General features: G+C 37.1%; 2 protein-coding genes across 3 annotated transcripts; one reads left to right on the plus strand and one right to left on the minus strand.

Moving 5' to 3' along the window:
- Nucleotides 1-26,425: 26,425 nt before the first annotated feature.
- LOC139316207 (beta-1,4-galactosyltransferase 3-like) lies at nucleotides 26,426-36,921 on the plus strand. The gene is made up of 6 exons (XM_070942782.1): nucleotides 26,426-26,847; nucleotides 28,407-28,642; nucleotides 30,486-30,676; nucleotides 31,555-31,677; nucleotides 34,814-34,918; nucleotides 36,161-36,921. Exons 1-6 carry the CDS (start codon nucleotides 26,601-26,603, stop codon nucleotides 36,327-36,329), a joined length of 1,071 nt encoding a protein of 356 aa, XP_070798883.1. The 5' UTR covers nucleotides 26,426-26,600; the 3' UTR covers nucleotides 36,330-36,921.
- Nucleotides 36,922-37,677: 756 nt separating this feature from the next.
- B4GALT4 (beta-1,4-galactosyltransferase 4) lies at nucleotides 37,678-79,317 on the minus strand. Of its 2 annotated transcripts, XM_070942784.1 has the most exons (8): nucleotides 79,233-79,306; nucleotides 77,236-77,347; nucleotides 61,298-61,761; nucleotides 58,705-58,937; nucleotides 52,563-52,750; nucleotides 44,413-44,535; nucleotides 38,499-38,603; nucleotides 37,678-38,235 (listed from the first exon to the last, which is right to left on the minus strand). In XM_070942784.1, exons 3-8 carry the CDS (start codon nucleotides 61,566-61,568, stop codon nucleotides 38,103-38,105), a joined length of 1,053 nt encoding a protein of 350 aa, XP_070798885.1. In that variant the 5' UTR covers nucleotides 61,569-61,761; nucleotides 77,236-77,347; nucleotides 79,233-79,306; the 3' UTR covers nucleotides 37,678-38,102. The 2 variants fall into 2 exon arrangements, with proteins under 2 accessions (XP_070798885.1, XP_070798884.1); XM_070942783.1 differs by lacking the exon at nucleotides 77,236-77,347 and having other exon boundaries at nucleotides 79,233-79,317.
- Nucleotides 79,318-102,833: the final 23,516 nt, after the last annotated feature.

Below are 102,833 nucleotides of genomic sequence, written 5' to 3' on the forward strand. Positions count from 1 at the left end.
CCCATGGTACAATTTGTTAAGAAGAAAACTCCCCAGAGTAATGAGAGTTGGCATCACTTCTAAAAAAGCGCAGTGGAAGAATTCCTTCATTATGTTTTTACTTGTACTATCATCTTTCTTCAGCAGTTTGAAGCCAACATGACTACAGACTGCTAGAAAGGGGATTATAGAGTAAAAACAGGACATTCACTCCTGGCACTTGATTACTTCATACCTTAACAAATGCAAGAAATGCAAAAACACCATACATCAGCAATGCAGACGTCTCCTTACCATTAAAAGAATTTGTAAAACAAAGTCTCATTAATCAAATGAGAAAAAAAGTAGAATAACGTTTCTGCCTGATACCACATAAAACAAATTGGATTATTAGCAGCTGTCCTTTGAAGCTATTTTCCCAGCACCTAAGCACTGCATAGATACTTCCTGGGAAATCTCGGTTTTTTGCTTGCCTGAGGGGAAGAAAACTGGTTAATGATAGGAACAACAACTATTTGTAACTGAGCCTTAAAATAAAAACTAAATAAAACTTTAGTTGCTGGGGATGTTCTTTTGTCTCCAGAAGCCAAAGTAAAAATGGTCATGGAGGCACATAGCTCCATGGACAGATGGGAGAGAGCAATCCTGCAGCATACCAGGTAGAGTTGTGTAGGTCACTAACGTCCCCACAGGCTCTTCCTACATTTGAACCAGAATATTCATATAGGAAATCCCAATATATTTTTTAATGCAAAGCAGCTCTTCCCTGTAAGATCAGTTTGATCTTCCACCAGGCAGCCAAAGTGACAGAATGATACCACGATCAAGGTGGATCTTGTGAAGATATGTTGTCAAAAGTGACTAATTCCATCTCCATCTCCATCCTTCTCACACATTTTCCCCAGTCTCCTTAACTGACCCATACCTTAAGTAGAAAGGAAATTTCATTATCCAACACTGAGTGAATTGTCTTTTCTCAGTGTTGATGCAGCAGAAATATTTCATATTTGGAGACTCTGCACTTTAGGAAAAAAAAATAAGGATCTATAACAAACGAGAGTACATTTCTTGAGCAAGGAGAAAGGGATAGGGTATAGAGATTAAGCTTGTTAAGAAAGAAACAGTCTGAATGTATCATATATTATCTGCTCCCAGAGCAACATGTAATTTCATTTTCTCAAGTTTTTCAATGTCGTTTCTGTTGCCATTATGAATTGCATTCAGCTAAAGGATGGTATCATTTTAAAACTCCTTCTTTATTATGGAATGTCAGAAATCCAGGATTATTGGACCAATGTTTCTTATTTCAATATACTGATTGACAGTTTTGATGTAATTATTTTTTTTAATGGATGTGTGTAGCTTTATGCTTCTTGGGAGAAGATAGGGTTAAAAATCGAATTATTAATATAACTTCAGAACAATGGTTGCAAATCAGCTCTGAACATGCTCTCCTTTTTGTGTCAGGAAGAGGTTTGTGGTTTGGATGAAAACTATACTGTTCTAATGTAAATCCTCCCATGAATTTATGTAGTTCTTTGTACTCCAAATTCTGCTAAATCTATCCAAGAATATATCGTATGCTTATATATGCCCCTTAAAAATTCCCTTTCTTGTTTACTTTGTAGATAGCAACTTCTTGCATACCTGTCTATGATCAGCAGAATACTGATGCAACAATCAAGAATAACATCCACATTTGTATTGCATTTACCAACTTCTAAATTCTCTAAAATCTGGGAATAAAGAAACAAAGTCAATGTCATATTCAAGGCCATTTGTTCTATATTCTAGTCATTCACAACACAAGTAAGATGACCTGTTTCTTCATTGTTATTTCTGTGTTGGAAGACATTTTTCAAGAACTGAAGCATTTCTGTAAACATCCCATTTGGGATACTGTTAAGAAAAGTCTAGTTGGAGTAAGGGCAAAATTTCTCTTTGCTAATCCACACTTCTGAAGCTTTGTTTTGCCATGTGTATTAAAACATCAGCTTTTGCAAATCTACTCCAAAGAATGGCAGTTCAAAATGAACTAGTTCCTGCCTAGTCCCAATGAAATATTCCACACTATTGCAAGAAAGAGAGAGTCACTCTTAGAATTACTTAAAAACTCTTTTAGGCTTAGGAGTTCTTGTTTGAAAGAATGTGGGTGGGCAATTCTTGCTTCGATGACCATGAAGACGTCTATTGAAGAATGAGATATGCATTCGTTCCCTTCTTCATATCCAAGCCAAGATCAACTAGTTCTTCTTGAATCTGAATGATAAACTGAAGTAGCAAGTTTGAGAACTTCAGCATCAGCAACTCAACATCATATCCTGTGGCTATGTAGATAAATCTTTGTCATGAGAAATAGAGACAATAAGAAGCACTCAACTATTTAGTTCTCAGTTTGTGGGCAATATATCAGACAGGAACTAGTTATAATGTTACTTTTGGAACTAGAAAATCTCACATAATTAGTATTCCTTTGGTCCAATCTAGAAAGATTTTTTTCTTTAGTCTTTGTAGCTTTGTAAATATCTAGCATATTCTTAAACTGTCAATGCAGCTGCATGATGAATTTCAACTCTATGTGGAATGATATAGACTCCAACCAAGCCATGCTTGGAGTGAATAGACAATGTTTACTTATACTGAGCCATGGACTCCTAGCTTAATAGATGTGATGAAAGCAATTTTTTTAAAAAAGTAATACTAAAAAGTGAACATTCACAAACAGTAGGAAAAGCCACTATCCCTATCCCTAATTTTTTCAATTGTGAGCATCAGTTGCAAACAGAAATACATATTAGCAATCAACAATCATATTTGTAGATAACAAAGTGTTGATAGGTCATCAGCGAGTGTGAATTCAAATGGGAAAGTGAGTGGGAAGATATATGGGCCAAAAACGTAATGGCTGGTAAAAGCACAAAAAAATGTTTTTTAAAGGTGGGCTATGCTCACTTCAAAAGAAAGCCAAACATACTTTTGATGTTTTGTGATGTGTTAGGTTCTTGCAACTGAAGAAACTGAAGGAGAACATTTTCTAGCAACTGAGCCAATTCCGAGTATGATTCTGAGATATGTCAGAACGTGTCTTTATTTCTTGACTTATTTTTAACATAGGTCTTTTCTGCCTACTGTATTTCATTTGTATTAACCTGGATTGTCTGCTATTTTATGGAGAATATTTTTATTTCTCTTCCACCTTGTGTTCATCTGAAACTCAACAGGGAATTACAATTTTTCTATTCACTGCTGAAATGTCATATATATTCATGCTCACTTCATAATGTCAGGAAATGACTGGTGTCTTAATTTAGAAAAATAATTAGAAGCATAATAATGTGAAAAGTATATAATTTAAAGGAAAAAGAGACTATGTGGGAGTTAAAGTTGTCAGAAACAGTTTGTCAAGCCTTTCAATTCTCTTACCATCTACTTCTTTGAGGGAAACGAAGGATGTCATCTCATAATAGAACTCAGTGGCCAGTAGAATCCTCAGAAGCTTCTAAAAATATTATCTGGTTTAAAAAAAATAATTGAGGACTAATTATTAGATTTAATTATTACCTTGCACCTATTTATGTTGATAGTAAGAAAAAAAAAGTAAAGTACAAAAATAAATACTGCCAAAAAGAAATTTGTTGGCCATTATCTTTTTCTGAGGTGTTGTTTTTTATTTCTACTTAGCATAAGATACCTTTATTTATTACTTAATAAAAATTGCTAAATGACATGTCAGATTTGCCTGAAACAATATAACCACATATGATAATGAGATATAAACTCCCAAAAAGTATCTTTTAGTATTAAATTGAAGCTTCCAGAATAGGTTACAAAATTTCAACCTAGCCTCACCTCTATTAATACCTCACCTCTGTGTGCCCAACCTTCCATGGAAACAAATATATTTACTAAAATATAGCTGATCAGAAGAAAGTTATCCACCAGTCATAAAATAATCATGATCTATTTGGGCTAATGGTTCAGTCTGGTATAACCTTACTTTGGAGGAGGAGTTTGGGTTTGCCTAAAGAACCCATATGTAGAAAGGCAGAGAGAGGACAATGTGAAGAGAATGAGGTGGAAATGCCAGGAAGGCTAAAATACATGGAAATCTTCTGCTGAGCCACAGAGAAAAAGGAGCAGACCTTGAAAACAGAGCTTCCAAACTTGCAGCTGGTTAAACATTATCTCAAATTCCCAAAGTTCAATCCTGTCTTGCCTTTCTTTTGTGCATGTTGAATGATAAGCAACAAAATGAAAAAAAATAAGAATTGTGTGGCTGAAGACAAAAGGTTTTTTCACTTCTATTACAACAAGGAAGCAAATGGAATTCGTGCAGTGAGCAGAAAGTTACTGGAACCCTGAGCTATGTGAAGTGTGACCACAGCAGCCACTAAAGAAGTATTTAGAAGAGTGTAAAATTTCCTGAGAAATGTGATGTGAAAGAATTGAACTGTTTAAAAAGTCCTGTACAGAAAAGCTCTGGGGTATGTCATGGAGCCACTGTTCTGATCTGTGAATTTCATGAATTGTTAATACTCTGTATTGTCAGAGAAAAAACATAACACAAAAAATCCACAATACCAAATAATGCCAAAATAAGAAAGAGTGTTACCAAGTCACTTTAATGCTTATTTATGTTGGCTACTGATAAATATAGAATGAAAATATCACATGAAGATAACTGGTGTCCTGTATGTGCTTTTCTTGCTACAGCCCCTTGCCCCATTTGGCTCCAATAAAGGAAATATGTTGGTATTTCTCATTTCCAATAGTTCCAAGAACAATTTATCACAAATAGTTTGTTGGATTACTGGAAACATACTGACTCCATAATCATAAATTCAAAGCCTTTATTGTCATTGTACATCATGTATACAACGAAATTGATTTAGCCTCTACTGGTGCAGTCCATACAAGAATACAAGACAACATGAATAATATAAAGAATAATCCTTATGCAAGTAGTTAGGGGAAAAAACTAGTCATGCGTTTCCTTCAGGGTGGAAGATGTAAAGGACCCAGCCCTTACTTTTTGTGGATAATCCATCAGGAAGTCTTTGATCCAGTCACAAGTGAGGGGAGGGAAATTCAAGTCAGTCAGCTTTTCAATGAGAATGCCGGGTAAGATGATATTAAAGGCCGAGCTATAGTCTATAAAAAGCATTCTGACATAATTCCCAGATTTCTCAAGGTGTCTCAGTGCAATATGTAGAGCAGTGGTGATGGCTTCCCCTGTCGACCTGTTGCTTCTATAAGCAAACTAGAAATTTGATGGAAGATGGGGCAAAATTTCAATCAACACCAGTTTGCTTATAGAAGCAACAGGTTGACACGGGACGCCATCACCACTACTCTACATATTGCACTGAGCCACCTTGAGAAATCTGGAAATTGTCAGAATGCTTTTTATAGACTATAGCTCAGCCTTTAATACCATCTTACCATAATTACCATAATTACCAAGACTTTTTACCATAATTTTAATCATAATTTATACTTTTATTGCATATATATAGACACACACCCAGGTATAAATATAGAAAGATATATCTATAATTTCTTACTTTGTAAATAAAAGGTAAATTCAAAACCCAAACCAACCTTTTTCTTTTAAGTTTCCTGATTCTTGCTGTACTATTTTAAAAATCTAATCATCTAAGGATTTCATCCTAGCCCGTAAATATCTATTGGAAATTGAAAGTAAAACACTTCTGCTTTTAGCGATTGGAAAATAATGAAACTAAGTAACATCATTTGCACAGGAAAAAGTAGGTAGCCTGAGGAAAATAAAAATTAATAATACTAAGAAGAAGAACTGTGACAGAAGAAGATAGTATCAATGGTATTAGCACCATGGGTGCAATCCCAAAACATCTGAATCACCACTTGAACATCACTGGCATTGAAAAATCATCACTAGTCATTTGTAAAAGGCACATTACTTGGAATAGCTACACCAAAGTACAATATTTATTATTTATTAGTATTATTATTTAGTGGAGTTAGAAACATGACTCTAGGCAGATAGCAATATAAATAATGATTAAAAACATGGAAACAAATAAAAACCATAGCAAATGGGGGGAAAGTATAAAGTTACAACTGAACATTGAACATAATGAAGAAATGGACCAGGTTAAAGCACAGAACCAAGTGAAGCAGAAAAACACATTCTGGCAATGAAGAGGGATTAATAGGGATTCTGTCCTTCAGAAACAGTTGCCAAAACGTTCTGATGATAGGACAACTTCTGAACATTCTAATCATAGGCAATGTGAATAAGCTCTCAATTTCTTCTGAGGTAATGTTTACGCCATTGTTTTACCTCTGTAAAAATGATGACCTTCCCCAAATTTAGCTGACTAAATGATGACTTCATTAAAGTTTGATGAGTCATACATTCCAAAACTTGGCATGTAGGCGGTCATGTTTAGAAAAACATCTTCCATTCTCATAATGCAGCATCAACGATTCATCTTGGGGTATTAGCACAGAGCATAATACACATAATGAACATAATGAAAAAATGTACCCAGTTCACAGAATCCCTCTTATTTTTGACAGCTAGAAAGAAATCTGGGAGGAATCAGATGGAAGGCAGCCTCTTCTGTGCAGTGAAACCTGAATCTGTTGAATTTAGAACTGGAACTCATTAATATTATTAGCCCAGTAACTCGGAGGTATATGAATTTCTAATAGGCAGATACTTCTTTGTTACAAGAGTGGATATTCTCTTCACAACATTATCCATTTCAAAATGATGCTTCCTTACGTCATTTGCAATCCCCGCCCTTTTCACCAAATAACTTCTGCTATATTTTCCCACGTCTGAGAATTCTTGCTGTTAAGTGGCTGATTTACATCAAAAATGTGTTTTTGTGTGCGCTTGATAGAAAAATTTGCAAAAAAAAAGAATAGAAAAGGAAATACTGTTTCCATTTATATATTTGTGTCAAACTATGTTTCTCTGGGTGTGGGTGCGCGCACGCACACACGCACATGCAGATGTGCTCACTGAGGGACTCTATATATTCACACATACGCATATATATATATATATACACAAATATATGGGACAGTGTATTTTGCAAATGCAACTAATTGTGGTTTATTAATTAAGTTGAGGTTAAGCAAACTGTAGGTTGATGTGTAGGCCACACAGCATGTGTGTATGTCAAAAGTCATACTTTTATGAAGTAGACTTGTAGTTGCTTTATCTTTTAATTTGGAAACAGAGATTCTGTACAAGCAAATGATTGGGGGTTAGAGAGGATTCAGCCTACTTAGCCCATGAATTTTCTGCTCTGAACAAGAAACAATAGATTCTTTATAGTTTTTTTCCTCCATTCGGTTTACAAAAGCATCTTTTAGACTGTATCTCTAGTTTATTTTTTCAGAGCTATGCCGATTTGAAAAAAAAAATGCAGGTTGAAGATAGGCTCCTTTGAATACAGGTAGCGTAGAAGGTAGAAATTTGTTACTAACATTTGCTAGAGAATATTAGCATTTACTTCTAAAATGTTTGCCTTTACTTTCCTCCCTCGTACACTATAATCCTGTCTCCCTAGCGATGGCCATGCTAAAAGACTTGTAAGGGAAAATACCAATGAAATAAAAATAAGTTTCCAATGTTGTAAGAAATTTTTTTAAAAAACCACCTGATCTGTCTGAAGAAAGAATGTACACAAATATCAAAAAATAAATTCCATACTGCAACATGGCTATGCAATCTTTTTGTTTTCGCTTCATGAAAATATGTGTATTCATAAAAGAGGGGAAAGAATCCAATTCCAATCATGCATATATTTGTGTATTCAAAGACTCTTCATGAATAACAAATTCATTTCTTTCTCTGCCAAACTTATTCACAAAATATCAGAAATAAAAATATGTTACAGTGACAGCAGTTTTGTATCCTAGATGTTCAAATAAATATTTGAAGCCAGAAAATGCTATAGGAAAGACATTCTGGCAAACTCATTCTCACATAATCACAAAGGCAAAGACTGTTTTAGAGAATCATTTCAATGAGATTATTTGTTCAAATCATCACAACTACTACAACAAAGGAAGTTGACAAAACAAGAAGGCATCCTTCATCTAGATTAAAACTCTTTCAGTGCTTGGATACCACGTTGCCAAAATATATTATCTAATGAAAAGAATTTGGTGTTTAGAGAAGGAATAAAAGGAGATCAATGGTAAGAGACATATTCGTTTTTAAAAAATAAACTAGACAATCTGTGATCTGTTTCAGAAATATTTCCTTACCATTTTTTCAATGCTTTTAATTAGCTTCTAATATGATGCTTTCACTTGAAATATTGGAAGATATTCAGAGATGTATCTGCCTTGCAAATAGCCTATGTTGAATTGAATAGCACATAGATCTTCCTTCCTTCCTTCCCTCCCTCCCTCCCTCCCTCCCCTCCCTCCCTCTCTCTCATTCAGTCATTCTTTCAGAGATATTCCTTTATCACATTCCTCAATACCTTCAACAATGACAGATCTTCTAATATACTGTATTCACTGGAAATGTTCGGATACATTCAGAGACGTATCTGTTGAATTCTATAGTACACTCAAATATCTGCAAATATCTTTTTATGATATTTGGTATTATGTCATAATGTGCTTTATGAAAATATTGTTGTCCTAAAATGTTTTATAAAATCTGCCAAATTTCAATTCTATGGGAGGCATGGGTGCTGGATTTTGGATGCATTCTATAAGTTAGCCCATTTGAGGTACCTTGATTTAAAAAGTTTGCCCTATGTTGCACTCTTTTGCTCAGTTAAAAATTGTAGGAATCAAAGTTTTAATAGTATGTCCTGCTTGATATCCTTCACATTCTCCCATTTCTGAAGACCATCTCCTTCAGATAGGATAGGAATCATTGCCAGCCACATCTTGTATGTTCCCTGCATGGCTTCTGATATCTCTTGATATTGCATCAAGCCATTTTTCCAACATGCTAGGCTTCTGCTGCAACATGGATCATAGATCACATGTTGATCAATATATGCAGCTTTGGATCTTCATTTTGGTTAAGAATTTCAGCTTGCACAAATAGATCACAATATTGTGGTCTTGGCTTGGACAATTCATCAAGCCATAGTAGACAGTGCAAATGAAGCAGATTTGAAGAGTCATGATGGTGCAGTGGTTGGAATGCAGCACTGCAGGCTACTTTTGCTGACTGCCAACTGACTGCCTCACCAGTTCGAGTCTCACTGTCTCAGGGTTGACTCAATCTTCCATCTTTCCGAGGTCAATAAAATGAGGATCCAGATTGTTGGGGGGCAATATACTGACTCAGTAAACCATTTAGAGAGGGCTTTAAAGCACTGTGAAGTGGTATATAAGTCTAAGTGCTATTGCTATTTCATCCCATGACCATTGCAGCAGTCCAACCCCAGCAGTAGTGTGAATCAGTTAAAACTTTCATTCCCTTATGTCGTGGGTCCTGGCTTTTGGCTTTTGGATGCATTCTACAAGTTAGTGCATTTGAGATACCTTAGTTAAAAATTGCTTCCTTATGATGTACCATTTCATCCATTTAAAGATCATGACGACAGTTTTAGGAGTATATAGACCATAGTGATGATAATATCATTTGGGGAACTATTATTTACAAGATGAAAGACAGCAATTACATAAGAAAAGCATATTGCCATGTAACTGCATTATAAATATTTATATATACAGTAAAGTATGACAAGCTCATGATGAAAAGCAAATCCTTTGAAAACAAGAAAGCAACGTCTTTCTGATTCTTTTTCACTTCTGTAATGACAGATCTCATAGACATAGTCATTTAAAAGACAGCGAAGTTGGAATCTGCAACAAAATACTTCAGGACAACTGAGTTTCTAACATTCTTGTGGAGCTGAATTGCATATCTGCTTATCTCCCATACCACACATTTGTGTTGCATTGTCAGTATATTTATTTACTCATTGATCAATGTTACCTTTTATAATTATTCCATTGTCAATAGAACATGTATCAATATGCATGTGCATAAGATCCAAAACAATAATATTTAATCACATTTATTTAGGCTAAATAATGAATTGTACATTAAAACCTAAGGTTGTTAGTACTACTACTTCTCTGTTTCTCGCTAGCTTTAGCTAGCCACAATAGATCAACAGGGGTCAGTGACAGGCAGCTATTAAGCTTGCTTAGGAAGGGCTCCTTTTACCAGAAGATATTGCTGACTGCAGAGGATGGAAAATATCACCATATGCCTGTTTCTGCATGCACAGATGTTATCCAGGTCTCAATATGTTGCAGAATTGCTAAGCCCCCAGGCTGAAGCATAATGGCGAAATATTAGCTGCATCATATGCTGTATCAGGGACCAGCACTAATAAGTGCTTTAAAAATCTGCTCTCTCTCCCGCTTCCTGGGTATTGTTTGTGTAATCTATGCTTTTTTGAATCAAACTATTACTTGAATATCTCTGTGGCTTTGAGTATTTTTTTAAATTGCTTATATATCTGTAAAACACCCAATTAACTGGCAAGAGTGTTCTTATTATAAATTATTGTGTCCAGTTCTTGGCACCACATTTTTAGGAAGGATTAAGACATACTGGAACAAATTCCAAGAAGGACAATGATCAGAAGATTAGAACTAGAAACTCAATTATATGAAGTTTGATGCAAGAAATAAGAAGTATTTAGCCAGAAGAAAAAACTGAAGGGGAATATCATGTGTCAAATGTCAGCTATGTCAAATACCTGAACGTATGTGACATAGAAAAAGACTTTCTCTACATTTTCCTAGAGAGAAGAATATAGAATAATAGATTTAAATTATAGAAAGACTGATATAATTTGAAAAACCTTCCTATCAATGACTACAGAAGAACCATTAATCATTGATGGGTTCCCTGTCATAGGAAATGTTCAAGATGAGGTTAGTCAGGCATCTGTCAGGGATACTTGTATTCCTGTCAGGAGTTTGGACCTGATGAATGGCACTGTCTAACTTTTACATCTATGATTAAGAAAATAATCTTTGATGTGATAGATTCTTTTCCTAATCACCTATGATTCCAAAACTGCGAAAGAAAAAATGATCTTCCTTTTGTTCTCATTTGTCTCTTTGGCATCTTTATTAAAATTAAAAGTTAGTACTCCAGAATACAGAAAAGGCTGTTTGAGGATTCTTCTTTGTCAATGGGGAAAAATAATCTTATTTCTACCAAACAGGTGCAACAGAAAGAGTTGCTTTCTGTTGCAATTCTGGGTTGTTCCATAGACTCTGATTTCTATATTTCTGTATATTTTCTATATTTTTCTGCAGATAAATTTTGAAGTCAGAAGGGATGGGAATGTATATCCACTGGCAGTAAAAAAAAAATTCCAAGACTATATGGAACAATCAGATTTGATATTTGGAGAAAAAATCTCTCTTTGTCACAAAATATTACTGAGAACATAAACAAGGAACCTCACTGAACAAGAAAAAGGTGTCAGAACAATGGTGAAATCTTCCCCGGTTTGTCACTGGTTCACTGCCCACACATGTGCGATCCGCGCCAAGTGCATGCTGCACATGCGTATCCAGTGCATGCCAAATGCACACTGCGCACATACATGCAGTGTGTGCGTGCATACGCAGTACGTGCCAAATGCACACTGAACGCGAAAAAGGAGGCTTGGGAAGATAAGTAGAACAGCGAGGGGGGGAACAACTGTGCTGCGCGATTTAGATTCACTAGAAAGCAGAATTTCCTGCTTTCTAGCAATTTTAAATTGCACGGAACAGCTGATCGTCAGAAATACCAGTTCGGACCAACCGGTAGCTTTTATCACTACTGGTTTGCCTGAACCGGTGCGAACCGGTAGGATTTCACCACTGTCTCAGAATGTTATCAATGTGGCCAGGTAAACATGATTGGGATATGCAAAAGTGCAGCACTCTTTTTTAAAAAAAAGTCCAAAGGAGTAGAACAATCGAATGAGAGCAGAGACTGAATTCCCATTCTGAATTTACCATCCCCATGTCTGTATGGTAGTATACAAGAAATTTGTTGCTTTGGCCAGAATAACTAAGGTAAGACAGTGTTGTAGCATCACAACATTTTACCTCTTTTGATGTGCATATGTACAACACCACAACACTGATATTAATCTGATCCCCTCCTTGTCTTCTCCACCAGACACCACTGCTGCTGTGACACAGATCTTTATGCTGCTAGAGCCACCAAACTATCATTTTGGGCCATGATGGAGACCATCTATCAGCCTTCATTCAATTCGATCAAAGAGAATGCTCTTTCAGAATCTCCTTTCAACAGAGAACTTCAGGCACATTCTCATAAATTGAAAGATGAGGGTCTTCTACTTAGTTGTAATGCATCTAATGATGGTGTGTTTAAAATTAGTATCAGGGGTGAAATCCAGCAGGTTCTGACAGGTTCTGGAGAACTGGTAGCGGAAATTTTGAGTAGTTCGGAGAACCGGTAGCGGAAATTTTGAGTAGTTCAGAGAACCAGCAAATGCCACCTCTGGCTAGCCCCAGAGTGGGGTGGGAAGGGAGATTTTGCAATATCCTTCCTCCAGGAGTGAGGACAGAATGGGAATTTTGCAGTATCCTTCCCCTGGAGTGGGATGGGAATGGAGATTTTGCAGTATCCTTCACTTGGAGTGAGGTGGGAATGGAGATTTTGCAGTATCTTTCCCCTGGAGTGGGGAGGGAATGGGGATTTTGCAGGTTTCTTCCCCTGCCACGCCCACCAAGCCACATCACGCCCACAGAACCAGTAGTAAAAAAAATGGATTTCACCACTGGTTTGTATCATGTTTCCAGTGGTCTCCCACCAGTCTTCTTAATTAAATCCCAGTGAAAGGGATGGTGTGTGAACTCCTCCATTGGTCTTTCTTAGCCTGAGAAGTTTGGGCAGCTAGTGAAGCGTCAGAGAGATGTGTAACAAAGGAAAGCTAGCAGGTGCACACTTTACTGCTTGCAAATATAAAGTAAGCTCAAAGAACTTACCACCAGAACAAAATTTTAAAATTTGCCAGTCAGTGCCCTGAAAATAAAGTAGAAAAACAGAGGAAGAAGAAACAGTTTGGGAAATTGCAGAATAGATTTCAGTCCAGCATTCCTGTTTCTTTTTGCAATTAACATTGAGAACTAAGTGTACAGAGCTGATGTATACTTGATTAAAGAGGTAAGGTATTTTTATTATAGCTTCTTTCACCCAACTCCACTCTGATTTAAAGGAAAAACATATTTGAAGGCTATATTTGGGGGACAGAAGCTGTCACCTTTCTCAGATATTTACAGTACTTTGCACAAACTTAATTTCAAGCTCTGTTGAAGATTGTATTTAGCTCCATTTCTTTACAAAAATGCATCACTTTAGTTTCTAAAGCAGATGCATAAAATGAGACAGACAGATTTTTGGCTAGGAAAATAGTTTCTTGCTTGGTGCATAAAATTTAGAATAATATTGTTCCTTTTCCGCTTCTTCCTCCTCTTTGCCTATTCTTTAGAGGAACATCTCATTTTGTACACATTTGATCCATTGCAAACATTTATATTCTCCTGATAGCCCTATGGATCATTATGCATGCTTCTACTTCCTTTCTTAATTGACATATGTTAAGGTAAACCACTTCTGAAATTTTGTCAAGAAAATTACAGAGACTTGTCCAGGCATTTACCTGGAGCCAGCACTAAAGCACCAAATACACGCACACAAACACACAGAGACACATACACACAAATAAAAATAAATAAGTTCACCCGGGGAATAGAACAATAGCTAAGAATTTGAGGATAAGAGTATGGGATTTTCAGTGTAGGACATCTGGAGAACTGTGGATTAAAATTAAGTGTAAACATTTAACATCTAGAATTGTACTTTGCGTAAAAATTAATTATAGGGATTTATTTGGTTTCTATTTTCCCTTTGACAAAAATGTTCTGGGTTTGACAAGCACTCATAAAATAAAGATAATTTAAGAGTCATACTAGCAGTGCAACTGCCAATGTGTTTTTTAAAGAGAGAAGACAATGAGAATGCCTCACGCAATGTTATCATAATATCGTACAGTAGTGCAATTAGGGCTGCAGTATCTAGGGTGCAAAATCAAAATTACCATAAGATGGTGACAAAAGGATACAGAACATTCTAAATCTTTAGTGCCATCTAGTGGTCATCCAATTTTTGCAGCTCTAGTGAAATTTGTTCATGGAGAAAATCCATCAGGTGGAAAATGACTTGATGGCACATAATCAATGTATCAGTTATAATTGAATATCTAAAATAATCAGATAAATCAACATTCAGTAAAGGCAGAAAAACAAGCCAGTTAAAATATAATAGCAAGAGTTATTTCAGGTTTTCCCACTTATGGATCCAATTTAGATCATTGACTAACATGAACAAAAATAAACAAAACTGCATTGATGTAGAATGCAATGAGAACCAAGTGGAAGAGGAAAGGATCAAACGAGAAATCAATCTTCTGCTGTCACAAGCTTCTTAAGAGTCTTAAAGAGCCCTATAATAATTGTTATTTATACAATTGTATATTTCCCTGGTAAGTAAAAAAATATTTTGAGGATTGTATTCTTTGTAAAAATTTTGACATACAGAATAACAGAGTTGTAAGGGAGGTTGGAACTGTCAGGAAATTTCACCTTAGTTCTAGATTGGATCTCTCTTGATTAGTTTCCATCCATTGCTTCTTGTCCTGCCTGTAGGTGCTTTTTTCTGTGACAGCCCCTCAAATATTGGAAGACTGCTATCATGTCACCCCTAGTAATTCTCTTCATTAGATTAGACAAACCCAATTCCTGCAACTATTCATCATGTTTTAGCCTCCAGCACCCTAATCAATTTTGTTGTTCTTCTCTGCCCTCTTTCTAGAGTCTCAACATTTTTTTGAATCAGAACTGGATGCAGTATTCAAAGTGTGGTCTTACCAAAGCAGTATAAAGTGTACTAATACTTCATATGACATTAATACTGTCCCTCTGTTGATGCACATAGGACTTCATTGGCTTTTTCTGGCAGCTGCAGCACATGGCTGGGTCATATTTAAGTGGTAGGAGTCCACTTAGGAGTGGTATTTAAGGAGTCCAGTAGGACTCCTAGATCCCTTTCATAGGACCATTCCCATTCACATTTCCCTTCCCCTATACAAAAGTCAGTCCCATAAACTTTAAAACTGCTTTCTCTATATCGAGTGCATATTTGACTGAGAGGATGATGAAGTTCAGTGGGACTGATTTTTAAAAAAGCACACACATGTACTTTACATACGGTAAGCCATAACGTGGCTTGTTTGGCTTTACTTTGCCAAGGATGCGAACCAGAGGTGAAATCCAGCAGGTTTTGACAGGTTCTGAACCGGTAGTAGAAATTTTGAGTAGCTTGGAGAACTGGTAGTGGAAATTTTGAGTAGTTTGGAGAACCGGTAGCGGAAATTTTGAGTAGTTCGGAGAACCGGCTAATGCCACCCCTGGCTGGTCCCAGTGGGGTGGGAATGGAGATTTTGCAATATCCTTCCCCCAGGTGTGGGGACAGAATGGGGATTTTGCAGTATCCTTCCCCTGGAATGTGGAGGGAATGGGGATTTTGCAATATCCTTCCCCCAGGAGTGGGAGGAGAATGGGGATTTTGCAGAATCCTTCCCCTGGAGTGGGGTGGGAATGGAGATTTTGTAATATCCTTCCCCTGGAGTGGGGTGGGAATGGAGATTTTGCAGTATCCTTCCCCTGGAGTGGGGACGGAATGGGAATTTTGCAGTATCCTTCGCCTGGAGTGGGGACAGAATGGGGACTTTGCAGTATCCTTCCCGTAGAGTGGGGTGGGAATGGAGATTTTGCAGTATCCTTCCCCCAGGAGTGGGAGGAGAATGGGGATTTTGCAGAATCCTTCCCCTGGAGTGGGGTGGGAATGGAGATTTTGCAGTATCCTTCCCCTGGAGTGGGGTGGGAATGGAGATTTTGCAGTATCCTTCCCTTGGAATGGGGACGGAATGGAGATTTTGCAATATCCTTCCCCTGGAGTGAGGTGGCAATGGGGATTTTGCAGTATCCTTCCCCTGGAGTGGGGACAGAATGGGGACTTTGCAGTATCCTTCCCATAGAGTGGGGTGGGAATGGAGATTTTGCAGTATCCTTCCCCTGCCACGCCCACCAAACCATGCCCACAGAACCGGTAGTAAAAAAATTTGGATTTCACCACTAATGCGAACCATGATAACGTGAATACATATGGTGCTATTTATATAAAGAACGAAAAGGGCACGTACTCTACGTCATTTAAAAAGAAATCAAAAGGAAAACCAAAGTCTGTATCACCGCTTTGCGTCACGCACATCCCAACGCAAACCTCCCACGAAAGCCGCTCATGTAACGCCTTTTCTTCCAGTCTCTTATTCCCAGCATTCCATGCTTTAACTCGGGGGAAAAGCCTAGATGTTGCATTGCATCTCGGTACATGTAGTCCTAGAAACTCCTTCGTTTAAAAAAATAATAATAATAATAAGGAAAGGGGGCGTGGTCCCGCTGCTAGGGCCGCTTCCAGGAGGTGTCTCGTGCGCGTTTTGAAGGCGGGCTGTTAGGGTGGTTTCGCTTCCCCGCTTTGAAGCGCTTCGCTGGTGCTGTTTCTGAGGTGGATCCGTTTTGGGGGCGAGGAAGGAGAAGTTGGGCTTTACGGGTTGCGTCTTCTCGGATTGGAAGAAGGTGAACTCGAGCGGCGACGGCGTGTGGGGGGGAAAGTAGTGGAATTGTTAGCTTAATTCACCAGGCAGGCGAAATCAGCACCGCAAAAAGTAGTTAATTTTTTTAATTTTTTTTTATTTTACCTCAGGCCCAATTCCGCGTCAAGCGTTGAGAAAGTTAAGGCACAGATTCTCCCTCCAAAAATTCTTGGAGAAGGTCGTTTCTGAGTTCAATTGACGGGTGATTTTTTTGGGACCGGCAGGAGAATTGTAACGAAGTTTATTGTTTTGCTTGGCGAGGAGGGTGTGTTGTTAAAACTTTTTTTTTTTTTTTTGCCGTCGTCAGCACTGATAGAAATCTCTTGAAAAATGTTTTTTTTCCTCTTTCTCTCACATTGTGGCTTTTTCCTGACGAATAAAAAAAAAAATACTGGGCTAAAGTTGCCTATTATTTCCTCTCAGATCTTCAGTTTCCTCACCGTGTGTGTCTTTAATATTAGCCAAGCCTGCCAGTCAACGATATTACAGATTATTTTCTCTTAGTTGTACACTTAGTCCAGCCTAAAATTAAATGTTCACATTTATCCCCCCCCCCAAATAAAACACAAACTGGAAAAAGTTATGAAGAAAGGATTTCTGTCAGGAAAACGTAGACACCAACACAAATGTTCGGCTAATGATAACATCCGTGTGTATCTTTTTTAGCGCATCTTTTTTTTTAGTTATATTGAACAACTTTTTTAGTTATATTGAACAATAACATGGGATAAGATATACCTGAATATGCCATTCTTATTAATAGGAAGTGAGCCTCTGTCTGCTATTTCAAATCATTACTCTGTCAACTTTGGAATCAAAGACCATTTGGAATTAACTCTCTGGAAAAAAGAATGCTACTAGCCAGCAGCAGATTCCAATACCACATTCAACTTTCTTATCCTTAGGGAAGAAGCATATATTTTTAGATGTATGAGGAAGATAAAGTAAAGAGCACTAAACTAGATTTCACTCCATCCTCATAATTTATACCAACAAATTAACATTTGAACCTGAAGGAGAAACTGCAACATTTGGAGATGTGTGTTTGAGTTAATGTAATTAAAACATCTCCAAAAAGTACTGAAGAAATATTCCTAAATAGCAAAAACAGAAAAGAAGTATATAAATGAGATTGAACGTAGAATTGCAGGCTTTCCCTACCTAACCAATCTATTCAGAAAATGAGCTGATTTTAATTTAATTAATTTAATTTAATTAATCATATTTCTATGCCGCCCAACTCCCAAGGGACTTTAAATGAGGAAGGAGGTTTGATTGTGCTGATAGAGTAATAGGAGAGACGAAAACATGCTTTTTAAAAGGCACTTCTCAATATTAAAAATAATCTTTTGAGGAATGCCTCAGAATTGTATAATTGTAATTAAATATTAAGAGTTATAGGAATTCCTATAATATTTGAGCATCATTAATACTAGGCATGCATAACTAATTTGGTGTATAATTGGTATATAAATCCAATATATAATTGGAAGAGTTCATTGTATTTAAGCTCTATATTATTAGCACGTTTTTACTCCTTTTCCTTTATAATTGCAGATTGGATAATGGAAGAATTGATTCACCAAATATGGTTAAAATATAAAGCATTTGATCTAGAATGTCCTGTGAGTTACAAGAAATCATGCTGAGAATCCAGAATACTTCCGAAAAATGACAATTTCCATACTCGGTTACCTCAAAAAGTCATTTACTGAAACTTCAGCTACTGTACCTGCAAAGTTAAAACACTGGAAAGTTCTGAAGAACTAAAGAAGTAAATTCTTTATGAAAAAAATGAATTTTTCTCGAGCAGAAAATTCTTGCTTTCTGCTTCTCTTGGTAATCTTTCAAGTTATATTCGTCTTGATACTTTACCGAGGCAGCAGTTCAGTTTTATTTCAGGGTCATTTAGAAATACATAAGTCATTGGACTATTCAAAATCAGAGGATGTCTATATAAATCTTAGTTTATTTACTCCTGCTCCTCATAAGTCCACTATACAGACTTGTACACCACAGTCAAACATACTTGGTATGTATAAAATGATACATTTTTTTTCCGGTTTCCTTAATAAGCTGATCTGTGACAGTATGATTTGACTAGCATTTGGAAGCTATACTTAGTTATTTTTGTTCTTCTGTGACAACTCTTGCCTATCAATGGTGATTAGACGTGCACCATGTTATACAAGATCCTAAGACTTACTAGACAATAATTGGTATAAATTTCCCGTATTCATTTTCTGGAGGTCACTCGTTGCAAACATGACTGCTACTACTACAGTATGCATTAATAGCTGCTGTCGCTGTTTGCTACAAGGTAGGTCAAAATAATACAGACTAATTTTGTAAAATGACAGTTTATTCATTTGACTAGGCTTATATTTCATTCCAGTCATACCTGATCCTGTTTACAGACATCCCAAAAGAGTAATAAGATTAAAACATAACATAATGTAGTAAAATGATAATCTCAGTTACTTTCCTTTCCCATCTCTGGCAAAACAGTAAGTACAAGTCTTTTTATTGTGTTACAAATTATTATTTTTTTTACTCAATTATACATTGTTTTACTTGCACTAATGCATTAAGAATAGATTTGGAGGAATATTTCTGTAAACCTTTTGTTTTTAATTTCAGTAGTTGTGTCCATAGTGTTTATACTCTGGTATTTTGTTTAAATACAAAGCAGAGATAACAGTATGGTAAAGTAAATAGAAAGGCAAGGGAACCATAATACAATATATCCTCCATTCTATTTCACTAAGCTTGCCCAACTCATTTTGTTTAGCAGTCAAAATGTGCCAGCTAGACCAACTGTTTCCTGAATTTTACTTCTGTTTGGAAACCATTAATTTTGCAGTAAAAGTATGTATTTCAATGCTATTATGAATTTCCAATCCAAATACAAGACATGTAATATCTGACTTGATCTGAATGGTTTAGTTAGAAATTGTATTCTATATAATTTATATATATTATGTGATTTTACTTACCATGGAAAAATGTGTATACCTAGATTAAATATGATAGAACTGAAAATTCAAATACTTTTGTAATAAAGGTGTTTATTAACTTTTTAATAAGTATTTATACAGATTTTCACACAGAAAAAAAACTTTAAATTTGACATGGTTTAGTGTTTACAATAATAACGGTTTTCACTTCTTTTTTTATAACCTTTTCCTAATGTGACTGAAAGATCGGCTTCAGAATATCTTCCATTTTATATTAACTATTGCTTAGCATAATGTTCTAACATAGACAAATTTGTATAATTGATCCAAAGAAAATATATTGGAGCTTTGAAAATGGCTTGAGTAACTCATACTTAAAGAAATTTTAAGAGCTGTGCTGAAGGATAGGAGAGATGAGATCCAAAGTTCATGTGGGTTCCTTGTAATGCTAAAACGTTGTTTAATGAAATATTCAAACATAGCCAGTATTTTCCATGAGAGTACATTTAGAAATACTTCTAGAGAAAAAATAGTAAAAATCAACTTTTTTTCAGACGTGCTTCTTGAAATGTGAACAAATCTGCTAAGTTTTTCATAATTTTTTTTCTCATTTGTCAATCCATATTTTATGCAGTTGGACTCTTATCCATCACCTTTGATACACTACACAGTGAAAGAACAATTATCCACAAAAATCCGTATGTCCATTTGGGTGGCTGTTACAGTCCACCTCATTGTCTAGCCCATTATAAAACTGCTGTAATTGTACCATGCAGGAACTGTGAAAAGCAGTTGCACCAATTTCTCTATTACCTTCATCCCTTTCTCCAACGTCAACAGCTTAGCTATTGTATCTACTTGATTCATCAGGTAAGCCAAACTATTAAGCAAGTCTCTAGTTGAGCACAGATGGTATCTGATGATGCTGGAATAATTACATATAGTTCTATTGACTATTTTAGCAGATCTGGACAGGCCTTCCCCAGCTTCATATTCTGAGTCAATATGATTTGGAGACAAATCCATGATCCCTTGGGTCATCATTTCAGAGCTGTACCATATTCCTTAAGCTGGACATATCTTGAAAATTTCTTTAAAATTCAGGGTGATATTCAAGAGAAATATCTGCCTTGAAAGTAACCTACATTGAATATATTGTACAGACAAACTTTAGGAGCTGACCATAGGAAACGTTTTGTGACATTTTGTATTATGTCAAAGTATTTTTGTGACAATATTTTATAAAATTTTCCAAATTTTAATTTCATGGGAGTCATGGGTCCTGGATTTTTGACACATTCTGTAAGGTAGCCCATTTAAGGTATCCGTTTGGTTGAAACAGTTTTGCCTATTTCAGTTAAAGGTTATAGACACGAGTTTTAGTATTATATAGATTCTGAGAAGCCTAAATATATGGGGAGAAGACTGCCTTAAAGTCCTCATAAAGGTAGAAACTGTTCTATACGTTATAAAGAAAGATGAAATGTGAACGGTGATAACACTTTTCAAAATATGCATATTCCAATAAGTCAAACAGTTTCTATGTCAGTCTGCGAGAAACTGATTACAGCCTTATCCAAATTATTGTATTGATGTTCCTTTGAAATAATGTTCCATTTATATTTACTGTTAATATGAATAGAATAGAATAGAATAGAATAGAATAGAATAGAATAGAATAGAATAGAATAGAATAGAATAGAATAGAATAATAGAATAGAATAGAATAGAAAAGCTCATTTGAAAGTTGTTAGTGTTACTATTTAATTTTAGGGCATTTGGGGAAATATCTAATTGAAAATCAAACATGTATTTTAGAAATATTAAATGAAATGTGATGATTCTATATATTACAATGGACTCTCATCCAATTTACATGCATAGCTTTAGTGCAGTACAAGATCCGAGAACCAAATGGACCCTATACTTCTGTTATTTAGAAGAGTCATGAAGATCTGGCTTTTTACCAATGATTTCAGTGATGGACTCAATTGTGCTTTATTTTTAATATTTTTTTTATAATTTCTGATTATTGGAGCAGTCCAGAGTTCTTGAAGTCAGGCAGCATACGAATTTAATATATTCTATTTATTATAGTTCATTGCATAGTTAGCTAGATGTTTAGATTAAATTTGGCATTTATCCACCTATCAAGTCCTCCCAAAAAAACTGGGATAGGTAAATATATATATTTATTTATTTATTTGTCCTGATGATACTAAAAGTCTTGTCCGAGTGTTGGATGGTTTTTCTCGTTTCAAATTGTCCTTTATTGTTTTTATTACCTATTTTCCTTTCTGTTCTATTTTATCTGCTCATTGATTAGCCCGTTTATCTTGCATCTGAATGCTTCTAGTAAAGGGTGCTGAAGCTCATTAAACTTATGCACTTTATTGAAATTTAGTCAGAAAAACTGCTTATTTTTTTTTATTTGCTACATTAGACTAACATAGTTTCCTTCTACTTTGTGTCTTTTCCCTACCTCTTTCCCCAGTATTCAGATTGTATGTTAATCACAGATAAACCATTGATTTAATTTTTTTATGAATATAGGACTAACAAGTTACCCAATTTTCACAAGTACTGACCATCCAATACCAACACAACTCATCCAGTCACATCAGAAGCTTTTTGTAAAATGAATACAATACAGATGTTATGAAGAGTCATTGCTGTCAGACTCCATTGTTGTTATGTTACTTGATTGAGTGGCATGTTTTATTTCCAGGCTGGAACTGGTCCATTTAACAGAGCAAAGCTCCTTAATGTTGGCGTCCATGAGGCCATGAAAGACAATGATTGGGACTGTCTGCTTCTACATAATATGGATCTTATTCCAGAAAATGACTATAATCTTTATGTCTGTGATAAATATTATCCCAAACACTTATCCACTGCTATTGACAAGTTATATTACCGGTAATGTCTAAGAATATGAGAGTAAATAACTTATGAAATAAAATAATCTGAACAAATATGGTTTATTGAATATATTTACTAATTCATTATTTTAATAATGTATAATGAATAAACATATATTTATATGCACTCTCACTTTTTAAAAATTAATTCCAGAACCTTTTCATTTTCTGTCCAGGAGGTCTGTTTTCATTTGGATTGAATTTATATATTTTTTGAATAACATTTTAAACATTTAGGAATTATACTTAAGTATGGCAGCACATAAATATCTTATTTTTAAAAAGTTACTGCATTAGCTTATTTTATTTGACACTCAAGCAATGATTCAGATGCTGAAATATTTATCTAGTTGTGTTTTAAACTCTGATACTGAATATAATTATTTAGATGTCAACCCTATATATCTAAAAGGATTTATATCTACTTCAGAATTATTTAGAGAATTTGCTTTTAAGTTTATTGAAAACTTGAAGTTTCCATAATAATTCTTTCACAATTTAATTATTGCATAACTACCTTTTCTCTGGGTTCTAGGTCTCTTCTGTTATATTACCTTAACCACAACAGCTTGTAAAGTATATCTGCCTTAAAGTGATAATTGACCTAAAGTCACCTGTTAAGAATTTAAACATGTGTCTTTCTGGTCCCAGTCCAGAATTTTAACTGTTACAGCACATTGGTTTTCCTATGTTCATGTCTAGTTTAGTACAACAAAAAGCATCAACAATAGAATTTTAATTAATGCAATATATTGTACAGGTGTGAAAGGGCTGGAGTAAAGAAAAAGTATCCAAATGTATTTGCTTGTATGATGAATCCATGTGTCTTTACTTATAAAATCACACACATTACCTTAAGTTTATTTTTCTGTGCAGCCTGCCATATTCATCTGTTTTTGGTGGTGTTACTGCTTTGACCCCAGACCACTACATGAAGATAAATGGGTTTCCAAACACATACTGGGAGCATCTTGATGGAAATGATGACATTGCAGAAAGGTATTTATTTACTGAAATGTTAAGTATGTTCAAGCATTAAAGTTTTAAGCAAGATAAATATTGTGGGTATTAAACAAAGAAGCAACAAAGACATCCTTTTTTCATCAGATATTGTTAGCAAATATTATATATGTAGAAAGTATTCTCCAATCAAATAATGCCATTTTACACCTCTTCCTAAAATTGTTTGAAGAAAAATGAAGCTAAGGCTTCATTTTGTACTTACAACATATTATAAACATTATTTTTAAAGGTTGAAATGGATCTGAATATCATCACATATTATTGTCTTATTTATCTTGGCATTTCAAATTATCTTGGAACCGCTTAGAGGTCTGTAAAGCACTGTGAAGCGATATATAAGTCAAAGTGTTATTGCTATCTTCCTAAGTCCATATCAGTTAGATTATAATATAATAAATAGCTATTCAATTGGAACCGTGTCAAAATTATACGTTTTGAAAAATTAGCTTCAGTACCAAAACCTAAGAATTTTGTGATTTTATTTATTTATTTTAGTTCTGGGTGTGCACCGCCCTGAGTCCACTAGGAGAAGGGCAGTATATAAATTGAATAAATAAATAATACGTTTTGAAAAATTAGCTTCGGTACCAAAACCTAAGAATTTTGTGATTTTATCACAGTCCATACGTTAAATTAAAAGGTACTGTGCTGCTTCACTTCTATAGGCTCCTGATACAATAACCTGTCTTAGTGATGGAAGCCCTTAACTAAAAGTTAAGGGCTTCCATCTAGTTTAAGTGTCCATCTGATTATTTTGTTAGCATCAATAAATCCGGAATTATTAAGACTGGCTACCATCCAATATACGAAATGTTAAACTTTATTGTTGTTGTTTTTACTTTATTACTGTAATAAATACTTAAGTCCTTGGACCATTTTAAATCATGCAAATGCTAGAACTTCTTTGCTGTGTGTGATTTTACACAGTTACATACCTGAAATTGAAATATTCTTCCCATGCATCTTAATATTTTAGGATAAGCACAATTTCAACAAGTGCTTCTCACAAGAAAGTAAACTCGCTATATTTTGTCATTTGTCCATGCCTTTCAGAAGAAACTGCAATTCTAGCACAATTCTATCAAGCATATTCTGACATTCCTGCTGCATACCAGCTACTGCCAAATTATACCTGTCAGTTGTAATAGTTTCATTATTAACAATCACTTTGGAACATTAGATTATAGAAGATCTAATATGCATCCACTCAGTATTTAATCTATTTCCACAATATATCAAATTCTTTTTCCTTCAGCTAGTTCAAAAGGTCTAATTTAGATTGTCATCTAATAGAATTTAAAAAATGGGTAGGTTAATAAATTAAGTAACTTAACTTAAGGGAAGGCCACTGAAAGTTTGCTGCATTTTATTTCAAATGACTGTTTTATACCATTTCTCAAAATAATAAAAACTACAATATCCTCAAAAGCTTTTGAAGACCTCAAAATGGCTACCCTTAGAAAGTGCTTTATAATCAAGAAATAATATTTTCAGTATGATCAGTACCAGACATGCTTAAGTAGTTTGGTATATCATTTTATTATAAAAGATATAGAGTGAAACAATGGAATAATCTCAAAATTCAAAAATCAGGATATAGGTACCCTAACAAAATTGACTGCATCTCTTATAGCAATTACAATACTCCACATACCATAAAACAAAACTTTGGGCTGCCATCAACTTGTTTTCTAAGAATCTTTGTGTGACCTATATAGGGCCCAAAGTCAACGTTAGAAATACAGCCTATACTAGAGGCTAAGTTTTAAAAATATTTTTTTTTAAAAAAATCATATTTAAGGCAGAAACATAGCAAGTACTAAGGAACAGTTTGAGGAACACATAGATGTTATTAGTCTGCAAGGATATCCTCCTTGGGTTTTTTTTTTTCTGCTAAAACACATTATAACTGAGTATTTTTCCTGCCACACATTGAATGGCTTTTTACTCCAAGAACTGCATTTTGAGTTCCGTTCATGAGACTCCTATATTTTTTAATTGCAGTTCTTTGCACCCTTTTCCTTCATCTAAACAGGGAGAGTCAAACTCCAAGACAAATTGTACAACATCACAGAAAATAAGAATTTGTACATACTGGAATTCAGTCAAAGTATTGGTGATAAACTCTTGCATTGTAAGATGCATTTTTTCCCATCTTTAATAAACATTATATCAAACTATATGAGAAATCGTCTGTTAGCTGTAGTTTTTCATCCGTTATGTGTAACTCCATTTTCAACTAATCTTTGTCTTCAAAACATTAATTTTCATATCCATATTCTATTTTACATACTATAACCTGACATTTACTTCATATAATTTGTTTTTTTTTTTGGCTTATGGCATCATCTGTAAACAAAAGTATATCTATGCTTCCATCTCCACTACTGTAAATGTTCCATATAGATTTTTCCATAAATGCATTAAATGACCAAGCGGTCATTGTACATAGTTTCTAACTTTCTGCTCAATGTTGAGCTATATATTAGCATCACATTTATATTTATACATGCTTTTCTTGAATCATTCACCACTCATTTCGCAACCAAACTTTGATTCTGTACTTATGAAAAACCACCCATAATTCGATCTGTTCATTTTATTTCTAAAATAACATACAATAAGCTTTCTTTAGGCATGCATAACTAATTTGGTGTATAATTGGTATATAAATCCAATATATAATTGGAAGAGTTCATTGTATTTAAGCTCTATATTATTAGCACGTTTTTACTCCTTTTCCTTTATAATTGCAGATTGGATAATGGAAGAATTGATTCACCAAATATGGTTAAAATATAAAGCATTTGATCTAGAATGTCCTGTGAGTTACAAGAAATCATGCTGAGAATCCAGAATACTTCCGAAAAATGACAATTTCCATACTCGGTTACCTCAAAAAGTCATTTACTGAAACTTCAGCTACTGTACCTGCAAAGTTAAAACACTGGAAAGTTCTGAAGAACTAAAGAAGTAAATTCTTTATGAAAAAAATGAATTTTTCTCGAGCAGAAAATTCTTGCTTTCTGCTTCTCTTGGTAATCTTTCAAGTTATATTCGTCTTGATACTTTACCGAGGCAGCAGTTCAGTTTTATTTCAGGGTCATTTAGAAATACATAAGTCATTGGACTATTCAAAATCAGAGGATGTCTATATAAATCTTAGTTTATTTACTCCTGCTCCTCATAAGTCCACTATACAGACTTGTACACCACAGTCAAACATACTTGGTATGTATAAAATGATACATTTTTTTTCCGGTTTCCTTAATAAGCTGATCTGTGACAGTATGATTTGACTAGCATTTGGAAGCTATACTTAGTTATTTTTGTTCTTCTGTGACAACTCTTGCCTATCAATGGTGATTAGACGTGCACCATGTTATACAAGATCCTAAGACTTACTAGACAATAATTGGTATAAATTTCCCGTATTCATTTTCTGGAGGTCACTCGTTGCAAACATGACTGCTACTACTACAGTATGCATTAATAGCTGCTGTCGCTGTTTGCTACAAGGTAGGTCAAAATAATACAGACTAATTTTGTAAAATGACAGTTTATTCATTTGACTAGGCTTATATTTCATTCCAGTCATACCTGATCCTGTTTACAGACATCCCAAAAGAGTAATAAGATTAAAACATAACATAATGTAGTAAAATGATAATCTCAGTTACTTTCCTTTCCCATCTCTGGCAAAACAGTAAGTACAAGTCTTTTTATTGTGTTACAAATTATTATTTTTTTTACTCAATTATACATTGTTTTACTTGCACTAATGCATTAAGAATAGATTTGGAGGAATATTTCTGTAAACCTTTTGTTTTTAATTTCAGTAGTTGTGTCCATAGTGTTTATACTCTGGTATTTTGTTTAAATACAAAGCAGAGATAACAGTATGGTAAAGTAAATAGAAAGGCAAGGGAACCATAATACAATATATCCTCCATTCTATTTCACTAAGCTTGCCCAACTCATTTTGTTTAGCAGTCAAAATGTGCCAGCTAGACCAACTGTTTCCTGAATTTTACTTCTGTTTGGAAACCATTAATTTTGCAGTAAAAGTATGTATTTCAATGCTATTATGAATTTCCAATCCAAATACAAGACATGTAATATCTGACTTGATCTGAATGGTTTAGTTAGAAATTGTATTCTATATAATTTATATATATTATGTGATTTTACTTACCATGGAAAAATGTGTATACCTAGATTAAATATGATAGAACTGAAAATTCAAATACTTTTGTAATAAAGGTGTTTATTAACTTTTTAATAAGTATTTATACAGATTTTCACACAGAAAAAAAACTTTAAATTTGACATGGTTTAGTGTTTACAATAATAACGGTTTTCACTTCTTTTTTTATAACCTTTTCCTAATGTGACTGAAAGATCGGCTTCAGAATATCTTCCATTTTATATTAACTATTGCTTAGCATAATGTTCTAACATAGACAAATTTGTATAATTGATCCAAAGAAAATATATTGGAGCTTTGAAAATGGCTTGAGTAACTCATACTTAAAGAAATTTTAAGAGCTGTGCTGAAGGATAGGAGAGATGAGATCCAAAGTTCATGTGGGTTCCTTGTAATGCTAAAACGTTGTTTAATGAAATATTCAAACATAGCCAGTATTTTCCATGAGAGTACATTTAGAAATACTTCTAGAGAAAAAATAGTAAAAATCAACTTTTTTTCAGACGTGCTTCTTGAAATGTGAACAAATCTGCTAAGTTTTTCATAATTTTTTTTCTCATTTGTCAATCCATATTTTATGCAGTTGGACTCTTATCCATCACCTTTGATACACTACACAGTGAAAGAACAATTATCCACAAAAATCCGTATGTCCATTTGGGTGGCTGTTACAGTCCACCTCATTGTCTAGCCCATTATAAAACTGCTGTAATTGTACCATGCAGGAACTGTGAAAAGCAGTTGCACCAATTTCTCTATTACCTTCATCCCTTTCTCCAACGTCAACAGCTTAGCTATTGTATCTACTTGATTCATCAGGTAAGCCAAACTATTAAGCAAGTCTCTAGTTGAGCACAGATGGTATCTGATGATGCTGGAATAATTACATATAGTTCTATTGACTATTTTAGCAGATCTGGACAGGCCTTCCCCAGCTTCATATTCTGAGTCAATATGATTTGGAGACAAATCCATGATCCCTTGGGTCATCATTTCAGAGCTGTACCATATTCCTTAAGCTGGACATATCTTGAAAATTTCTTTAAAATTCAGGGTGATATTCAAGAGAAATATCTGCCTTGAAAGTAACCTACATTGAATATATTGTACAGACAAACTTTAGGAGCTGACCATAGGAAACGTTTTGTGACATTTTGTATTATGTCAAAGTATTTTTGTGACAATATTTTATAAAATTTTCCAAATTTTAATTTCATGGGAGTCATGGGTCCTGGATTTTTGACACATTCTGTAAGGTAGCCCATTTAAGGTATCCGTTTGGTTGAAACAGTTTTGCCTATTTCAGTTAAAGGTTATAGACACGAGTTTTAGTATTATATAGATTCTGAGAAGCCTAAATATATGGGGAGAAGACTGCCTTAAAGTCCTCATAAAGGTAGAAACTGTTCTATACGTTATAAAGAAAGATGAAATGTGAACGGTGATAACACTTTTCAAAATATGCATATTCCAATAAGTCAAACAGTTTCTATGTCAGTCTGCGAGAAACTGATTACAGCCTTATCCAAATTATTGTATTGATGTTCCTTTGAAATAATGTTCCATTTATATTTACTGTTAATATGAATAGAATAGAATAGAATAGAATAGAATAGAATAGAATAGAATAGAATAGAATAGAATAATAGAATAGAATAGAATAGAAAAGCTCATTTGAAAGTTGTTAGTGTTACTATTTAATTTTAGGGCATTTGGGGAAATATCTAATTGAAAATCAAACATGTATTTTAGAAATATTAAATGAAATGTGATGATTCTATATATTACAATGGACTCTCATCCAATTTACATGCATAGCTTTAGTGCAGTACAAGATCCGAGAACCAAATGGACCCTATACTTCTGTTATTTAGAAGAGTCATGAAGATCTGGCTTTTTACCAATGATTTCAGTGATGGACTCAATTGTGCTTTATTTTTAATATTTTTTTTATAATTTCTGATTATTGGAGCAGTCCAGAGTTCTTGAAGTCAGGCAGCATACGAATTTAATATATTCTATTTATTATAGTTCATTGCATAGTTAGCTAGATGTTTAGATTAAATTTGGCATTTATCCACCTATCAAGTCCTCCCAAAAAAACTGGGATAGGTAAATATATATATTTATTTATTTATTTGTCCTGATGATACTAAAAGTCTTGTCCGAGTGTTGGATGGTTTTTCTCGTTTCAAATTGTCCTTTATTGTTTTTATTACCTATTTTCCTTTCTGTTCTATTTTATCTGCTCATTGATTAGCCCGTTTATCTTGCATCTGAATGCTTCTAGTAAAGGGTGCTGAAGCTCATTAAACTTATGCACTTTATTGAAATTTAGTCAGAAAAACTGCTTATTTTTTTTTATTTGCTACATTAGACTAACATAGTTTCCTTCTACTTTGTGTCTTTTCCCTACCTCTTTCCCCAGTATTCAGATTGTATGTTAATCACAGATAAACCATTGATTTAATTTTTTTATGAATATAGGACTAACAAGTTACCCAATTTTCACAAGTACTGACCATCCAATACCAACACAACTCATCCAGTCACATCAGAAGCTTTTTGTAAAATGAATACAATACAGATGTTATGAAGAGTCATTGCTGTCAGACTCCATTGTTGTTATGTTACTTGATTGAGTGGCATGTTTTATTTCCAGGCTGGAACTGGTCCATTTAACAGAGCAAAGCTCCTTAATGTTGGCGTCCATGAGGCCATGAAAGACAATGATTGGGACTGTCTGCTTCTACATAATATGGATCTTATTCCAGAAAATGACTATAATCTTTATGTCTGTGATAAATATTATCCCAAACACTTATCCACTGCTATTGACAAGTTATATTACCGGTAATGTCTAAGAATATGAGAGTAAATAACTTATGAAATAAAATAATCTGAACAAATATGGTTTATTGAATATATTTACTAATTCATTATTTTAATAATGTATAATGAATAAACATATATTTATATGCACTCTCACTTTTTAAAAATTAATTCCAGAACCTTTTCATTTTCTGTCCAGGAGGTCTGTTTTCATTTGGATTGAATTTATATATTTTTTGAATAACATTTTAAACATTTAGGAATTATACTTAAGTATGGCAGCACATAAATATCTTATTTTTAAAAAGTTACTGCATTAGCTTATTTTATTTGACACTCAAGCAATGATTCAGATGCTGAAATATTTATCTAGTTGTGTTTTAAACTCTGATACTGAATATAATTATTTAGATGTCAACCCTATATATCTAAAAGGATTTATATCTACTTCAGAATTATTTAGAGAATTTGCTTTTAAGTTTATTGAAAACTTGAAGTTTCCATAATAATTCTTTCACAATTTAATTATTGCATAACTACCTTTTCTCTGGGTTCTAGGTCTCTTCTGTTATATTACCTTAACCACAACAGCTTGTAAAGTATATCTGCCTTAAAGTGATAATTGACCTAAAGTCACCTGTTAAGAATTTAAACATGTGTCTTTCTGGTCCCAGTCCAGAATTTTAACTGTTACAGCACATTGGTTTTCCTATGTTCATGTCTAGTTTAGTACAACAAAAAGCATCAACAATAGAATTTTAATTAATGCAATATATTGTACAGGTGTGAAAGGGCTGGAGTAAAGAAAAAGTATCCAAATGTATTTGCTTGTATGATGAATCCATGTGTCTTTACTTATAAAATCACACACATTACCTTAAGTTTATTTTTCTGTGCAGCCTGCCATATTCATCTGTTTTTGGTGGTGTTACTGCTTTGACCCCAGACCACTACATGAAGATAAATGGGTTTCCAAACACATACTGGGAGCATCTTGATGGAAATGATGACATTGCAGAAAGGTATTTATTTACTGAAATGTTAAGTATGTTCAAGCATTAAAGTTTTAAGCAAGATAAATATTGTGGGTATTAAACAAAGAAGCAACAAAGACATCCTTTTTTCATCAGATATTGTTAGCAAATATTATATATGTAGAAAGTATTCTCCAATCAAATAATGCCATTTTACACCTCTTCCTAAAATTGTTTGAAGAAAAATGAAGCTAAGGCTTCATTTTGTACTTACAACATATTATAAACATTATTTTTAAAGGTTGAAATGGATCTGAATATCATCACATATTATTGTCTTATTTATCTTGGCATTTCAAATTATCTTGGAACCGCTTAGAGGTCTGTAAAGCACTGTGAAGCGATATATAAGTCAAAGTGTTATTGCTATCTTCCTAAGTCCATATCAGTTAGATTATAATATAATAAATAGCTATTCAATTGGAACCGTGTCAAAATTATACGTTTTGAAAAATTAGCTTCAGTACCAAAACCTAAGAATTTTGTGATTTTATTTATTTATTTTAGTTCTGGGTGTGCACCGCCCTGAGTCCACTAGGAGAAGGGCAGTATATAAATTGAATAAATAAATAATACGTTTTGAAAAATTAGCTTCGGTACCAAAACCTAAGAATTTTGTGATTTTATCACAGTCCATACGTTAAATTAAAAGGTACTGTGCTGCTTCACTTCTATAGGCTCCTGATACAATAACCTGTCTTAGTGATGGAAGCCCTTAACTAAAAGTTAAGGGCTTCCATCTAGTTTAAGTGTCCATCTGATTATTTTGTTAGCATCAATAAATCCGGAATTATTAAGACTGGCTACCATCCAATATACGAAATGTTAAACTTTATTGTTGTTGTTTTTACTTTATTACTGTAATAAATACTTAAGTCCTTGGACCATTTTAAATCATGCAAATGCTAGAACTTCTTTGCTGTGTGTGATTTTACACAGTTACATACCTGAAATTGAAATATTCTTCCCATGCATCTTAATATTTTAGGATAAGCACAATTTCAACAAGTGCTTCTCACAAGAAAGTAAACTCGCTATATTTTGTCATTTGTCCATGCCTTTCAGAAGAAACTGCAATTCTAGCACAATTCTATCAAGCATATTCTGACATTCCTGCTGCATACCAGCTACTGCCAAATTATACCTGTCAGTTGTAATAGTTTCATTATTAACAATCACTTTGGAACATTAGATTATAGAAGATCTAATATGCATCCACTCAGTATTTAATCTATTTCCACAATATATCAAATTCTTTTTCCTTCAGCTAGTTCAAAAGGTCTAATTTAGATTGTCATCTAATAGAATTTAAAAAATGGGTAGGTTAATAAATTAAGTAACTTAACTTAAGGGAAGGCCACTGAAAGTTTGCTGCATTTTATTTCAAATGACTGTTTTATACCATTTCTCAAAATAATAAAAACTACAATATCCTCAAAAGCTTTTGAAGACCTCAAAATGGCTACCCTTAGAAAGTGCTTTATAATCAAGAAATAATATTTTCAGTATGATCAGTACCAGACATGCTTAAGTAGTTTGGTATATCATTTTATTATAAAAGATATAGAGTGAAACAATGGAATAATCTCAAAATTCAAAAATCAGGATATAGGTACCCTAACAAAATTGACTGCATCTCTTATAGCAATTACAATACTCCACATACCATAAAACAAAACTTTGGGCTGCCATCAACTTGTTTTCTAAGAATCTTTGTGTGACCTATATAGGGCCCAAAGTCAACGTTAGAAATACAGCCTATACTAGAGGCTAAGTTTTAAAAATATTTTTTTTTAAAAAAATCATATTTAAGGCAGAAACATAGCAAGTACTAAGGAACAGTTTGAGGAACACATAGATGTTATTAGTCTGCAAGGATATCCTCCTTGGGTTTTTTTTTTCTGCTAAAACACATTATAACTGAGTATTTTTCCTGCCACACATTGAATGGCTTTTTACTCCAAGAACTGCATTTTGAGTTCCGTTCATGAGACTCCTATATTTTTTAATTGCAGTTCTTTGCACCCTTTTCCTTCATCTAAACAGGGAGAGTCAAACTCCAAGACAAATTGTACAACATCACAGAAAATAAGAATTTGTACATACTGGAATTCAGTCAAAGTATTGGTGATAAACTCTTGCATTGTAAGATGCATTTTTTCCCATCTTTAATAAACATTATATCAAACTATATGAGTAGTTTTTCATCCGTTATGTGTAACTCCATTTTCAACTAATCTTTGTCTTCAAAACATTAATTTTCATATCCATATTCTATTTTACATACTATAACCTGACATTTACTTCATATAATTTGTTTTTTTTTTTGGCTTATGGCATCATCTGTAAACAAAAGTATATCTATGCTTCCATCTCCACTACTGTAAATGTTCCATATAGATTTTTCCATAAATGCATTAAATGACCAAGCGGTCATTGTACATAGTTTCTAACTTTCTGCTCAATGTTGAGCTATATATTAGCATCACATTTATATTTATACATGCTTTTCTTGAATCATTCACCACTCATTTCGCAACCAAACTTTGATTCTGTACTTATGAAAAACCACCCATAATTCGATCTGTTCATTTTATTTCTAAAATAACATACAATAAGCTTTCTTTCTCACATACTAATATAAATGACTTGCTGAAGAGCAAGATTCTTATCTGCTTATTTCCTTCCTGGTGCTGCACTTCTCCTACTACTCTGCCAACCACCTTTGATCAGGCACACTTAAGGACTAGTCTTACTTTTGCAGTCACTCTTGCAAAATTTCCCTTGGAGAAAATTAACAGCATGCTTTCAATTGTCCACACACTCATACAGACAATATCACCCAACCACTCCATAAATACACATGAAAACCAGTTTCAGAAAGAAAAAAAAATCTTCTCAAAAGACTAAAAAAAGGTGGTCAGCACTTCTTTAGCCTTCTCAAAAGACTAGAAAAGTGGTCAGCACTGTAAGGAATATTTAAAGCAAAAGATTTATTTTAGCCAGAAAAGGGAGAAGCATTATTTACTGTCTAAAAAGTAGTTGTCATAACTTTTTCAATTGTACATTTTCCTGTTTTCTTATTGAGGGAAGTAATTTTCCTATCATGTTTTATTTCAAAAAGGATCCATATAGCAGGAATGAAAATAATTCAGGTTCCTCTTCATGTTGGACGTTACAAAATGATGGGTTATGGACAAACAGCTAGCCCTTTGCTGAATCTAAAAAGGTGACTGCATTTATGTGTTTTTGTTTTCTTTTCTACTCAAATTCAGTCATCATTTTCGCTCCCTTATGTGAAGTATTGTTCATGTATAACATTGCAGATCAAATTCCTATCTGTCATTTTAAATTGAAGTAGAACCATCTAATGCAGTTGATCCAGAATGCAGTGACAGAATTGCTGTGGTTAGTCGTGAGTAACCAGAGCAGTTCCTGCAGCATTGATGTAATAGATCAATGTAAATACTGCTTCAATGCTGCGGGAGCTACTCTGGTTACCAGTAAATTTGTCAGTACAGCTCAAGAGGCTGATCACTACAGGTAGTCCTTCCTTTGTGACAATTGGGACCAGCAAATCCATTGCTAAGTTATTTTTTCATCACTGTCGTAACTTTGAATAGCTTGCCCTCTCACACAACAGTGACTGGTGGCCTTTCAGAAGGTGGAAATAAGGTTCTTCCGGAGGACCTTTGGTGATTAATTTTAAGCAGCAATGTTACATTCAATAATTGTTAATTTATTGTTCACATTTTCATTAAATTAAAAATATAATTAAAGTAGTAATATAATTGACTTGTATGTAAGTTCTGTAGGCTACCTAGGCTCCTTTAAACAATTGATTTTTTGAAGAAAAAAAATGTAGCCATTGGCAGGGCTAAATATTTTAACTAAATATCAGCCAGCCAGAGCAAATACATTTAAGTACAGTACCAGTAATATATATTCTGGAAGTGTGAATTGCGGCTTTATTGGAACTGCCAAACAGAAGTGCAGTGTGGTTAGTAATTGTATCATCTGACCTAGAAACTCCCCTCCATCTCCATTAGAACATGGAGTGTAATCCCAGTTCAAGTTGCATCAATGAGATCTTAGGACAAATGTTTTTCATAAAAATCAGGCTTCTCTGGCTATAATTTATTTTTTTTAATTAGCCCAAATGACTATATATGATTGGGGTCTCACCTAGATTACTTCTTAAACTCTGACATTATATTTTTGCATAATGAATGTTCCATTCATAAAGAACCTCTGATATAGAGTATGTCCTTAATATTAATTTTTCCTCTTACGAAGATTTCTCTTAAAAATATATTAGAAACAAGTTTCCATTTGCCTATGCTTGTTTTGTAATACGAGAAACTATTTCCTTTTGCCTTTCTAAAAAGTTAGTAATGAAACATTGTTTGATTTGCATTTCTATATGCAAAATATTCCTGGCTTATCTAAACTGGAATCTGCCTTTTCCTAGGCCTGCTGAATTGCATACTTCCCAAACATGGAAAGACGATGGAACAAATTCCCTTGTCTTCAAACTCTTAGAAAAGAAGAAAAAACATCTTTATACACACATTATGGTAGATATTGGAGCCACGCCAGCATTACCACCTCCAAGTAGAAGAAAAAGGAATAACACTTGATTTTGGCAACATCTGAAGCTTTCAAATCCTGGAGCTTTTTATAAGCTAACTCATCAGGAATGCAAGGAGGGGAAAGAGAACATTACTTTTGCATGCATTTGACCAAATTAAGCAGGAGCCTAATACAGGGTACTAAAGAAACCATATCTGGGGTAGATTGATTTTGCTTCATTGACATTAGCAACATATAAATTATCCTATCTTGTTCTGCAGTAAACCGTCAGGAGCTAGAAGCTATAGTTCTGCTATAAGAATTGTCAAGTACCAGCAACAAATTTGTCTATAAACAATAGCAAAATGTCTGCTGAATCCTTTGCTCTTTTCTAACTTGCACAAGTCTTCTGCATAGCAAATATTTTAAAAAGTTACATTAATGTTACTTATTTCCAATTTTTCAAGAAATATATGAATTTGGAATTGACTTATAGGTCTCCTTTTGAAAGGTTTTTCATTAGAAAATTCAGTTTTCTATACCCATATTTTAAGAAAGCTAATTTTTAATTATATTCAAGGTGTTATTTTAAAAATATTTTAGTGAATTTCAATAAACATCAATTTTAAAGTATTAATAAACATTGTGTAAGTATTTGAATGAACCAATTGTGTGCTTTTTTAACATTTCATTGGAGTCTGTTATTTTAAAAAGTTTGATATATTTGTGTAGACTGAAACTGATGAGACAGAATAGCTGTTTATCTATTTACGATATTTAAACATATGGAATTAACGGATATGGAGATTTACCTTGTATTATATCTCATATATATATATATAGCTCACTGAATCATCATAGCAGCCATCCTATAGAAAGGCAGAGTAGGAAATCTATAAATATTTAAGCAAGGTTGCTGTTTGTTCAAAGCACCAATGTTGAATCTATTTCCCTCTGTCCATTTGTAAATCAGTTGAGAAAATGATTGTTTGCCTTTCAAATTTATGTGGTAGCCACCTTGACAATATAAAAATAATCTGACTTTGAGTAGCTAGAACACAATTTATTTTTCTGCTCATTTTTTTTAAAAAATATGAGGTTTCACATTTAACCATAGGACCATTTGTATGTTTAGTACTAAGATCTCATATTCATTAGTTGCACTAATTGTCTCCCAGCTTTCCCCTCCCTCCTGAAGAAGAATCACTGTATTTTAAGACCATTCTGCACCCTAACCTTGCAAAGGTGTATGCTATCATTTTAATATCAATTTATCTACTTGTGTACTCTATGCAAATGTTTGGCTGTTACCTTTTGAAAAATGAAAAGCAGAGAATAATCAATTTCTTTTAGTAGTAAATTCTCACATTCTTAAACTAACATTTGGATAAATATGAAAACCGAGATCAACAGATGTTAAACTTTATTCAGCGTTTTATTTTTTCCTTGTTTAAGAAAAAAATTATGTATCATTCCTGTTTAGAATATGATGAGCAGTTCAACTGAAAAAAAGACATTTTAAAAAGTTGGATTGAAAAAAAGTCTTGCTTCATTGAAAAATTAACAGTTGAATTGTTCTTATATCTCTTCATTTCAAAAAAAATGCTCAGTAGAATTCTTTACAAAGGATTACTTTTATCCAAAGAAAGTCTTTAATTTCAATGTTGTCTTATAGCTCAAAAGTAACTAACAAATCTATCAGTTTTAAAAACATTCCATGTGTAAAGAATTTGAGTATCCACCAACAGAAAACGAAATATTTCACTGCTGTAGCTCAAGTCATTATTTTTTTTTGTCCATTTGAATAAAATTTATTAGCCATAAGAAATGGTTATGAAAACTTAAGTTTGCCTTCCAAAATCCACTGTAATATTTGTATATAAAAGATTGTATTCTTTTGAAAGCAGTTTATAGGAGCACGAATTTAGCCCATCGGTCTTCCATACTTGAGACACCTGACGCAAGAGATTCATTCTGAGGAGATTTTAATGTTGGGAGGTAGGAGAGAAAGAGAAAAAATAGGTCATATTAAGTCATATTAAAATGCATAGTTAAAATGCACCTCAAGAGGCTGTATAATAAGCAATTTTGTTTTCAATCCATCCATTTTCAGATATACACAGTGTCTCCCAAACATACTGTATTTATCAGGAACACAATCCACAGTCTAATTTTTTTCATCACCAATTATACTCTTCAATGGAATTTGCTTCATAGACACCGTTTGCTTAACTCACCTCTGGCCATTTGCCTCATTGCCTTGGTCTCTGGTATGAAAAATCATAGTGTACTTGGCTATACTGGGAGAAGGTCGGATTATCTTCATTTTCTGCATTTCAACCCTGAAAACAAAAATGTGACAATTTGTGAGTAATGACAAGTTGTGAAGTGCAAGCATTATGGTAGAATAGAGAATAAGATGGAGAGCTACCTGGCCATTGTGCTTGCTGATAATGACTAGGAAAGCACACATGAAAGCAACCATGAACATGAACTCAACATTCCAGTCCTGAAAAGAACCTCTAGAACAGCGATGGCGAACCTTTTTGACGTTGCGTGCCAAAAGTCCGAGCGTACGAACCATCGCACGCTCTCGCGGGCCAGCAGCCATAATGCAATGGGGGGGCCATTTGTGCATGCGCACATGACCCCCCCACCATGCTCTTAATGCGCATGCACCTCACATTGCACATGTGCACATGCAACCCGCACTGCGCATGTGTGCGCCCACCACGCATGTGCCTCCACTTTTTCCAAGAGGGCTGGCGCGCCTCTTAACGGAGAACAACCAGTTACTGGCCCGTTTCCTGGCGAGACAGCTGTTCCCAAGCCAGTGGCAACGCTCTCGGCGCCGCCACCTCAGCAGCGCAATGCGCTGACCGGGGAAGCTCACCCCTCCACCTTGGGCCTGGCATACAGCCGACAACCCGGGAGATGTGTCACCCAGTGCAGCGCTCTTCCCTGTGGGCTGCCTGCTCACCCACCCGCCAGCCGGACTGGTCTGAAAGTGGCGCGTCACCTTCCACCCGGCCGCCAGCTCCTTGACCCGAGCAGAGGCTGCTGGTTGGAGGGAGGGGAACTGCAGTGCTGGGCTGCCGCGGCTGTGAATACCAAGGCATAGTTAGAATTGGAAGAAAAGGCTGTGTGGCTATGGTGGAAAGAACCAGAGCAACACCCAGAAGTTTGGATGAGAAGGAGTGAGCGAGGTGGTGGCTGCTCTCACTGGTAAATGAGCCCACCATGCCAATTTGCGGGCTCAGTTACTGGCGAGAGCAGCCAATACCTCACTCGCGGGTGTGAGGTGACACGCCACTTTCAGGCCAGTTTGGGCACGGACCTAGAGCCGCATGAGGACGGCTCACCCGAAAGAACTACAGCAGAGCCTTGCAGCTTTTATCTGCCAGCTGGCCTCTGGGTAATGCCCCTCCTCTCCCCTTCCCCTTCCAGCAGTGTACTGTTTTTCCAAACATCCAGGCCAGGCTGGGCAGCAATTCCCAGGGAGGCGCCCCGATCGAGGAGGCTCAGGCTTGCATAAACCGCTCACGCCCCTTTCAAAATAGCCACCCGGCGCTTCTCTCGGGCGCCCAGGACTGGCAAACAGTTCTTCCAAGAAAGGGGAGGAGAGGCAGGCGCGCCAGCAGAGGCAGGCTTTGGCTGCTCATTCTGCTGCAACCCCGAACCCAACAATGGGTTTGGGTGGCAGCAGGAGTGGTAGGGGTTGAGCGATGGGCCCAACCACAGGTAGCGCGCACCCCCACCCGACCCCCACTGTTGTGCCGCCAGCTGAGCCAGGCTCTCTGGACATATGCCAAGGAAGGAGCCATGGGCTGAACAGCTGCCCACCTTGCCAGCAAATACTGCCCCGTGTACCTGAGCCAGCTGGTTACTCTTCCCTTCTCCCTGCAGCTGCAACCACTGCTGCTGCTCTTTTGGGATGGTGCGGCTGCGCAGGAAAAACACATCCCAAGCGACCCACGTGGCTGGTGAAGTAAGCCAAGAGGGGTGTCTTGGCCCGCTTTGATGGCGGCCATGGGGTCATCTGAGCAGGCAGCCGACCAGCACCCCGCCCTCACCGGCTGCTGGTCCACCGGTGGTCCGGACGGCCTGGGACCGCGCAAGTAGCTCGTGCAGGCAGGGAGGGAGGGAATCCCTGGCTTACCTTGTTCTGTTCCCTTAGGAGGTGACCGCCAGGATTCCCTCTCTGCGTCTTTTGGCACACGTGCCAGTTGCTGGTCTTTGCGTGCGCATGCGCGCCAGAAACCAGACCAGCTGGCTGGTGCGCATGCGCACTCTGGAAACAGAAAGATCGCTTTCCTGGAGTGCTTATGTGCAATGGGCAGCTGCTCTTCCAATTTCCGGCACGCCCATGCACATGAAAACCAGGTGGCCGGCATACCGGAACTCAGAAGAACAACGGGCGATGGCTCCTCGTGCCCGGAGAAATGGCTCTGCGTGCCACTTCCGGCACTAGTGCCATAGGTTCGCCAACACAGCTCTAGAATAAAGGCTGTTTCTCAAATTGCACATTTTACTTCCCTTAAATCTAACTATAATGCTATATGAATGAGAATGCAGCAAGCACAGAATGAGCACTACATAAACTGCCACTGAAAAGTGGAAACCGCACAATTTTCATGAATCCCACTTCCTTCTCTCCAAAAGTCCTATATTGAAGGCAGAAAAATCCTATGGCACTTTTCTGGATTAATGGATGAAAATAATAAAATTTTGCTTTAGGGAAGGACAATCTTAGTACAAGCTGCAATTGCATATTAAGACTAATACTACATGTTTAATTTGGAAGAGGTGTATCAGAATACACAGGAATACAAGCCCTGAATCTAGCTGTAATTCATTAAAATAATGCCTTTTTCCAGAATCATGCTGCTTTGGGGAAGCGTTCACAGCAGCCAAGTGATCTTGGAAATATACAACCGCTTTAATGAGTTCTAGATGATGCATTTGTGCTCCAAAGTACCTCTTCTGAGTCAAATACCAAATTTGCACAGCTGAATTATATACAACAAATTCATGCTGATGAAGTGGTAGATAAGATCAAAGTTTTCTCCCTCGGTGCACCCCAACCAATGTTCAAGGAAGCTGAATTATGGGAAATTTGTGAAGGTAGATAAAAAATTTGTAATCCGTGGAATACATTGCTAGGGATGGCAATTAAAGCAGAGAGTTTTAATAACATTAAAATAATAGAGGATAAGGCTATTGATCACAACTACTAATCAGGTACTTTGTACCAATCACTGGGATATATAAGTAGGATAATGCAACTATTTATATACTTGTCAACTTGGAAATAAATTCCTGAACTAGATGAGTTTTTGATCTATTTCAGAACTGCCTTTCCTAATCTTAATTCTCCAATTGCTGAAGCTTCTAAAGTGAAATAGCTTGAGTGGGATGTGAAATAGAGAAAACTGCCTATTAATTTGTTCCTGCACTTCACTCTGCAGCTGATTTTCTGTTTTTCAGGATTCCAGATGAGTTTTTATTCTTAACAAAATGAAAGAAGAGGCCTGTAAAGAATGGAAAACAGAGCAGGGAAAATTGTTCACATACATGTTACTTTTCTGCCTTTTAAATTTGCCTTTGAAACCGCTTTTCCCTAGAAGTAGCAACCATGTGTAATATATGTAATACTGCCAATAGTGAGCAGAATAATTCATATTAAATTGTGGTGTGATGGAATAGGTCCTGGGCTAGAACATAGGAAACTCAGGTTCAAGGCCATTTTAACCATAATAGCCACATCCTGTTACTACCTCTTATCCCATTTCACTCTGCAAAGCTATGAGAAGAACTGAAGGCAGGAATGCTATGCATGCCACCTTCAGGTCCTAGAGGAAAAGCAAAATAGACCTCATATATAAATAATTAATCACTGAAATTGTTCCTGCACATTTTATCTAACATGGCCAATAAGTCCTGAAATCTGGGCAGGCATTATGTTTTCTTAGCTTATCACAAGTGACTGAGACTTGTTGCCATACTAGATGTTATTTACCTGCCAACCATCTTTACCTGCCTAAAGCAATGAGGGGGGAAAACAAAACAAGGAAGTGAACCAATCATTAGCAAAAGCCTATGCTGAAGCCTACACTATGACCATAAGGGATGGTGAAAAGTCTGTAGTTGGGGCTCAGTTGAAAGAAGCCGGTGAATATATCATCATATATTACTGCATCGATTGCTGCTGTGGATGACCTGAGTGGGGAAGGGCAGTCTTTGTGACCCTATTAGGCTTCACAGGGGCTTTTGATCATTAACCATAGGATTCATCATGTAACATTTACAAAAGTTGAGGATTGTAGCCACTGTTTTATAGTTCTTAATTACAGTAACAGAGAGCCAGTTTGGTGTAGTGGTTAAAGTGCTGGCCTAGAAACCAGGAACTGATTTATAGTTCTGATCCCACTTTAGGCATGAAAAGTGGCTTGGTGACTTTGGGCCAATCACTTTCTCTCTGCCCAATTTACTTCATGTGTTGCTGTTATAGGAAAAATAGGAGGAGGAGGAGGAGGAGAATTATGTATGTTTGTGATTTGCTTAACACTACCTTTATTAGCAGCAAAAATATTGGTCCCAATTCTGGTCTTAACTCAAGGACTACTTGTATGAACATCATGGTCTTGTCCTTAACTGTTCCTGGCTACAGGAGAGAGAATGCAGGAAGGAAGACTGCCACTGATTGTACAGAAAAAATATAACAGAGACCAGATGTTTGAGAACAGAACCATCTCCACAGGGAGATGTTTTGCTTCTTGTCACTGACACTGTCAAACAGATTGGATAACTCTCTGTGGAGGATGTTTCAAATTCGACTGCTATATTGAGCAGGAGGATTCAATGGCCAAGACTTTGGATTAATTTCAGGAATACTGATAGTTTGCAAATTAACTCGGAATGGATTGACTAAAAGAGGGTGATGGAAGCGTCCTTATCTAGTCCAGTGTTTGCGAGACAAGTATTATATAGATGCGTTGAGGCAATTTTGGAAGATATAATTTCAAAACACTGCAAGGCACCAGATTAGGAGAGGCTGGTATCACAATTTATAGAATGAAAAACAGACTACAGCAAACAAAGCATTCTTGATTCTAGCATAGCACTTCTTTAGTATTCTCTCTTTTAAAAATGAGGACTGCACTATCTGTTCCTCTGAATGCTAAGTATTTATCTTCTTGCAAAACCCAGCTCTGTTGACCTTTGGGAAGAAAGACAAACAGAATGAACCAATTCTAAATGCTACATTTGCTGACAAGCAGAGCCAACAAAATCAGAAAAATCAGATGTTTCTGATGTGATCCTCAGAAGGATTTTATAATTGTGATTCATTTTACTGGAACTCTACTCTTACATTCCTTTGTTTTTTCATCTAGGTCTATGAGATCCTTCTGGTTGGACTACCAGAGCTCAGGTAGTTCAGAAGCCTTGCACAACTGTTCTGAAGGCTGTCTCTTGTTGTCTCCCCATGAATAGTCCATGCTCATCAGAAGCACATGCACAAAAAGCCAGAGACAGCCTTCAAAGCGTTATTTTTATTTTTTAAAAGTTGGTTTGAACATTTGTCTCTTAATAGTATCGTTAAACCCCAAAGCAGATACATTGCAGTTGTATTGTTCTGCAAAGGGCAATTATGGTAATGTGCAGACAGATACTACAACAAGCCTAAGACATCAACCTACAGTTGCATCGTAGGTTCCCATACATTGGCACAATTTTGAATGGTTTGATTGTTTATTGTTTATCTGTTGTTGAATGATTCCCAACTTCCACTAAGAGGGCAGCATTACTTTCTTGCTGCTTCATGGAAGAAGAAACCTGAAATAATCCAAATACAGAGGGGCGATTAAAAAAACAAGTAACAAGAAGGTTGTTTGCGGTTATGCCAAGCAGTGCTAAGAAAATTATTTCATATAAGTGCAGCAATCCTAGTTAGTGGAGTGGACTTCCAGTTTTTAAAAAAGTCAAGACACACTTTCCTATTTCTGATTAAGCTTCCTGCATGCCAACTCTGATCTCGGTTTCCAGACTCTCTTAAAATAAATTGCCTTAACAAAATGTGAGTCATACCACAGGAAAGATTTCCATCACCCACAATCCGTGCCACCCACTTTGCATTTGATTGAAATGTACCTGATTCGGAGGTCATCGTCCTCTCCTCCCCAGCCCCAGTAGTTGTTTGAAAATCCATTCACCTTCAGAAATTGCTCCCTTGTCAGAGCAGTTACACCGCCAAAGTATCCTTGGTAACGCAACCTATGAACACATATGCAGGGGCAGGAAAGTTATTTTTAAAAAATGGCATTTACATATTTATCAAAAACAGAAAGTTTGCAGAAGTCCAAGTTTTAAAACAAACACAAAAAAGCAGCAATACCCAGCAATACATTTTCCTAAGCTTTCCCAAGAAAGGTATGTCAAAGATTTGGGGCTTTTACTATATCAACTAGCACTGCACGTTGATTTTGACAATGATGACAAGTCTCTTCATTACCCTTTGGGATTATAATGAACCTATTCTGAACTGGTGGATTAAACTCATATACTAAGCACCTGCATCTAATTTATCTCTCTTGTTGGGAATCTGGGGAAAGGGGCCCTTTGAAGCCCCTTGATTAATTCCATATGGCATGAGATTCACATTCACTAAATCACAGGATCAAGGAGGTGGTTCGTCTATCTGATTCAATTTATTCACTTCTGACTCATTCTACCCTGAAAAAAAAGTTAATATTATACCTCTTGACTTAGAATAATGGCTGGTCCAATGGAGAATCATGTAAATCAAGGTATAAGAATTATGCATCTTTACCTACTTCAGTAGCAAGTAGAGAAAAAGGAAAAATAAAGGAGTTGATACTGGTTGGGCTTTCTTTCTTTAAAGTCAGCAGATACTAACAAGTTAGCTTAATCCATTGTGGTAATATAGAGGCCCTGTGGGGCTGGTTCGGATTATAGTGAGTGCTCCTTTCCCAAAACAAAACATTCCTCTAAAGTAGGGGTCCCCAAACCCCAGACTGCAACCTGTTCAAAACCAGGCCACACGAGTGCACAAGCATGCACGGGCAAACATGCATGCTTGTGCACGTGAAGCTCCACTAGCATGAGCCTTAGTGCTCACATACAAAGCTCCATTCGCACAAATGGAGCTTTGCACATGAGCACAAGTCCCCTTCGCTTAAGCACCCTTAGCTTGTGCGAATGGAGCTTCACACACAGGCGCAAGTGCCCACTGCTCACCTGACTAAAGCTTCGCCTGTGAGCCGAAGTGTGCAAAGCTCCAAGGGAGTTGTGCACACGCGCATGAGCCTACCACATTAAGTCAACCAACCATCTAACAAAAATTTTGCTACACATTATAGAGGACTGGCCAAGATGATCCTTGAAACCCCTATCATAGTGATGGCTAAGCTTTTTGCCATCACATGCCAGGAGGGGGGGGAGGTTAGCACAGGTGCGTGCCCACATCCATAATTCTATGCGCCCCGCCCTGCGCATGTGCACACAACCCCCCTCCCCCCTCCTCCTGGCACACAATGGCCTGGTAGTCCCGTTTTTCTTTCTTACCTGGCTCCAGATTCTCTCTATGCATTTGGGGAGCACGAAAACAGCCTTTCCCACTCCCTTGGAGGCCCTCTGGAGACCTGAAATGGCCCATTTCCCAACTCCTGGTGGGACAGAAAGTGACGTTTTTTGCTGTCCCCAGACTCCAGAGCCTCTCTAGGAGTCTGTGGAGACTGGGGACAGCAAAAAATGTCACTTCCTGTCCCACCGGGAATTGGGAAATGGGCCGTTTCAGGCCTCCAAGGGAGTGGGAAAGGCTGTTTTCGCCCTCCCCAGATACATAGAGAGGATCTGGAGCCAGGTGACAAAGAAAAATGGGTCTTCCCTACCACCACCACCCAGACCTCCGGAGGCAGGAAACAGACTGTTTCCCTACTTCTGGTGGGCCCAGAAGGCCCAAAAATCAGTTGGCCGACACACACATGCGTGCCACTGATATAGTTACGCATGCCACCTGTGGCATGTGTGCCATAGGTTCACCATCAAGACCCTATCATATCCATAACTTTATGACAGGAGGTGGAAATGCTGCAAGGTTGACAACTACTCATCTTCTAGTACAGCGGTTCTCAACCTGGGGGTCGCGACCCCTTTGGGGGGTCGAACGGCCATTTCACAGGGGTCGCCAAAAGCCCTCTCTCGCCGCCCCCCCACGCCTTCACTCACCCTCACTCTCTGCTCTGTTGGATCGCCGGCCATTCGTTTACCCCACCCACTCCCAATCTATTGCTGCCTCCGATGGCTAGAGGAAAAAAAACTGTTTAAATTCTTGCCGCGGGGCTTCAAAGGGCCGCCCTATAGCCAGTGGTGCAGCCGAACCATTTGTTAAATTGCTGGCTTGCCCCGCCCCTCCACTATTTATTGCCAATAAATAGTGGTGAGCGAGGGGCGGGGGAGCCAGCAATTTAACAAATGGTTCGGTGTTTTTTTGTAATTTTATTGGCCCCCGGAGCTTCAGCATAGGCTAATTAGCCCTTGCTTAGATCGGCTCCCGACCCCCAGCTGATTTGCTCTCAGCTGTTTTGCTCAGGGCTCTGCTCCTTGCTTGCAAAGAGTGCTGATTTTTTTTCCCCCTAGCTATACTGAAAAACGAAAGAGAAAGTAAAGCAGGCTGTTGGCTTTGCACCTTGGAAAATTAGGCAGGCAGTTTTCTTTTTTTTTTCCTCACCAAAAAAGGTAGGTGCAAACAACGGGAAATTTAGGGAAAAAGAGGAGATTTTAAAACACAAAAGAAAAGAGCTCTATTTAACTAGGGAATTGTAATAATTGAGATACTATTAATTGTATATTGTGTTGAAAGCAGAAATGGTTAAGTTGTGGTTTGGAGGAATATATGGGGGAAATTATTTGGTTTATTATTATTGGTAAATATAATTAATTGATTTGTAAGAAATTAGATTGCATGGAAATAATTGGAATATTCATGTTCATATTGATTAATATACAAAAAAGGTAGTTATATAACTAATTGATTTATATTAAAATGTTGAATTTATATTAAACAACTAATATTACATAATTAACCAATGTGAGGATGGATATAAAAATAGATGACAATGGGAAGGGGTATAATATAGAATAGAAGGGAAAAATTGGATTTGATTAAGATTAGAGATGAGGATGAAGGGTAATATTGGTTTTTTACAAAAATAGATGAGGAATAAATATGGCAAAAAGGGAATACAGAAATTGTAAATTTAATTGAAATGACTAAACACTGTTTAAATTTATGAACTGGCCAAATACTCTGTTCAAAGAAAATACATTGTATGTTTGTATGTATGTTTCTAATTATTGTTATTTATTCATATTTGTTCTCTTTTATTCTTTAAAGTTTAACAATTCATTCTTTATCTTAATATCTTTATATTTGTTTGGGGTTGGCTTTCTTCCCTTTCATCTTTTTTATTGTACAGCAATCTTTCTCCTCAAACCTACCACCTCTGTCTTTTCTTTCCTTCTTACTTTCTCTTCCTCACCCTCTTCTCCTCCTCCCTACTTCCTCTTCCTTTCTCCTTCTCCTCCTCTCTTCCTCCCTCTCTTACCCTCACTCCTACTCTAATTTCCCTTCCCTTCCTTCATCCCTCTCTATTGCTGTATCCTTTTATGCATATGGACTACTCAGAGGGCTGAAAAAGTTATTTCTGACTGGTCCTCGCACTTTTGACCAGTCTTCGAACTTACGACTGTCCTCACATTTTATGTTTTTGCCCTATCTTGTCATCATGGTGAAGAGAAGCAGTTGTGAAATGAGTGACACATTGTTAAGAATGCTACAATGGGCATAAATGATGACCAGTCATAAGTGCGAAGACCGGTCAAAAGTGCGAGGACCTGTCAGAAATCACTTTTTTCAGCCCTCTGGGTAGTCCTTTTGTGCATATGGACTACTCAGAGGGCTGAAAAAGTTATTTTTGACTGGTCCTTGCACTTTTGACCAGTCCTCGAACTTACGACTGTCCTCACATTTTACGTTTTTGCCCTATCTTGTCACCATGGTGAAGAGAAGCAGTTGTGAAATGAGTGACATGGTTGTTAAGAATGCTGCACGGGCATAAATGTGAGGATGGTCATAAGTGTGAGGACCAGTCAAAAGTGCGAGGACCTGTCAGAAATGACTTTTTTCAGCCCTCTGAGTAGTCCCTATACACATAGCCATGGCCACCCAGTCACATGACCTCCAAGCCATGCCCACAAAATAAGCCACGCCCACAGAACCGGTAGTAAAAAAATTTAGAACCCACCCCTGGTTGGGGGTCACCACAACATGAGGAACTGTATTAAAGGGTCGTGGCATTAGGAAGGTTGAGAACCACTGTTCTAGTACATGAGTGATTATGAAGGGTGTTGATTATGATAAATGATAAGCGCACCCATCAAAGTTCAAATATGTGCCTCATCAAATTGGTGCTTAACCCAAAAGATTCAAAAATTAGTTACAACCAAGTTGCCTAGAACAGTGACAAATAACAAATAACAGGTGGACCAGTAAGCAGCATAATTTGTTCCATGGAATAGCAGATGAACCTATTCCGCAAGCAACTAGGAGTTTTCTAGTCTTCTTCATACTTGAATTCAGAAGTATCCATGTATTTCTTAGAGCCCTACCATACAAAGTGAAACCGAGTAGTGAATGTCAAAGTACAAGACAGGGGATGTGAGATCTGTCCATCGTTCTGTTCTGGCCAATATAGTTGCCAATGCTTGCTTTAAAAAAGAACTTTTTTTTGTTGTTGGCCAAAGTTAATATGATTTTAATATTAACTTTGGCCAACAACAAAAAAAAAAACATGTGGTAGGTCAAAATAAGAATTTACCTTATCTGTGTCTAATTGTGGACATTTAAGTAAATTGTGGACATTTAAGTATGGGACGTGGTGGCTCAGTGGCTAAGACGCTGAGCTTGTCAATCGAAAGGTCGGCAGTTCAGTGGTTCGAATCCCTAGTGCTGCGTAAGGGGATGAGCTCCCGTTACTTGTCCCAGCTTCTGCCCACCTAGCAGTTCGAAAGCACAAAAAAATGCAAGTAGAAAAATAGGGACCACCTTTGGTGGGAAGGTAGCAGCGTTCCGTGCATCTTTGGCGTTTAGTCATGCCGTCCACATGACCACGGAGACGTCTTCGGACAGTGCTGGCTCTTCAGCTTTGAAATGTAGATGAGCACCACCCCCTAGAGTTGGGAACGACTAGCACACATGTGCGAGGGGAACATTTACCTTTATCTAAATAAGTCTTGCTCAGTTTCACATTTCACCACATCCATGATTCCTCAAAATAACAAAGCTGATTACACTTTAGCAATGGAAAACAAAACTGGGTGACATTACCTTGCCTGTAATGTGTATTATTTTAAAACAAAATGGAGCAAGTAAAAATTTAAGCCATACTTTATTACAAACACCATCATAGAGCAGTAGGTGGCAGCAATGGATCAGAAGACAGGAAGCTCAGATGACCCGGCACTTTCCCCTCCTTGTTAAAAAAGTTGCCACCTGAATTACATTGGCACTGCAATTGAACCTCCCTGAATCCCTGAATCCCAGGTAGAAACAGATGCTATAAATGCTGCCAAATGCTTCTAACCTTTTAGAAAGTGGTTAACACTTACTATCTAATTGTGAAATCCAGAATATTTTTTTTTCCCCTTTCAGGGGTGAGCACATCCAAAATTATATCACTTTTGGAAAATTCATATTTAACTATTTGAAACAATTAAAAGGAATAATGTTAAAAATGTTGACGCCTATGCAGAGGTTAGGAAGTCACATTCTGGAGATAACATGGTGAGAAAGGCAGGGTCCAGGCTGGCAAAAGAGTGAGAGATTACTGTATACTCTCCACTTATTTATTCAATCTAAATGCTGAAAATATATTAAAGGAATTTGAAAGAAAACACGTGTTTTTAAAATTAGAGGAAGACACATCAACAAAGTGTGTTATGGTGATGGTATTACTTAGGGAGCCAGTGGTGGGATCCTACCGGTTTAACAACCCGATTGCTGAGAGAGCTCGCGCTAGACATGCACTGTGCACGCAGTTTGCAAAAAATTGAACTTCCGCATTGCTGAGAGCAAGGAAAACAGCTGAGGAGTGGCAACCCACTTTGCCGCCCTGATGAGCTGGGCTTTGGAAGCAGAAATATAGGTGAGTATAACGCAGGGGCGGGCGGGCAGGCCCATTTCAAAGAAAGAGAGAACCAGTTCGCTCACGGCTGAAAGTCAGACCTAACGGTTCTCCCGAACCGGTAGAATCCCACCACTGCAGGAAACTAAAAAAGCAAGGATCTGAAAGCTCTAGTAATAAAAGTCAAGGACCACAATGAAAAAAATGGGACTACAATTACAAAGATCAGATAATAATGAGCCTTGTAATTGACAATGAAAAGATGTAACTGATAAACATTATAGTTTCTGCTTTTAGGATCAATCATCAACAGTAAAGGAACAAGTAGTCAAGAAATATACCAGTATCTAGCGCTTGAAAGGGCAGCCATGAAGGTCTTGGAAAACATATTCAGATGTTCTAATGTGTGTATGTTTAACAAAGATGAGAACAGTGCAAGCAATTATTTTCCCTGCAACACTGGTGAAAGTGAAAATTGGACTTTTAAGAAGTAGGATAGAAAAAGCATTGATGCTTTTGAACTTTAGTGATAGAAAAGACTCCTGAGAAAACCATTACAGGCAAGAAAACAAACAAATGGATCTAGAATTCACACTTGAGGTATGAATAACTAGGCTCAAACTACCCTACTCAAGACACATTATGCAAAGGTCTCAGGAGAAGGCTGTGAGGCTGGGAAAGGTGGAAGAAAAGAGAAGCGGACAGCCAGAAACAACCTGGGTAGGCTTAACAGTGGTGATGGGGGTGCCTCGGAAGAGGTCAAGGGCCAAGTTAGGGACAGATTATTTTACAAAAATCTATCTATATGGTTAAGAGTCCACACTGATTTGATGGTACAAAATTAATCATTGCAATTAGAAAAGGGAGATTCATCCCTAAGATTAAAGGAAGTTTGGAATACTGATTTTGGTAAAACTATAAAGGAGACAAAATGGCAGACATTAAGTGGATTTACTTCTAATTCAAGGCAAGAGCCTCAGTGAAAGATTACACTTTCCTGGAATTTTACCTTGGTTAGATTACTATACATGTGTCCTATTTATTTTTCTAAATGCTGGAGAAGATGTTTACAAAAGAAGTTTTTCATTTATGGTAGTCATGAGAAAATTATACTCTTCCACTTAAAATCTTCAGCATCTTCATTAGCTTCAAATACCTTCATTACTAAAAATGAATGTACTGCACTTATTTGATTGAAAGTAAAAAAAAATGAAAGAACTTATTGTTTACTTAAGTATAATGGCTAAAATAATAATAGGTGAACAACAGAACATCTTACAAGAGCTAACAAATGAGATGTGAGTCATTAAGGCTTCTTCGAGTGTCATGCTAGATAAGATTACAGATAAAGTAAAAAAAATCTGAAAAGAACCAAAATTTTGCCCATTTGGGCAGATTCCAGGCATTATTTTAAGACATCTACTTAAGTAAGGCTTTTTGTGTATGGCAAAAGTGAAGGGTTTTATTATTTATTTTTATCTACTTGAAATCTTTTGCAAAAACTTTTTTCCTCAATGCATTATGGAATTGTTATTCATTACTTATATATATATTTTTATTAACTAGTCTTCAGTTAAAAATATAAGGATTCCGTGAAATTGTCAGACCTCCAAAGTAGTCCAAACCAGAAAAACAATACTATCCATAATATTACCTCTATAGTAAGATTAAGGTAATATAATTTTGGAAGTCTGAAAGCAATTTCCTCTTCCTCCACCATTATGTCTCACAGACACTTTCTCCACTACCATTTCTGAGTCCAAAAGACTTTGGACTTTGGATATCTCTAATCAAACCATTATCTAGGTTGCAGTTCTTCCTCTTATCTGTCAAGGTTATTCTTGCAATCCATTAAATCAATATACAGTTTGGGGCATCTAGACATTTGCATGAAATTGGAAAATCCTCATTTTAGGTCACTAATTTCTAAATTGATTCAACTTGGACAATGCTAGTAATTCAGAGAACTAGTGACAGGTTCTAAATTTAGCTACACAAGATTTGTTACTTCAAAGCCAAGCAAACCAGGGTCAAAAATATAACTCATGGATATATTGAATTACATAAAAACACATTTGGTAACACATTATTTCTTACCTGTAACCTGTGCTGTTTCTCCCCACTACCAAGTGTTTTGGCTGACTGCCGCATACATAAATGTTGAAGTCGTTCTCTGGCAGCAAGTCCACATCATGGAAAATAAAACAATCCCAGTTCTCTTCTTTCAGGGCCTCCAGGTATCCCACATTTAGAAGTTTTGCTCTGTTAAACTTGGCATTGCCAGCCTGCAAACAATAAATAAAGATCAGCCTACAAACCAGTGTGGGTTTCAAAAATTTTTACTACCGGTTCTGTGAGCGTGGCTTGGTGGGCGTGGCGTGGCTTGGTGAGCGTAGCGTGGCGTGGTGGGCGTGGTTCGTGGGCGTGGCAGGGGAAGGATACTGTAAAATCTCCATTCCCTCTCCAATCCAGAGGAAGGTTACTGCAAAATCCCCATTTCCTCTCGATCAGCTGGAATTTAGGAGGCAGAGAATAGATGGGGGCAGGACCAGTCAAAATTTTTACTACCGGTTCTCCAAACGACTCAAACTTTCCGCTACCTGTTTTCCAGAACTGGTCAGAACCTGCTGAAACCCACCTCTGCTACAAACAATAAATATATATCAGCTTATTCTATCTACATCAAGCACTCTCACAGCATCCTTTAAAAGTCAAGGCAATCAACACCCTGCATGGGTATAAAACCAAGACCTCTTGTCAGGTGTGCTTCCTTCAAAGTCCAGGAAAGAATGACTCAAACTCCATTGTTTATAGAGAAAGGTACTTTTACTAGAAGATGAAGTGAACGCAACCAAAGGAAAGCAGAATCTAAGGCAATACGCGCGAAAATTGCATATAGAAAGCATCCCCTCCCACTGTCCACCATAAATCATCCAATCCAAAGGTCTCCCAGGGGTCAAGTAGAAGCACACATCTGGCAGCGTCATCAATCAGAATGCCACGACTGTTGGCCCGATGGCAGCTTCAAAGATACAATCCGGTGGCTTAACTATCGGTTTCGTTTTCCTCTAGCACTCGTCCCCCCCTCATGCTACCTAGCTCTCCCCCCTCCCGTTACTATGGCAGCCAAAGCAGAAAAGGTGGAGGCTGACACCTCTGTTTCTCCTGGCTGCCTCCAACAAAACCCAGGGCAGCTGGACCTATTTCTATTTGACTCTTTCTCTCAAGTCTGCGAGAAGATCTCCTTCTGTCTGAGGTTGCAATGTCTTAGTCAGATTGATCCTGACCCTACTGGTCTTTTGTAAGGCCTTGAAGACATCACCAAGCATAAGGGTTGGAACATGTAGCAGAGCCCATGGGATGGCTATGTAAATGGGGGTTTGGGGTTTTATATTGGCAACCGATTATGTATTTATTATTGTGTTTATTTTTTTTTAATTCATTTATTTCATCAAGCATGTATTTTATGACAGACAAGTGTAAGCATAATTATAAATACATGAAAAGGATATGAATAAAAGAAAACATTAGGACAGGGACGGTTGGCACGCTGGTGCGCTTATGCACGGCCCTTACAGACCTCTTAGGAATGGGGTGAGGTCTACAGTAGACAGTCTAAGGTTAAAGTTTTGGGGATTTGGGGAAGAAACTCAGGTAATGCATTTTCTTGGTTTTCAACTGCAGTTAGCTGCTAAGAATCATCCTGAAGAGATGGTGACCATATAAATTGAACGAATAACCAACTCAGATTATAAACCTGTTGGATAAGATTCTAGTGTTTGATAAAATCCCAATTCAAAGGGGTCAGAATGTTTACCCACAGCCAAAATCCAAGGGGCAAGCAGACCCAGGTCAAATAAGGCTAAGGTTCTAAGAAGTCTGTATAGGTATGTGTTAGATATGAGATAGAAAAGATTAAACAGTAAAACAGTCAAGGCATTTCTTAAATACAGAAACTCTCAGCCTGAGAACTTCTCCTCTACCAGCTGTTTCTCAATATAACCATATATTTCTCTGCTTCCATTTTTTATGACTCCCTGCTGGAGTTGGCAGCCTTCCCATAATCTGGGGACCTGGGATTCAAGTTCCCAGTATTAATCAACTGGGCTAAGATCAGTAAAATTTGAGGCCAGCCATTTTACGGCTCTCTTGACACGACAAGAGAACTGAATCTGTCTGTTTTCTTTTCCTCTTCCCTCCTTCTTTTTTTCTTTTGTGCCATGTCTCTTGGCTTGCAATCTATTATTTCAGATTATGAAACAATTTGTATACTTGGGGAAAAAACACAATATATAACATCAGTAAATAAACAGATTATGCACATTTCCATCCTCTTAATTCAGGGAGATGAGCATAAAAGCCTTGGATCAAATGCACGCATAAACTTTAACAGCTTGCCTAATCCAATAACCACAGATGTGTTCAATTCTCCCATAATTCCCACCAACAAGGCCAGTAGCCATATGGTAGCATATTTGGAGAGCCCCCACAGTGGGAAGGTTGAACTATACTCATAGGACTTCACTGGTGGACCAGTTAATCTGTCAATTAAATATTTTGCCACGATTATCAACTGATATCCTGTGTCATGTTGAACATTTCAATTTAAGTCTCCAGATCATTACATGATACTAGCAATTCCAAGATTACCTAACACTATAAATATACTTTACCTAAACGTTATATTCTCATCTCAGAATTATCAAGCATAAGAAATTGTAATATCGCATATTTAATATTTGTAAAATATACATTTATGACCAATATTACAATTTCAATTCCAAATTAATGTTTAAAAATAAACTTTAAATATCTTTCCTGAATGGTCATACGTATCCAGAAATTAATTCCACCATGCTCATGTGGAAACTATTCATTAATGTTTAGAACCGCAGCTTCAATCTTCTAATTTAAGTTTTAAAAATAGACTGTTAGTTTTCCTTTATCTTACAATTTAATTGTAGATGAACATTTAAAAAACACATGAACTGATACTATATTGTTGCACTACTCTTAGTTTTCTGAAACTATTATTTTCAAATGGAATTCTACCTTATATTTTTAAGGTAAACTTCATTCTCAACTTAAATGCCTATAGCTCTGGCAAGCACCCATACATTCTTATGAATGCAGAAACTCAGAAGAGAATTCAGAGTCCTTCTGTAGAGCCATCAGCAACTAAACAGGAAATGAAGAAAGTGTTGTGGTCTAGGATTCCTGAGACATTAAAACACATGAGTAGTCCTCAAAACCTCTTTTATTGCAACAGCTGTGAATCACGTTCATTCACAGCTGAGTCCCAATTAGTTGCAAAAAGTCCTTCGGGAGAAGTCCTTCGGGATAATCACCAACCTTTATCTCCCTTGACACGCTGCCGAAGACCTACTTGGCAAAGCCACATGGAGTCCAGAATCAAACAGAGATGCTGACTGGGAACAGGATTAACAACATTGCTTTCCTGCAAAAGGTCCACATGCCTTTGCTCCTCTTTTAAGCCTTATGAGAGGGGCCAATCATCTCCATGCCTTACTCCCGAGTTGTCCCTTTAGTTTTAACTGTTCTTGCCTTCTGGCAGCTCTGCACATGCAAGCACTAGGAACAGGCTCCTCCTGTTCCTCTGCCTCTCTGATGTCTGAATCTGGAAGCCCTGGAATCCCTGCATCACTCCCAGATGGCCCTGGGCCCATCTCTGCCTCTGACGCAGAGCCCTCGTCCAAGCCTTCCCCAGACTCTAGGACTGGCCCATGTTCTTCCCCAGCCTCCCACTGTCCGACTCCACTGACAGCTCTGCAGGCTGCTGGAGGACCACAACAGAAAGGTGTAAAGTCTCCTCAAACTTTTTTTCAAAGTTAATTGATTTTATAAAATCAAAGTATGGCATATTAATGCCATATTGTCAGCTCCTTTTGCTTTTTTTAAAAAAGAAACCCTGTTCCCATTTTCATCTCTCTGGTTGGAGCATCATGGGCCATAGATGATATTGCAATCCCAGGGAAATAATCTGCAAGTATTAATACAGAGAATTGTTTTCCCTAGCCACAAAAGCAGAGACGGGAACAGGAGAGCAGTCCCTAAAGGAAAGTTTCAGACACAATTCTGAACATAATTGCTGCCTTAGGCCAGTTTTTTCCAAACTGCCAGAGTATTGTTTTGGCAACAATTCTATCATCCTGTCCATGAATGATGGTAGCGCTAGCTGGAAAGCTTCAAGTTGCCTTAGAAAAAACACTTAGCAAGCAAAGCAGGGGTGAAATCCAGTAGATTCCAACAGGTTCTGGAGAACCGGTAGCAGAAATTTTGAGCAGTTCAGAGAACCAGTAGCAGAAATTTTGACTAGTTCGGAGAACCGGCAAATACCACCTCTAGCTGGTCCCAGAGTGGGGTGTGAATGGAGATTTTGAAATATCCTTCCCCCAGGAGTGGGCAGGGAATGGGGATTTTGCAGTATCCTTCCCCTGGAGTGGGATGGGAATGGAGATTTTGCAGTATCCTTCCCCTGCCACGCCAACCAAGCCACACCCACCAAGCTACACCATACCCACCAAGCCACGCCCACAGAACCAGTAGTAAAAAAAAATTGGATTTCACCACTGAAGCAAAGGCTATTCTTAACCTTACTTGGGACTGTTCCTACTTTTTATTCATATTAACCAGGTGTCTTTCTACTTAACTACAGGGTCTTCTTCATTTATCATTGACGATAAAGTTATAACATCTGATGTATCTTTCTATGAGGCAAAATCCTGGCAGATCCAAAAAAAGAAATGTCTTCCCTTGAACCAACGTTCTCTTCTCCAAAATGACTTAGTGGACACCATGCTTCAAGGCACCTCTTAAGGCAACCATGTCCTTTGCTTCAAATTTTCCAGTTGAATGGCTTCATAGAGAATAAACCCAGAGCATCAATGTTTGATTGCCAGAGTCTGTTTTGTACCAATTTATAACCCAAGTACGAGCGAATTCTGGTATCCCAAGAACTATTAAATGCACTGGTGTATTGCTTGATCATTTCCATTTGGCTCCTCTTTCAATAAAAATGACCGAACAAACAAAGCTTAGTGGATGCTTTCTTTCTGTGTAATATTTTTATGCCATCCAATGTAAAAAGTTGCTCTTGTAAGTTTAGGGTGCAAATCATGATGCCCAATTTATTTGTCTCTTGCTGTATGGTAAGAAAGGGTTTGTTCTTAGCAAGCCACATATGGTGGTGAGAAATCAGATGTTCTAACTCTGGATTTTACTTTAGTATTTTTGAAATTGAACTAACAGCTCTTTATTGATAAGAGTTCTCCAACATCGAAACATTGGCCATAAATACATTAATGAATAAATGTACAGTTTTATTGCTTCTTGGGCTGTAATGCTTTTGCTTTCATAGACTGAGAACTTTTATTCAAGAAGAAAAAAGTCTCAAACTTTAAAAAAAAAGTGAGTGCAAGAATATAGCAAAAGAAGTCAGACCTCAAACCATGAGCAGGATGCAAACGGGCAATGAAGACAATATACATTTAGGGCTTGCAACTTAGAAAACAATAATACTCTACCAATGGTGCATAAACTTAATTTGCCACCTCCTCTGTTTAATGTGTTCAATCTGCTTTTAAGCTCTTGCAGCAAAAGACAAAATAAACTTAATACAGACACACACAAAGACATCTCAGGACTGGTAACACTCTGGGTTGGTCTTGTAAATGGAGCTATAGAAATAATATTTGACTTCCCTGAACCAATATATTACTATTTAACTGAAAAAAAATTATACAGTCAAAAACAATAAGCAAAGGGCACTAAAAATATCTTTGGGCATTAGTAGCATTCAGTTCTTGGTTGAACAAACAGGGTCAGACCTAGTTAGTATTGGGTGGGAGACAGTGGTGGATTGCCCCCAGTTCGCACCATTCTATAGAACCAGTAGTAAAACTGGCGGGAGGCTCCGCCCACTGACCCCGACATCATCAAAACGCTTCTGCGCATGCGCAGAAGAGCGCAGCCCCGCTGCGAACTGGTAGTAAAGGTAAGTAGAATCCACCCCGGGTGGGAGATTACCAGAAAATAACTTCAGGTTAGTCTGGAAAGCCAAACAATAAAAAATTAAATTATATTTTAAAAATCCATCACCAAAGAATGCAAACCATTTCCATACTGTTACCAAACAAACTGTCTGAACATGTCCATGAAGTCACCAGAAGTTACTTGATTTGAGGGAGGCTTTTGCTTTTCTCACTCTATATGGACTCACCTGATGGATGACATAAAGGCCATAATCCAGCTGCTGTCTCTGCAAGAATGGATGAAGATTCTCCAACAGGTACAGCAGATGCTTCTCTCGATTGCGGTGTGGAATCAATATAGCCACCCGTTGCTGAGCTGTGCAATCTTTTGGCCTATGGCGCCCTTTGGCTACCGAAGGATTCTCTTTTTGCAGTTCTTCCAGAGTGAGAGATGCTCTGAAAATGAGCTTGCTGGGGCCTCCTATGGGAAAAGGTAAGCCTGATGTTCACAACTCTCACTACAGTAAGACTTTAGAGCCCCTGGAAGTGACTGGGGATGATAGAACCACAGACTGTAAGGGGTGGGAAAGGGCTGGAGATCTTCTAGTCTGAAACTTTGCCCAATATTACTATCTGAAAAATGGCTGTCCAACCTCTGTTTAAAGTCCTCCTGCGAAGGAAAGGTCATTTGTTGGTCAGTTCCTATGGTTACAGAATCCAATTTTCCAGTTTTTGAAATTCAGCTCCATTACAATAAATGCCACATAAACAATTGGCACTGCTGGTAAGCTACCCACAATTTTGCTGGGGACAGAATGGGGTAGGCAGTGATTGGCTTTACATTTTTGCTAGAACTTGACTTCTTTGGAGCACAGCCTGTTGAGCAAATCATAGCACCCTGGCTAATGGGTAGTAAGTAAGATGGTTTCCAAACCATAATTGCTGAATTTACTGTAACACGTCATTGTCTAGGTTGATGAAGTGCACTAAATTTTAATGTTCTTCATGCAATATATTGCACAGTGCAGTCTTTTAAGAGTAAATGCCCTGCAATGGCTAAGGTACTCAAGTTAGATCAAGAAGAGGGGGTTTCATCTTCTCATTTGACCATAAAGCACATTGACTTTGAGCCATTTCCATTCAGTGAACTCACAGGGTTGTTTTTCAGAGGATAAATTAGGAAAGGTTTATGCACAGGGTTTTAGGGTCTTTGAATAAAGATGAGCTATAAATGGAAACTAACCACAGGCTCCCCAATCAAGCAGAAGATGGACCAGGTACATTGCTCAGATACAGAATGTGTGTCAATTAAAACTCCAGCTGGCCAACAATGTTCTGGCAACAGTAACACATATGATGATCATCATTTTGCTTGGCTGCTGCAAAAACAGTTTATGTAAAAAAATATAAAAAATATAGCAGCCAGACTACTGGAAGGATGAACAACACACGTGAAATGTGCAGGGTAACAGGCTAATGGGCTTTCTATGTGGTACTGCCACATACTTTGATAAATGATTCCTGCAGGGGTGCATTTGGCCCTGTTCCTTCTTGCATTTCACTAGCTGTTTAAATATGAATTTTCCATCGGCTATAGGTGTCATTCACCGGCATTTTTATGGTTGAACTGTACTGTTTTTATTGTTGCTGTATTTTTGTCAATATGTTTTGTGGTTCATTGCCCTGAATCTTTCAGGATAGAGAAAAGCTACAAGCATTTCTAAATAAATAAATAGCTACAATATGATATACCACCCCTATGTTCTTGGGGGTTTTGCTTCTTAATTCCTACTATTATACTTAAAATGGGGCATAAATTTCATTCCACACTAGCATTTTATAATTCAAATCCAAAAGAAAAAACTGCAAAAGCAACAGAATATGTGAAGTTTACAATTTTTTACTAAAGCGATATCCATACATTGCTAAATTAGAATAGTAGTTGCTTTTTAATATTTATTTATTTTTATTTTAATTATTTATTTGTTTCAATTTCTATACCACCCTTCTCCAAATAGGACTCAGGGCGGTGAACAGCCAAAGTAAAAAACAGGACATACAAAATTTAAAAACAATTTAAAATAATTAGATATTTTGGCCGTAAATTAAAACAACCCAATTTAAAATCAATTTAAAATTTAACTCAAGCCAGCCCAGCTAGTTGAAATAAATAGGTGGGATGTCTATTTGGGAGCTAATAAATTCAAATAAATATTTTTTTTAAAAAAAAAATATTTAGATCATGAAGGAAATGTTGGAATTTCCTGACATTTTACTGGAAGTAACACAAATATTAAAAAGTCTTAACATTGCTTTGGGTCACGTTAATTATGGAATTTAAGATCCAACAATAGCAGCTTTGCTATATGACCCAAGTATTTAAATAATCCTTAAAAACAGACTTGGGTATTTTACAACCCATGAGCCAGACCTGGCCCATTGGCAGACCCGGTCTAACCGGTAGTATTTGTGGCTTTGGAGACCTGGCATCAGTGGCTTGGGGGGAGGGGGGCATCAGTGTAGCAGCAGGGATGGCCATGTTGGATGGGAAGGTGCCAGTGGGGCAGAGTGGGTAGTCATGGCCCTCCACAACACTCCCAGTTTTTCCTATGACCCCCTTCAGAAAATTAATTGCCCACTTCTGCTTAAGAGACTTTCTATCAGACACAGTAATATAATACCAGCAGACAGAAGATGATTAACCTGTTCAAAAGAACATTTTGGGATTTAGCATTTTCATCTTAAAAGACCCCTCCCATCTTGAGGGGTGAGATTAGCTCAAGGCCTTAATTCCCCCCCCCCTTTTTTTTTCCAGAAAGAATAAAATGTGAATTGACTTACGCAGATAGGGAGACAAAGAAGGGCAGGGGGGTATTGCTGTGGGTAGTTTCTTGATAAGCCTGGCCTTCCTCTTTGAATTCTCCATTTGTTCCTCCTTAATAGTAGTTGGCTTCCTGAAACTTTCAATCATCCCTTTTGCTGCTGGAGTTTCATGTAAAATATCCACCAGGTAAGTGGAAGTAGCCCAGCCTATCAATAAGACGCAGAGGGTAATGAGCATCAATAGCTTGAGTTTGTAGGAGAGGTGACAGCTAGCAGACCAAAAGCCCATGGCCCTTCATAGATTAGAAGCTTCTCTCTGGATACTTTTCTTGATGGAGTCCTACCACAGTGCAGGAAAGCAGGAAAATCAAATTACAGAAAGATGTTGTATGATGTTGCATTCTGACAAATTTCTTCTGGCTTTCGAACTCATAAGTTTCTAACTAAATAAGCAGTGGAAAATAAACTTCAAATGGAACAACCTGTACAGAATGAGACAGAAATAAAAAAATATGTTAACATGCAAATAGCTCTGAGGTCAGCCCCACACAAAATTAAGAGCAGAAATGGGTGCAAAATGTAATAACATCTTCTGCAATGCGGATACACCTCAGCTGTATGACAATTGCTAAGAATTCAGGGAAGTAAAGTTCACATATCCAAAGGGCCTACAGAATGCAAAAGGTTGGTGAAATACCTGAACTACAAGAAAAGAATGTGCTTTCTTATTCTATAACACAGCAAATTCTAAATTTTCTTGGTTCACAGGTACAGTATAGCATTCCTGAATCACTCATAAAAGGTTACAATTTACAAGAAGATGGGGAAAAAAGTATGCAGACTCTAGCTTCATGCATAAATTTATCCTAAAAAATAGTAATAAATTTACTGCAAAATATTGAATAAAACTAATTGTTTTTGACGGTGTATGTGTTTAATTCTAACATTTTGGCTCTGGTATTTATTGGCTCTATGTTTTGTCAACAACTCCTCCTTGTTTTTGCAACTGAGTCCAGTAGGAGAAGGGCGGTATAAAAATCAAATCAAATCAAATCAAATCAAATCAAATCAAATCAAATCAAATCATAAAAATAAAATAAAATAAAATAAAATAAAATAAAATAAAATAAAATAAAATAAAATAAAATAAAATAAAATAAAATAAAATAAAATAATAAACAAACAAACAAACTTGAATTTTTTATTTTTTATTTTAATTTGATTTATATGCCGCCCTTCTCCGAAGACTCAGGGCGGCTTACAATGTGCTCAGCAATAGCCTTCATCCTTTTGTATATTTATACAAAGTCAGCTTATTGCCCCCACAACTGGGTCCTCAATTTACCTACCTTAGAAAGGATGGAAGGCTGAGTCAACCTTGAGCCTTGGCGAGATTCGAACCCTGCAGTAATTGCAGGCAGCTGGTCTTAATAACCAGCTTAATAACAGGGTGCCTTAAACCACTGTACTACCAAGGCTCTTTATGGCCCAATTGCTTCTACAAGGAGCAGACAAACCCCTGTGGTTTGGAAACTTTATATTTTCTTTTACATTTTTCGAAGGACCAACTTTTTGAGATGCAATCTGTGATTTGAACAATTCTATATTTTATTTCTCTTTTGCTACTGAATGGTAAAATGCATGTGACTATCTAAAAAGGGATTCTATATTCTCCTTTCCTTTTTTAAATAAAATCAATAATGAAGTGGCACTATACATTTCTTTTTTTTTTTAATGTGTCACAAAAAAACTCAGCATACCAAAATCCCATATCTCTGTCACACCTGCATTAGCAGGGAGAAGGCCAGGTGAGATGTTTCCTCGAAGGCAAGTGATACACTGAGAACTACCTCTCCCTATGGCAGGAAGTTCTTGAAGATAAGCGACAGAATTAAGGACTCTCCAACCATCCACTATGGCAGTATAAAATGAGATATGTAGACCCAGAGGACTTCTTGAAAATGAGTACTGAGTTCTCTAAACTTTTTCCCCCCTATGCATTTAGCCCTGTTGTTCCAGAGTCTGATTTCAAATTAAAAAAATTCAAATGTTCCTATATTTTACAATAAAATGGTCTGTGAACTACATGATCAGAAAATTCAGATTCATGGGCAATACAAAATAATATCTTCAGCTGAAAAACAGGTATTTTAAACTGATACACAAAGCAGAGATAGTTTCAAAATATTATTTACTGGGCTCCTGTTCAAAAACACCGGTTTTTAATTTCGAGCACCTTGGTTTATGGCCAACTCTTCAAATTACTGCCACTTGTATAATCATAGCCGCACTGCTATATTCTGCCAAACTGAAGCAAAAGAACTGTGAACCAAAGCTTCAATGTTTTCATCCTATTTCCTTAAAGCAATTTGTAAGCTTTAAAACAGCAAGTAACATCATTGCTTTCTACGTATAAAAGTGAGGTCTGGTTGATAGAATGTGATGCAGTACATATGAATCAGATTCCTGTTTTAATGTATATTTAAAAATAAAACTACATTAACCCATTCTAGATTTCCAAGATCTAAAAATTGGGATAGATTTGCAATGCAGGTAATCCTCACTTAATGACCATTTGTTCAGGGACCACTCAAAGGTATGACCATGCAGAACAAATGGTAGTTCAGGAAGGCCATGTGTGGTCAGCAGTTTCTTAATATAGGACCAGATGGGCACACCTCATCAGCAGCAAGAGGAAGAAGATAGCAGAAGTCAGCTAAGGGACAGCAGGGAGTGATAAGAGCAGTGGGAGTGCAGTGGTCCAGGGTGGCCAAAAAGACAAAGAGATTGCAGAGGGTTGTGAGTGAGGGGAGTTGAAGTAGAGGCAACAAGTAGTGGGTAGGAGAAGTGTGAGATTCTGGCCTAATGACCACAATCAGGATTAGAAAACTAAGTGGTACAGTCATATGGTTTCACATCATAACTATTTAGCAATAGAAATCCCGGTTCCGGTTGGGGTTATTAAACATGGGCTACCAGTGGACATTATTCCAGGATGATCAGGTAACATAACTTTTGCTTCTTGTTTCAGTATCAATTAGTGATTCTTGCAGGTATGGCTCCATCCAGTACCAACAAGATAGTCAGAGAAGTGCAATACTGAAGGTGCAGAAATGAGCTTATTAAAGCCACGTACAAAGAGTGAAAGGCTTGCAACTTCCAATTTCACAGCTGAGTCTCGGGAACAAGAAAGTATCAAGAAGGTGCAAAGCCAGAGGCACACATACTTTAACTTTAATGACAAATAGATAGGAAAACTTTACACAGCTTTGAGGAATGCAGCTATGCATCTCTTTTTAACAGCAGCTAAGTAGAAAAAAAGGAAGTTACTTCAGAATTACTCTATGTGCAACCAAAAAAATATGAGAAAGCACAAAATTTAATTAATTACACTGACACGCAGCTTCTATTGAGGTCTAAGAAGTCAGAATTGTTGAGTTTTCAGGGTTTCCGCTCATGAACAGCATGCTCAGGTTGGTTTCTCAAACACTCATCAATTGTCCAAAGCTGCTGAATATGTAGTAACACACGTTCTAGTGACTGGCTAGACCATTTTTTTCCCAACTTACATTTAAGTTGCCTTTACATTTGTTGGGCTTCACTTCCTGCATTATGAATCAGTATGGTCAAGGCAATATTACTAAAAAAAAAAAAAAAAAAATACCAAGTGGGGGAAAGCTATTCCAGTTTATATAATAAATATTTCTCAAAGATTAACAGGTAATTAACAAAGGTTGACAGGTAATTAAACGAATATACATTTTTCCCAGGGAAATGTAAAATGTGCAAAGTTCAAGATATAAACTACTGTTTATATCTGTTAAACTACTGAAGTTTGCAGATGATACAACAGTGATTAGTTTCATTAGAGACGACGATGAATCCGCATACAGATGGGAAGTTGAGCAACTAGCCTCGTGGTGTGACCGGAACAATCTGGAACTGAACATACTCAAAACCGTAGAAATTGGTGGTAGACTTTAGGAGAAACCCTCCCATACTACCACCTCTTACAATACTAGACAACATAGTATCAACAGTAGAGACCTTCAAATTTCTAGATTCTATCATATCTCAAGACCTAAAATGGACACCTAACATCAAAAACATCATCAAGCACAAGAAAGAATGTTATTTCTGCACCAGGGAGCTCACACTGCCCAAGGAGCTGCTGACCCAGTTCTACAGAGGAATTATTGAGTCTGTCATCTGCACTTCTATAACTGTCTGGTTTGGTTCTGCAGCCCAACAAGACAAACACAGACTTCAGAGGATAATTAGAACAGCAGAAAAAACAATTACTACCAACCATTGAGGACCTGTATACTGCAGGAGTCAAAAATATTTCCTTGTGTCCTTGCATCCTGGACATAAATTGTTTCAACTCCTACCCTCAAAATGAAGCTATAGAGCACTGCACACCAGAACAACTAGACACAAGAACAGTTTTTTCCCCAAACGCCATCACTCTGCTAAACAACTAATTCCCACAACACTTGTCAAACTATTTACTAAGTCTACATTACTACTATTAATCTTCTCATCGTTCCTATCACCCATCTCCTCCCACTTATGACTGCGTCTGTAACTTTGTTGCTTGTATCCTTACGATTTATATAGTTTCCTAGTATGATGATTGCTTATTTGTATTCTATGACTATCATTAAGCGTTATACCTTATGATTCTTGATGAACGTATCTTCTCTTTTTATGTACACTGAGAGTATATGCATCAAAGACAAATTCCTTGTGTGTCCAATCACACTTGGCCAATAAAGAATTCTATTCTATTCTATTCTATATAAGAACCTTAGATTTCATGGCACAACAGTGAGAAAACAGTACATCAGCTTTGAATATACCAGCTATAATGAAAATCTAAATAATCATTAATTTATGTTAAAGATTATTTAATTTAGTTTAATTGTTCATGACAATTAATTGTTCTTTCATTTCCTTGTGATTATCTTCCTGATTATGTGCAATGTGTAACTAAGAGTTTATCTTAGACTATAAATAACATTAATATAACTTAGGGAACTGAAATTTCGCAATCAAGTTAAATAAGCCTTAAAGCAGTGATTCTCAACCTTCCTAATGTCGCGACCCTTTAATACAGCTCCTCATGTTGTGGTGACCCCCAACCAAGGGTGGGTTCTAAATTTTTTTACTACTGGTTCTGTGGGCGTGGCTTATTTTGTGGGTGTGGCTTGGAGGTCATGTGACTGGGTGGGTGTGGCTAGCTGGTCATGTGACCGGGTGGCCATGGCTATATGTATAGGGACTACTCAGAGGGCTGAAAAAAGTCATTTCTGACAGGTCCTCGCACTTTTGACTGGTCCTCACACTTATGACCATCCTCACATTTATGCCTGTGCAGCATTCTTAACAACCATGTCACTCATTTCACAACTGCTTCTCTTCACCATGGTGACAAGATAGCGCAAATACGTAAATTGTGAGGACAGTCGTAAGTTCGAGGACTGGTCAAAAGTGCGAGGACCAGTCAAAAATAACTTTTTCAGCCCTCTGAGTAGTCCCTGTGCCCAAAAGGACTACCCAGAGGGCTGAAAAATGTGATTTCTGACAGGTCCTCGCACTTTTGACCGGTCTTCGCAGTTATGACTGGTCATCATTTATGCCCATTGTACCATTCTTAACAACCGTGTCACTCATTTCACAACTGCTTCTCTTCACCATGGTGACAAGATAGCGCAAATACGTAAATTGTGAGGACAGTCGTAAGTTCGAGGACTGGTCAAAAGTGCGAGGACCAGTCAAAAATAACTTTTTCAGCCCTCTGAGTAGTCCCTGTGCCCAAAAGGACTACCCAGAGGGCTGAAAAATGTGATTTCTGACAGGTCCTCGCACTTTTGACCAGTCTTCGCAGTTATGACTGGTCATCATTTATGCCCATTGTACCATTCTTAACAACCGTGTCACTCATTTCACAACTGCTTCTCTTCACCATGGTGACAAGATAGCGCAAATATGTAAATTGTGAGGACAGTCGTAAGTTCGAGGACTGGTCAAAAGTGCGAGGACCAGTCAAAAATAACTTTTTCAGCCCTCTGAGTAGTCCATATGCATAAAAGGATACAGCAATAGAGAGGGATGAAGGAAGGGAAGGGAAATTAGAGTAGGAGTGAAGGTAAGAGAAGGAGGAAGAGAGGAGGAGAAAGAGAAAGAAAGAGGAGGTAGGGAGAAGAAGAAGAGGGGGGAAGAGAAAGTAAGTAAGAAAGAAAAGACAGAGGTGGTAGGTTTGAGGAGAAAGATTGCTGTACAATAAAAAAGATGAAAGAGAAGAAAGCCAACCCCAAACAAATATTAAGATATTAAGATAAAGAATGAATTGTTAAACTTTAAAGAATAAAAGAGAACAAATAGCAATAAATAGCAATAATTAGAAACACACATACACACATACACACATACAACGTATTTTCTTTGAACAGAGTATTTGGCCGGTTCACAAATTTAAACAGTTGTAGGAGGTTAGCACCCACCCCTTTCCTAGAAGAATGAAATATTTTGGGAAATATTAAAAAGGCAGAATGGATGAAAAATGAAGAAGCATATTTTACAGACAAAGCAGCTCCCACCTTCCTGCCCCCCACCCTTTGTTAATGGGCCAGAGGCAGAAAGTAAATCCTTTGTCAAAGGACATTTGCAACACAATAGCAACAGAAACTAACACAATGGGCCCCATCAAGCCATGTGATCCTGTCCACCATTAAACCATCTTTCCAAGCAGTCTCCATGTTTCCAGTGTCTTTTTCCCCACTTGGAGCAGTACCCAGAAGGATATTTCTTCCAACACAGTATTTAGTCATTTCAATTAAATTTACAATTTCTATATTTCCTTTTTACCATATTTATTCCTCATCTATTTTTTTAAAAAAACAGTATTACCCTTCATCCTCATCTCTAATCTTAATCAAATTCAATTTTTCCCTTCTATTCTATGTTATACCCCTTTGCATTGTCATCTCTTTTAATATCCATCCTCACATTGATTAATTATGTAATACAGTTGTTTAATACAAATTCAACATTTTAATATAAATCAATTAGTTATAAAACTATCTTTTTTGTATATTAATCAATATGAACATGAATATTCCAATTATTTCCATGCAATCCAATTTCTTACACATCAATTAATTATATTTACCAATAATAATAAACCAAATAATTTCCCCCATATATTCCTCCAAACCACAACTTAACCAATTAATAGTATCTCGATTATTACAATTCTCTAGTTAAATAGAGCTTTTTTTCTTTTGTGTAAAATCTTGGAACTTTCCTCTTTTACCCTAAATTTCCCATTGTTTGCAGTTTTGCACCTACCTTTTTTGGTGAGGAAAAAGAAAAAGAAACCTCTCTGCCTCATTTTGTCACGTTGCAGCTAAGACCCTGCTTTCGCTTTCTCTTTTCAGTATAGCTAGGGGGAAAAAAACTTGCTCCAGGAATTTACCTCTTTGCAGCTAGCTCTTTGAAGCCCCGCGGCAAGAATTTAAAGTTTTTTTTCCCTCTAGCCACCAGCTGGGACTCCGGAGCAGCAATAGATTGGGAGTGGGCGGGGTAAGCGAACGGCGACCGGGCGATCCAGCAGAGGCAGAGGGTGAGTGAAGGCGGGGGGGGGGGGGCGGCGAGAGAGGGCTTTGGCGACCCCTGGGAAATGGCCGTTCGACCCCCAAAGGGGTCGCGACCCCCAGGTTGAGAACCGCTGCCTTAAAGTGAGAAAGCTACAGAATACTGCTGGATCAGCATTAAGAGAAATCAATTTCGCAATGCAAGTAATTAAGAAATTTCTCAGCATTCTGGCCATAATGTGTGTGTGTGTTTGTGCACGCGCTGAGAACCATAACAGAAAAAAGCAAGGATTTATATCGGCTTGATAAGATAAACCTGTCATTTGCTTCACTGACACTTAGTGGTCTATTCACACAGGACATGCTTTAGCATTTAAAACTCAGTAAATAATTTTTTTTTTTTTTTAGCAGGAGAGCTCTGGAGACATAAGCTAATATTAATTAATAAGATAAACTGTAAGAATTATTTTTTAGAATAGATATTCTCTGAAGTGGCCATTTATTTCTCAATACTCAATATTAAGACTATGCCATTAAATATAGGGAATGATTTGGGCCTCACAGCCCTGACATTATCAATCTCATAAGTTAAGGCTTTCCTTGCTGGGAATTTCTGAGATTCTACAGACATATCTTCCATATAAAAGTAATGCCTACTAATAAGGACGCGGTGGCTCAGTGACTAAGACGCTGAGCTTGTCGATCGAAAAGTCGGCAGTTCAGTAGTTCGAATCCCTAGTGCTGTGTAACAGGGTGAGTTCCTGTTACTTGTCCCAGCTTCTGCCAACCTAGCTGTTCGAAAGCACGTAAAAAATGCAAATAGCAAAATAGGGACCACCTTTGGTGGGAAGGTAATAGCGTTCCGTACGCCTTTGGTGTTTAGTCACCAGCCACATGACTATGGAGACATCTTCAGACAGCGCTGGCTCTTCGGCTTTGAAACGGAGATGAGCACCATCCCCTAGAGTCAGGAACAAATAGCACAAATGTGCAAGGGGAACATTTACCTTTACCTTACTAGTTTGGACAATATCACAAAACCATTTCCAAAGCTCTGATCCACAGTCAGAGACAATCTTGAAATGTGTTAACAATGTGGGTTAATACTAAACGTATCCAGGAGTGAACATTAAATTACCTGAATCATCTCTCATCCAGCTGAAAGTCAATGTTAGTAATTCCAACATCTACCTATCTATTAAGAAACAAAGGAATTCATGAAAGGGTATGCAGGCAAAAGCAACTATCTCAGGTTTCCAAAAAGTTCCTGAATAATTCACCAGAGTTCTAGAGGAACGTTTTTTGGAAATATATTTTTTTAAAAAATAAGACTTCTGCAGCTGTGATGGTGTTATGTTTGGCAAACACCAATTTGTCAAAATTATTAAGTTTTATGGAACTGCATTCCAGAAAAACACGCAATGAAACTGGGAAATGGAAAAAGTTTCAAGTACATTATGGTTTCAAACTTCAGTGAAACTGTTCCAGGCAATTCAGAGTTCCAATACAGGTATTCCTCGACATATCATCACAATTGAGTCCAATATTGCTGTTGCTAAGTGAGACATTTATTTAGTGAATTTTGTCCCATTTTACAGCCTTTCTTGCCATAGTTGCTAAATGAACATTGCAGCTATTAAGTTAGTAACATGTTTGTTAAGTGAATTTGGCTTTCCCACTGACTTTGCTTGTCAGAAGGTCACAAAAGGTGATCACATGACCCTGGGATACTGCAACTGTCACAAATACGAGTCAGGAGAATATTTGTAGCTCAAGGTTGAAATGAGGGGTCCTTGGTGCTCTCTGAGCTTGGTTGTTTTCTTGTAGACGTTTCATTACCCAAACTAAGTAACATTATCAGTGCCAATAAGGACTGGGAATTGCTTGGGTCTTTTTGTTCCCCTTTTGTCTTGTTTGTTTGTTTGTTTGTTTGTTTGTTTGTTTGTTTGTTTATTTATTTATTTATTTATTTATTTATTTATTTATTATTTATTTATTTATTTATTGGTTCAATTTATATGCCGCCCTTCTCCAGAGACTCAGGGCGGCTTACAATGCGTTAAGCAACAGCCTTCATATTTTTGTATATACCTGCTTAGTAGGGCTTTCAGCACCCCCTAAGCGGTGTTCTTTTTTATACAATGTCAGCTTATTGCCCCCACAATCCGGATCCTCATTTTACCTACCTCGAAAGGATGGAAGGCTGAGTCAACCTTGATCCTGGTGAGATTTGAACTTGCAGTAATTGCAGGCAGCTGGTGCTATTTAACAGCACTTTAGTCTGCTGCACCACCAAGGCTCTTGTTGATTGTCTGTTTTGCATAATCTATAGATATTGTTTATGTCTATGTGTCTATTGATGGCTAATTTGTCAAAGTGCCGGGCTTCTAGAAATTCCCTAGTATTTTTGGACTTGGCTTGGTCTAGGATGGTCACAGTTTCCCAATTGAAACTATTGGACTTATGGTTAAATCTGTCTATATGTTGTGAAATTAAAAAGTTTCCATCATAACTTCTGACTCTTGGTTGGTTTTCAGAGATGAGTTCTGCTAGTCTTCTGCCTGTTTGTCCTACATGGTGTTTGTTGCAGTCACTGTATGATGTAGATGAGTCCTGGGGTATTTTCTTTTTCCTGGGGCTTCTGGATCTTTTTGTTTGCTTAGGATGTTTTGAAGATCTTTATGTAGTTGTAGTAGTATGTTGGTGGGAAGTGGGGTTTTCTTTAGTTTTTGGGGGGTTTTTTGGTTGTGCTCTATTGAGTAGGCAGGCACTTTTTGATAATGTTGTGTGGCTATCCATTTTGTTGCATATGTTGAATGTTCCTCTGTTTCTTTTTTCTGTTTCCAGGGTTGCTACAATGAGTTTGTGCTCGTCTAAATGAAGTTTTTACTTAGCTTCTCTTATGGGTGGTTAGGTTATTGCTTTGGTAGAGAAGCATTTGGTTGGTGCGAGTGGTTTTTCTGTACACGTGTGTTTCTAGTTTGCCATTGTGGTCTCTGCTGATCAGGATGTCCAGGAAGGGTAGTGAGTTATTTTCTTCTTCTCTGGTAAAGTGAATTCCTTTGAAAATGTGGTTGATGGTTCTACGAGTGTTCTCTAATTGGTCTTTTATATTATGGTAAAGATGTCGTCCACATATCTGACCCATATTTTCGGTTGTATTTTTGGAAGTGCTATGGCTTCTAGACCTTGCATGATGACCTCCACTATAAGCCCTGAAAAGGGTGATTCCATAGGTGTACCTTTAATTTGTACATAAAATTGGAAGTATACGATTAGGCAGAGGTTTATGAGATCCATAACCCTGGGTGTTTCTTTCTTCGTGTATTTGGTTAAGTCAGATGTGCTCTGGAGCAATGTGGTCATAAATTCTTTGGCTACTTCCGGATCTATGGATGTGAACAGGGCTGTGACATCAAATGAGGCCAGGATTTCATTCTCATTTATAGTCACATTTCTGACTATTTGAAGCCACTGTAGTGAAGTGTTGATGGAGTGTTTGCTTCCTCTCGTGAGGTGCCCAAGCTTTTTTTATTAAAAAAAAAGTATGGGAGGATGAGTTGGCTGGATCTCATCCACCACTGTTCTTCTTTGGTAACTTGGCCTTTCTTACTGAAGTCACTGAGAGTTCTCTTTATTTGGTTATCTAGCTTTTGTATTCTGTTAGTGTTTGTTGGGATGTAAGCTTCTCTGGCTTCTGGTATTCATTTTGCTTTTGTAAATATTGTGCTCCATCTATAATAACCGTGGTTTGGCCTTTGTGGATAGGATCATGACGGTCTGGTCCTTTTTTAGATTTCTGAGGGTTGAAATTGTGAATGATTTTGGTTATCCTGGGACATATTTCTGAGAAATCTTACTGGTAGATAGGAATATCCAGTTGGTTCACCCAGGGCAAGGCGATGGTGGGCTAGTTGGACATGCCATCTTTGAATTCAAGGGTGACAGCATTCTGCCCATATCTTCACTATTCTTAGCCCTTTCCTTTTTCTATTTCTCATAGCATCTCTGTACCACTACCAGTTATATTATTGTCTTTTTTTCTTTTTGCCCTTGTGTGGAACATGAATATCTTATGCACATTTGAAGACATGCATGTACATTTTAGGACCAAACTAGCAAGTTTCCATCCAAAACAGTCTCTCCCACTCATGGAACAGTTAATGCAAAAAATCATTTGTTTAGTGACTGTTCAACGTTATAATGGCACTGAATTCAAGGGTGACAGTACTGTCTTATGATTTTTTTTTCCACACCATTGCAGCACCCCTGTGGTCACATGATCAAAGTTTGGATGCTTGGCAACTGGCATCTATTTCTGACTGATCATCTGATTACCTTTTGTGACCTACTGAGAAGTAAAATCAATGGGGAAGTCAGATTATTATTATTATTATTATTTAATTTGTATACCGCCCTTCTCCAACAGGACTCAGGGCGGTGAACAGCCACGGTAAAACACAACATATAAAATTTAAAAGCAGTTTAAAAGACATTAAATAATTTTGGCCATCAAGTTAAAACAACCCAATTAAAACCAATTACAAATTAAAACCGCAAGGATGGGATCAAGCCAGCCCGGCTAGATGAAATAGATGTGTTTTCAGGGCCTGACGATAAGTCCGGAGGTCTGGTATCGTGCGTATCTCTGGGGGTAGGTCGTTCCAGAGGGCAGGTGCCGCCACAGAGAAGGCTCTCCCCCTGGGGGTCACCAGCCAACATTGTCTGGCCGACGGCACCCTAAGGAGGCCCTCTCTGTGCGAGCGAACTGACTGGTGGGAGGCTATTGGCAGCAGAAGGCAGTCTCGTAGATACCCTGCCCTAAGCCATGGAGCGCTTTAAAGGTGGTCATCAACACCTTGAAGCGCACCCTGAAGACCACAGGAAGCCAGTGCAGCTCGCGCAGGAGAGGTGTCACATGGGAGCGCCCCATCGCTCCCATAATCCCCCGCACGGCCGCATTCTGGACCAACTGGAGCTTCCAGGTGCACCCCCAGGGGAGCCCCATGTAGAGAGCATTGCAGTAGTCCAGGCGGGAATTCACTTAACAACCATGTTACTATCCTACCACCTGCAATCATTCACTAAACAACTGTGGCAAGAAAGGTCATAAACATCATAATTAGTTGTTATAAGTAAGTCATAAGTAAATACATTAATCACTTCAAACTAAAGGAAGTGTAATGTATGTCCTTAAGGAGCAAGCTTGTTCTGTTAATATTAAACAGGTTAAAACATTACAGGCTCTATTAAGCATAGTTGTCTGAAAGGAACAGGTAAAGCAACTTCGCTGCGTCAAGCTTAATCACATTTTAAATATGTCAGAGAAGTGAGCTCAGTTGTACTAAAAATAAAGCAGAAATAGCTGGAAGTACAGAGAGATTCCATGAGGACAGAAAGGATCCTTTATGGCAGAATTTGCATATAAATATACTTCAGCTATATCTTTAAAAAATAAAGATAGTGGAAAACATTCAGAGTGTAATTTTTTTTAAAAAAAGAAATCCTGCTCTCAAACAGCACATAATATTAAAACAGAACAATCTGTGCCTCAAACTGATCACATTATCTGTCCTGAAATTGAACGGTAAAAACTACTAATGAATAAAACAGGAGCTGGATTTTCATCCCAACTTGCTATCTGTAAAATAAACCAATTAAGTTTTAGTTAGCTAAAAAACATATGCATATCTCTATCTGGGCGAAATTTACCTGAGCAGTTAAGTAATCATAGTTATTTGTATTCAATTTTTGTATAGACTTTTCCCTATCCTCCAATTCTTTCTATTTATCTGGCATGTTTCCATTTGGAAAGTATGATCAGATTGTGACAGAGATTTAAAAAATACAGCCTAAGATTCTTTCTGTTATAAGGTTTGTTGACAGAGAAATTAAGAGTCAGATAGAGGTCTTATTTAATTGCATTTGTGCATAAATATTGCCATTCAGAAATTCAAATTCTCCTGAGTAGATTGCTACTATCTGAAAGATTACTTCCCCTTCAGTAATTTCAACTAGCAGATTGCAACTTTTTCAAACCAAGAGTCCTTTCCAAAAAGAACAGCAGGCCAGAAGAGCCAATGAAAAGTAAAAATAAATATTGCTTTGTTGAATTTAAATATGTTTTTAAAATTAAACTCAGTATATTTAATATGACTTATTCTATACATATTTCATAATTTCTCCCTTTGATCATACTGCAAATTAATTTGGCCAGAACTCAATAAGCGCTTCCACAGGATTTGGACTCCCGCTTAAGATATGTAATCATACCAGCTGTCCTCTCTTTCAACCTCTTAAGAGCATCATTTTTGCATACTTGCCTTGTATATTATATATGATAACCTCTCATAATGTTATTTGCAGATAATATAGCAGGCATATGGCTGGCATTTATTCATTCATTCATTCATTGCCTTTAAGCCAGATATGACTTATGGCAACTGCCTGGACCACTCCCTGCAATTTTCTTGGCAAGGATTTTTCTTAAGTGGTTTGCCATAATCTACTTCCTTCTGAGAGAGAATGGCTCCCAATGATCACCCATGCCTAAGACAGAATTAGAACTCACTGGCTGTCTTGGCATGTAATGTACAGAAAAAAAGCAAAATGTTTTACACAAACGTCTCAAAAGAATTTGCAATTTCGAACAAGAAGATTACTATAATTGGAGTAGCAATAAAGCCAAACTTTCATTTTATATTCAACATATTAAGCCATTTTTACTCCACACAGTTAGTTGAAGCGCAACACACAATGTGAAGATGATGAAACATGCATTTCTGTCAAGTGAATGTTTCTATTTTATATGCTACAAGAACACAACATTAAAATAAAACTTGTAAGGTATCTTGGCAATTAAGCATGATCACCAATACTGTAATTATAAGCTGTTTCGGGAATTAAGTCCCATCATTTACCAGCTAAAGTCCCTTCATTTCATATGGCCCCTTGCAAGCTCCAGTATAGTTGTTACTTGTTATGATCATGTTTCTAATATAGACTTAAGGGCTCCATACTACTCTGTGGCAGATGAACCCAACAAAACAGAAATGCTAATATAAATGCAAGTATGTCTTGTTACCCAAGCACAGCTCACTTAACCTTCCACCACAGGTTCTTGCTGTTGATTCTAGAGCTCTAGAGCAGCTCAGTAAAACTTAAATAAGTATTTAAAGTATATGGTTATTATGTACATTTGGATTTAATTCAGCTGTGGTTTTAATGAATGTTCTTTCTCCCTAATTACTGTGGAAAATCAAAATGTTATTGTCATTACTTACCAGAAATTACTTACCTGAAATTTTACTTTCTTCCTTAGAAAAAGTACATTTCTACATATGCTTATTTTCTCTCCCCCTCTCTCATATACGTATGTATATATGTATATATGAACATATACATATATATTCATATTCATATTCAGTGTTAAGTTTTTTCTGAGTTTTTATGATTCATCTATTTTTCATTTTAAAAGAGCCATAATCTTCCAGGTTATTTAATATTAACCAGCAGTTTGTCATCAACCATAAAAATAAACAGGAAGAAAAGATGAGCAGCATAATTTTTAGATTTCAAAAAGAAAATTAGAAAAAGAACTAAGCAGAATACTGAATTTTAAAAAGTAACAGCATTCCAATTTGCAGGACAGATAGAGAATTGTGTAACTGCAATTTACACAATTCTCTATCTGTCCTACAAATTGCAATGCTGTTACTTTTTATAGGATAGGATTGCAAATGACAGTTGTAAAAAATCTTGATGATCACTTATTGGCAGGAAAGTTGGGGATTGCATCTCTTTGCCATTACTTAACAGTTATTTTTGTAATACAGATCTAGTAACTCTATAAATGCAATTATTAAATGTATCTTTTTTTACCATGAACTTTCTGAAGTATCAATTATTGGGATTATGTTTAATCCTACTGGAACTATATTTAATAAACACCTATCTAGACCTTTTATTACTGAAATAATAAAACAATTGAAAAAGGGGAGACATTACTGACAGTAAAATTTTGCAAATATTAAAAAGACTAATCTACTGAGAGTCAGTTTGGTGTAATGGATAAAAATATCCAGATATGAGCCATGGTGGTGCAGTGGTTAGTGTGCAGTACTGCAGGCTCCTTCTGCTGCCTGCCGGCTACCTGCAATTTGCCAGTTCAAATCTCACCAGGCTCAAGGTTGACTCAGCCTTCCATCCTTCCAAGGTGGGTAAAATGAGGACCCAGATTGTTGGGGGCAAGAGGCTGACTCTGTAAACTGCTTAGAGAGGGCTGTAAAGCACTGTGAAGCGGTATATAAGTCTAAGTGCTATTGCTAGAAACAAGAAGACTATTAATTCTAGTCCTACCTTGATCCACATTAGTTAGGCAACTTTGGCTCATTTTCCCTCAGCCCTAGGAAGAAGTAACCACTTCTGAAAATGGTGTGAAGAAAACTGCACGGGTTTTCTAGGATCTCACCTGAAATAGAGACCAACTTAAAGATAACCTCCATCCCCTTAAAAAAGAGATAGCTTTCTATCTTAAAATATCTAGCATGGCTTATAAATTTAAATATTTTTTTCCTATGATTCTAACATGATTGTGTTTAGGTACATTTAATTGCAGAAAGAATAAACCCAATACTATTAAAAAAGTAAAATAACAAGAGGCCACATTCACATACAATTGTACTGAGCATACACCCTGGTTGCTCTTCAAAAGCTAAAAAACCAAAAATGATTTTATAAGTGTAGATGTAACCATTTGTACTGTTCCAAATGTCACCAAAATACAATTCCTAGCAACCCTCTCAGAGTCCTAGTATAATGCTCCCTTTCCTACTAGGACTATACATCAAAATTATTGTTTACCAATCCTGGCTTATTAACAGGAGCAGCAAACTAAAATAATGATCTCAGAGAGCTTTAACTTGTCACATTGAAGGAAAGAGTCAAACAGGATCAAATGAGCTATAAATGTTGCAACTGATGTGATTACTCATCATTTACTATATTCAAAACAGAAATGCATATTATCAGTAATCATATATGAACAGCCTGGTGAAATTGAAGAGATTCATGCACATTTCCCCCAATGTGTGTCTCTGTGGTGTGTTCATGTATTCCTCAAATGTATGGTATATATAAAAACTACTTTTCTTATACAGACTCCCAAGAATAAAACCAAACAGAATCGAGCATTTAACAAAGTCACCTGGGGTGATTTTTTTAAAAAAGTATCTCTCACTTCAGTCCCTAAATGCCTCATGTCATAGAAAGTTCATCTTCTTTTTCTTTGGGCTATTTTAACTTCTGCAAAACTTCAGAAACATGCATTTTATTAAAAAAAAAAAAACTTTAGAAACTTTTTTCTTACAACTTATATATATTTATGACAAGAGAGAAAGTAGAAGTGTTTGTTTTGTGCAATATTAAAAGGATAACTCCTTACCCCCATTTTGTTTTATTGGGAACCAGTGTGATGCCCATTACAACACTAAATATCTGACAACATATTCCCCTCTTAAATTGGGCATTTTAAAACTGGCACTTAATTATCTGGTAATAACTCACAGAATGAGTTGCTGAAATGTAGTGGAAGTGGGGGGAGGTATTTGTTCCGTTTCATTTCATGGGTTTTGCCTGGCACTGCTCACACATCTTAACTGAAAACAACGAAGCTTTATACTCTAGTTCTGCGCTCTCAGAACCAAATCCCACCTCTCTCCGCGAATTCATTTCCAGATCGACGTGCATGAAAATTGATTTTCAATGCACTCATATTCAGGAGTAAGTACATCTGTTCAGTAGCCTTCCCACAAAGAGAAGCATGAAGGGGTAGCCTTGCCATACGACCTCATGCACGACTATTCCGACGTCCCTTTTAATTGAATCAGGTTTATTTCGGAGGAAAAAAACGGATCAAGGGCTGCAGCTGTAGTCGATTCACATTATATTTTTCTAATGTCTACTATGTATATTTATCCATGTAGCATGGCTGTAATATTGCCATTTATCCTTATCTTATTTACTACCCCTCTTATTGGTATTGGTATGATGATGATTCTGTTGTTTTGCATGTACAGTGAGAGCTTCTGCACCGAAGACAAATTATTTGTGTGTCTAATCACATTTGGCCAAATAAAGTATTCTACTCTCTTCTATTCTATTCTGAGGATTCCTCTCCCAAGCAACATTCCTAACATCCCATTACAACACGATATTTCTTGAGAAGTCCACACGGGTCCGAGAGGAAACCGAGTTAAGTGTTAAGCAACCGAAACCAAGCATTTCTCTTTCTCCTTCTCTTTCTCTTTCTCTTCCTCCTCCTCCTCCTCCTCCTCCCTTACTTGCTCGGTACTCACGCTTACGCGTTGCTGGACCAAGCGCTCCTTCCCGTTCCATCGCCCCCTCCTAAGCCCCGGGTTGTCAGCCAAACGCCCCACCAACCACGGAGAGGAAGGCAGAACGGCCACTTTTAGCAACCATAGAGGTTCTTCCCTGCAAGTAGAGCGTCACGGTTCTTGGTCCCGCCGCTGTGGTTGCCTAGAAACGGGGCCTGGCAATAGATAACTCTCTCTCTCTCTCCAGCCCACCGCTTTCTGTTCGACACGTCTCTTTCCCTCTTCGGTATCTCTCTCCCTAGGAGGTATTCCTCGCAGCATGGCATGAAAGCTACCTGTGCCTTTAATTAACATTAAGAAATGGTCATGACCTTCATTCGTGGGATACACGCTTTCCATGCTGTGTTCAGAGCCGCTCGTTTCGAAAGCCTCCGCCGTCTCGTTGCTTCTTGGCGTAAAATATAATCATAGGAAAGCGCCACCTGAGGCTGATGAGGCTCCCGTCAAAATTGACGGTAATTAAGAGTGAAACCGTCTTTAGAGTTCGGCAACTAAATGTCGGGCGGTGCAGGAAGGGACTATTGCATATCTCAAATGGCTGTTTTGTCTTTCACTCAAGTCCCCAAACCGTCTCTCAGATTTAGGTTTAGGTTTCAATCGCAAAACCTAAAGACTGATCCGCCTTGTTTCCTCCATTTATATTGTATCCTTAGTCCACTTGTATCCTTACGTTTTGTATTGACTGCTCCCTAATATGATCTGATTGCTTATTTGTACTCTATGACTATCATTCTACCTTATGATTCTTGATGAACATATCTTTTATGTACACTGAGAGCATATGCATCAAAGACAAATTCCTTGTGTGTCCAATCATACTTGGCCAATAAAAAATTCTATTCTATTCTATTCTATTCTATTCTATTTCTTGCTCTGGATTTAAGAATTCTGGGGAATTTAAAAGCTCACAAATCTTATGGGCTGCAATAACAGTTGGAAAGGGTCTTCTACCTGCTATTCAGGGAACAAATCATATTTATTTGCTAATTACGCTTGTATATAGCACCACAACAGTAAGCTCTGAGTGGAGCACAACAGAAATAAAGATTAAAAACAGAAAACAATATAAAGCCCAATATTGCAATCCAGGGAGCTGATAACAAAATTTCTTTGCATACATTCCCCATTAGGCAGTTCTCTACCCTCTGAATGTATTCCATTGAAGAAAGCCTGCCTCTTTTGCTGTCAAAGTCAAACTGTTCCGTTACAAAGTTTCTTGTTTCTTACATTTAAATAGCATTAGTCTCCCTGTAATGTAAATCCATTATTATGTGCCCTTTATTCTGAAATGACAGAGAAAAGAGAAAGGATATCTGTGCTGTGTCCTTTCAGGTTAAGAATGCTTATGTCAAGATGAGCATTCCCCATTCATTTATCCATCAGATTTATGTTCTTCTCCTTTATATTCTAATTAACCTTTTGTGCCAAGTCTGCCTGGCATGCTGCCTTCACTAGTTTTGAACAACGACATTAACAATTTTGTTTTTTATCCTTTCTCTGAATTGTCTAGTTTTCTCCAAAACTTTTTAAAACTGCAGTGTCAGGAATTGAATAGATTCCTTGAAGTGGGTTTTACAAAATAAAGGGGTGTACTGTTTCTTCCTCTAAATTTGGAGACAATACTTTTGTTGATAGCTTAAAGCTGCAATTGCCTCTTTAGGAGCCAAATTTCACTGCTGACTCATATTAGTTTGCAATCAATCACTATTGTTTGCAGTGAGATCTGTGGGATTCAGCACTTTCTAATGACAAAGCTATGTCGTGTTGCTCCAGTGCAAGCTTTGCCCTTTTCATGCATATGTATGATGTCATGTGTGTATAAAAGGAGTGGAGCTATGCCACATAGGCAAAAGAATTATTTAATTATTCCCTCCCCTCTTTGACCTCCCCTCTTGCTAATTACTAAACCAGGTATATTTTATTTGAATTGTTCACTTGAATTGTTTCCTAAGTAAAAAAAACTTTGCATTTCTTCCTTACATATGTAATGGAAACCCAAATCTTGTGGCACACTAGATTGTATGATTCCTTATTCCAGTTTGATGAAAATTACTAATGAATAGGATTTGGGGGTTAGCTGCATAAAAACAATCATGTAATCCAGTTCACACTTAATCAACTTAATGTTCTGGGCAGGGGTGGGTTCTACTTAACCTTTACTACTGGTTTGCAATGGGAAGGCACGTATACTTCTGCACATGCACGGAAACTTCTGCGCATGCAAGAAACTTCATGATGACGTCTGGGTCAGTGGGCGGAGCTTTCTGCTGGTTTTACTACCAGTTCTTTTGAACCAGTCCAAACCGGGGGCAACCCACCACTGGTTGTGGGACATTTTTCAAATGTTTTGCACAGATCAGGACCTAATATATTGACAGCATTTCCTCAATAATGTAAAAACATTGCCAATCAAAAAGTAAGGTTTTCCCAACAAACTTGTTCATGACAAATCCATGCTGAGATAATATACTTTTTTGTAGGCAGTTATGAACTGATCTGTTTATGATTGGCTCTGGAACCTTCCTGAATATTAGCTGTAAACTAAGTGGTTTACAGTGCCTCGGATTCTCCTTTTTGCAAAATAGTGACATTTGTCTTCTTGTTGTCTGGGACTTCATCTTTTCTCTGGGATTTCCAGAAAAGAAGACCAGACCAGATCAGACCACAGACTACTTTTTCCAATGTCTCCAGATGAAATTCACATGGGCCTAGAGATTTAACACAATGAAAGTAAATGGATATTCTCTGACCATGTTTAATTTCAGCTGGTTCATACTAGTTTTCACAGTTTCCTGAAAGAACATACATATTTTCTTAGAGAAGGCCAATCTTTTCTTTGTTATTCTTTGCATTTTTCTAACATTATTGAACACCTGGTGTAGTTTTCATTTTCGTTGCCATATATTTTGAGAGCCAGGAAACTCTACAGAGTAGTCTGGCTGCCAGTAGTTCATTTAGTTCACACTGTCACACTATCCAGCGTGAAACTAATGAGGAGGTGAATTAGTTTCACATCCCTTCACATTTATATTTTATTATGTTTTACTAATCTAAGTGAAATGTTAATATATGTTACTAGTCCATGTATGATATGCCATATGCTAAATAAATAAATCTCGTGTAGTGGTTATTTTCAAGTTATTTTGAATATATCTAACAACATCCTTTTTATTCATAACATTGTTCATTAACCTCAACTAATTGTGAGTTTTAGGTTTTTTGCAACAATTTTACCATTCCAGGCTTCCTATATAATATTATATTCCTTTCTCAATTCCCTAGACTTCTCATCAACTTCTTATGTTCATTACAGTATTTTCAAAATGTCTTTTGCTATCTGAATCACTAAGGTTGTTTTTTTCCACAAGTTATACTGTACACAAGTTCTAATGTATATAAAATTAATGCAATTCTAACTGCTTTGAGTAAAAACAGTGAGCTGTGTACTTCTGTATAAAATAGAGGCAGTACTGTTTGTTGACATTTTTCAAAGTAGCTGTAGTAAGTACTACTTTTATCCTACAAGTTTAAAAATCCTTACTTTGTTAAAGCTCCTGCCTCAGTATGAATTTTTTTGTTGAATAAAAACAAATAGTGACTTGATTTATCTGCATATAAAGCATGTTCACGGGAGGAAGAATTCCAATAAAATTCCAAATAAAGACTTTGATATGTAAGCATTTAAACATGCTTCAAATGTCATTAAATTAAAGTATGTTTCCTTTAAAATAAAAAATAAAAAGCAACATGTAGCAGTTTGCTACCACCTTGTGGTTTATCCATGCATTTTGCTAATACTGTCAAATCAGGAAGAATTGGTTCTTCCCTTTCTCCTTTCATAAAATTGTTATGTATACTTTTGTACATACATTATATTAAATCATATTCAAAGAATAACACTTTTAATTTTTAATCTGAATTCAGAAAATTGTGATCTATTAAAGTCTGCTCAGCACTGTTAATAGCATTTCTTATTAAATAGATAAACACAACAAACATATGAAAAAATAATTAAAATTGTAGAAACTTCAGATAGTATTTTTGATTACATTCAATAATACTTTATTTTGTTTTTGGTAGCATTAGCAAGAGCAAGAGCATTTAGACATATATACCACTTCATAGTACTTTACAACCAGAGGTGGTATTCAGCAGGTTCTAACCAGTTCTGGAGAACTGGTAGTGGAAATTTTTAGTAGTTTGGAGAACCAGTAAATACCACCTCTGATGGGCCCCACTGCCATCTATTCTCTGCCTCCCGAGTCCCAGCTGATCCGGAGGAAATGGGGATTTTGCAGTAACCTCCTGGAGTAAGGAGGGAATGGAGATTTTACAGTATCCTTCCCCTGCCACGCCCACCAAGCCACACCCACAGAACTGGTAGTAAAAAAATTTGAATCCCACCACTGTTTACAGCCCTTTCTAAACAGTTTACAGCATCAGCATATTGCCCAATGTTGGAAATCAAACTCTGTGGGCGTGGCTTAGTGGGTGTGATGTGGCTTGGTGGGTGTGGCAGGGGAAGGATACTGCAAAATCTCCATTCCTTCCCCACTCCTGGGTGAAGGATATTGCAAAATCTTCATTCCCACCCCACTCTGGGGCCAGTATTTGCCGGTTCTCCGAACTACTCATAGTTTCTGCTACCGGTTCTCCAGAACCTGTCAGAACCTGCTGAATAGCACCCCTGATATTGCCCCCAACATTCTAAGTCCTCATTTTAGTGACCTCAGAAAGATGGAAGGCTGAGTCAACACTGAGTCAGTCAGTCACCAAAGTTAGCCTGCAATATTGCATTCTAACCACTATGCCACCCTGGCTCTTGCATAAACCACTGCATTCTTATATAAAAGGATACACTTTGACTGTCACCACAAATATTTAGAAGTAATATGCAAAACTTGTACAATATGCAAAATGCCTAACTTGCCAATTGTCTGAAATAATGTACTGCTATTGATTGTAACAAGATATACAGCAGAAATCACTTTGAATGTACTTTTTTATTTTGATTCGTCTCACAGCCAGACAGATGTTTAGATTGAATTGAGAATTCTCATTCACCCATTGAATACTTCCCAAGGATCTGAAAGATGTTGATGTTTAATGGTGTTAAAGCTATCATTGCAGGATGTAAGCTGCAATGTAAAGCTGCCTTTTGCAATTGATTGATGATGATTTTGTCACTTTTATCCCACCATTATTATTTTATAAGTAACTCAACATGGAGAATATACCTAATATTCCTTCCTCCTTGTCCTATTTTCCCCACAACAACCTGTGAGATGGGAGTGACTGATCCAAAGTCACGTAACTGGCTTTCATGCTTATGGTAGGATTAGAATGCACAGTCTCCTGGTTTCTAGACTAGCACCTTAGACACTACATCTTTAGACCAAGTTAAAGATGCTTAATATCTAACATTAACAGGTCTGTGCTCAGTAGCAAGGATATTCCTTTGGGGACTTTGTTCTAACTCAGCATAACTTCTATGAGTTTTAAGAAGAATCATAGTATCACTTCAATGCAGCACATATTGATATATATGTTGAATATATATATATAAAAGACTCCTCACATAAGCCTGATGATGGCAGATGAGATTCTGTCGAAACGTCGCTTCTACCCTTTTAGGGATATATCCACAATTACACGGGAAGAAACCCGAAATATTAACTATACACACATATATACCTGTGAAAACTTACATACATACATACATACATACATACATACATATATATATATTCAACATATATATTTGTAGCAGTATGATTGCTATGCTCATATCATGAATAACGTAATAAAAGATATAGTGTGATCTTGCTTGCTAAGTAATTGGTAAGAGGATTGATTAAATCTTACCAAACCACATGCATGATGTTATAGATCAAACACTAGGTGGTGCTAATGGATTTGAATAATGATTTGATGTCAATTTGGAGAGAGACCTGCCAGAGTAAAACTGGGAGAAGGCATGCCCTAATTTTATAGTCAACAGAACTACAAGGATCAGAAAATAAGCATTATTTAGAGACTTTAACTTTTCTTCCTAATTAAAACACTTATAGAAATATAAACAACTGGAGACTTGTGGAAGATAAATTGAGGAATGAGAGTTCTAATAATGTTGCCTTTTTTCCAGCACAAAATAGTTAACAAATATTATAAAATGTACAAGAAAAGATAGTTGCAAAGATCCAAAAATGCATTTCCCATTAATTAAATTTTAAGCATCATCCTTGTGATTTAATAAGTGTAGCTATTTAGGTCAACAGTGCGATCTTGAATAATTCTCCATTAAGTGCCATTGAGCAAGGCTTCCTAGGATATACAATTGCAGCCTCTGAATAACAAACAGACATTAAGATAATGAACAGTTTGCATCAAATTATAATATTTGCATAGGTTCATAGACAAAGCTTCAAAATTAAGCAAATTTTAATGTTCATCTACAGTAACGTATTGAATATCTAGCTATTTAAACTGTTTACCTTTATTATCATAGAAGTAATATTCCTGTTTGCTGCAAGTTTACAAGTATAATTTTGTCATTTTAAAATTCATAACAGAATGTTTTGCAACTAATATCAGTTTAATCCAATAATATTGTTTTTAATCTATTTATTTTAGCAATTCTCCAAAGTAGAGAGAGGGACATGAGCATTTATAATCAAATGTACCGTATTTTCCGGCGTATAAGACGACTGGGCGTATAAGACGACCCCTGACTTTTCCTGTTAAAATATAGGGTTTGGGCTATACTCGCCGTATAAGACTGCCCCTCTTCCAACGCACACCAAATAAAAATTAAAAAACATCAACTGGCTCACCCACAATGTAAAAACAGCTGTGCTAGACCCAAAATGGCCCCTGAAACAAGCAGGAACCTCACACAGCCACAAAAAGCCCCCAAAAAAACTACTTTCACACTTTACACACACACAACACAACACAACACAACACAACACAACACAACACAACACAACTGGCTCACCCACAATGTAAAAGCAGCTGTGCTAGACCCAAAATGGCCCCTGCAACAAGCAGGAACCTCACACAGCCACAAAAAGCCCAAAAAACCAACTTTCACACTTTACACACACACAACACAATAGGCTCACCCACAATGTAAAAGCAGCTGTGCTAGACTCAAAATGGCCCCTGCAACAAGCAGGAACCTCACACAGCCACAAAAAGCCCAAAAAACCAACTTTCACACTTTACACACACAAAATTCCACATACAGCTTTGTGAGATTTTGTGTGTTTGTGTAGTTAGAGTGAAACACTACAGAAACACACTAAATCTCAGAAAGCTGCACAAATATTACTTTATTTTATTTTATTTTTATTTTTATATGAAAGCTAAATTTAAAACTTCCTAAACTTTAAATGGCTAGGTCTAAAAAAGAAGAACTAAAAAAACCCCAATTGACTATTTTTTTTAAAGCTACCAAAGGGGAAAAAAACTTACCCAATAGAACAGGGATCTCCAACCTTGGCAACTTTAAGACTTGTAGACTTCAACTCCCAGAATTCCTCAGCCAGCTTTGTTTTGCTGGCTGAGGAATTCTGGGAGTTGAAGTCCACAACTCCTGCCTGCATGATTGCAGGCAGGGAGTGGCTTGCTGATGGAATGGATTCAGGCAAGCGAAGCAAGGCAAGCGTTGCGATTAGCAGCTAAGGTAAGCAAGCTGGAGGGGGAAAACTTTTCCTTTTACAGGGCTCTGGGCTCTGGCGATCCCAGCTGAGTTGCCTGATCGGCAGGCAACTCAGCTGGGATCGTCAGAGCTTGCATAGCCACGTAAAAAGAAAAAAGTTTTTTCCTTTAACATGGCTCTGGCATCCCAGCTGAGTTGCCTGATTAGCAAGCAAAGCTGGGATTGTCAGAGCTTCGATCGCCAGAGCCATTTAAGGCTCGTCAGAGTCTTTTGGTTACAGGAGCCTGGTTACAGGAGAACGACACCCGGCGTATAAGACGACCCCCGACTTTTGAGAAGATTTTCATGTGTTAAAAAGTCGTCTTATACGCCGGAAAATACGGTATATGCAAAATCTTCAGCTAATGGGTAAAGTTGATTAGAAGAGCTGACTTCCACAAAATGAAATTGAACTGAATTAAATATTTCATATTTTAATCATCACCGATCGAATGTTAGTTATTTTCCATGTACCTAAATTTATATGCATTAACCAAAAAAAAAAAAAAAAAAACCAAGATGTACTGTTTCTTAATTTTTTTGAACAGAGACACCAATACTTAGAAATGTGCAATTTTGTAAAGGAAATAATGTCAGAATGAAATAGACAATGACTAGGTTCATATATCATAATCAGCTATATTCTGGTTTGTTCATTTTTCCTTAACATTTGTGTGAACCCAACCAATTGTGTGAACTTCAGCAAATTGTGATTTAGCAGCACATATACATTCAAGTCAGTGATTCCCAGCATTAAAAAAATAAACTAAATAGGGACTAAACTAATTTAAAAGAATCGCCTTATTAAATACTTTGTTCTTTACATACAGTAGTTTATACACTGCTCAAACAACTAAAGGGAATACAAAACTACCGTATGTAATGAACAAAGTATTTAATAAGGTTATTTCATTCATTCAGATCTCGGATGTCTTCTGCTTGTGTTCCCTTTATTTTTTTGAGCAGTTTATATATATATATATATGGAATTTTCATGAAGGAACAGCAATGGCTATGAATTGGGGTGCTTTTTCGGGCATATAGTAGCAGAGATATATTGCATTAGGGCTACTAATTCTGGTTTGCAATAAGGTACAGGTAGGTTTGCAGTACTTAACAATAAAAACATGAAACTAAACGCAATACTGAGACTGGAAGCATAATTTGGATAACGCCATGGCTGAACTTTTAGGAAACAATCTTGGATTTAAATCGTTCATTACCCATTAACTTCATTGGGTGGCTTAGATCATTCCTATACTACAGGATTTCTGTGATAAATTATCCCATCTATGAAGAAAAATGAGACAGAAATGAGTAAACTGAACCATTCTCCCAAACTCTAAGTGCCTTTTTAGAATATATAGCACATTTCTGTAATGACTGCATAAATAGGAAAAGTAATAGAGTCTCCCACTCCTATGTACATAAGCAAACAATATCTTTATTATAAAATGAATTAGTTCCCCTTTCTCTCAAAATGAATGTTCAATTCTTTCTTTCCCAATCTAGTGTAATCCATAAGATTTGGACCAATTCCTGTTACTGCCATCTAGGGTTTCTGTGTTTCTCATTTGATCAGCACAGTTTATCTTTTAGCTGGACCTGCTGGGTATTGTGGCCTTTTATGATCAATAATCTAATAGTCTCTGACAAGAATCTCGTATTTCCTGTTTAAGAGTTCATTAAAAAAAAGTTTTCTTTTTAAAGTACAAGAAGAGTAATGAAGAGTAATAAGGGATGAATCTATGAGCTTTGGATATTATCCTTGGAGGTTCAGTATAATTCATTGCCTTTCTACAGTTTAGTTTCCAGAGTTTAAAGTTCAAGACAGAACAAGGAATAAGAAGGTAGTTTTGTGTTAAAGGTCTGCAAATTCAGGTCTGACCTAACTCCATGTTATATGAAAAGCTAATGTTTCATTGTTACCTCCAGATTTTAGAATATATCAAAATAAACCCTGTAAGTTTAAAATACCTCTGTTTTAAATTATAACTATTACCATCTACTGAAGCATTGTAGTCCTCATTTGGTGACTGCCTTGGATAGCCCCCATTCAGTTACAACAGTGATGAAAAAGTAAGTGTGACCAATGCCTGTATTTACAAACTTCATAGCATCTGCCTCAGTCACATGCTTGCATTACAGCCATTTAGTGTATGTCCTATGCCTGACCTATTCCAACCTCCATAGAGCACAGCAATTGTCTAAACCAGCAACATCTTCCTGACCTGCTTTTCTCTACTACACATCCCTAAAACATACAAACCACAAATAAATCTCTTTTATGGCCATAATTACTGTGTTTCCCCAAAAATAAGACCCTGTCTTATATTTTTTTGAACCCTGAAATAAGCGCTTGGCCTTATTTTCAGGGAGGTCTTGTTATTTGGGGGCATGTGGAGCAAGATGGGGTCCCTCTTGCCATCTTACCTGATTTCCAGTTCTGCATTTAAATATTTTTGGGGAAGGCTTATTTTCGGGAGGAGGTTTATTTTAGCGCATGCGCTCAAAAGCCCGATTGGGCTTATTATCAGAGGATGTCTTATTTTCAGAGAAACAGGGTAATTGATTAGAATGGCACATAGCTGCTGTCTCAAATTGACAAGAACCTTATCAGTTTCACACTAAAGCCTCCCAGGAGGTAATGCAAACAGTTGGTGTTAACACATTCCTTTCTCCACATGTGACTGCTTACTGTCTTGTGATCCCTTCCTCTTAATTAAGGTAAACGCAAACATCAATTCCTTTCTAATTATTCCACAAAACACATACCATATTTTTCCCACTATAAGGTGCACCGGACCATAAAACGCACATTAGCTTTAGAGGAAGAAAACAAGGAAAAAAAATCTGCCTCTGCCTCCCAGCATCCATCCAGTATTCATCTGGCTAGTGTCCTTGCAGCAAGCAGCAAACGAACAGCTTAATCAGCACGTTATCGCAGCCCTAGTACATGGCTCATCAGGGTTCTGCTCCATTGCACCCAACATTGGTCAACTGAGCTGAGCTGCCACTGCCACTGGGAAATGCTGGAGCCTTCATTGCCAAGCAGCTGATTGGTGGTTGGATCGGCCTCCCGGAATACCACCGATCAGCTGTTCTAGGTGGCAGGGATTGCTGCCACCTATCGCCACCGCCAATGGTGGCGGCGAATAGCAGCAGTGGTGAACAGCAGCAGCGGCGGCAAATGGTGGTGATCCCCGCCGTCTAGAACAGCTGATCGATGGTTTCTGGGAGACTGATCCAACCGTCGATCAGCTGCTTGGCTGTGAAGACTCTGTTCCCCACCGGCGGCGAACACGCCAACCCCCCTCCCCCCCCACAATATTCGCTCTATAAGACGCACAGACATTTCCATCCACTTTTTTTGGGGGGGAGTGCGTCTTATAGTGCGAAAAATATGGTACATGCTAAGTTCATTAAGGTTATCAGATGGACTACCAGATGACGATAGAGTTCAATATGTGTGGGTCTTTTTGCTGCCATCTAGTTGTTAGCTAGATTTATTGTTTTCCCTAGATTATGGTAAACCATTATTTTAAGTATGATTCACCAAATGACACATAATTTTCTGAATATATTTTGTACTAAACTTTAATTCATGGCTTGTACGCCATAGTTGGGCTTACAGTAACTAGGATTATCTTCTGTATCTCACTGCTACCATCTACTGCATATTTGTGCCTCTATATAGTGCCCTTATGTTAACTATATTACAGTTTAGTACAGTGTGTTCATGCAGTCCCCTCAATTCTTTTGTAAATATCAGCTCCTTTTCTTTGTGACAAGTTGTAGAGAATTCAAACATTTAGAAAACCTCATTTTTTAAGAACTAGTGAAATTCGTTAAAGCAAGGCGTTTTTCTCAGAGACTGAGAAAAATAGTTTAACTGGCTTTGAGTCTTTTGGCACTTTGTGAGGCCGATCTCTTTTGATTTCCAAAGGAGTCTCTAGGAAACTAGGAAAATAAAAGAGAACGTTTCTTCTTTTGGATTAAATTAACAGCCTAAATCAGAAAGTGCTGCAATGATGCATTGAAGAGAATAGCTTGAGAGGACTCACTGTAATTGAAAATAAAGCAAACATAATTCTCTTTTTAAAGCTGTTCTGATTAGTTCATTTACATTGATTATCTTGTTTTGCAGAGGCACCTATATTTGAAGCATTACAAATTGCAATGATTGGCAGAAAGTAAGGACCCAAGTGCCAATGTGACTAACTAAACTATCCATCATATGCATTGTTCTTCTGTTTTTAAGCTACATCCAATAGGCCACCGACCTATGAGATTTCAACAGAAACTATGTATTTATTGCTCTTTTAGCACACTCTTTCTACAAGGAGCAGTAGCCTCACAATAACACTGTTTAATTATTAGACTAAGGAATTTAAGAAAACTTTATGGCTGAATGATTCGGCATCTCCATAGTTATAAATTGGTAAGTTGAATCAAAACAGTCCATCACAGGATAATCATCTTTACAATGTTCATTTATACTCTTCTATTTATATATGAATCTCATCCAGTGGTGGGTTCCTCCCGGTTCGGCCTGGTTCCGCGGAGGCGGTAGCAGTGACAATATGATATCACCGAACTGGTTCTGCCCCCCCGCCCCCCATCCCCCGCATTATTTTTACCTTTTATTTGGCCCCACCCCCAATCTATTGCTGCCTCCTGAGTCCCAGCTGATCGGCTAGAAGGAAAAAAACTGTTTAAACTCTTGCCGTGGGGCTTCAAAGGGCCGTCCTACAGCCCTTTGTGTTAAAAGGCAGTGTGGTGGTAGTAGACCGGTGCCTCCAAAAACAAATGAATAGACTGGTGCCTGCAAAAATAAATGGGTAGACCAGTGCCTCCAAAAACAAATGAGTAGACCGATGCCTCAAAAAACAAATGGGTAGACCGGTACAGCTCTGCAAGCAGTTAAAAGCCTGGTAGACCAGTACCTCTGCTAAATCCTAAAGAATTGTCACATGACCATCAAGCCACAGCCACAAAATAAGCCACACCCACAGAACCGGTAGTAAAAAAATTTAGAACCCATCCCTGATCTCATCCCACCTTCTCTTGTCATGGTTAACAGTTAGGCCTAATTGAAACAGATTGCACTTGCTAAAAATTATTAACCCTGATTAAGGACTCAGATAAAGGCTAAAAAATATTTAACAGAAATAAAAAAATAGTGACGGTTCAATAGTATATAGGTGGATGTTTTGATAAACTACCAACAAGCCATGTCTCAGAAAAATTGAAGTGGATAAATTCAACAAAGAAATTTTTTTTTAATATTTGGAGAAGAACTAAACATAGTAGACCACCTTGGCCAATGGATCTCAATGGAAGGTGATACAATAAAGAAAATTGAATGCCATGTTAAATGTGGTTGGCAGGCATTCGGCAAGCTAACTGTAATTTTCAAGCACAATCTCTCCCTGTGCCTGAAGAGAAAGTTTTTGATCAGTGTGTACTACCTGCTCTAACATATGCTGGTGAAATATGGACACTAACCTCACAATCGATACAAAAGCTACGAGCGACGAGCCATGGAAAGATACATGTTTGGCATTACAAGACAAGATAGAAAGATCTGCATATGGATTAAAGAACAAATGAAAGTATTCAATATCATCAAAAGAGTAAAAGAATTGAAATGGGAATGGGCTGGTCACATAGCAAGAAGGACAGTGGTGGGTTGCTACCAGTTTGCCCCGGATTGGGTGAACCGGTAGCAGCGGCAGCAGGAGGCTCTGCCCATCTGCCTGGACGCTTCTGCGCATGTACAGAAGCGTTACGTGAGCGGTCACGAGCAAACCAGTAGCGACGAGTTTTGAAACCCGCCCCTGAAGAACTGATGGCAGGTAAACCAAAGTAATCATAGAATGGATTCCACTTGATAAAAAGCTTCCACAAAAGAGACCTAAAGCAAGATGGATCGAGACATCAGATTCAGCAAGTATTACAGCCCCAATTGGCAAAAGAAAGCTCAGGACAGTATTGGTTGGAAACCTTCATCCTGCAGTGGATAGACAATGGCTACAATGAAGACTGGATTCTTCTACTGGAGTAGATTTCCAGAACTGGATTGATTCTGGGACCAACATTCCTGTGTATGTTGGTCCCAAGACTAATAAAAAAAAAAAAACAGGGAAAAACAAGAATACACTGCGAGCATTGCATATCTGAATGTGGGATGTTCCTTTGGGAGGAGTCTGAAAAGTAGCAAGTATCAGCCTATAAAGACCCCCACTGATACTGAAACAGGGAGGGGGAAAATCATCTTCATCATCCCACTGACTGGACTAAATAGGGATCATTTCTCCAACCCAGCACCCTTCACCTTATGGCAGTTTCATAGTCACATATTTGGCAACATGTGATAGGGAAAAATAAAAAAAAAATGTTTATGTAATACATAAAGGCATTTAATCTATTCCTTTTGTTTCATTTACTGACAAAGTTATATAAATAACATCTCGGCTAAAAAACTGGGTCTCTAAAAATCACTTTCTTTATAGAACCCAGAAATATAGACTAAAAACTTCAGAGGAGCTATGATTAGAAAACAAACATTAACTCACAACTTTTATTAAGCTATGGACTGCTTTAACTATGTTTTGAAATGTAAGACTCAGTGACTGTATTTGCACAATATGCTATGCCCAAACCAAACAAATCAAATTATTGTTTAGCACAATATGTGAATGGAAGAGGCCTGTTTTATACAGAACACTGTGTCAAATAGTATGTCTGTTTTAGGTTCAGTGTGAATCTAGTCACTGTTTTGTTTATGAAATAAATAAAAATTAAACAACCATATCTTAGCATAAGGCATTCAATCTAGGATGGTGTATGGATTAGGACTGGGAAGGCCCAAATCCAAGCCTTTGCCATAGAAACTCAGTACATGCTTTTGAGCCAGTCACTCAATCTCAACCCAGCCCACTTCACACGGTTGTGAAAATTAATGAAAGGATCATTCCCATGTAAATTGCCACTAGCTGCTAGAGAAAAAATGATATAAATCCCAAGAACAGCAACAACCATGCAAACATGGTTCCTACAATAATCTAAGTAAATTATATTGTGAATCTGTGTTAGATAAATCAAGCTACTGAAACACTATATTCAGAAAAGTCAAGGAAGCTTATATCCAATGCTTATTGAAAATATTTGTGATTGTGCTCTATTCATTTTTTACTTATTGTTAATCTAACAAAATCTTTAATTTTGTGGCAGTGTGGATATATCTATATACATTTTACTTCACTCTTACCTCCAAGGTTTGTTGTTTGCTTCTTTCAGTTTCTTTCACATAACATGTCTTCTTCAGTACTTTTACAAACTGGCACATTTACTTTGAAGTACATGTATTCTAAATATTTAGAATGAAAGTGTTTTTAGACATTTCTCCAATGCCATTTTCAGAGACTAGCCTCACACCACTTCAGTAATTGATGTCAAAGTTTCTCATTTTAATTTACTTGTTTCAGTAGTAATGGGGGTGCTTTTTCTCCTCAATACAGACTTTGACTAAAATATTAAGTTTAAGGTGAAGAATCCATCAGCAATACTTGTCCGTCCACTTCTATAAATCCACACACACACACACACACACACACACACACACGCACGCACACACACGCACATCTCTGAAATAATATTAGTACTCTAATATTATTTCGGTAGTTATTTTAATTAAATCTCCAACTATTATATTAGTGTGTGCTCATATAATCCTGAATGGGGAAAAAGGAATAATTATGGTGCCTTTTATGAATAAATCGGACAAAGTGACACTAGATTTCATTACTCCTATCCCAAATAGATGAAATTACAGTGTCTGAAACTCTGGGTTTTCTCCCTAAAGGTCAAATTTATAATAAAGAATGGGACATTCTAGATACAATCAACTTTTCCCTAATAAGCAAATGCATAATTAGGGATTACTCTTGTATCCATCATACTTGCCAACTGTAAAAAAATTAGAGCATAACACATTACAAAGAATCTATATTAAATAAAAAGCTATATAAAATACTGTGTTTTAGGAATAGACAAATTTTCTGACTATTTCTCAGGGGCAGGAATTCCCTTTTGGGAATGACGGCAGCACCATTATTGAAAAAGTTCAATGGAAAAACTAATTGGAATTGGTGAAGCTGGAGAAGCCACAAAGGTTGCAGATAATTCTATGGTGAAAGAATGACAGACCAGTCTATATATGTTGTAACTATATGAGCGCAAGATTATCATACTCCACCCACTGAAGTATTTTTCAAGCAAAATTTCTTCCATTAAACTAATAAATGGTAGAGGGGAAATGTAAATTTTTCTCTACATGGCACTATTTCAAGTGGTAACTCATCATTCTGCTCCATACTAAAAACTAGAAATCTGTACATTTATGCCTGAGTAATTTAATAACTTAATACCATTAGTAATTTAATGTCATTATCATAATGACTGCTTTCTACTCCAGTGAGACCTGGAAATCTACAACAAGAAATTATTCATAAGATCAAAGTGTTCCAACAACGTTGTCTCAGAAGGATTCTTCGTAACTCATATCAAGATCATGTCATAAATGGGAAAATTCTGCAAAGATGTAATTCCCGAAAACTGTCGTAAGATTGCAACCGAAAGATGAATGTGTTCTGCATGAGTGAGAAATTGAATGACTGTAATTAATTATATACCACCAAATGGTTGGAGAAAAAGAGGAAGGCCAAAAAAACCCTGGTACCAAACATTTCAGGAAGATATGAAAAACATCAACCTTAAATGGAAGGATGCAGATATTGTAGCTATGGACCGAGAACTATGCAGTAGCTCAATGTACTTGGCACAGGATGTGATGATATGAGTGAGCATAACATTATAGATTTACTTTTTTCAAAAACTCTCTACAGCTCAGACTATAAGTAAAATACTGTGCAGCAGCAGTGAAAATATGGCATCAACTAAATAAATGGCTGCTATAGTTATACTTACTTTCTAACCATCTTTGTATTACTAAATGGTTTAATAAATGGCTTGATTTTTTTCGTCTGCAGTAGTATTTTCTTTTTCTGATCTTTGCTTGTAAAAAAAGTCTCTCTCTCTCCCTCCCTCCCTCCCTCCCCCTCTTAGTGTGGATAGGTGTTACAACACAACCTAAACTATAGTTTGCTTAAATTATGGAATTAACCATACTAGCTGAATTCAAAAATCCATCATGCCATAATTTACTACATTTCATGCAATCTACTAAGACAAAACCAAATAAATCATATTAATGGATTAATAAAGTATACTATGTGCAATGAGTTTGCCAAGTTATCACATAGTTGTTATAAGTTATTACAAAGCACTTAGCCATGGTTTGTCCTTTCCTTCAGACAGCAAAGCATCTTAAGCCAGTTTTAATGTTCTATGTTTTTAGAAGAATAACATTTTAGGTTAGACAATTCAAGGTGAGCCTGAAGTGATAGCACCTTTTCTAAGATGGCTTTCTGCTTTTAGCAGTTACCTTTTTTGAAAGAAAAAATTAAAATGAAATAAAATAATGCATTGCTTGTTTAAATAGATATAACCTTTCAGTCAAGTGTGCATCATTTACTAAACGTTTCAGTCCCTACTTTTAATGTTTAACTTATAAATATTACATTATTGTCTATGAACATCTTGCTTTTTCTTAGGAGTGGTGGTGTATATGTATACACACACACATGTACATACATACACACATACAGACACACTGTTCCCCTGATGTCTATCATCATCAACAACAACGACAACAAAATCTCTGTGAAAAGCTCAGTGTTAACAAAGTCTTCCCAGAGCTTTCATCAGTGGATCTTTATTTCGTATAGCTTTTTCTGCAGCCTTTTACATTTTGAGTTTCCTCAATAAATTTACTGCAGCTGGTAGGACAAAGAATTCATAGGCTGTTAGAAAAATCTATGCAGAGGCTGGGAAATTTTTTCCCCTGCCTTATGAATAAAACTTGAGAAGCAGTATTAGTCCAGAATGCTCGATTCTCTGAAAGTTGAGAGTGTCATTTACCCATTAAAAAAGTCCGAGCATATTTTCCTTAGACATCAATAAATGTATGTTTTTTAAAAAAATTAGAAAAGATCATAATTCTATAAAGAACATCAAATGTTCCCTTTGGGCTTCTGCTCAAATAGTTCAATATTGAATACCTGGTCAGTCACTAAACATTGAAGTCAAACTGATGAGTTCTTTTTCCTGGCACCCCTTAAATCTCCACTCTAGATCATAACTTTTCTTTTTTTTTAGTAGCAATTTCCCATGTTAAATCAGCCAATCAATCAGGCTTGTTCTGTTCTTTCACTTGTCTCAAGCACCGAGTCGCTTCAATAGTGAGATGAGTGACATGTACATTTAATAAATTAATAAATAAAACTGGCTTTGCAATTCTTGTTCAGAGTAGCGGGGATGAAAAACAAGCAAACAAAAGCTGGTGTGAAGAATTTTGTCCATTTTTCCCATTTATTTACTAGGAATGAAATAGATATTATAATTTTATATGATTTTGTCTCCTTTGTGTTTTTCTTTTGTGCAAAGCAGGAACGAGGAATTTTTGTTGCTGCAGAACCTATAGTGGTTTAAGGCAAAATAAACAAAACCATTTCAGAAAGAAATAGCAACTGAAAACAATAATTCTAATTAAACCCACAGATTGATTGATTTTAACTGAAAGGGCTGGAACTCATCCAACAATTGCTACTTTCTGTTTTTAAAATGAATAAAATGTCAAAACCTCCCAGCATTTTGAAAAACCAGAACACCATAGAAGAGGTCTTTTAATGATCCTAACAGAGGATTTTGGGATCAAGCCAAATCTTAAAATCTCATTTAAATAAACCAGGATGGGGACCATTACAAATCTTGGGGGCTGGTGTTGAATCTGCTGCATTGACACTGTATTCTACTGAGTTTCATAAGATCTCATAATTTATTTTATTTCGTAAGTCCTATTCTGTGGATATGAATGTTTTTCATTCTAGCATATAGTATGGCTCAGTTAATCAATTGCCAATCTAATCTAGACTTACTAAGGACTAAAGCTTTAGTGCAAGATATTTTGCACTAACAAAAGGAGTTACATCTAATTTCTATATCTATCCTTCATCTAAATGAGTGGTGTATTGGGTCCATGGTAATCTACCCCCAAGAAAACACACACAGGAGTATATTCTAATTCAATATGTCAGAGCATCTCACTAGTAGTTCTTTATCTATCTGATAATGGACCAAATTTGATTATGAAAGTATTGTTGTACTAGTTGTAATATTTCTCTGCAGACTTGACAATCATTCTTTCTTGTTTGTAAGTTATCATTAGATTGATGCAGGTATTGTTTTTGAACCTTAGGTCAGATTTGGTCATTCACTTTGTTTTTGTTAAGTTAGAATCAAGGACACTAAAAGCTTTACAATGTCATTGGCAAATAAGATAAATAATACTGCTCTAGACAATTCAAATCACTGGGACCTGACAGATTACATTCCAGAGTTCTGAAGAAGCTGGCAGATGTGATTTCGGAACTATTGTACCATATCTTTACTGAGGACTAGAAAACAACAATGTGATTCCCATTTTCAAAAAAGGGGAAAAAACAGATCCAGGAACCTACAGATCAATCAGCCTGACATCAATATCTGGGAAGATCCTGGAAAAGATAATCAAGCAACAGATCTGTGAACACCTAGAAGCAAGCAAAGTTAATACCAGAAGCCAACACGGGTTTGTCAAAAACAGATCATGCCAAACAAATCTTATTTCATTCTTTGACAAAGTGACTAAATTAGTGGACCAATGAAATGCAGTGTACTTCAATTTCAGTAAGGTATTTGACAAAGTAGACCACAACCTACTTTCTGGTAAGCTAAGAAAATGTGTGATAGACAATATCACCACCAGTTGGATTTGTAACAGGCTGACAAACCACACTCAATCTGTAATCCTTAATGAAACTACGTAGATCTACATGGAAGGAAATAAGCAGTGGGGTACCCCAAGTTCCATTTTAGGCCCAGTACTCTTCAACATCTTCATAAATGATTTAGATGAGGGAATAGAAGGGGAACTCATCAAATTTGCAGATGACACTAAACTGGCAGGAATACCAGCATCCCAGAAGATACTCTCAAGATCCAGATGGATCTCAACAGGGCCCTATCTAATGAAATCTATTTTTTTTACTACGAGTTCTGTGGGCGTGGCTTGATGGGCATGGTGTGGCTTGGTGGGCGTGGCTTGGTGGGTGTGGCAGGGGAAGGATACTGCAAAATCCTCATCCCCTCCCAACTCCTGGGGGAAGGATATTGCAAAATCTCCATTCCCACCCCACTCTGGAGCCAGCCAGAGGTGGTATTTGCCGGTTCTCCAAACTACTCAAAATTTCTGCTACTAGTTCTCCCGAACCTGCTGGATTTTACCCCTGTCCCTATCTAACAAAATATAGAAAATGTAATTCAATATAGAAAAAAATAAGGTTTTACAAATGTAAATAGGTAGAGATTAATCTGGTTCAATAGCAGCAACTGTGAGGGGGATTTTGGGGTCCTAGTGAACAATCACTTAAATATGAGCTAGCAGTGTGCTGCAGCAGCCAAAAAAGTCAGTGCAATTCTAGGCTGCATTAACAGAGGGATAGAATCAAGACCCACTGAAGCATTAATACCACTTTATAAAGCCTTAGTTAGTAAGACCACACTTATAATACTGCATCCAGTTTTGATCACCATATTATAAAAAATACGTTGAGACTTTGGAAAGAGTGCAGAAAAGATCAACAAAGATGATTTGGGGCCTGGAGGCTAACATGGTTCATCCTACAGTTGCAGGAATTGGGTATGTCTAGTCTATTGAAAAGAAGAACTAGGGGTGACATGATAGAAATGTTCCAATATTTGAGGGGCTGCCACAAAGAAGAGGGGGTCAACCTATTTTCCACAGTACCAGAAAGCAAGACATGAAACAATGGATGGAAACTAATCAAGGAGAGAAGCAACCTAGAACTAAGGAGAAATTTCCTAATAGCGAGAACAATTAATTAACAATTAATTAAGCCTGACTAGATGGCTCAGTGGCTAAGACACTGAGCTTGTCGATCAGAAAGGTCGGCAGTTCGGCGGTTCAAATCCCTAGCACAGGTCTCCTGCATGAGCAGGGGGTTGGACTAGATGACCTGTAAGGTCCCTTCCAACTTTGTTACTGTTACTAATCAGTGGAAGGGCTTGCCTTCAGAAATTGTGGGTGCTTCATCACTGGAGGCTTTTAAGAAGCCACTTGTCTGGAATGGTATAGGGCAGTGTTTCTCAACCTTGGTAGCTTGAAGATGGGTGGACTTCAACTCCCAGAATCCCCCAGCCAGCGCTGGCTGGGGGATTCTGGGAGTTGAAGTCCACCCATCTTCAAGCTACCAAGGTTGAGAAACACTGGTATAGGGTCTCCTGCTTGAGCAGGGCATTGGACTAGAAGACCTCCAAGGTCCGTTTCAACTCTGTTATTCTTTTATTCTGTTAAGATAAGCAAGGGAAGCCTGGAAGAGCTACGTTTGTGACATCCTTCCCCCCACACTATGGTGACATTTACCAGATCTCTCTAGAAGAACATTTATTTCCATTAAGATACACAAGATACATTTCGAAAGACGTCAAAAGTGACTCATGGCTTTAGAATTTACAAACACACGGCAGCACAAATGACTTAAATCTACTATTGTTAAACTTTAAAAGAATGTATGAGGCATACGGTATCACTATTTTGAGAAGCAACTATTCATCAATGCAGTCTGAATGAAACTCTGGTTCATAGAGCACAATCCACCTAAAAATTATGGAGGTCCCATTAAAATGAGCAAGAGTTAACAAAGATGCTGCTGTGGTTTTGTATTGTTTGCATGTTATCAGTTTGCTTCATTTTCCATCTTCCCGATTTGTACCATACTATGAACTACTAACTAATCAAACAGATCAGGTCTGTATCAGGGGTGAAGTGCTCCCGATTCAGTCCGGATTGCCTGATCCGGTAGCGATGGCAGCAGGTGGTTCGGAGAACCGGTAGCAAAAATCCCTCCCCCCCCCAGCATGCCCAGCTGAGCCGCACAATCATCAGAGGCTTTTTTTTTTAACTTTTAAAAGCATTTTTTCTTTGGCTGAAAAAATGCTTTTAAAAGTAAAAAAAAAAAAGCCTCTGATGATCACGCCAGCTGGGATCGTCAGAGCCTTTTAAAAGCATTTTTCTACAACCTCTTCGAAGAGGTTGTAGAAAAAATGCTTTTAAAAGTTTAAAAAAAAAAGTTGGCCACGCCCCACCCAGTCACATTAACCCCCCCACCAAGCCATGCCCACAGAACCGGTAGTAACAAATTTTACATTTCACCACTGGTCTGTATAACTGGTACGAAAAAAACCAAGTTTAATACCAGCGAAACCTAGCAAGCTATATGAATCCTAGATTTGTAATTGATCCAATTTAAGCATATTGTTATAAAAATAGCTCATATAAAATATCCAGAAACATCCCATGATTGAATTCTCCATTCCCACAATGCCCCTCTCAAAATGTTCTGACCATGATTTCACCTTGATTTGCCAAGATCAAACATGTGACTGTTCATATGCTAAGTGTGTGGTGTGCCTTTCAATAATGCTTCTACTATCGGTATAGTTTATATGTTCCTATTTCAGGATGATGAAAAGACGGGATTCTGTGGTTGTGACCTGAAATGCTTGTGATATGTTGTGTTCTTGTCCAAAACAATTTGGCATACTGTGTATTTGCAGCAAATGTAAATTGTGGTTAGCCTTGAAGAAAAACAAAATCAAAGGAGAGGAGCAAAGTGTGGCCATCGTTCAGCTGATGAGAGAGGGTAGGATTTATCAGATCAAAGAAAGAATGCTCCATAACAGAAACCAACAAAGAAAACAATTCTCCATAAGGAAGTGAATCATACAATAAAGAATACTATGATAGATGGGAGTAATAGCCAGAAGCAGGAACCCTAGAATGTTATATCATACACTACCCAGAGTCTCTTTTTGAAGGAGATGGGCAGTTCAGAAATATGAAAAATAAAAGTTTTCAAGCACTTGAACCTAAGACTTATAAAAAATGGAAATGTAAAGGTTTTCCCCAAAGGTCCAGTTGTGTCCCATTCTAGGGGGTGGTGCTCATGTCAGTTTCTTAGCCAAGGAAGTTCAGTGTTGTCTGAAGACACTTTTGCTGTCATGTGGCCAGCACGACTATATACTGAGGCACATAGAATGCTGTTACCTTCCTGCTGAAGTGGTACTTATTTATTTACTCACATTTATATGCTTTCAAACTGCTAGTTGGGCAGGAGGCTGGGGCAAGTAACAAGTCACCCTGTTGCACAGCCTCAAATCTTGAATCTAGGCTGTCAGTTTCCAGTTGACAAATTCAGCACGTTTAACTGCTGAGCCATAGTATCCCCTTAAGAGTTATCAAATCCCCTATTATTTCTTTTTGTTATCCATGCGTACATGGAACGTAAAAGGCATTATATGCATCATAATATCAATATGGACATGACATGAATTATATATTACAGTATATATCAATTACATCATAGTGCAACTAAAGCAAATTACATAATCTGCATTATTTGTATGAAAATGTCATCAAGGCACACCAAATGTTTTTAAAAATAATTTTTATTGAAGAGTACAACAGATTTAAAAATAGTACAAATGTTGAATTAAAGAAGAATATAACGAAGTAATAAGTGAAAAGGAAATACATAAAAAGAAATATAAAAGGGAATAAAAAGATTCTAAAGCAGCTTCCAATCTTCTTGACAGTGGTTATAGATATATTTATATTT

Source organism: Pituophis catenifer, unplaced genomic scaffold (genome assembly GCF_029215685.1).
Source record: "Pituophis catenifer annectens isolate HBS135680 unplaced genomic scaffold, rPitCat1.0.hap2 SCAF_4, whole genome shotgun sequence".
NCBI lineage: Eukaryota > Metazoa > Chordata > Lepidosauria > Squamata > Colubridae > Pituophis > Pituophis catenifer.

Bases quoted from the DNA above. Each gene is read 5' to 3' on its own strand.
- B4GALT4 (XM_070942783.1), bottom strand. From the start codon at position 61,568: ATGGGCTTTTGGTCTGCTAGCTGTCACCTCTCCTACAAACTCAAGCTA. The intron at 52,751-58,704 runs GTGAGTCCATAT...TATTGTTTGCAG, and splicing joins GCCTTTATGTCATCCATCAG to GCTGGCAATGCCAAGTTTAA. The intron at 44,536-52,562 runs GTAAGAAATAAT...ATGTGTTCATAG, and splicing joins AGAAACAGCACAGGTTACAG to GTTGCGTTACCAAGGATACT.
- LOC139316207 (XM_070942782.1), top strand. From the start codon at position 26,601: ATGAAAAAAATGAATTTTTCTCGAGCAGAAAATTCTTGCTTTCTGCTT. The intron at 31,678-34,813 runs GTATTTATTTAC...TATTTCAAAAAG, and splicing joins AATGATGACATTGCAGAAAG to GATCCATATAGCAGGAATGA. The intron at 34,919-36,160 runs GTGACTGCATTT...GCCTTTTCCTAG, and splicing joins CCTTTGCTGAATCTAAAAAG to GCCTGCTGAATTGCATACTT.